Consider the following 144179-nt stretch of genomic DNA (forward strand, 5'->3'; position numbering starts at 1 on the left):
ACCTTGTCATTTCATGTAAGTAAAGATACATATTTGTGTTTCAGATAAAAACTTACCTGCATGCACATTCAGCATAAAAGCTTGATTTGATGTACTATATCTTAATATAATTAACTTGTCTCGAGTTAAGGACATCCGACATACGGACGACTCCTAGATACGAACAGGGCTTCCCTGCTAGCTCGTGTGCAGGACGGACAATTGATGGGGGGGGTGCATGACTTGCAAAAAAAATCTAAAACTGAAAAAAATGTACCTGTTCCGACTTGCATACAAATTCAACGTAAGAACAAACCGACAGTCCCTATCTTGTATATACCCGGGGGCTACCTGTACACAAAAAGCAATTAAAAGCTTACCAAGGTTTTAACTGTGGGAAATGTGTAAACAGGGACACAAAAATAACCCAGTTACCCTGATAAAAGTTATAATATTATTTAACTCTCTCTGTATATGAGGAGCTGTTTGATTGGGGTCCTATGTTACAGCTAGTTACTTTCATAGGCTGCAAATTAACCGCAGCACAACAGGATTTATATATGGACTATGGAGTAAAAACATTGTGAGCCTTTACTGAAAAGCTTGAAAGGTGATATTATGTTATAGTGTATTATGCTGTTATACTGTTTACTAAGCATGTATTGTCCTCCAATTGTTTACTTCAAAGAGTTCTGAGAATGCCAATAAATAATAGTCTTAAAGTTTAAGCTTCAAGTGAAGCAGTACCAGGTGGAACCCTATTGACCAATAAAATGAAAGATGTTTTGTAACAATGTGAGCACCATGAAAGAAAGGATCAGTTTTAACTCAAATCTGTAAATAGTTCAGTTAAGCAAAATGTCAAAATGCTACAGCATGACAGCAATAACTGAAGTATAAAGGCATTCAAAGTAATCGCCTTAAATATCATTTTTTTTCGTAAACTAGGCAAGTGAGAAAATTTGTTTTTCAGAATTGTTTTCCATTTAATGCCTCACATAGCAAAGATTTCTTCACAAACCTAGCAACAGATACTGACGCAGAATATGTGTGTGTGGGGGGGTGCAAGGTGATATCCAAGCGGTGTCAATTTCCCTGCCCTAGCTCCTGTCCCTCTATGTCAAAATGCTTTGTGATTTATCTTTCTGGGAAGGGTCCTCTCCTGTGTCACTGTCTGTATCTGTCTTTTGTTTGCAACCCCTATTTAACATACAGTGCTGCGTAATATGTTGGCGCTAAATACTGTTTTTTTAATATTACATGTTGTATGTATTCCAGGAGGCTCTGGGTTTCCCATACAGTCTTTACTGCTGCAGCAGTAAGAAGGAAAGGGAGGGTACTCCCTGAAAAATTAATAATGTCATAACAGACCCAGTTTAAGTGATTCCTAAAAATAATTGATGGGGGCAAGGTCGGAAGCCCCACAAAGCAAAAGCTGGTCATTAATAAACGGCTAACTTTTCCAAAATGTTTACCAGTATTTATGATGCAGACCAAATCATTCTTTTTTTCTCCCAGTGCCATCCCTCATTTTGTATTTTTAAATTATACTTTGAAATGATAATACCATAATAGTAGTGGTGTGGAAAATAGGAGTTCAGCCTAAATTTGTGTATGTTCGAACTTGTTCATTAATTTACATTCAGTTTTAGTTTTTTATCTTATCGGATATAGATGAGAAAGCTAATTTTTTGTTTCTTTTGTGTAAACAGGACTAGTTAAAGAACTTTGAACATTTAGTATTAGGAAAGTAATTAGAAATTACCACCTTGTCTTGTTGTTTATAGAATAAGCAAATTTTAATGCAATAAATAAATATTATGCATAGAGCCTAATTCACTAATGTTACATTCTTAATTGCTGATTCTTTTTTCAAATATAAATTTAAGAAATCATGAGTTTAAGCAAATGTTGCCACATTATTTTTACATATTAGACATTATTTTAGAGATTTTTGAGTATTTTGTATGTAAAAATATTCATTTTTTAAATTGATTACATATTTTTGGAGTATCTTTTTTACACATATCAAGGACAACGTCTAGGAGAGCCAGGTAACATGACTCAATGTTTTTAAAGATTTGGGGAAAAAACTCATTGCAGTGTGTTCTTGCCAGAATTTAAAACCATTTTATTTTATATTGCTTCAGTAGTCCTTGATCCGGTCACTCAACATAGCACCTCTTCCTCTTCTCCTGTCATCAGTGTGGGCAGCTCCTGAATGCTGTAGGGAGTGGTACCATGTAACAACAGGATGTCTGGATAACATAACCTGGGCAAATAAGCAGTGGGAAGCATGGAAGCATACACCCCATCAGCACCTACCACACCTTACTAAATAACTGTTACTAAACAAATTTGCAGAATATTGAATAAAAACACGTCATGGCCCCTTTATTGGGATTTAATGAATTGAACATACTTTAAATAAACCAATTTTCCATTTTAAAACATACACCAACATTGTATTAACTATTCATTAATGTAAACCATAACCAACCAACAGTCTATTTTTTATACTAGTACTAATATACTGTTTGCCTACAAGTGGATGACATTACCCCATAAAAAGTGACGGCAACAAAGGGTGGGAGGGCGATGCAGAAAAACCTAAACTGCACAACCCACAACTGGACAACCCTTTTATATAAAGTAAAATTTCTGCAGCGGGTGCAGCACCGCTCCCTAATTCTCGACCGCCTAGGCAAAGTTTTATGGCCACTAGGCCATTTAAGGGAACGCCCCCTGAAGTGAAATCCCTCTCCTCTGTATGCATTCCGGACCAGAGGTATTTACCTTCAGGAAGCTTTCCCTATTTACCGCGGCAGCGGGACGTTAACGCCGGCTGCGTTAAAAAGGGGAGCAGCTGCAAGGGGGAGGAACCTGAGCTCCGGCGGCTCTGGAGCTTCAGCAGCTCCGGCTCTGGTAGTTCCTAACGCCCCCTGGCAGATCGGCCGGCCTGGCCTAGGCAATCGAAAATGAGTGGGAGCACAAAGCCTCCTAGGATATCTATGTCAGGCATCCTGGGAGGCTCTTGAGTGCTCCTTCTGCGCATGCCTTTTCGTTCAAACAGAAAATGTTGCCGATCTCACGCATGCACAGTGAGATAGTCACATTTTTTTTTTCATCCTTCATCACCTAATATCGTGCTTGGGTCGGGTGACGTAGGATGAAGAACCAGGAAGAAGAGCAGAAGATGGCTGTGCCTTGGGCTCCGGGACAAATGTGGGGATGACGCAGGACCTAATGCAGGACACCCCCAGAGCGATCAGACTTTGGGATTGAAGGTTAGTGTTTTTATGTTTTTTTTTGCCGTTTTTAGTTTAGTTCCTCTTTAAACAAGTGTGAATACTTCCTCAGCTCCACAGGCATATAAAGGGTACAGATAAATGTCAATGGAAAGCTATTTTCTCTTTAAATGTTGGGCTGCAAATCAGCCACAAGACTGACAGCAAAACTGCCTGGTGACAGGCACCACCACCTGGCAACTTAGACAGCCTGATACCTGAAAAAAAGACTTCCACATAGAGGCAGCAATCACATAAAGCTATGAATGTATTTATTGACTGATAATAAATCAGAAAGAAAGGTACCTGAAGCGACAATTCCATGTAGTCACTATTTAAAATTCTTGCCCTGGCATTATTCAACCCAGAAATGTCGGAAATGGAGTAGACATTGAGTAAGCACTGGAGACTGGGTGAATAAAACAGCCAGAGTTTTTTTTTTTTTACATTCTTAATCATTTGGAGTTTGGCTTTAAAATATAACTGCTTCTGGTTAAGACAAACTTTACTAGGAAAAGCAGAAAGTCCTGATATTTTGGGTGAGGGAAAATTACATTCTGAGTAGAAAAAAAGGAATGGCAGGTATGTGATGTTCATTACATAAAATGAACGTTTTTAGGAAAAAATGTGAGTCAATATAATAAACACAGTAAAAATAATCCACAATTATTTCTTTGATGCAACAAAAACATTTATAAGAGATTCTGATGCTATTATAAGAGAGATGGGTACTTGACAATTAAGCTTTTCAGTGGTTACAAATGATGTATTTAATGATAACATACCAACCATTTCTTCTAATCTCCCCGGAACACTAATGTAAAAATGGCTATAATTTCAGTAACGGGTTATTCTTCCTAATTGGCTTTTTCGTGCTCCATTACTTCTTATATTTATAATATATGAAGAATTTTCAGGCTAGTGACATGGATGGAAGCAGGACTCCCCACCGGTGTGCCTGACATCATTAAATTAAATTGTACCTTATTCCACCCATTTAAAGAGTTGATTTAGTCACTATGAGATACACTTCAATTCAGCTAAAATCTGAACTTTTACACATTTTGGCAAGTTTACCTGTTCAACATGATTCTCTACAGTCGTGTTCCTCAACCAGGATTGTGTGGAACCCTAGGGTTCCTCCAGAGGCTGCTAGGGGTTCTTTGAGCAAGGAGATGTGAGCTGTAGATATAGAACAAAAACTGGTTCAGAAACCATAGTATTTAGCACCCCACTCTGGAGGAAGGGACACTAAAAAACAAAACTGTAAATAGGCATCTATGGTCTACATAAACCCTCCCATATTCAGCATGCTTCATTTTCTGTTCTTGGTCAATAGACATCTTTTTCCAGCTCTGCTGTTCCAAAATTTTCTTTGCAAAATTTTCTTCAATCATCATCTGCTGGTAGATAGAAACCTTTCTATTCCTGGATAGATTTTTTCTTTGACATAGTAACATACAAATTGGCTTAAAAACATGGCTGGAGTGACAAACAAAATAAATCTAATATATAGATCTTATGGTGGCATATAATGGTAACCAATTTTACAGAACAGCTTCTGTTTCATCAGACCGAAAGACCACAATTATAGAAATCAGAGGTTGAATGCAAGTAGATTGAACCATTAAAGATTTTTCAGAATCCAGTTTGATGTTAGACTGTGTTTAAAAAATATATATCTATTACCTAATCAGCAAATACAAGACATAAATGTTAAACTACCTTGGTATCGTAATACTATATGCGAATAAATATAAATGTGAACACTTACATATTTAGTGGTCACTCAAACATGAAACAAATAACATATTATAGTAGATAGGATATGGTTTTGTACTTGACAGGTATTTCTTTGCATATGAGACCAACAAGCCCATAATGTATCAATGTAAATGAGTGCTTCTCTTTTGCTTAAATTTAGCATTTAAGATATTGCAAGACAATGCACCTGTGCACACATCGAACGTTGTGGCTGCCAAATTGAAAACCCTGGGTTTCCAATTGGTCCATCATCCCCCCTACTCACCTTACCTGGCCCCTTCGGACTATTATCTGTTCCCAAATTTGAAGAAACACCTGAAGGGGCAACGTTTTGAGGACATTTCTGATGTCAAAGATGCTGCTGAGAGCTTGTTTGTGGCTCAACCAAAGAACTTTTTTTTGAACGGTCTAGAAAAGCTGCAACTATGCTTTACCAAGTCCATCAGTCTTAGGGGGAAATATGTTGAATAAATGTGTTATTTCATAACTCTGGCTCTCTTCTTTCTGGGCAAAGCCAGGACATTCTTAGCACTCGTGTATATATATATATATATATATATATATATACCCATTTTTCTGGTGCCATTTATAATGTTCTAGTCTGCACAGTTATCCATTGACCACTGGCTGTCCCAGATGAATGAGCTGCCCTAACTCAATATACAACAAAACGCACAACACAATGCACATCTGTAGTGGGAATGGGCCCTGAATCCATACCTCAAACTCATCAGACAGCCCTACACTCCTACAAGACTGGAGCTGGACCACATGCTTCATTTGCCAAAAACTGCTACTGGCACTATTTTGTACCTTTATGGAACAGTCACAGGTTATCTGCTAATCTTTTTATTTTAGTTTTTGTACTATCCATTTGTCTTTTCTGCTCCTACAACCTACTCTTAATTTTTCATGTATAATATTGATCTCCCTGCGCCTCCCTATCTGCTTTTACAATGTGGGGTCCATCCATCAAAGTCATGAAAAGATGAGATAAGATGTACGTGGTTCTTTTTCCATTTGTAAGTAGGATATGTGGGCACTGTTTTTTTTTCTTCATTAAAGTGCTTTGTGAAAATTAGATGCATAGTAATACGTCAATGAGAAAATCAATTAGCTGTTGCAAGCAGTTGTGAAACATTTACCATGTATCTCACTTGTAAGGACAAAAGAAAATTGGATCACACTCTGAAGCCAATGATGATTTGGTGACGAGATTACATTTATGGGTAAATTTTAAATTAGATTTAAAGTTTGTTTTAGTAGTTGGTCCAGTTTTACTTACACCGCTAATATTATCTTGTATATATCACCAACATATTATGCAGTGCTTTACAAAGTACATATGACTAAATGTCCCACAAAGGCACTTATAGTCTAATGTCCCTACCATAGTCATTTGTCATTACACAGTCAAGGGCCAATTTAGGAGAAGCCCACAAATCTAAGTACATGTTTTTAGAATGTGGGAGGAAACTCATACAAACACATGGAGAACATACAGACTCCTTGCTGAAAGCACTATGGCCAAGACTCGAACCTAGAATTCAGTGGTGCAATGGTTAGTGTGCTAACCTCTGAGCCACCATGCTGCCTATCAGCCTGTGACATACGGGCTTACCTAAACATTTTGTCTTAGGTAGGCCATCTAAAAAATTACTTTATAGAAAATTTGATCAACATTTAAGAACAACTGGTCCAAAAAAATAGTCATACAATTTTAGCTACAACAGCTAAATTAAGCTACTTTCTAGTTTTTCTCATTTTTTTCTTTTTCTTTAGTTAAATATGCTGAACCTAAATGCTGGGAAATAAAAACTGATACCTGTAGGTGTTGTATTTGAAAGCTAAACACTTTTCTACGGTTTATTGAGTTATTCAGTGATTCATCAGTTGGAAGCTATTGATTTACCACAGATGGACCATCTCCAGCTTATATTACAGTAAAAATATACAGTCACAACCCTGGCTCCAAAGTGCACATTGAACATGTTAAGACATATTAGGAGATAATTAGGTGTAATTCTTTTCTTCTGTGAGGCCAAGTTTGATAGATTATATTTTTCACGGCAAATTAATTTTCACAGTGGTGGATTCCAATCTTCCAAATCCTGTAAATGTTAAGAGTAAAAAGAAAAGAGCAGTTATTTTATTTTAGAATGTGTTAGGATCTTTAGGAATATACGACCTAAGGTATTGTATGTATATCCTATATAAACTTTTTAACAGATAATTATCAAAAACTCAATTATCAAAAACATTGAATTCTCCTTGCAGTTCCGAGAATTTGCAACAATTTTCTTCAACACTGTTCTTCAAACATTTCATTTTTATATGTATAAGTTTTTATAGTTCAACTTTCACAGCTATAAGTTACTAATGGAAAGACCATAGCCTAAGCTATCGTTGTTAGTATAGTGATGTCATTATTTGTTGGTATCTTGTCCAGTTTTGTCCATTATTTTCCATCCAAGCAGTGGTCATCTTAATTTCTTGGCTGCACTCTCTATCTTCAGATCTACAAGCCCAGGAAGACCTGTCACCATCTTCACTTTTACCCCGTTTGCAGAGGCTTCATGGGAATGACATTACATGTTTTTCTGACATGTTTCTCAACAATTCAGCTTTTGTACTTTCATAATTTAATGGTTATCAGCAGGCTCCTCAATTATTAAATCACTTTTAGCCATAAGAGAAGTTTTGTCACATTTCTGTCAATATACTTTCTGGCTACTTTTATTTCCAGTATGTAATTGATTACATAAGTTGAATAATCAAGGGGACAATATACATCCTTGTACAATTTTCCCAATCATGAACCAACAAGTTATCGATATTTAGTTCTACATACATGGTTTACATAAAGAGATGTATCAAAAAGGAAATTAGATGACCTGGCATTTACCTTTCTAGAAGAGCTTGCCACAGTCAAAATTGTAAGTATCGTCAATAAAACAAATAGACTTTTTTAGACTCCCCTTACTTTTTCCAATTCCAGTGGATAACTCAATATATGGATCTACTGAGAATTCACATGGGATATTGTTGGGCTCATATGTAATTAGTTTGATGACATTTGGTGTTTTCTTTTCAATTTAATTTTAAACTTGTAAATCAGGAGCTGGGGAGCTGATTCTATTACCATAAATGGCCCAGACCTTGTTTTAAAAGATTGAATATAGCCTCTCTATTTTCTCCTAATGATGGCAACTTCATTTATTACAATATTCCTTTGCCTTCTCTGAGCACCTTGGAAGTTATTATTATTAATATTATTAAACAGGATTTATATAGCGCCAACATATTACGCAGCGCTGTACATTAAATAGGGTGATGTCTACTCAGCTTTAACAGTGTCATTATCTCTTACATGTATTCATTTTTGTCCTTGTTTTTGACCAGTAGCTTTTTGGAATCTTCATACATGAGGGGATCATCTATTGAGCATTGGAATCAAATATCCACAAATAGCCACATTGGTGTGTTTTTGGTTGCTTCTGTTCTTTGGAATTTATGTTTGCCAAGATACTTTTTCACTGCTAGACAATATTTAGTTAGATCGTTAGACCATCTTGTTTAACCCTACACTATATAGACTATATAGGGATGACCCCCTTTCATTTCTATGTTGGCTAGAGTTACACACACAGTGTCTCTGTATAAAAAAATACTTTGTGTAAGATCTTTTTTCTACATTAGCTGTATATGGCCCATTTATACTTGAAATCAATTTGCTTTTGTCAAGAATATCAGATTTGGAAATAAGGTGTAATCATACCGGAGAAAGGAAAATAACAGAAGAGATTGTAAAGTTAAAAAAGAGAGAGAGAGACAAAAGCAGCTACATGAGTGCAATGCATAATTCATATCATTCACACTGGAAGGAACGAGTTTGGGGAATTCAAGGCAATCTTTCAAGGAAGAATTTACTCTATACCTTTTGGCATTAAGCATCACTTTAATTGTTTTAAACCACAGAAGTGGAATCAATATTGAAATCTGTCTCCTAGCAGCTGGTCATTTTGCTCCATGTTCAGCAATGGATGTGTGATAATAGCTTAATTCCTTCTCGCTTAAAAAAAAGGCACAATGACAGTGGTGAAATTTGCTAAATTCCTATTAATGCTACATCAACCTCTTTAAGATCAATACTAGGAACTCCTAGAAATTAAAAACTCCATAGTTTGCATGCACTCACAAATACATGGAAATGTTCCTTGGTATGTTTTATATTTGTGGTCCTCAATCTATAGGATCACCTACAAGATGACACCTGCATTGAACCAAATGAGAGCAGTATTAATGTGGAGGCTACTTCTCTTTTCATTATATATTATCATACATAGAAAAGTGGGGTATCCTCCATTTAAGCTTGTTGTCATATTATGCATTAGTGTATCTTTATGTTATTGACATATTAAAATCAGACTACAGCCTATTGTTTTATGGTGACTATCAGAGATGAAAATGTTTTTGTTGCATTGTGAAATGCTATAACTAAAAAATAAACCCTAAAGTAAACATGCAAATATCATTAATAGGTAAAAATTGCCTTATTCAGCACAGTTAGAAACACAAAACGACTGTGTGTGTGATCAATCTCCAACCTCCGCATTGCAATGCAGCCATTAGTGGTATCGCACACACAGCACAACCCCAGCTAACCACCAAAGAAAAGCAGGGTGGGGACAGATTATTGTAATTATTATAAAACTTATTCAAGTTTTGTTGGGGCTTATCAGCATATTAGTCATGCATTTTCCAGAAGTCAAGGTACAGCAAGAATTCTTGGTATGCACATTTTCTTTAGCTAAGAATCCAGCCTAAATGGCAATAATTTACAATTGCAAATACAAAGTAATAAATAACAGTTAATAAAGTAAAACAAATGCACTTTGAACCTAAAACATTCAATATATTTGCAAATTACTTAAGCATATAAATTGGCCATAGAGTTGTCATACATAATTACAATAAAGTAAAACAAATGCACCATGAACTTAAAACCCTAAATATATTTGCAAATTATTTGAGCATATAAATTGGCCACAGAGTCTATACAGAGTCTATACAGGATATCCATATAGCAATATATATTTTTTGAGTAACACTTGACCTGTGCATACTAAATATGGGCTTATATAGTATTGTACATCTTTGTAATCACAATTTTTACTTTGGTTTTGACATATTTCAAGGACTGTACATTCTATATTTATTTTCCGGGTATGTTTATTGACATTATGCATGATAATAATGTAATTACTACTGTATTTTTGTATTGTATCTACTACATAGACCGTAAAAAGTTGCTACTACATACCCCTGAAGAAGCCCTAAGTGGCGAAACGCGTTAGGTTAAAATAATATACCGGTTCATCGAGATACTGTTTGTATAGTGTTTCAAAGCCCAACCCATGATGTTCAATGGGCTAGCGGTTATGTACTATTTGTGTTTAATTATGTATGAATCATGGTATGAATACATATTTAAAGTTTTCTTAAAAATTCTGGCCTTCAAACTCTGTCCCTTTCTTTCCTATAACCCAAGTATACCTTTACATTATAGAGTAGGCCACCCAATATATTCCTCTATCACAAAGAGGTAGATAAAGAGGGAAAACTTGCTTTCTTCTATTGGTCACAGAGTTACTGTTAACTGGCACATAATAATGCTGCTTATTGAAGATTAGGATATCCAGGGATCAATTACCTCTAGTTATGAAAGGCTTAGGAAATAATGTTTAAGTAAGTAGAGTAACTACATTACTGCTCTACTCATATTTAAAAAAGATAAGAAAAAGAAAACTGCAATAACTAAAAACAAACCAATAATATGTCCTGTGAAATGAGGAGAAGATAGGTTTGAACTCCTATATATAATATTATGGGTTGACAATATTAAGGGTTGGCATAGTCCCTTATATATTCCAGCTATTGAAGAATAACATAAAATATGTTTGGTAATTTTTTTTTGCTTTTCATACATTTCAGATTTGCATAGGTTTAAGCTCATAAATATTCTCTAAATAGTAGGGAAGCAGCCACTCACAGGCTTTTTTAGTGTTTGCACCTTTTACAGTGGTTGGTACTTAATTGCTCACTTCCATTCTGAATTATTTTCTATGGGCTGACGTGGCTGGGAGAAAGTTTAACCACACTGCAACCTCACTGCCTGTCTGAACACAGCCTCACTGATACCTGGCAAAAGAGATCAGAGTTGGCCCCCAAATGTTAATTTGTGACTTCATTTGGCTCAGATTTCTATAGTTTCTCTCAAAGATAACATACTTAGCTTTACAAGATTAGTAGTTTTTATTATTATCAATTTAGGGATATTTCAATAATACCATCAGCTAAACAATTTATATACAATATTGACAATGTTTAATATTTTTTGCAATGTTTGTGTGTGTATATATATATATATATATATGTATACTATATATATAGAGCCTATTTTCACAGCACGCTTAGAAAATTAAGCCTTTATGGTCTGTTACAAAATGGCCAAAATGTCTTTCTTTGCTTTCTGAATTTCATAATTTGGAGAAATGTCTAGGTGCTTTTGGTCATGTAGAGTAAGAATGATGGTCAATTATTCATAGACATGGACATAGTGTAGATTCTCAGTTTTAGATCTTATATTGAGGTTTGGTGGTATTTTCATGTGTTTACTAAATTTTCGGCCTATAGAATTACAGGTAAATGTGAAGTGTGGCCACAGATGTTTAGGAACAAAATTTTTACACAGCTTTGCTTTTTATAAAAATGCTTCTTCTGCCGTTGTTTTTTTTACATATAGTGTTGGTAGTTTCTCAATGCAGAATAGGTATTTTTTGATGGACTAGATTGTAAACTATTTATTATTGAGAATATAGAATAAGAGATTGCCAGCAGCAAAATGGCCTCAAGCATAGTAATCTTTAAAATAAATGCACGCTGCTCTGTCTTAAGCTTTTTCAAATACAAATGGTGATTTTAGGAAGCGTGAAATGAAAAAAGAACAGTGTAAGGCGTGACTTAACCTAGGTAGCGGGCCATTTCAGGCCAAAGTTCAGAAACAAACCTCGGTATGTGTTTGTACATCATTATAGTCAATTACTGCTGCTGAGTTCTAGCAATCTAAAATCAATACTTAGAAAGTCAGTGAAGGAGACAATCTAACTGTATTAAACAAAAGTGAGTTCATAATGAGTTACCCCTCCATGTATGGGTTTGAGGAATGCACAGAAAACAGCATTGCATTAGTACATTGTTTCTTAAAAGATTTTATGGGTAGTATTTAATTATTCATTGAAAGAGAACTATTTGGCTGTGCTGGGCAAGAAATGTTTCAGCAACTCAGAGCATAGAAACTGAGGCATGTTCCATGGCATAATCTGCTTTTCTAAACTCATTACTTATTCATCAACAAAAGCTACGCTAAATCTACATTCCAGTGTGTTGCTTTTACATGATTTTTTTCACAGTAGTATTAACGTCTAACAAGGCATTCATTGTACATGTTGTTGAAAAGATAGGTTGCCTCTAATTAAAAGTCTTCCAAAGCTTGGCGAAATCTCCCAATATATCCAAAATTCCTCATGAAATAAATATTGTAACACAGCTCCATTGCAAACAGTAAAGCAGCCAACCTTCATCTCTATAGCTCCTGAGAAGGTACAGAAGCTTTGCAGATGAATAAAAAAAAAAAATCCTTCTGGCATTTAATGAAAATAACTTATATTAGGGTTTATATACATTATTTACTAAAATGCTACTTTCTTATCTACTTTTCTTTTTTGGATTCTAAAACACCAGTACAGTACTAAATAAATATTGATATATTCTAATAAAAATTATTAGGTATAAAGTTTAAAAAATGTTCTTCATCAGCGATTCATGGAGTTGACCTGATTATTCTCTTCACTACGCAAATACCACACTTGGCTGGCACTTTAAAGGAGCTGGTTAAAAGTTACACTTTTTCCATTATGCAGAACTTCTTTTTAAACAAAAGAGTGGAAATAATTTGTTCCACAATAAATCATGGCATTCCCGGCTGTAGATAATGTCTTGTCACCCTGTGGGCTCCAAAAGTAATTTCATGTTCTGAGGCCACTGAGAGAACCCTTACCCCTGTGACAAGAAGTACTATATACTTTCTAAAAAAAGTTTTTAAGTAGTTCTCTAATGGAGCTGTGATGCAAAGAGGAAGTCCGGTCCTGCTTGAGTGCTTACTGCATGCTCTGCCAGAGCTGAAAGATACATGGTAAATTCTCCATTAGACCACTTTATCGATTCAATATGTTGGAAGGTCACTGTAAGCATTGCTAAACACTTTGAATCCTCAAACATATGTACAGTGCTCAGTTCTTCAATCTGTCTAATCACACGGCTTCAGGATGTAACGTATACCCAGCTTAATCTACTGTAAAATGAGAGTCCAGTTTTGATAATTAAATCGTATATAATTTTTAACATTTAAAAAAATCCAGTTTTATTATGATTGAAAATATCCCCTCCACTTTGTAATAAATGTACTACTGTTTATAGACAACTATGTAAGCCTTGACATTATTTTCTACAACTGACCATTAAGTGAAAGGGTGTGCCTTTACAGTGATCACATATTACCTATCAGTAATATTACCCTGATTTCCTTTCGGCAAGCAAAATTGTTTGAAAGTATCTCACTAAAGATGAAACTCATATATCAGGAATTGTCAATGAACCCGATCCCAAGCAGACATCTGTGCAGACATTTGAGAAAAAGAGAAAACACATTTACAAAGCAATGGAAATTCTGGGAAGTCTAAAGTATCTGGTTGCTGTGGTTGACAGGAGGCACAATTGTTTTTTTTTGATTCATTAACTTAAAGTGAATTTTTTTTTAACAAAAAAGTATAATAATGCTTACCTTTACATTTGAAGAGGCCTCCATCCCTCCACAGTCTGGTTCCCACATTGACCCGGACTTCTTTCCAGTGCAAACGAAGCGCACTGCACAGGCGCATGATTGGGTAATGTTTTTTCCTGAAAATGTAAAAAGAAAAGTGCTCATCCTATTCTGTGTATGCCCGATCTCCTGGGATTGGGTATGCACAGAAAGAGCAGCCCAAAGCCTCCTGGCATATGTGGCATATGTATCCCAGGAGGCTGCAAGTTCTCCATTATCTTCCACCACAGAAGGGGAAAGGCCCTTCCCCAAATAATAGAACAAATAATTTTTTTTTAAAAACTAACACATTTTAGCCACCTTTTTATATATTGGTAATATGTGATGATAGGTCCGCTTTAGGAGTTTTTACCATTAGCTTTTACTAAACATGCACATTGCTGTTTGCATTATGATGCACTGTGTGGTGAGCAGTTCATTCAGTGCTTCTCTAGGGTGTGTTTGGGGTGCTATTAACAATGAATGAACACCAACAGATAATGTATCTTGCTGTGCATTGCATTGAACCATACTACGACATCTTCATCATGCACTAGTGTGAACAATCTCTAGAAATATATGCCTGTTGGTATATTGTAAAATAGTACCATGGTAATAGATGTTCTTCAAACATAGCTGATCAGAGACCTAACATCAAAAAATATGCATCAGTCTTATTAAGAAATGTGCTTAATTCATATTCCAATTCATAGTTCTTATGTACAAAATCAAGGCTGAATAGAGAATAAAATGAAAAAACATTGTAATGAAATTAGTGTACAAGATTTATATGTAATAAAACAGGGCATTTTCATCATAAATATAAACAAATATTAGGCATTATAAATATCGATATCGAAACTGTGAAAATGTGTGTGTGTTGTCTGTTACTGTTAGCTAAATCTTCCCATTTACAAAGCTACACTGAAACAAATAACAGTTATGGGAACAATTCAATAAATGTTAATATGTAACTTGGCTTTTTAAAAAGCAGTGAATTCGACATTCGCTAGTGGAGAATTATTTAATGCCACTGAAACACATGGACCTTGAAGATTCTCCACTGTAGAATATTTCAGTGAAATATCAGATTCACTGCTTTATAAAAAGCTTTAAAATTATGCCTTTAAATGCCTTTTCATTTAACAGTTTTGGCAATCTTGCACAAAGTTTTTATGGTTTAGGGTAAAACCTACCAAGGTCTTTTGGGACAAATCTTGTTGTTAAATCTTGCCAAATTAAAATGGCTGATAGGGAAGTTATTGTCAAACAAAAATCACAAGAAGCCAGGTACTTTTGCAGTGTCAAATAGAAAAGAACAATACAGCACAGGATTTTTCACACAACTGTCAACTCACACAAACACCCACTAACAATATAATCTATTTTAGTTCACCATTTTATAAGGAGAAGGCCAGGTTTCAAAACAGAGTTTTGCAGACCTCCCACTGCCCAAACCCTTATTTACCAACCAACCCCTTATTCAATAAACACACCATAATCTTTGGTAAATAGTCCACAGGCCCTTTATTATACATTAAATAATTAATATAACTTTTTATTATCAATATAAATCAAAACAGCAAAATATTAAATAAATAACAATAAACAAAGAATAACAAACTTACCCTACTACCCAACCTACATCTTAAATCTTCTCTGGTTGCCAGTCCTGTAGGGCCCCATTACCACTGGTACTCTGCTCCAACCTCATAGTATTGCTCCTCGTCGCCAATTCTCCAAGCTCGGGAATGATATACCCTTTTAACACAGACTATCACCAAATGTGTATACTCAATCTACAACATTTTCGAATTCAGACTCAACACCAAATATGGGTCCCCAATGCCACTAAAGGGTTGGCCAATAAACATACACCCCCTCAAGGACCTCAAATGCCCCACTCAACCACATTACAATATTCTCTTTACCTATTTAACCACTACAAAAGGGGGCAGGATGGTTCCTGCACCCTGTAAAATCGAATAACCTCCTCCCTCTTTCCTCTAACCTTTTATCCCCCCAACCCTACCTCGCCTAATCACCCCAAAACAACTTAATAACCTTTTCTTATCTGCCCAGTCATGCGGACCTTCCACTTTGCTCCCTTGTTTGCCCATTCAAGGCCTATCAGACTCTTGTGGCTCAGCCTAATCAGAGGCAAATGCTATATAGTGCATTATGGATTGTTTCTTTTTTCTAGCAGTTTTCATGTATTCTTGGGGATTCACTCTCAACCCATAGCAATAGTGAGTACAAAACTATCCCTTGTGTGTATCCTTGTATCTGAATTTGATGTGTCTTAAACAGCTTTGCACTGTCATCCAGAATTAAATATTTACCATGCAATATAGCATTTACATAAACGTTGCTAGGAATAGCATCTTTTCATTAGAAATTTTCATGATAACTATACTTTTTCTCTGCCACTATCACTGCTCATTTAACAGCTCTGATTATTCACTCAGCTGTATGACGGGGAGTAAATCACTTTTTATTACCAGCAAATCTGACTACTTTATGCTTACCTCATGCATATTAAAAACCTAATTAGAAATCAAGTGTTCAGAAAGATAATAAATATAATATATACAGGAGTGCATCCACCACACAGCCACACAGGAGTATCAGCTACAAGAATAATCCTTTCATGTGTTGTTTCTTATGTGTTTGTATGTGTTATAGTATAGAGGTATATAATAGTATAGAGATAATTCTGGGCAGGGATTGTCAAATTATGAAGTGTACCTAAAGCCAAAAACACTTTCCCATTTGGAGAAGAGTTAAAGGTGAACTAAACTCCATTAAAACATTGCCCTATTTATAAGTTTGTATGCAATATAACTAAAGCTTCAAAGACCTGAAATAAAATCACCATTTATTTTGTTTTTCTTGTTGCATATTTTAGGTTATAACATTTTATATTATGTCAGTCATTTCTGCATTCTGTGAATCCCTGCTAGGATCCTCTGGCCACTTTGCCTGAATGGCACCCGCAGGGGCTGACCTCTCTGGTCCCAGCTCCCCAGGATCCTAATAAACATGCATGGGATTTACTGTTGATGCCAGTAGGTGGCAGAAGCTGCATTCCAGTAAGAGGCAGCAGACATGAAAATATAGTGCCAGCTTCAGTAAGGGAGGGGTAATGCACAATTAAAAACTGGAAACAGGTAAGAAAACATTTCACCACAACCATGCTACTGCTGTTAAAAAACTCTTCACACAAATATGTGCTTTAACAATGTTCTTTGCATTTTGTCAGCCTCAAGACTCTAATGTGAGCAGAGTGCACTAAATATGGATGCCTAAGCAAAGAAAAGCTATTAAAAAGACCGACCATGTGATCCATTAGCCATCTGTCCTCCAATAACCGAGTTCCCTTTGCTCAAGTGACAGTAGTATCCGCCCTTTGTTATAAATCACCCCCTTAGTCACCTAAATGTCATGCTCACCCTCTTGCATCATAGATTTATGGTTTACTGACATGAACCCATTCTGCAGATCAGATTGTTCTAAGTGGTTTCTGATTTGCTCTGAAGCTGTAAATCATATATGAAAGTCAAAGGATCAATATTTTAGATAAGCTATTAACATTTTTCGAAAAGTATGACTGTGACATCATTCATATTTCTCCCAACATAGGCTCCTTTAGACATTTTTAGGTATTTACCCTAAGGGTGCCTTTTACTCTAAGGCAGTGTTTGTCAACCAGGGTTCCTCCAGAGGTTCCTAGGAGTTCTTTAAGCAATAAGCCCTTTGTGTCTCTCTCTCCGCTTACCAATGAACATTTTGGCTATTCTGTAACGGTGACATTCCTCTCAGTGGTCAGCAATGTAAGAGGCATTCTTCCAACTGACCACAGCAATTTACTTTGAGTTATGGATATAGCAGCTCTAGCAGGGGGTTCCCTGAGGACCTGAAAGTTATTTCCAGGGGTTCCTTCATGTTAAAAAGATTGATAAATGCTGCTCAAAGGGATCACAAAAGTATGAACCATGTTACTTAAAATATTAGAAAACCCACAGGTTTATGTCAATTTGTTCGAGTGGCATTATACCAGAAAATATTTTCCTATTGTTCTATATGCTACCCAAATCTGGAACACAATTCCCTATTAACAAATTAAAAACAGTTACTTAAACAATATAAGCAAATGCGAATGTAAACTTTGTTTTTTTAGGGAATTAGCTATAGTGCCTAATGTTTGGATTGGCCATGAACTTGTCTGAACTTAAAGTTTGGCTTGAACTGAAATACTTAAAAAAAAATTAAAAGTTCAAAATTTGCAAACAGGGATTCTTTATTGCAGAATGGATAGGCTCTTCTGCAATAAAACTAACTTATCTGCCTGCTTGCAATGATTTAACTGATCTCAACTCTTTTCACACCTTTCCAGGTGCCAACATCTTCACCCAGTTCTCATCCATATTCAATATCTTTGGCCATCTTGATTTTCCAGAATGAAATTTTGTAACTTCCACACATCAGTGTTCATTTATTTCCAGAAGCCAGTTATGCCTCTTTGATATTGTAGAGTGATGGAGCATAGCGATGTGCACAGCTAGATCAGATAGAGTAATGAGGTAGGTGATCATGCTACAGTGGTTGTCAGGTTTCTCCTTTTCTTTTGTTCACTGGAGATATCTACCAATCTAAGACCTCCCAAAGATTGGCAAATGTTTTCATTTTTTTGCAAATCATTTTAATAAAATTGTCTGCCTCTGGACCTCTTACACTCTGTAGTGTCCTTACACAATCCTTCAATGTCCATATATTGCATACAGAGACTTTTTAAAGCCTGTTAAGAATACTCTCTGAGTATGTATTTCGTAAGGGGTGTCCCTCTAAAATCCAAAAACACACTGGTAGGGTAAATAGCTTTTGCCTAAACTTCCCTATACCAGTGGGGGCATTAAAATGTGAGGTCCTAAGGGGACACGATACTCATGTGGATAATTTACATACTGTATATACACCTGAATTTAAAAAGGCAACTAAATAAATCATTAATAAAATTATACTTTAGCATTTTGGATACAACTCAGGATTATGAAAGTCTTTTTGCAGCTGACTGGCACCAGAATACCCAGAATTTTGTATTAATTTTTCTTTTGCTTTTCACATGACTTAATTTCTAACCTGTCTAAATGTTTAATTATTTTCGTACACATCTTCACTACAGTATAGTGGTGTAATTTATTTAATAGCTACCAATTTAATTTTAAATAATTTTTATAGTACAGGTAGTCCTCGAGTTAAGAACATCCGACAAACGGACAACTCCTAGATACGAACGTGGCTTCCCTGCTCGCTCGTGTGCAGGACGGAAACTTGATGGGGGAGGGGGGCTGTTCGCTTAACTCGCAGAAGAAATCTTTTGCTAAACACAGCAGAGGTTGTGGGGATCTTAAGGATCAGCTCTTCTGCAACCTCTTGTAACTCTTTAATGGCCAAGACAAACTCTGCAGTGGTTTCTTTTTTTTATATCAAAGCGCAGCTTGCTCCAGAAGTTAATGAATGTCTAGGTTCCATAAAGTTTTTTTTTTTTTTTTTTTTGCTTTGTTTGTGATTAACTTACAGTGAAGATTTTATACAGTAACTGACACCACACTACCTAATTATATGTTGAGACAAACATCTGTCCTATTTGCATTTATTAAATAATGTACCTGTTCCGAAATATAAATTCAAATTAGGAACAAGCCTACAGTCGTATGCAACCCGAAGGGACTACCTGTACTACTGAGAATTAATATCTGAGTATATCTAGTATTACAGAAGTTCCATGATGTTGGATAATCAGTAAATCTGTTTTTATTACCAAATATATACCTAAACCAAAGTACGATATACACGCAAAGAGAATAGACAAGTAGGTATGAGCTTTAGATGTTTAAAGTGTTCATTGTTAAAATGTTTAAATCATAAAAATTAAAGGCTTCAACCAGCTAACTGGTGTAAATGGGGAGCGTCACACAAAGCAGCTGATGAGGATATTTGAACAGGTAGTGAGGGGATCAATAATGTATCCTAGCAACAAAGCTGCATGCTGCGAGCTCCCGTATCCACGGGGATCAATGACTCAGACAATAGTCAAATGGAAGCTGTATTCCTTCATGTGTATTGTGCAAATCCATAGCAAACACTTTTTCTGTAATACACATCTGAATTCAATCAGTAAATTCTGAAAATCGATATAAGGCCCAAATCATGTTTTTGGATTTTTTTTTGCATTGTTTTGTGTATATTTTTTTAATATATTTATATATTATTTCCATATTTTTACGTAAATAAATCTACCAGATTATGCAGTGCTTTACTGAGCCCATATTCATGTCACTATCTGCCCCTCAAAGGAGCTCACAATCCAATGTCCTTAACACTGTCTAGGTCCAATTTGTGGGGAAGCCAATTAAGCTATCAGTATGTGAACCTACATGAACATGTGAAGAACATATCAATTTCATGCAGACCCCTGGAACCCTAGGGTTACCAGGTGAGAGCCTTTGCCAAAAACTACCACGTTGAATCAAAATCGTTATATGTATACAGGTTTAACAGATAACTATGCTGTCAAAAAAGTTATTCTTCAAAGAGGACCTAAAATGGAAAATCAAAGTCACCAGAAAATAAAGCAATGGCTCGTTTTGTCCTTTTCTTTTATCTATACACTGCATGGTGCATGAGGCATTGAGTGTAAGATTCGGGTTTATACTGGGGTACTGGGGACAATGCAACTCTTGTGTATGTGCATTACATTATTAGTGTTCATCCACTAACATCTAATGGCTATAGAGGATTGCTATAAACCTGGAAGCCTGACATGGATTTGTTGATGAAGATAACAGCTTCCTGGACCTGTCATCTTTGCAGGGTGCTTCTAAACAGGTAAGTCTGTGCCCTAATCACCCAGTTTGCTGTGCAAACATACTTAATATAGCATGAGCTCTCCCATACCAAAGAATTCAATTCCATTTTAAGTAACTCCCATCACACCTCCAAAGTCTTATACTCACCCTGTTACTGGTATTATTTTATTACTAATAATTTACAAAGTGCCATCATCTTCTGTACAAAGGAAAAAAATACAAAATAAAGCCCAGATAAACATCTAACCTTGTAAATTGTACAATGAGGTGGAAGATGAATATATCCAAATAATTTACAAAAAGAGATATCAGTAGTACACTACTGGACATCTTTCCTAGTGTATCAAACATGCCAGAACTTGCTTTGGATAACCATAGGGCTCTGTTTCTAAATAGGTATTCTGACATTTCCTCAAATATTTCCTGGTGGCAATCAAATATTGTCATATTTGACCTAGAAAACAGGAAATGTTTGAGGGAATGTCAGATTCCCTGTTTTATAAATAGAGACAATGGTGTTATGGTGTTACAGCTAATATGGAAACCATTTTACAGTCCTGTATTGATTTTTTGGAAAAAGGCTTGTCACACAGGAAGTTACTAACAGAAGATAGTTGGGGCCAGGCAAGACACAACCACGTGGTGGTAAACAATATAGAGGAGACACAGAGGAGAACCGTTAGATGAGCATTAGTTTGTTCCGGTTAACCTGTTCATAATTTTTCATACATTTTTATATCTTTATTTAGTATAAATATCCCTTTACACCTGTTACGTGTACCTGCTCAGCTCTCTTAAAAATTGCTGTATAACAAAACTAAAATTTAGCTGAAGTATGTTAGACACACAATCACAATCAAGCTCTACCATCTGATACCATTCAATAGAATTGAATTTGATAGAATAAAAGATGCCTGCCCAAAGGAATTAAATACATTTTTCTGTGCATGTGCAAAAGTAACAAGCAACAGGAAAGTTTGTGTGGGCTGTGCAACCCGAAGCGAAAAGCGAAAATTCGGTTGCTTCTTGTCATAAGTCTGTCATTAAGGAAATATGAATGCTGGTATTGCTACTCTCCTAAAACTTCTGTTGTTCTTATTCTCTGGATCATTATCATGCTTACTGACAAAATACAATTATGTGGATAAAGAAAGACAGATAAAAACCAACATTTTTTAACCGCATTTTCAAAGTTAGCAACTCAACACAAAAAGTATTAAGATAGAAAGTAAAAAAAAATGTTTAGAAAGGTAAGCTTTCAATTTGCAAAGTGTAAATCATGTTAATAGCATGTCATATGGGTACTGTGTGTAGATTTTCTCTTTTACATATTATTTGCCATGAATACTTTAGTACAAGATTTAGCTGAAGCATTTTATTTTTGTATAGGAAGTAGCTTAATCAAGATTTTGTGACCTGTCTGATCTGTGATCAAAATAAAAAATTGTGAAATGTTCGTGCTGACAGTGAAAACATGACAAATAAACTTGGTGCAGTCATTGATGTAAGCCAAGCAAACTAAACTGGATGAGACAGTCCCTGCGGATAGCGGTCTAACCCAAATTGACCTCAATAACAGAACACTGCCTGTTTCCTTTCAGCAATGTCCTGCCTGTCACATTTCTCATATGCTGATCTGTCTAATACAGAGTGCAGTGATTATGTTTTAAAGAGCTTCTGAAAACAAGCAGTGCTTTTAAAATATAAAGCCAAAAATAATATTAACAAAGTTTAATAATATTCAGGACACAAAAACGATATAAACCTACAACAATGGGGGAAAAGCTGGTCTCTATTTAGCCACTGTTCTAAAGACACTTTGGGCAGCACTGCCAGGACCCCATGCATCATGCCCTATTTTCCCCATTGGTGTAATCAAATAAGGTTTGTTTGTGCTTAATCCAACAAAAAATGTTAAGCTCTATACTATAATGTTTTTTGTTTACTTTTACAATATTTATGAATCATGCCTCAAATGCACAACCTGTAAAATTAAGTATTTTTTCTTAGTAGTGTGTTACAATATTCTTATTCTGCATGTATTACCTTTAAGTTTATTTGAAATTAGTAGACAAATATTTGACATTTTTTTTTCTCCGATTATCGTTTCAGGGCTGGTATTGGACAAGAATCTGGCATGTGTACAGTGCTTGTCTAATGTCGTTTATAGATCCGTCCTGGTGGATCCACTAACGACAAACAAACATAATACAAGTGAAGGGGAGAGAGCACAGCAGGGTGTCGCTTGCTTGTTCTCCCCCATCCCCCCTCCGTACACCAGAACGGCGCTGTATGTACAGGGCTCATTCATGCATCTTTCATTCTTATTGTTGGAAGGGATCATGAAGGATCAATTCCAACAACAAAAATCTAATGTGTGTATGTAGCCACAGGCTAAGTACACACGTGCCATAATTGACGTTGGAAAGTATCTTTTACGATCCTTTCCAACAACAAAAGACTGCATGATGCATGAACCAGTGCTGTTTATACATCACCATTCAGCTCTATGGAGAGGGGAGAGGGGAAAGAGCAAGTGACACGCTGCTGTGCTCTCTCCCCTTCACTTGTATTACGATTGTTCATTGTTCATCATTCATGGATCCGTCATGGATTCATGAACGACGAGCGTTGAGCGCTGTACACACACCAGATTCATCTGACATGTGTATGTAGCCTTAGTATTCTGAATGTGTTTTTAATTTTGATTTCATAATTTTGAAACTAACCAACCAAGATTACAAAATAAAGATAGTAAATATTATTCTTATATACTAAATATATTAAAAGATAATTTTCTTTCACAGTAAAGCCTCCCATCCTTCCTTCCATTTTTCTTTGCCTCCCATCTGTACTTAAGAAATGTAAATGGTATGCCTTGCTTCAGGCAAAGGATTTGCAATGCCCCTTAGGTAGATATAATAACTATGGCCAACTGTGTCCTTGGCTGCCAGCCTTCCATGTAAACATGGTGCCCTACTGTTTTTACAAATACAACATTATGGTACTATGGTAGTAGGGATGAGCAAGCAAAATTTTAAAATTCGATCATGCGGCGAATCGGGCTGTTCTTACTTACTGAATATGTAAGCGAACGGCCTGTGTAAATTCGGCAGCAGGGATCATATTTTTTGTGACCTGCCAGAGCAATCAGGGGAGTGGAGCTGACAGCTCGGCTCCTCTGATTGCTCTTGCGGCCCTGTAGTATGTGTTCTTGGATAGAGATTCTCTATCCAAGAACACAGGAGTCCTGTGGCTGTGCTCATCATGAATGAATGCAGCCATGGGACTCACACTGACAGGAGGAGTACTGTGGCTGCATTCAATGCGCCGTAATTTTGCGAACCCATTGGCAGTTCAAGGAAATTTTCACAAAAATGTCAGAAGCATTCTCACTCACCCCCACTTTATAGATATGTTTAGACGTCATCACAGAAAAGGGCAGGAAAGGGTGCACTACTGTGCCTTCCATACAGTTGGAAGTCTTCTCTGAAATTTAGGTGTCACCTTTGAAATCTTTTTGTGCCTTCATGTTATGCGTAGTATATTTATTGGGTAAAATATTATGGACTGAAAATGTATATATAAAATGTCAACCAGATATTTCTCACATTTATATTTGGTGGAAACCCAATGTAAAAGGTGCCCCGTTGCTATACAGTTTTTAAAAAGACGTTACAGGCACCACAATTCAAACCCAATATCCAAAAGAATATTATTTATTCCTAATAAAAAAAATACATAATATCTCGATTTTTGATAAGTTTATGATTGTGAATTCCCAACTATTCTTGTTGTGTTTCACAGCTGCTTCCACTGCTTCTTGTAATGGGAACATACATTATTACAACTATAAATGATCACAGTGACTTAATAATTACATTCTAACACATATTATCTATCCAAAACAAAATATACAAATTGAATAACATTTACAGGCAGGAGAAGCAGAAGTATTTCACGGATATATATAATAATATTTATTACATGCATTTGCTTGTTTTGGGTGTAAGCACCTTTAGCTTCCTGGTGAATATTGTGTCTCTTTAATAGCAATTAAACAATAATGTAATGAATTATCTATCATTAATAATACTGAATTACCACAACTTAAAAAAGTCACAACATTCCTGAGGAGCATCCAATGAGATGCAATTTCAAACAAGGATTATCAGAGCCTTCACTGTTATATCAACCATGCTGAATTAATTGGCATGGATTGGTAGGGTGATAAATATATCTATCTAATGGAAGTCTTCTGTATCCATTATTCTGTATTATTCTACACAGATTTACTGGCTTTTTGTAATGCTTTTGATTTTTAATGAGCTGTGAAACAACAGACCAAGCATTTCAGCAATCAGTTCAGAATTCAATTATTTGTAATGTTTTTGGGTATTAGTCTGTTTGAGGTATAAACATGGTTGAACTACATTAATTACACATAGGGATGGGAGAGGGAACTTTCATCACTTGTCACAAATGCAATTCTGATGAGGACAAAAAAATGTCTATGTCATTTTTGTAATGGAATGAAAAATTATATCTCTTTTGATCTCTTGTCAATGGATTTGAAGCTAATTATCCGTGGGAAAATGTCAGGACTTTTAATTTGAGCTTATCAATTATAGCCAACACATGTTAAATATCAAAGTATGACATGAATAATTAATCAATAAGAATATTATTCTATGGGAAATAATGTATTCCAAAAACCCTAAAGGACTTGACTGTATGTTATTTGTCAGATTATATGTAAAATATTATATATAAATTCTAAAGGGTAGGTAATAGTAGATGATCTTGAGATTCGCCAGGTATCCCAGCATCCCCCGGGCTACCGGAACTGAATGAACTGCCATGCACATGAGCAGGAGTTACTTTATCCTGGATCAGCAAATCCAGATGGCTGAAAATGGAAAACAGAATGAGATGCAGTCGGGCAGGTAAGGTTATTTTATTGCAGAAGGGATAACTTTTCTCCCTTCTGCAATATATGGCCTGTCTGATCACAGTTTTTTAAAGCAAGGGATTAGTTCTACTTTAACAAGCCTAAATTAAAATTAGATTAATTATTTTAATTTATTTTAAAATTGGACTAATTATTTTAGAACTGCTAAATGGCAGGAATTTTTAGTCTTTCATTTTTACGAATTGTTAAGTGATTTTTTTACATGATGATAAAACAGTCATAAACCAAATAATCCTTTTTTTTTGTTTTAAATGGAGAGATGATGATCTGAGAAAGTCCCTGGATTCTATGGAGCTGTTAATGAATATTGCCAAGGTAGGAAATGACTTTGGTTCAATGTGTTATGCTTGTTAAAACATATACATATATACTCAAATACAGTACAAAGCAATCTGAATATAATACAAGGTATCTACTTTTTCCTGAAAAACAGAAAAAACTACATTGACTCAAGTATAAACCTAGGGCACAATATGCAGCCATCACCACAAAACAGTTTTAAACAGGAATGGTAATAAAATTAATGTAAATAAATACATCCATGGTATGTTAGTTTTAAAAAAGTAAGGTAAAAAGGAAAAATAACAGGTTATTTTGCAGATACTAGATTTTGTTATGATGGGTTCACCTTCTCCTAAAAGAAGTTTTTGCAATGTCATGGGTCAACAGTAGATGGCTCTGTGTCCTCATGTAAAATATTACAAACCGTTTATAATGACAAGAGTTAGCTCTACACTTTACATGAGAACACAGCAGCATCTAGTGGCCCGAGTATAAACTAATATTCTTTTTCTGGTCAAAAAGAAATCTCTGTTTATACTCAAGAATATACAGTATGTTTATTTGATAATATGGCACAAATTAAAAAAGTAATTACTAATTCAGTAACACAGAAGGCTATCTACAAATTAATTAGTTATTAAGGGAAATAACACTGGGAAACAATTTTGAACACATTTTTTGTTGACTTCAATTTTTAAGCTTATTTACACTAAAATAGGTATGCTGATTCTGAAAGTGCAGTTAGTTTTCTTACCACGTTATTTATCACGTCAGGTTTTTCTCTACCACTTATATTAATGCGAATACTTTAGCGTGGATTTGTATAGGCTATTTACTCATAAGACAGTGTGGTCAGAGGTTGTGTGCTGCTCTATGTAGTGAATAAGAAAAAATTATTTTTCTACTTACACACATATTTCCTTTTTTTCACATCAGTCTGTCTAAGGGCCTAAACATTCCTGATTCATTTTGTTATATCTGTGGCAGTTTCACCATTCCCAGTCAAAGGGCAAACATCAGCACATTTGTAAAGAAGCCTATTTGGCATATTTCAAAGTTAAACTTGGTGAACAAGATAAGTCTTGGGCCCCTCATAATGTGTGCAAACAGTGTGTCGAGGGTTTATGGATATGGACAAAAGGAACACGTGATAAGATGCCATTTGGTAAACCTATGGTTTGGCGAGGAGATCATTTCAGTGACTGTTACTTTTGTATAGTGAAAACTTCAGGATATAACAAGAAAAATATATGTAACATAGAGAATCCTAGTCTACCATCGGCCGGTTTTCGTTACACTACCCTTTCTTGAAGAACATGATTATGGTGATGAATATGTGGGACAGCAGAGCTCGTAAGAGGCATTGGGTGAAAAGGAATTGGCCTCCAAGATCTGCCCTAAAAAAACAGGTGATCCAAACATTCTACATGAGCCATTTGTTGATAGAAAGAATATTATATTCCCGCCTCTGCACATGAAACTGGGTCTGATGAAGCAGTTTGTTAAAGCTTTGCCAACTGAAGGAGATGTTTCAAGTACCTCATTTTGGCATTTCCTAGCCTGTCATTTGGAAAAATAAAGGCCGCTGTGTTTGATGGTCCACAGATTCAGCAGCTCATCAAAGATGAACATTTCATCAGGACAATGTCAGAAGTTAATAAGAATGCTTGGTTATCATTCAAAGCCATTGTCAAGGACTTTCTTGGAAACACATGAGCAAATAATTACACAGAAATTGTCTAGAAACTCTTGCAGAGCTACAAAATGCTTGGCTGCAATATGAGCATCAAGGTGCATTTTCTGCATAGCCATCTTTCTAACTTCCCGGAAAACCTTGGTGCAGTCAGTGATGAAAAAAGGGAATGATTCCACCAAGATTTGAAGGTCATGGAAAGACGGTATCAGGGTAGATGGAATGTACATATGATGGCTGACTATTGTTGGAGCATCCGGCAGGATTGACCTAACTCTGAACACTCCAGGAAAAGCAATAAGCGTAAATTTTTACTTTAACCGCTTACTCAATTAATTATTTAAATAAACAATACATTTAAGTTATTATTTAATTATTTTTTGATTGTATGTAAAGTTTGTATGTTTTTTGACGAAAATGGGAGGTACCCTGTATTGTAAAAACTGGATGTGATAGCAAAAACCTGGGGTCATTTCTGGATTTACCACCCAAAAATTAGTAAGATCTAACTCAACAAAAAAATGCATTCCCCAGTGTAATTTGTACATTACTATACATAATAAGTTTGTAAATGATTAGTAGTAAATTTACACAATGACTACCACATTTACCCTATTTGCCATAGTAAGAATGTGTACCATGCAATGCAGCAGCCATTGAAATGCCATCAAGTCCTAATTGTAAAGTAAAAGTAAATAAAGGCATATATAGTGTATCTATATCCAAATGTAAGATGAATATATTGCAGTCTATCCAACTCTTTTGATCACCTCCATCATATGGTGGATAAGACTAACAGTGTGCATAGGAAGAATAAGATTCTTTGTGCTTTATTTTAAGCTTTCAGACAATTTCTGAAAATATTAACAGGTGTTTTCTGTACTCATGGAAAATGTTCCAAATGTTTGTAGGATGAAATTATTTTTATTATTATTTTGTTTCATTGTTAACTTTGATGTCTTAAACATCCTCATTATCAAATAGCTTCTTTATTCACATTATTTTTAATTGCATTTTCAGGTCAAAAGATCTTGGTTTATATTTGAGTATATATATTATGTTTATTTGATATTATGACCCAGTTGAAATCAGTAATTGGTAATTCAATAACACAGAGATCTAGCTACAAAATTAGTAAAGGCTCATAAAATGCACACATTTCTACACAAGGCCTTTGTAAAAAATTAACTAGCAAGTGTACCTAATGACTAAAAACTTTATCCTGTTCACAATACAAAGAATGTGCACTATGCAAATACAGTAGCCGTTAAAAAGCCATCAAATCCTAATTATAAAGTAAATGTAAATAATGCATATAAAGCGTAACTATATCCAAATAAAAAAAAATGCAATATTTTGCAGCTTATCACTTCTTTTGTTCATTCCCATTAAATGGTGCATAGATAAGACTAGCAGTGTACACAGGAAATACAAGGTAGTGATTTATTTTAAACCTTCAGAAAGTTTATGATTGATTGGATTGACAAGAATGTTGCATTTCTGGGAATAACAAAAGATGTTTTCTGTACTTGTTAAAAATGTTCTTAGCCAGCTAAACTAAAAATTAATGCAACAACGAATCTAAATGACAGTAAATTAAAATATATTACATGTTTTTGAAATTTAGTCATCTTATGCATCAAGGCAAATTAGTGAAATGTTTTCAAGATTTGCAAAGTATACATTATGATTCTCGATAATAGCAACTTCCATTTATTATATTAAAAAATAATTACTGTAGCTTTCGCCATATGTAAGAATAGAAAGAATATTATCATCCCTGTACGCTTACCTGACATTCCCTTAGCATGTTTTTCACGTTTTTAATGATTTGTGAGAATTCATCTGTTTAAGCTTTTACATTTTGTACTGAAAATTCAACAAATGTCCAAGATCAGTGGTTAGTTTTCAATTGCACAACAAATTAAAATAAAAAGAAAAGTATGATCCCCACGGAGAACTAACTTGGAACAGGAGGTGTGGGGGTTGATATTCCCAAAGAAAGGTTGCAGCTGGTATTCTATTCCCTTCTTCCATCCCTTGCTGGTACTAGCCTTTTGATAATGGGGGCCCTGTGAAAAGTTTTTATCACATATAAAGGGGGTTCTCTTTTTAAAGCACTGGCGTCCAATGCTGACACGCACTGGTATTTCTGGTGAGCTTCCAAAATGAGGGGGCTTATGTACCATATACCTGCCACCCATAAAGGGCAAGTTAGTGGATGCTCTCTTCCTGGGGAGCTGTTTACTGTGTTTGCAGGAAAGTAGATGAACGTGAATAAACACACAATACATTACAAAATTCATGTTTCAAAAACTTCATTAAATCTACATGCCAAGTTCCAAAGTTATAAAATTTTGGATCATATATATTTGTGGTCATTGTCACCTGGTAATTTTGCCAGTAAAACATTTCTGGACCAATTTAATAAAACTCATCAAGACAGTAAAAGGTAGACTATCATCATCCTATTTAATGTACAGTGCTGCGTAATTTGTTGGAGCTAAATAATCAAGTTTATTAACCACCTGAGCGTTACACTGATTTCTAGATTTCTGTTCCAAAAGCGTCACAGGTTTTCATGAAATTTTTTTTTTTAAATTGTAGACCTGTAACTTACAGAAATATGTCCGAATAGGGTTCTAGTAGATGGGGATTTTAGTGTAGGCGAAAAAATACGGGGTTATCCAAAAGAGCAAAAATATTTAGTGCGAGAAATTACGGGCTTAGCGGTTGGGGGGTTAATTATAATAATAATAATAATAATGGGAGAACCTGGGTAATGCTGTATCGTCCTCGTTCTCCCAAGAAAGTCTATCTTCTCTATTCTTGGAAAGCTTTGATAAATCAGTCCCCTTGTGTCCTAGAAGAGCAGCAATGTCACCTGGGACAAGAGATATATTAGGATTTCAAAACATCTCTCCCTCTCCTCCTTTTCATTACAAGATGAACAAGATGGGTGTTCTGTATTTTACAAAGGGAGCAACTGATACGTATGGAATAGATCAAACTAAAACAGATACAACTAAAATTTTAAAAGAGGCTCTCACAATTCTGAAAATTATTTTGTAAAAACCATGGAACCATATGCTCATTTATTTGTGCACTCAAAACAAGCAACTGGATGGATGTCCGTAAACGATTTTTTTTTATTTTCTCTGTAGCCACCTAAACCTGATAAAGTCCAATAGCATATCTGTATTTGATTTCATTTACATTTCCCAAACAGGACAGAAATCAGCTCACCCCAAAAATAATGTATATAATTTCTGTTTCCATGCTTTTTACAATTTATTAACCCTAATAAACATATATTTCTGGGATGGACAGATCAGTCTAAAAGAACATATGTAACAAACATACAGGGCTTTATTAGGATTGTATGTTGCTCTTGGTCTGTCTAAATGATTTACCCTTTTGTTTCTGCCCTTGGATTAAGAAAATTTAAAATTGTAAAATATATATATATATATATATATATATATATATATATATATATAATATAGTAAAAACTAATGTTTACAATTTGCTATTAGAGTTATGTTATATGCTTAATATTAACAACTTGGATTTATGTGCACAGACCAAAAAAAAAAGAGGGATGTGTTTCTGTTTCCGAAACTATAGCTAGCCTACCTTTAAATATTGCATCGTAACAAGGTGGAATGGTCAGGTGTTTGTTAATTGAAGGTTAAGACTCAAATTTATTGGATGCATTCAATGGTCCAAAACAGCAACAGCTCCAACAGCAAGCTCACAAGACTCAGTTTACACCAGGAAGTGTCCATTTTCATATCCTCCACAGCAGTGCTTCTTGATCATTTTACAATGGGGGAGGGTGTACTAGAAATAACTTTCAGGTCTTAAGGGAACCCCTGCTATAATTACTATACCCACAACTCACAGTACACAGGTATGATTGTCAGTTGACAGAATAACTCATACATTGCTGGCCAATGGGAAGTCTGCTTACATATAGCCAAAAAAATTACACAAAAAAAAATTAGTTTTGATAATCATCAGAAACCACAACAAACTTTTCTAAATCAGCTTTTCGAGCAGATTTCAGATCATTTTTTCCCTAACACGTACAGTTCCTGAGTTATGAGTACTATTATAGTTACCATTGTACGTGCATGAGTTTTGAACTAAAACGTAAGCACCGTTTAAGTGAATGTTATTACATATTCAGTGTGAAGTAAAATAAGGTACACTGTGGTATAGATATTCTGAACTGTGTCAGTCAGGTACCATTGTTTCTTCAGAAATGCTTAGAGTATGATTTTCTTGTGTACTCTTTGTCTGGATTGTTGCGGTGCAGCATCCAGCAGTAGTCAGCCATCATGCTTTCACTCCAGAAACCTTGTTACCAGTGCTCCATTAACTGAATGTCCTGGTGAAAACTTTCTCCTTGTTCGTCACTCATCATACCCAGATTTTCCGGGGAGAATTATAGATGTGGGTGCAAGGAATGTATTTTTAATGACATGCGACATCCCAGTTTCCGGTATGAATCAAGCAGATTCTGAACTCCTTCCTTGTATGCAGGAGACTTATGGTTGCCCAGGAAATTTTCACACAGCCACTTGAATGCATCCCAAGCTTCTAGCTCAGCTGCTGGGAGAGATTGTTTGAAAACATCATCCTGCAAAACAGACTGGATCTGTGGCCCTATAAATATCCCTTCCTTCATTTTTGCAGTGCTTATGTTTGGAAACTTCTCAACAAGGTACTGAAAACCCATGGAGTTTGATTGACCTATGGCCTTTACAAGGTTCTTCATCAAGCCTAACTTGACATGGAGAGGTGGCAGAAATATTTTATGCAGATCAATCAGAGGCAGAAACTTGACACTGCTGGTTCTGGGCTTATAGGTATCTCTTGGTAGCCAATCACGCTTGACATAATGGTCTCCCGTAGATCGGCTGTTCCATAGGCACAGGAAACAGCAATTTTTTGTGAATCCTCCTTGCATTTCCATCAGCAAGCCAATTGCCTTTAGATCCCCACAGATGTTCCACTGGTGTGTTTTATACTGGATTGCTTCAAGTAGTAACTTCATGTTGTCATAGGACTCCTTTAGGTTAACAGAATGGGCAATCGGTGAATTTGGTTTGGAATTACCATTATGCAGTAAGACTGCTTTCAAGCTTCTTTTAGAGTAATCAATGAAAATACGCCATTCAGATGGAGCATGCTCTTGAGACAAACTGGTAAAGAGTTCATTTATATCATGACAGTAACACAGTGAGCCATCACTAGTGAAGAACATTGTCAAGTTATGATTTCATTTTCTGTTTAAGCCTTGAAACAAGAAGTTCTGCTTTGTCTTTGGAGAGATTTAGATCACGAACAAGAACATTCAACTCTGCTTGTGTAAAGGTCTCCGGTTCTAAATCTTCATTGGCCAAAAAGTCAGGATCAGATGATTAGGGGTTGTACCTTAATGCAACTCCAGAGCATTCCTTATCACCTTCTACAGAGGCAAGTCCATCATGTGGCAGTACCGGAACTGGCAATGAATCATCATGGGGAACAGGCCTAATTGCAGAATCGAGGCTGGGATATAAAATTTTGTACTTAGTTTTACCTGAGAATCCACTTTTGTTGGTGTGGCAAAAATAGCAGTCCATTAGATGGTCTTGCGGTTCTCTCCACACCATCGGGATTGCGAATGGCATTGCTGCTTTACACTGATTTAGCCAGTCACGCAGTTTATTGGAACAACTGGTACAGATGACATGTGGTCAAAGACAGCCGCAATATAATTTGTATATCTTTTTTAAATTCTGTGGTAATTTGGCAACGTTGTGCTTTTGTTGTGAATGAACCACACACGTAACAGAAACTGGATCAATAGGGCAATTTCTAGGCATTATGACAAATAAAATCAATCACAGTTAGTGTGGTCTCTAACCTTAAAAAAAGAAAACTGTCGGTAAATGTTGTAATATGTTTAGGCTATTCATACCAAATTTCACACAATATTTATATATTTTTTTATATTTATGGTAGCTGCATCACAAAACCTAGTCGTTCTAGAGAAAAACTGAACACAGATTTGAAATCAACATCCTACAAAGCCCACACAAAATTATATCTGATGACATGTTCACCAGTGATTATTGGCATCTAAAAAACTGACCTGAGGGACATAAATTGACAATGGCTCAAGGAAACCTTAGCAACCTCTGGATAAACCCTTGGGTTTCACAGAACTCTGGTTGAGAAACACTGATCTATGGTGTTTTCCCCAGCTCCTCTTACCAGGGTGTACCACCTGGCCCTTCTCAGTAACCAACTTGCTGTTTTTGGGTGGTTACTAAAAAGCTGGGTCACAAAACAGCGGCACTGGACAGTTGGGACATATTACAAAGACGATGGGAAAAGGGAACAGACTAAGAGGATAGAGGCTAGCTCATTTTAAATAAAAAAACATGTGTTATGCTGTACCGTTAAAAACATTCACTAACTAATAGGATATTATATTTTGTATATTATCAGCAGCTTCCCTTCTCACAAGGTGCTGGGGCATCAACAACTACAGCTCAGGTCACTCCAACCCAAACAAGTACAGGAAAGAGGACACAAGATGTTCACAGGGGCACAGGCTAGACTGTTTACACAAGTCCACCATCATATCTATAATATGTGTTCAGTATTCCATGCTTTTCAAAATATTTTGGTAAAACAATCAACAATTAAGGTTAGACTCTTTGGTGGTAGCCCTAGAAAACCCAGCACACAATCCCATCCTCCCCCACCCACAGTTTATAAAAATCTAAAATAAGAACAGTTATGAAGAACTTATTTGGGTCTGATTCCAAGAGAAGCATTGTTTTTAACCCCCTCTAGCATATTCCCGAGGAGTCACTAAAAATCATTAAAAAACCCACTTATTTGCTCCGTTGTCCTCCCCCGGCATCCTGCTGGTCCCTGCAGGTCCTGGGGACACATCTTCTCTCTTCGATCTTCAGCCGCGAACTGCAGAGACGACTGGGGTTTCCTGGTGTTGTTGGTGCATGCATCAGTGCGGGCGGGAGGATCGGCAGGTAATTCAAATAATTTTGTATTGTATTCAATACAAAACAGCTGTATTGAGTCCAATACAAAGAAATCTTAATATAATATATATGAATATATTATATATATATTATACATGCTACTGTACAGTTATATTACATGTTTCACTATTTTTTTAACAGATTTTTGTGTTTTTTTTTTTAAAGTTTATTATTAAATTTATTAAATATTGGACATATTTTGGTGAGGTATGCCTAAGAATTATAGTCTACATAAATTACATTTCCATGTAAAAAAAATGTAACGCTTTTTGCATGGAAATACAGACAGAATTAGAAGGCTAGTGTGGGGTTTTACACAAGGACAGTTTGGAGCTATAGCTCTGCTACTGGTTATAATGACTGCATCAAGTACTATTCTTGAATATATTGTATGGTTGTGCTGAGCTGAAAGTAACTGTATGCAATCTCTGGGCAGGAATAATTCAAATGAAATTCATTTTCTATCAGCTGGAGAATGAGCTTGTAACCAAATTACATAGGAAGAAATGATCCTTATCTTCATTTGTAGAAACAACATATATTCAAATGACTTTCTGAATTTCCTACAATACCTAGTGTTATGTTATGTTATGGAAGAACACTCACATAAACCTCCCAAAGTGCCTCCTTAGCAATTCCTTGCATTACTAAGCATTTCAGCTAATGTTTATGAATATGATAAGGGTTAATTCCTCATGGTTATAGCTTTGTTGTCAGCATTGCTCGTTTAAAGGGTATCATTTGATGGCGGCATTTATCAGTTAATTGGCTCTCTCAAAAACTATTAGCCTGGAATAAGTGTTGCATTAGGGGCATGTTAGGAATACATAAATTGAAGATGTGATATGTCATTTCCTTCAGTTGCAGAAAACTAGTGCAAAATGCTTGACAAGACACAATTTTCCAGTGAAATGACAGCAGATTGTAATTGCTGCTAGTTCACACTGGTAGAATAACGTCTATTGCTGGGCTCGGAGTGCTTGGAGCTCCTAACCAATGCTGTCAGACAATTGCAGGGGACATCAACTCTTGTCCCTGGGGGCCAAATACAGGGACTAATTGTAAACAGTTTCTTTTTTATTGCCTATCATTGGTATTTATGACTCTCTATTAGAGAATTACTAAAAAAATGTGCAGATCCTTGCTCTCAAATGCAGTTGAGGACATTGTGGTTTAGATAGATTGATCCTATAGTAAGTTAATTATTTTTATACAATTTTATTTTTTAATAATCTAAAACTATTAAAAAGAAATAATAATTTTTTTCTATATTTTTATTATATATATTATTATATTTTCCAAAACCTTCAAGCCGAGATTTTAAGTTAGGCTAATAGGAAGAGTGCCTGAAATGTAGATGGTATCAGACTTGTGGGTGGGTCATTGGCTGTCTTTCCAATTATTTTCTTCTCAGAGCTTTGAATAACCACAAGCTATTTTCAGCTGCTTTATTATTATTAAGTTGTATGTATAACGTGCCAACATATTACACAGCAATTACAAAGTCCATAGTCATGATATTAACCGTCCCTTACTATCTATATATGCCATCAAAGGCCAATTTTGGAGGAAAAACAATTGACTTAACTCAATTTTTTTAGACATAGGAGGAAACCCATGCAAACAAAAGGATAACATGCTGACAACATATAGATAGAGCCTGATTTATTAAAGTTCTCCAAGGCTTGAGTGGATACACTTTCATCAGTGAAGAAGGGTGATCCAGCAAACCTGGAATGGATTTCCTAAAAGTCATTGCCGGTTGCCTTTGCGCCTTGGGGAAATAACAACTCTGGCAAGCTGTAACATAATATCAGGCAGGAAAATAAATGAGGAGTAAACATGAAGTGGTAGAATCCTGACACCATGTAAACTGATATATTTTTATATCACATCTGCATAACAATTTTCTCTTTACATAAGCAGGTTATTTCTACTTGTCAGCATCTCATCTGAAGATGTCACTAAATGGTATAAATGGCATAAAAAGCCATGATTTTAGGAAAAAATTGTATTCCATTTTTCTCAAGGTCATACAATATCCATTAATCTTCCTACAAGAGACAGATGTTGCTTCCAAGCTGTGGTCTTTCCCGTCAGGTTCCCCTTGCTGCGCACAAATTCCATTTACATTTGCTGCCACTGTATGGTTGTGTGCAGTTATTTTTTACAGTTAGTACAATACAAATCTGCTGCAGATCTACAAAGCAAACCATAAACTGATGTTGAAACATTTATCATTATGAAATAGAGAACTACAAAAAGAAGGAAACTTATGCAAAGATATTGGGTGTGTTCATTTTTTTTTTTTTAGAAATACAACATTATCGAAAAGGTCTGAATATGTTCTAAATATTCTATATATACTATATTGGCCATTTGTGAAGACCAATGTCCTATATAGTCAAACATGCAAATGAGAGTAAATATGCCCCAAGAAAATTTTTGAACTTTTGCACAGTCAAACCATTTCTATTTAAATATTGCATAAAGATAAAATGATATACAGGTAGTGCCTGAGTTAAGGACATCCGACAAACATACAACTTCTAGATACTAAAGGGGCTTCCCTGCTTGTTTGTGTGCAGGACGGAGGCTTGATAGGGGGGAGGGGCGGTTTACATGACTTGCAGAAAAAATCCTTTGCTGTTCTGCCACATCTTGTAACTATTTAAGGACCAAGACAAACTCTGCAGTTGTTTCTTTTTGCATATCACATAGCTCAGGTTGCTCCAGAAGTTATTGAATGTCTAGGCTGCATAAAGTTTTTTGTTTTTTTTTTGCTTTGTTTGTGATTAACTCACAGTGAAGATTGTATACAGTACTGACACCATGCAGCCTTATTATATGTTGAGAAAAAAACATGTCCTAATTGAATTTATTAATTTTCATCATAAATCATAAATAAAAATGTTTCAGAAGGAAGGAATGGAATCGGTAGCCTTAGCTACGCTCAAAATATTGAAGCAAGCTGCTGACAAAAAACCTGCTGAGGTTCATTGCCCTTTTTTAACAATCTTTGACAACCCTGGAAGATGGACCCTGCAAATTTATATAGGCCAAACCATAGCCAGCCATTGAATCCTGTGCACCAACCAACTGCATGTTTGTCAGCTGGAGAAGTTACAGCAATCAATTCCACAGGTCACCCTGGCACATCGGACACTTCCAAATCATTCCATATGCAAGAACCTGTGTTTTGTCATAGACCCTCCTCCTGTACCCAATATTTCCATATTGCCCTTAAACCACCTAGAACCTGACATATGCTTCTGGAAACTCACAAAACAATGATATTGTGGTGACATATAAAGGGTATTGATACTGGACACATACTAGAACTACTCTAAAGAGAAGTTCCATGGAAGATAGGAAGGTGAAAAGAAGAAGAGAGCATTGTAAGCCTACCTGAACCTACAATATATTAAATGTAAAACTGATATATTCTGTTTTAATATAATATATTCTGTTATGTATTTATATTATGTTCTGCATCACATAAAAAGAAAAATGATTCAAATAAGTTATAATGCTCCTTTCTGCCAGCACGAGACCAAAATCTCTTCCTTTTTTTAAAATTAATGTTTCATATTATATTTAGTCTACGCTTTAAATATTGAATGAGCTCCCATCCATTGATAAACAATAAAATAGGGCAGTATAGAGTTACTATTTTATTACTTTCAATTTCACTGAGGCTAAGAAATGTAAAATGAATATTAAAAAGTCTATACCACCCAGCTGTATGTAAATTGCTACACAGTGCATTTTAAATATTTTATAATCATTCATTTTTTCAAGGACACATCCAAAAGAGAGTACACAAAGCATTCCTAGAAGTTGGCCAAGAGGATCTGTCTAAAGGTGGCCAGAGTGGTAGAGTAGACATTTGGAAAAAAAAATCATGCAATTGATGAATCAATCAAATATCGCCTAATCAAGCACCATCAAACACCCCATCCCCCCTCTGTTATTCTTGTAAACAGCGGGGGGCGCTCCTCTTGGCTGATGGTTGGTAGAAGTGCTCCCCACTGACTTAATTAACCTGTTGGAGCTAGTAACGGGGGTGGAGAGGCGCATAACCATACAGGTGCATCGATTATGCCAGGTAAATGTTCCATGACAGGGTACAAGTAGCAATCCTTCCACGAGTGTATGGCCATTTTAACCTGCATTTCGGTTGCACAATTTGCAAACATACATGGAAGCAGATGCACTGTGCCAATGGTCCCTTGTATGGTGCAGTCATACTCTAATCCTGGAGAGCACTAATAATGTATAATATGGAATAACTTTCATTGCATGCTTTCCTGGGAGTTACCCCATAACTGAAAGAGAGGAGTGCTGGGGCATTTTGTATTATACTATGCCTTAGTAAATTTCCCCTCCTAGTGGGAACCACCCGTGTGCTTTTCATTACTCAAGCAGCTGCCAGTTTTTACACATCTAAACAACATTCATGTAGATATTTTAAGATCAAAGCAGAAAAAGACTAATAATTTATTAGATATCATCTGTGAAATTACACAAAGTATCAGAGATAAATGTTTAATTTGTTTTTTGCTTTAAAGATTTCTTCTAAAAGTTGTATCTTTTACATTTTATTGTACAATAAGTTTCATTAATAATTCAGATAAGAAATATACCTGCTACACAAGCCTTCTTGTAAATAATTCTTATTAAAAATGCACCCAGCATTTTATGTGTGTTTATATATGTGTGTTTATATATTTGTATTGTACTGTGAATGAATATATATATATATATATATATATATATATATATATAATATATATATATTTTATCAACCCCTACTCATACAATTGGCTGACATTTCAGTACAACTTGCAGATTTGCCAAAATGCAGTCAATGATAAAGGTAAAATGAATGTGGTTTTTAAAAGTGTAGGTGTAGCAGATGTTAACAAAATACCAGTTTTGACATAGTGATGGAAGATTTATTGATTATCAAATCTTTATCAACGACATGGGTATTATGTTTTTTTTGCCTTTTTAAAACAGATAAAAGGTAATGGTTACTAGGATTCCAGTTATTTGTTGAGACTTTTTCCAACTTCTAACAAATATATTGTTTGCCTTACAAGCACTTTTTAGATATTTTCTGGTCTTTAAGAAAATCATAAAATAAAAACCAGAACCAAATATCTAATCTCAGCTGTTGCTTTATAAATCAAAGTCCAGTTCAGTGGAAATGTTTTTGTAATAGTATCTGCGTCCACATTGAGAGTCAGAAAACATATTTTTAAAGACTATTAAACTGAACATCCCCAGGGTTTTCCTGCATCCAATTCAAACCTTTCAGACATACCAGTTCTCTGGTAAATGTCAGCATACCTATCCTAATGGGGTACATTACTGTTCAAAATAAAGTACAGTTTTTTTACCTAGGATTTTAAGAATATCAATACAGTAATACTTACATTTTAAAGAGAACATTTATAAATGTACTAATTATATTTTATGGTATGTTGCATGTATTTTTATTAAATCTTTAAAAGACTTTTTAAGGTCCTGTTTATACCTGTCACATCTATACTGTCAGTGGAGGGTTGTATAAATTGTGAATCTGATGATCTTAGAAAGAAGTCTTTAGAAGACTCGAGAGACCAAATTAGAAAATAGAAAGTGTTTAGTGTGCCATTGTGGAACTTAAAACACGGGAGACAGAAACATACACATTAATAACTAACTAGCTAATACCAAGTATACAGATATATAGGCTGGCATTTGGGATGGACAGGAAGGTAACACCTGGTGGCCTAGGGTTTGGCAAGAAGTTGGCAAGGAAAGGCAGGCTTAACAAGAATCTGATCATGGCAGAGTCTGACTGGACTGAAATAGCAGGCAAAGTCTTAAATGAAACAGTAGACATGGCTGCATGGTAATAGCAGATATAGGCTAGACTTAGACTATAATAGCAGGTATAGGCTAGAATTAGCAGACAGTGGCTAGAATGAAATGGAAGTTACGCTGCATAGGAGGATTGCACTTTAAAATATCTGGCTAGATCAAATGCTGACTCTTGGAAAAGTCAGACTGGACAGGTTGGATGTCACCTGGGCTAGGCTTAAAATAAAACTAGCAGACAGGCAGACAGGCTGGACTGGTACATAAGGCATGCAGACATACATTGGACTGGAACACCAGGAACTGCAATATAGCTTCTTTTACCTATACAACACCCTGTGAGACCTAAATTTTGGTGTGAAGATAGTAACCACCTCCTGGGGTTGCCAGCTTTACCATTCCCTCAAAACACATAATTTGTGAAGCTCTCGGTCACGTTGATGACCCAATAGGGAAGTGCAGGAAGGGTAGGTAAGAGATAATATTCCAGAACTCAGTCCAGTGCAGCACAAGAGTGGTGTTCTGGCAGCTCAAGGCTCATGGAGTAAAGTATGGTCACAGATTATCTTTAGTCTTGCTTTGACTCCTTAGCTCCTACATGCATCCTAACCCTATACTCCCTGAAATTTCTGGTACAACTGCAAATGTACAATGGACATTCTTGATCTCTATTCATTGAGACCTGTAACGAGTGAGAAAGGAGCAAAGGGGAAGGCGGTCACGACTGGGAAGTCGGGGCAGATAGCATAGGGTTAAAAGTTTTGGATGAGAGCGAGCAAGAGGAAAGGGAGGGGGGAAGGAGGGTGAGGAGGTTTAGGGAGGGGCAAGAGTAGTTAAAATGGACAGGAGGATGAGGGACCCCCCCCCCCCTTTCAGAGCAAGACAGCATTCAGGAAAAGTTCCCCCCCCCCCTCTTTAGGGCTTATGTGGTTGGCAGTTTAGGTTTTGATTGCTGGTTTGGCTAGTAGGGCGGGCGGTTAAGGTCCTTGGGGGGAGTGTGCTAGTGGCAATATTTTGGTTAGGGTTCCATCTTTGGTATGGAATCCCTGGTTTGGGTTAATGGTCTGCTAAAGTGTTGTGGGGAGGGTCTGCACAAGAAAAGGATATATTCGTTCCCGAGCTGGGAGTATGGGCGGCTGGGAGCAACTGTCTTTAAGGTGCAGACCCCAAAAAGGTGTAAGATGGTGGCCTTCAAGGACCTGCAACCAGTAAGAAAGTTGGGAAAGCAATATGGTTAGAATATTTGTTATTGTTTATCTGGTACTTATTCTTTACTTATTGTGTTATTAGGTTATATTGGTTATTCTATGTATGTATGTTTATTTATACTGTTTTATTGTTTATATTGTTATTTATATTTTATTTGATATTAGGTTATTTTTGGTTATAATTTTGTCAATAAAAGGCCTACGAGCCATTTAAGCAATGCTTGGAGTGGTAATTCATTGGTGGGGGGATTTAGATGTGGGGGAATTTTTTTATGTGGTGGAGGTGAGAGATTTGAATTAAGGGTAAAGGCAAGTTTCTAATGCGAATCTGCATGGCTATGGCTTGCCACAATTATGTTTTTCAACAGCAGTAGGCACATGAGTGACCATGAGGCAAGGCAATATATCTCATCTTTGTCCACTGCTATCGGTTGAAAAATGTGATCCTCACTCTACCCCATGCAGGAAAATGACATTCATACATAAAAAAAAAATCTTTAGTGAATGCTCAGGTCAAAGCTTTACAATACATTCAGTATAACTGTCTGAACCTTAAATATACAGATTGGCCACTGGTATATTCATGCTGATTAAACAATAATTTGCATTTACCAAGCTGGGTCTAAAGATATGTTTTCCAGTATTAAGATGTATTATTATGTTTATGGAATTAAAAATATAAATCTTTTTCCATTGTTCCATCAATATCTGCCTGACCCTGTTACTTTATCAGTTTTGAAGGATAGAAAGATTAACATTTCAGGAGGTTTTTATTATTGTGTTGCAGTTTCTATAGAAACAGAAATTACATAGCAGTTATCTGGGTAGCAGACTGAAAAAAATTGAGTGTCAGTGTCGGTCCTAGCTGTTCTAAAAGTTGAGGTCTTAGCTTTTTTTTGTTATTTTTTTTTTAAACAAAAAAGTTTCTAAATGAATAATGCTATGGTAAACGTATAAGTGTAAGTGGAAATGAAAGTCTTTAGTGGGTATCTTATACACTGACATACATATTCAGTATAAAAAATGTAAGTTTAGCTTTTATTACATTTGCATACATATTTACCCTTTAATATGTATGCATACAATAAATAATATATAATACTTTGCATGTAATAGAAGTAATTTTAAAAGTATTTAGGGCGGGCAAACTTGAAATATTGGGTATGTTTTGGTTAGGCTTTGGTGTCAGAAATAAAGTTTAACTTTTAGAAATGCCTCATCAGACAGGTCATTATTACAGAAATGAATAGGCCATGTTGCAATAATCCCTAACTGCCTGATTGTTCAGGGTTTCTGCAAAGCTGAGCTGCGTGTGTGCAGCATCGGCTTTGGTTGCCGGGGAAGCCAATTAATCCTGGCTTCCCTTGCATGTCCTGGGGATAAATAAACTGTCAAATTTGCAGACGTTGGTTTATCTCTCCAAAAAAGAAAAAAAAACTGGTGTAAAATGGCAATATTTTAGTCCTGATCATAAATAAATTGGGACTATTTCCCTGTCTTTAAAAATAGATTTCAATTTTTAGTGTGTTTATTGATCAGATTTGGGTCTAAGGCTAAAATAATCCTTTTTTTTCTGAAAAAAATAATTGGTATAAAAGGATAATGTTTTTTTTCTAAAGTTATCCTTCAAACAACCTATTTTCAATTCTCTACTAAACATAGACAATCAGATGCTATATCTACCTGTATTTCTAATTTTATGAGTAAAATATTTTTCAGTTACTTTTACATATACCAACAATAATGGGGTTTATTTACTGCAACATTTTTCTCACTATACTATCATTTTGTTCACTTTTATAATATTACACAACCATTATGACAGAAGCCTAAGAGAAAGGCCTGGAGGATTTTAATGGAGCTAGAATCACTTCTTTCTGATGCATCCAAAATTCTCCAAATGAGGCATTATTTTAAACCACTAATAGACATAATGCCCCTGATTCATCAATGAAATCCGCGCTCGCTGGAAGCGCGAACGTACGCGCGGCCATCGATCGCGGATTACCGCGGTCCGGACTCGAGTATGCGCGTACACTCGCCTCACTACCAGCCGGATTCCAGCCTTCACAAGCTTTTTCCGTTGCTGAATAGCGCGACCGCGTACGATTCCGGATCGCTAATACGAATGCGCGACCGATAATCCGATTCTGCTTCATGAATCAGGGGCACTGGGCGTGATTTATTAGAGCCCTCCAAGGCTGGAGAAAATATACTTTCATCAGTGAAGCTGAGTGATCCAGCAAGCATGGAATTGATTTCTTAAGTCATTTGCTATTTGTTAGCAAATGTTTTCAATCCTGGACTAGATCCATTCTATGTTTGCTGGATTACCCAGGTTTACTGATGAAAGTGTATTCTCTCTAGGGATGAGCGAGCGAGAGAATATTAAGTTCGATCTTATGCCGAATCGGGCCTTTCTCGCTTACTGAAACTTAACGAAAACTCGCATACCGAGCTCTCGCCGAACAGGAGGATTTCCTCTGCTATCCCTGAGCTCTAGAGGTAATTACCTCTAGTGCCCTGGGATCGCACACTCTTCTCAATGAATGCAGCCACAGCTGCAATCATTGAGAAGATGCCCAGCACAGGAGAACCCCCTGACATTGTAAGTATCTCTTACAAATGATACATTTGTATCTGTAACAAATGTATCATTTGTAAGAGACATGTTATCTAGGTGATCCCTTCTCTACATTCCATATGTTAGAATTTTTCAAAATTCTGTCCGAGGATTTGTCAGATGTTGTTATTAAATTTTTAACATGTTCCTTACATTTTCTAAATTAAGAATATGTTTCACACTTATGTAATATTCTTTTATCCTGCAGACTTTGCACATGGTTTGGGTTACATATCTTGGGTGCACTAGTAGTGTATACTACTACAAGTGTTGAGAAGTACAGGAACATTTTAATATAAAAATCTTGTAAATAAATGCCTTATAATGAAAATATGCATCCAAATCTGCAATATATTTAGAACCCTATCATTCCTAAGAAAAATAATGTTAGGGTGGACTAAAAAAGTAAAAAATATACAAACACTGTGGGCCCAAGTGTATTGTATAAAAAAGGACTTTTTTACTATACATGAGCTGCCCCAGAGATGTTGCAGTGAATAAACCTGCTGAAATATAATGAATGCATTTGATGGCAGTAAATACTCTATTTTGTAAAAAATATACCAAATAAAACTTTCTTTTTGACTTAGCTAAAATGCTTTAGTGAATTAAATCTAGTTTAGCAAGCCACACAAAGGGATTGTTAAAACACTTAGCACATTAGTCACTAATGTGATGTTTTGCTTATTAGTATTACACCTAAAATGCAAAGAGACTACACAAAATCTCCAGTCTATTATTTTTCTAATTTTACACCTGCATTAAACAAAAAAAAAATCTTGTTTATACAAAACTTTAAATGAGATTAATAGGTAATTTCTGCAAAAGGCTGAGGAAATATTGCGTTATGTTATATTTATGGTGATTGCACCACACACCTCCTCTTCTCTTAACAGTAGGCAAAAAAGCTGAACTCCAGATAAAAAGCTAAATGCACAGTTGAAATCTGCCAAAGCATTTGTAGTTCTTCACAGTCAAACTTTTGATGAAAGCACCCAATATTGACAACACATTCATGTTCTTTAGCTCCACTGCTCAGCTTTGCAAATAAACAATCTAGATTAGCCGAGGATTTGTCAAAATCTGTAATTGGACCATAAAGAAGCACCTACTAGATTGTAAACTCTTTGGGGCAGGGTCCTCTCTTTCTGTATCACTGTCTGTATTAGTCTGTCATTTGCAATTCCTATTTAATGTACAACGCTGCGTAAAATGTTGGAGCTATTTAAATCCTGTTTATTAACCTCCTGAGCGTTACACTGAAATCTCGGGCTTAACCATCCTTGCAGTTTTTTTTTGCCCGAGCGAAGGTCGGGCTTAACTGCAAGGTGGTTAATAATAATAATAATAATAATAATAATAAAAAGAAGCAGTGTGTGTGTTTCTGTTGGTGGAACCACTCTTAGCTTGTTCGTTTTTTCGACCAATGGGTCACAGCATGCCCTATTCCTTTGGGTGTGTAGATACAGAATGGACAGACTGTATCATCGTCTCTACTCCCATCCACTGTGTGCTTTGTATGGCTATAGTATCTGATTTTATTATTGTGATTAGGAGCCTATCCAAATGACTGGGGTAACACAATACAATTGGCTTATTTTGATGTTCCATTGAAAATAGAGCTGTACTAATTAACATTTGGCAATGGCACTGAGTCTGCTGAAATTGGATGAGGGCATTTTTAAATTCCAAAACTTGTCTCCTTCCTACAATCATCATCCCTAGAGCGTCATACATATTAATAGAACAACTGTTCATCTCACTGAATTCATCTACATGAATAATACTAAGGAATTTATCCAACGCATTTAATAATGATGTAATGTGATTTCTCTGGGTTACATTTAATATTAAATTGGAAATCAATGGCAAGTACTTACACTGCAGAAAAAGACCCTCAACAATGGTATCTCTTTCTATGTATTCTGAAAATTTAGGTTTATTAGTGTTAGCACTAAGGATGATTGGTGCTAAAGTAGTTTTGGGTGCTGCTGCTGTATGTAGGCAAAACAGATTTCCAAAAGCCCATTAACGCTGATGCTTTTTCTGATGACCATGGTGGGTTTGTAACACACATCACAGCTTTAAATCATTCCCAAACCTATCATGTCAACCTGAAAGCCATATAAAAGCCCCTCCCCAAACTATACCTTTTATACTGAATAAAAATAAAACTATATGTGTGACTAGAAGAAGGTAACTAAATATAGGTAGAAAAAAAGGGTAAACTAGCATTTAAAAGATCAGACAAAAGAGAAGAGGGCAAGGGGGAGAGTTATTGGAGTCTGGTGATAGTAAATGGTTTGAGACTCAGCACCAGTGCTAGCTCTTGTATTTCTTACTGGTCGTCTGTCTGTTTCAGTTTAGTTAGTTAGTTAGTAACTAGTTAGTTTGTAGTAATTAATTAAACTCTTTATGAAAAAGAATGTCAGTACAGTTTTGTGGTGTTCATCCATCTGGCCTGTAGATGTCACTGTTCTAGTTGTTTACTCCTTAAGACAATCTATATTGGTGTTGTTGTTGGTTCCTGTCCTGCTCTGCTCTGAAGATGTATTACAGACACTGCTCATGTAATTAGTTGGTGAATCCTGTAAATAAACCTGGTTTAGGTTACCTTGCCTTCTTCATTACTGGACACAACAAATTTGACAATCCTCTTAAAGATATGTAATGGGTTAACTTGGATCATTGTTTATTCAAGAAGTACCTGGACATTTTCATTTTAGTCTGTGAAATAGAGAATGTATCTTAAAGTTCAGAGTTCAAAAGTTTAAATTGATTACATTGCTTTAGGATTTATGGAGTGACAGCCTCAGTTCTATGTCAATTTGCAAGGGAGTGTAAGCAATACAAATGTATACAGAAAAATAAACAACAGATACAGAATTAAACTGCATTTTCCTTTTCCTTAAATATTACACATGAATGACAAACATGTTACCTGCCCGTACCTTCTTTGAGTCCCTGACGCAGGCCAGCACAAGAGTCAGAACACAAGAACACGAGAGTCAGATTTCCTTATGTTTTTACCTGGTCAAGGGCAGTGACACAGAAAGTATTGGAGCCAAAGACAGCCAAGTAAATAGCATTTTTAGGAGAGGTCAGCCATGGGAGCCTATATTTTAATCTTGACCTCAGATTACACACACAGTGAACTCCCAGGGTTTACAGCTGAGATAAACAGCTTTTGCTCTTTTTGCTTAGTGACATAGCATTATGGGCCTGATTTATTAAAGCTCTCCAAGGCTGGAGAGGATACACTTTCATCAGTGAGGATGGGTGATCCAGCAAACCTGGAATGGATTTCTTAAAAGTCCTTTGCTATTTGTTAACAAATGTTTTCAATTCTGGACCAGATGCGTTCCAGGTTTGCTGGATCAGCCAGCTTCACTAATGAAAATGTATCCTTTCTAGCCTTGAAGAGCTTTCATAAATCAGGCCCACTGTATTAAATGTTTCTTTTCAATATCATTAACAACAAATATACAATATCAGTGTACATTTCTATAAAGTACAAATCTTTTTCCCAGGTTTTCTTTTATAATGTGGTACAAAGAAATTACTGAGTCTTGTGCAGGGGAATTTATTGCAACCCAACATATAGGGGAGAGGACAATGGAGGAAGCATCTCTCCTTGAGGTTTTGTCTCTCTCTTTGAAGTGACAGTCCCAACTTTATCACCAATGGGATCATGTCTTAAACAACATCTCTTCTAGGTCCCTGTTCATTCCACTTCCCCCTAATAAAGCTAAGTCTTCTACCATTGGGAATACTGCTCCCTAACACCCTATAGCAGCCTTTCTCAATCTTTTTACATGGGGGACCCTAAAATAGTTTTTAGACCTTCAGGGAACTCCTGCTATAATTACTATATTCACAGTTCAATATATATTAGCCTGGTGGTCAGTAAGAATAATGTATCTTACACTGCTGGCCCAGTGGAAAGAATTCCATTCTTATAGATTGTTAAAAAAAGATCATTAATCATTGTCACTTAAACTCACCTGAGAGGCGCAAATTGCTCATTGCTCTCCTAACAACCTTGACAGGAACCTCAGGGACCTACAGAACCCTAGTTGAAATACACTGCCTTTTAGGGATTTTTTTTATATTAAATGTAAGCTGCACCTAAGAAATACACTAACAGTATTCCAAAACCATTACATTTTCCCTTAAAGTATATGAAAAGCCATATCTTTTTTAATGTTTGTGTTGGAGTCCCTTTTAGTTTTTTTTTTTTTTTTTGTCCCATTATGGTTGTGTATATTTTAAGTGTTTTGCATCCTCAATGTGCTGTCTGGGACTATAAGAGCAGACATTGGTTCATATGACTGCATTGTGACAATTAATAAATAACTATATGCAGTTGTCTATCTGTTGTCTGTAATTTACTAGACGTGGTCATTTTAAAATGTTGTCATTTGACACTTTGAACCCTTAGATACCAGCTTCAACTTAAGTGCCTAATACGAGAAGTTGCAGACAATTTTGCTGATACCAATGATATTTTTCTTGACTCATCCTTACTTACGTTTCCTAATTATTAGTATTTCATCTAGTTTACTACCATCTGGTGAATGATTTTGTGTTTTGTGTTGAAGTTAATCATTTTAACTTACAGTCTACCAACATGGTGTGCCTCTAAAATATTTGTTTTCTTTGGATTTTACATTGGTTGGTGATATCACTGGAGGTAAAATCCTTCACTTTACGCTCTGCAATCCATCTAAATAAAATATGTATGATTTTTAGTACTAAGAATGTTCTATACAATATATGGGCTGTACCAAGGGCCCAATACATAGCCAGGCTTAGTTAGTAGTTAGTATTTTTGTGGGTGTCAGCATTCCTCTGCTTCCCCTACCTTCCAATGCTTTATTTCCATTCTTTTTATTACTGATACATGAAAAATATCATCTTTATACTTCCGTGGTATTGAAAGCATTATCTTGTAGTGGAGGTCATATTCACCGCAGGATTCACGAGTCAGATGTTCTTTAGATTTATGAACACCATATCTTTGGGTTAGGTATAGGTGAGACACAAATCTACTCATTGAATAGTTGTTTAGATTTTACCATATTCATATTTTCTTTTATTTTACCCTACTGTGTTTTTGCTCTAATGTTTAGTGTGGGTACTGGATTTTCTATATGATGTATGTTTTTATAAAGAGGACTTTTTACATTTGGTGTGCAAGATGTTCTTACAAGGTATCTTTTACCATTTTTTTTAAATTGTATTATGATATATGGAGGAGATAGACTATCATGTGAGGATCTGGGTGAGCCAGCAAACCTGGAAAGGATTTCCTAAATATCATTTGCTATAAATACTACCTTGGTATTAGGTAGCTAAAGTAGAATGGTTTAAATGGTTTAAACATTGCATAAATGTTGTGAAAAAGGCCTCATCTGACACAGCCAAACATGGACATCGCCCTAACATTAGGTCTGGTAAGTTTACGTTCATATTATACTTCATTTCCTGTACTTGTCTTATGTGCAGTACAAAACACATGGTTATTTCTTACTTGCTCTCATTAATCATTAACTTAATACAGCATTCATTGTTAGTTTATTAAGCTATTGGTCAAAAGTCTAGCACTAATATCTGACACAAATAAAACAGCTGAACTACTGCCTTGTGATTAACAACTATTATAATCCAAGCATAGCTATTTGAAATATGCACAGTTAATTAAATGATATAAGGACTAATAACTTCAGATAGATAGATAGATAGATAGATAGATATAGATGCCAGGACAGATCTATAAACGACCAATGGGGAATGTTTGCTATACAAATCAGGGAGGGGAGCACAGTGGGATGCCAATTCCCTCCCCTCTCCATAGAACAAAAAGGGTGCTGTGTGTACAATGTTCATCATTATTTTGTCACTGGAAATGATCATGAAAGATCTTTTCTTGCGTCAAAAATGTTACATGTGTATGAAGCCTCAGTTCTATGTCAATTTGCAAGGAAGTGTAAGCAATACAAATGTATGCAGAAAAAATAAACAACTCAACAGATACAGAATTACACAGTTGATCTATTATAATTATTATTATTAATATTATTATTATTAATAATATTAATCATTTATATATAGCACAAATGTATATAGCACAAATATATTACGCAGTGCTGTACATTAAATAGGGGTTGCAAATGACAGACAGATACAGTGACACAGGAGGATGAGAGGACCCTGCCCCTAAGAGCTTACAATCTAGGAAGTGGGGGATGTATCACACAATAGGAGAGGGGATATGGAATGATGGGAAGTAGTAAGGGTTTGAGAGACAGAAGAAGATGGGTAAGCAAGTTTGAAAAAATGGGTTTTGAGTGCTTTTTTAAATGAGCAGAAAATAGGAGCAAGCTGAATAGGACTAGGAAGACCATTCCAGAAAGTCGGGGCAGCTCAAGAAAAGTCTAGTATCCGTGCGTGTGATGAGGTTATGAGTGAGGAAGTCATTAGTAGGTCATTGGTGGAAGGAAGAGAGTGGTCAGGAGAGTATTTTTATACCAGGTCAGAAGGTAAGTGGGACAAGAACTGTGAAGAGATTTGAAGGCAAAGCACAGGAGGTTGATTTTGATTCTAAGGTGAAATGGAAGCCAATGAAGAGAACTACAAAAAGAACTACAGAACTAAAAAAAAAAAAGTCCCACGGGCTGTGTGCAATGCCTGGCACTAGAGGTTAAATGGGGACAAGTCTCCCCATTCAAAACCTCCAGTGCTCTCAAATTGGCTTAAGCGTAATCAGGATTTTCCTTTCCTCAGCCAATCAGAAAGCACTAGAGGTTTTGAATGGGGAGACTTGGCCCCATTTACCTCTAGTGCTGGGGATCGCACACTGAGCTGATCAATGAATGCAGCCCAGGGATCGCACACAGGAGGATGATTTCCTGGAACTTCTGATGGGTCAGCGAAATGGGTTCGCCGAAATTTCACGGACCCATCAGAAGTTCAGGGAAATTTACGCAAGAATGCCTGAGGCATTCTCGCCTATCCCTACTGTCAGCTATCCAAAGAATGTGTGGTAGCCAAGAGGCAAAGTTATCCAAAAATTGTGAAACTGCTCCTGGGGGGGCGGTAGACAACAGCAACAATGAGGAGTAGGGGGCGGAAAAGAACAGACAGAGTGGAATTCAAAAGAGGTGAAAATTAGAGAGGATGGGGTAAGAAGGACTCTTACCCCAAAGTGCAGACCTCCATAGGAGAGAGCAGCAGCAGAGGCAGAGTCTGAGAAGGAAAGCCAGGTTTCTGTGGGAGCCAGGAGGTTTAGAGATTTAGAAAGGAGACGGTTGTGGATAGAGGTTAATTTGCCTACAGATCTGGCATTCCATAGACTTCCAAAGAAAGGGGGTTAGAATTTATGGGTAGGGTGAAAGGGAAGGAGGTTAGAAGGAGGGAGTATCTTGGTGAAAGAGTAGGGAAGAGAGAGGCTGTGGGGGGACCAGGGTTGTGTGAGATGTCACCAGCAAGTAGCAGTAAGGCAGAAAGTTGCAGGAGCACAAAGTATGAGAGAGAGGGAGCAGTCACACAATGAGTTAACAAGCTGGGGAGGAGAGGGAATAGATCCAGCAAAGAGAGTACACTGTGAATGATACATTATAGCAGATAACAGTGAATCTAAGAGTACATAATACACTGCCCCTGATTCATCAAACAAAATCGGATTATCGGTCGCGCATTCGTATTAGCGATCCGGAATCGCGCGCGCGATCGCGCTATTCAACAACCGGAAAAGCTCGCGCACGGAGCCGCGCTTATCCGACAGCTTTTTACTGGCGACGCGCGCACTCGAGTCCCGGACCGCGGTAATCCGCGATCGCGGGTCGCGCGTATTATCGCGCTTCCCGCGATCGCGGATTTCAATGATGAATCAGGGGCAATGTGTCAACCTGAAGTCTATGTTAGTGGCTCCTGTAATATGGGTTGTAGTGAGGCTTGTCAACTTGTTGAGTTCTAGGAGTGGGATAGGATGAGTCAGAGAAGTGGCTTTAGTAGCAAAGTCATTAGATGGGAGTTGCGGAGAGTAATGATATGTCCCATTCTGTTCCAATGTCCAGTTTCATTCCCTGGATTAATTCCCTTTGTACTTAAAATTTGGCACTTGGAATTTGGGCATGTGATCAGGGTCCCACGTGACCTTGCCTGATGTTTAAATAGAAATGCTTTGGGTCCTGAATATGGATGAACTGATAGGAGTACCAAGTATTTTGGGAAATCAGTTGAACCTGGGTAGGTGTGGGGTTTGCGGGGCAATAAATATAAATGAACACTCAACTGGAACAAAGGGCTAGTGAACAGATAATTCTTTGGGCAGATTTAAATTTGCAATATGTTCATCTACAATGCAAGACGTGCCATATACAATTAAATTAAAATTGTAGAGGAAAACAAATAGGTAAACAGGGTGGATATGGCAGCTAGAATGCAAGATGTACCATACATATTCAGATGAAAATACACAAGCAAACATAAACTAACAACCTATAACTATTACCCTACTTTAAGCATATAGTATAGTTTACACAATTAATTATTTGGTTTTGAGTCAGGGATGATAAATATATCAGCTTCATCAAGGTCAATTTGCTTAGCCAAAATGCAGACATTTCTAATCATTTCCTTTGTCTATTTGTATCTTCTCTAATGTCTAACACCACATGGTTTTGTCTTTATCCTGACTCCTCAAATATTTCCTGTTGCACTTTCCTGTATAAAAAGCCTTACACAATCTAGACAAACCAGTTGAATTTAATATCAATGGAATGAGCCACAATGGAAATGCAAAGTCCCAAATTGTAGTTAAAAAGAAATTCATATTAGCTATAAAAATTACTAATACTCATCCTTACACAAGTTACACACACAGGTGAGAGGACATTTTTCCCAGTGATGAAAGAGTAAGTCCCCTGCTGTCACCAGAACAAGAACCTCCATTTTAGTTATTTTTTTTTTTTAAACATTTACATTTTACTTAATAAGAAAAATGGAAATTTGTTGCAAAATATTGTAAGTACGTTCCAATTTTTACCCCTTTTTCAAAGCAATGAATTTAGAATCTGGAGTTTCAAATTAGGTATCAATTTTAAGAGCCACCTTAGGGAGCATGTTAGTAAAATCTGTTATTTTTAAACTTCAAATATTTCAATAACTTCAAGATTTAAATCAATGATTCCATGTTAAGGAAAATATTCTACAAGTTGTATTGATTTTAAACTGTGGAGAACTAACCAACCCAGCAGATTCAGCCTGGAGAACAGAATGTCCAATGCTAAAAGAAGTTTCCAAGAACCCTAAAATTTTATTGTGAAATCTGCAAGGAAACCTTGCAACAGCTAGTGTCAAAGTGCACACAACTAAATTTAGAAAAAGATTACCTCAAATTACACTGCATTGATGGTATGCCAAGAAAAAGTATTTGCTTATCACCACAAATATTTGACCAAGAATACAATTTGCCATTGAACATAAAGAACATAAAGAAATGTGCATACACGTATAGGCAGTAAAATTAAACTGATTATCATTTATAAAGAAGATCAAAGGTTATTTATTATTTATACAAAATGCCCTTTATTGATTTTGTTAAAATCAGACTTGTAAAAATTAAACAAACAATTTTAAATGTATTTTATATTTTTATTTGTTTCATTTCCTTGTTTTATTTCTGGGAATGTTAAACCACCTGCATTTTCACTGTATGTTGTGGGCAGAAAGATTATTTTAATATTATATCAAACTTACATGAAATGTTGTTATACCTCAACTGTCTATGTTTTATTGTTTGCCAATATAAAGTTTTTCACTGGCTAACTCTGGTAGTTTATTTAGGTAGTGTAAGAAAAAATAGCAATTCAATTTAAAACCAAGTTCTGCCTATTATATTAGGTCTCTGAACCCCATTTATAAATGTTGGAATCTTGCGATTTTCTCTAAGGTGTCATTTCACTGTGTCCATGCATGCCTAATATTAAAAAAATAACTGACACCTAACTTTTATCCAGAGCACAATATCATTCTTTTATCAGCAGCATCTTAATGCAAATAGTAAATGTGGTGAAATACCCTTGCCCCTGCTCTATGTTGGAAAAACTATAAAACAACGGGGAAAAAAAGTTGTAAAGCGTATCTTAATCTTCAAGAAGATAGATAGGTCTTTTGTACATCATGTCTGGGAAAGACATTACATGGGTAATCAGCTGTTCACAGCCTCAGAGTTTGTGCAGGGGATGCCAAGAAGGTACATCTGAGGCTGCACAACTAAAGGGAAGCAAGAGATGCTGTAAGCTGCTGAGCAGAGGGCAGACAACTAGTTCCATGATCTCCTTGCTGCTGCCGGCATAGCATTGGCAGAATAAGCATTTCCTAACAGGCTCAGTCAGTTCTTGTAATTTAGGGGTTTGTTTGAACGCTTAACAAGTAAAGAGGGGGTCAGCAAGTCATCTCAAGATCAAGATCTCTTCTTGAGAACAAATATGCAGTTAATAAACCTAGTACATAAGATAAAGCCTATGGTGAAAAGAAAACACTGCAACATTTGAAAAAATTCAAACACATAGTGGGAAACTACATGTTAGTCCAATAAAACTATGTAAATATGAAATGCTTTTAGGGTTCCTCAGTTTGCGTACAATATTTACAAAAACAAACATGGTAAAAAATCTTAGCATTATTGCCTTATCAAAATATCGGTCAATCCTGTTTACAAAACCAGTTAGATGAGTTTAGGTCACAGGGCCAATTAAAAGACAGCACGGCAGTTTAAAATATTACATTAGAAAAAAGTTAAAACCAAAATAAAAAGTAAAAAAAAGTACCCAAAAACATTATATTTATTTGTCTTCAAACTTTTCACAGGCAATCACATAATTCTCATTGTGAAACAGTAAGCAGTGCAGTAAATACCATGTTTCATGGACAAAAAACACCCTCCAATAAATTCCTGGTTTACCATATATGTCATTTCTCTGACTTCATCTGCTCACAATGGGCCTGATTAAAGCTCTCCAAGGCTGAAAAGGATACACTTCCACTAGTGAAGTTGGGTGATCCAGCAAACCTGGAATGGATCTGGTCCTGGATTCAAAACATTTGCTAGCAAATAGCAGAAAAAATCTATTCCAGGTTTGTTGGATCACCCAGCATCACTTCTAAAAGTGTATTCTCTCCAGCCTTGGAGAGCTTTCAGAAATCAGGGACATTGCCTCTGCTCCTTCACTCACTGTTACCTACCTTCTATCTACTTAAAAACGGTAACTGTGTGTCATAATGCACCACATACTTGCTATTTATGGCAAAGGCTCATCAGTCACCAGTGACTTTGGTTCAGCTTTAACAATATTGTGAGCAGGAATGGTGACTACACAGTTTTGCATTGGAACTTAACTTAAACTTTGAACTGAAATTGAATATGCCATGTCTGTTCTGCAATAATAAAAAAACATACCAATTTGCTTTTGTTTTTAGAACATACACAATGCTGATCAATGTACATTCTTGGTGCTGGACTGAATAAACTCCTTGTGTGTGAGTGGAAGTTGAATGTCTTTTTGGTTTGGCCTAATAAAATGGCCGAAGATCATGAACATGGAAAAACACCAGACCAGTGCAGATGACAGCAAGCGGAGGTAAATTCAGATGTTCCTACATGTATAGCTGTTAGGGGCATGGACAACCTATAAACATAAAGTTTACAGAGTCAAATGAAAAACACTTGGATGTGCAGAATTTCATCATTTAGAAAAAATATTTTTCAATTGATTTTCTCATATGATCACAGTAATAGTGCTATTAGGACATTGTGCAAGTAGTTCTGCACTTCCATGTTACCAGCTAAGAGGTAGCATACTCATATAAACTGTTCATCTCTAGTAGATTCTAAGAAATGGGCTATAAGATACTTACTAGATGGTTGGGAAACACCAGACCGCCTAATATTATTATTATTAATATTAATATTACACTTCTTTCCCTTAGTACCTTCACAATGCTGGAGATAGGGACGTGGTCCTGGTACTATTCTGCATATATTTTGGTCATGCGCAGTACGGAAACATTACTGGGAGACAGTCAGGCAGATCTCAAGTCAGGCACATATATATATTGTATAATATATATATATATATATATATATATATATATATATATATATATATATTAACATTTTGGCAGACCAGGCTTTACTCCTTCTATACCTAATATAATTTTGTCCTATCAAAGAAATACTCATTTAGTGACCACTGCAAAGTCATGCATGCTTTGCTCTGTCTTCAGTTGGCCTATAACTCCAAAGGGTTAACAAACTTTTGCTTATGGAGGACCTTACCTCAAGTACACATATCACTACAGAGAAATTCCTTAACACATGTTCCTTTTCAATATGTGTTATGGATACTATTACCAATAAAAGGTACCTAGACACTGTTAGATGTTTATCTGGCTGATCCAACGCTATATGCCACCGCAGTATAACAATCTGGTATTGCTCTCAGGCAGTGTTGCTCACAGAAACAATGCCCCTGATTCATCAATAAAATCCGCGCTCGCTGGAAGCGCGAAAGTACGCGCGGCCATCGATCGTGGATTACCGCGGTCCGGACTCGAGTGTGTGCGTACACTCGCCTCACTGCCAGCCGGATTCCAGCCTTCACAATAGGGAGCGCGAATCTGCCAATTAAGGCTTTTTTTAGGGCTATGGGTAATGTGTGTGCCATTAGAAAGAATGATTTTTTAGGGGAACAGTGACTTTTAATACAAGCTCGCCAGTGTAAAGCTGCCGGAGATGCGCGGCTCCGGCCGCGATCTTTTTCAGTTGCTGAATAGCGCGACCGCGTACGATTTCTGATCGCGAATACGAATGCGCGACCGATAATCCGATTCTGCTTGATGAATCAGGGGCAATGAGAACAGAATTATTGGTCTTCCCTCTGCTCATCAGCTGGCAGCATCTCCTGTTTCCCTTTAGCTGTGCAGCTGAACCTTCTTAGAATCCCCAGGTCATACTCTGAAACTGTGCACAGAAGGGGAATTTAGGAGCAGATTAGTCTCTGGCTTCATCCTGCACTGTCATTCGCTGCTAGGACTTTTTAGCTTTTTTGCTCACAGTTACCAATTGCTTGTTGTAGCCATAAGATTGGCTGACCTGCTGCTGGTGTGTTTATGCATTGGATTTACTGTTGTTGACTCGGCCTGTTTCTGACCCTGTGCTTGTATGCTGGCTGGACCAACCTTTGCCTGTGATCCCGACTCTGCTTTGTCCTTACTTTTTGATGCCTTGTATTGTGAACCTATTACCTTGGTATGACCTGGCTCTGTATTCTGACTTCTGATGGAATCCATTCTACTGCATTATCTGTGGGCTCCTGGTGCTCTGTCAGTCATTCCCCAGATACCATTCTTTGCGCACAGAAATCCTGGGGGCAACCATTTGCTGGCATGGGGCAAGTAGCCTCCCGAGTCTCTGAGAAGCACTGGTGCTGGACCAGTTCCCTATAGACAGATATAACATGCCCTCTTGAGTGGGTGAGGTTTTTTTCTGGAAAAACATAGTTATCTAGAGGACCAATTTGGGTAATGTTTTACAGGAAATTCTGTATATTTATCCTTTTTATAGGAGCTGTTTATTATACATATTTTGATGTGTATTATTATGACTGTTTTTACTCATCTCTGCTATATCGTATATGCTCAGTATGTGCTGTTCACTCCTTAGTTCTTTGTTTTCTTTGTCTGTTTGTACTCATACCCATGAAAATGAATAAATAATTTTTAAAAAAGAGGTAGCATGCAGCACACTAACCACAGCATCAATATTTCATTGCAGGAAAGAGCAACCCAATTTTTACTGGAATGTTGGCACAAAGTCACAATGATAAATAATTCATGGTGTGCATAGGGTGATTGTGTGTGACTTTCCAGGAACAGAATATCAGCATTCTAGATCAAGAATCATAATTCAAAATGAATGGCATTGCAGTTATATATACCACTATTTGTGCTGGGGATTATACTTTTATAATGTTGGCCCTCCACCACAAGTGGAGGTAGTCCCCAAAACATTTGGCCCCACATACCCATTGGACAGCATTGGTTTACAAAATGTTTTGGGTGCAAGGGGAAAAACATGGATAAATTAGACTGAAGATTTATTAATGTAACAAAATAATGGATTTCTGGTTTTCCTTATATAGTGCTATACAAAATAAAGCCTTTTGTCAGAATTTAATTCCATTTTAAGAATCAAAACATATTTATTAAATTAAGGTGATAATGTTATATTAACCAAGACTTTGGCCACATAGCATAAGTCCTTTAAAAAAACTTTATTTTATAATTTTATAAAAATATTTTATAATTTAACTTTAAATGAATTTAAATGTATATAGTATAATATATTTATATACCATAATTTAAGATGTATTTTATGTCTACAATAACATTAGAAGAATTTACTAGTCAAGCAAGTATTATATTTTCCAACACTCTGCTATGTCTTTTCACCTACAGTATTGTACAGAAACTAAAAGCATTTTAACCAGACAGCGTTGCCCTGCTTGTCTCAAAAATATAATTAATTTACTATTTTGTTAGCCTAACTAATGAAAAATGTAATGCTGAAGCAATAGGCTTACAGCACAAATGTACAATTTGGTTTACAAGAAGAATGCATTTAAAAGAAGAATGCAATTAAAAGAGCCTAAAAGTAAGTAAAAAAACATCTTTGAAAACTGTAAAAAATAAAAGAATATAAAAGCAAGAACATAGTAATATGCAAAATACAATTACAATTCCTAATATCCAAGTAGAACTATAAAAGCGATGAAACCACATAGATTAAACAACACACAGTAAATTGAAATAGAAAAAAACAGAAACGCAAATCCCACTTATAATAAAAATGGATTAGTTTATTGTCAAAATAAATCATGTTTATTGTATGTCAACCTAAATTTGGAATATCAGTTTATTTTTTAACTTAATGACGCAGAATGAAGATTTATGAGGTTATATACAGTATAATTACAGTAGGCAAAAGCCATGAAATGCATGCTGGGATCTAAATATGTCTGCCCCATAAAAATAACAATTTTAATATTTATTTTTTCCTCTCATTTTATGAAAACTAAGTAAAGCGTTTATTTACTAGATCATGTTAGGCTGTGGAATTAAGCAGAATTTGAGTCAAACTCGTTGAAATTTTAATTAAGACAATATGCACAAAATGCCTAGGAAAGTCCTCCTATTTCTATTATTCTCCTCTGACTCCAACCGGGTAGTGTGAACATGATGAACTTTATTCTCTGAGACTTAGGGCCTAATTTATTAAAGTTCTCCAAGGCTGGAGAGGATACACTTTCATCAGTGAAGCTGGGTGTCCTGGCAAAATATCAGCCCCATATTGCCATCCCACATAACTGAGAGAACGACTTACTGAAGTTGTAGAAGACTTCTCAGTTAAGCACAAATATAAATAATTAAACTGAAGTATTTCAAATATTGTACACACTGACAAAAAAATGTGTAAAAAGACAGATGCCATGCATGTCTCTTAATTGGATCAGCGTTCACAGCAGTAAAAAAATAAACAAAAAGTTCACTATGACAATTGAAAAAAATTAAACTAAGAATGTGTTTTCATGTACAAAAATAATTTATACAATTAAAGAATTATAATATATATCTATACATATATTTCAAATCATTCTTTTTTAACTGCACATTGGCACTCTATAAAAAGTAATATATAAAGTAGAAAAATGAAAATGACAACAAAATAGGCTGAATAAAAAAAACACAATAAATAATTTAGATAAACTAAACTTGATATAAAGGAATAAATAATTTTTTAATAATATGCAAAAAGTTATTAGAAACATTTTTCTCTAAGACATGTGCCCTGGTTTATCATTATTACAAGCTTGAGATAAAAGGCTGTTTCCTAGGGCAGGCAATCAAAGTGTGTGCTAAGCCAAAGGCTTCTACACATTCACTAAAACAAAATTCTGATCACATCACATTAACTGAAATTTAAAAACAGTAACTGTGTTTGGATTCACTAGTATTTTTATAATAAAATTCTTAGATTGTGATAAGGTGACTTTCCTTTTATTAATGTTCACCCAATATTTTTCCCAAAAAATGTAGTGGAATTTAACACACCAAATGAATGTACAAAATTGTGGAGAGATTACCCTGCAATAAAATAATAAAGTCAATAAAATACACCCTCAAAAGCATGACTTGCTAGTAAGCCTATCAAAAGGCTAAAGTCCACTTCATTCCACCAGGCGTTTTATAATGGCGCAGACTTCTACCACTAGGATGGACAGCTCATTCTCATGGGGAAATTTTGCATGCTGACCAAAGGCCTATGAAACAACCTGGATTTCAGCCTGTTGATACACTGAATTGTAAGTCACAGACATTTTACTTTTTTAATTTAATAAAATACGATCATTGCAAAACCTCATGTGCGATTTGTACTTGTTTTATCGTACTAGCACCCTATTACCCCCTGATTTGTGATGAGCATTCAATCTTCAATAAAAGAGAAGAGTAAATCTAATTCTCTTTATTTTTTCTCAATTACTTTTAACCTCCCTAGAGGTAACCCCGAGTGAGACTCAGGGTAGAAAAAAGTTGCTAAAAGCGGTAACCCTGAGTGTGACTCGGGGTAGGTAATCCTATGGGAGGTAGTAGTAAATAGAGCCTTACCTGATCCGCCGGCGTCCCACGCCGTCCATCGCCGCGATCACTGTCTTCTTCTCTCTTCTTACGGCCAGCTTCTGCATCCGATGAGTCATCGGGGAGTTCCCAGTGACGTCGATGCCTGTGTACTTTGCCGGCAGCGGTAGGGCAGGAAATTCAAAAATCCATTTGTATTACATTCAATACAAAATAACTGTTTTGAATGCAATACATTGGATTTATATGTGTAAAAGCAGTACATTGTTTTCAAGAACATTTATTTTACAGTATATCTATTAGTATGAATATAATATGTATTTTTAAAAAAAAATAAAAAAAAACATTTCTTTTTTAAATATATAGATTTTTTAATTTATTAAATGTATTATTTTTACATAATTTTGTGTTTCAAACTTTTTTATACTCATACTATTATATTATACTGCAAAAAAAATTTTCATGAAAAACAATGTACCGCTTTTAGACATATCAAACCGGAAAGAAATGAAGGTTAAATAAACAAATATGTATATTTATATATATCAGGCTTGCACAGAACCTAACTTTAGGTTCTGTGCATCATTTTAAGCACGTCATTCTTGCAGTGTTCTGTTTTTCATTTATACTATATACAAGCTTGTTAGGAGGAAGTAATGCAACTCTGCACTAGGACTAAAAAATCTTATAAGCAAATTATTAAGAACAAATATTAAAAAATAGCACGCCCAATGCTAAAAGGAATAATACATGTGCAAAATATAAACTTGAATTATTATGCATGAAGCATAATTTCTAAAAAGGTGCCACTGTTACACAATCATAGACATCCATAATCTCAAAGTTGCTCTGGAACATAACAGTGTTTAGATATGGATTATGATTAAAGTTGAACTATTGTTTCACAGTGAAAACTTGCAATCAGGCAGGCTGTTTATTGGAGAAGGTACAAGCAATGTCACTTCTGCAATAAAACATACTTACTTGCGTGTTCACTTGTTATCCAAGCACAGCTAAGTGTAGGATGCCAGGATCATCCAGGTATCCCAGCGCTCAAGGGGATGAGCCTGGCCTTCTTTGGCAATAGTAATATGCTAAGGAAACGGATATATACCGTAACAATAAATTAAAATAAATACTGCTACTTACAAATGTACCCTATGAAGTTCAGGGGCCAGTTTGCTAGGTTATTTCATCATTCATGGCTCACTAAATTCTATCACTATCTAAAAATAAGACAATAACAATTTTTTAGTGACACATTGTTTTATTTAACAGTAAATTGAAAATATTGGAGTGAAGTATACAAGGTGACCTTAAAAATGCAAAGAGCACTGAGCATTTCTCGGAGGCGATGCTGTATAGCACAGTTACAATTACAGTTATTACAATTCAATACTCAGTGTGGGTAACTGCATAGTACAAAACATGGAAGCGTAATATATTATTGACAATTACATTTTTTTTTGGTGGCCGTACATTTCATTATTCATTAGCACAGATCCTTCTCATATCATCATATCGCTCATTACCTCCTGTGGACAGTCCATGCTCCCAAGGTTTCCTTAACAGGGGTTTAAAGAGAAAGGGTTTGATATCTGTTTATAGTTGGAAAAAAAGAGCTTTCTTGCATTTGTCATTACAAAGAATAAGTTAGTGCACATGGTGTACATGGTGACCATTTACTTCAAAAATAATATTTCTTGCCATGTGTCCCAGACATTATCAGTTCTCAATTCAAGTACTCCAACATAATGCCCTCCAAATATCAAATGCACATTTTCCATTGGTCTAGCTGAAATGGTAATGCTGAACGTCAGAAAAGAAAAAACTAAAAGCTTTTTTTTTTTTTACAATCAATCTAACAATCCAGTTTGGTGAGCAGCCACAAGCTGAAGTTTTGGAAAAAAAAACATAAAAAATATACAAAAGTCTAGTGGTTAGCAAGGTGATTTGACCATGATTTGTACTGTTATATGGTTATTTCTGACTTTTGCTGGTGTTATTAGGAAAAAAACGGGGCATCTAAGAATATTGCCAAAGACAAATAATTAATAGATGCAGTCAAGTTACCTACAACATTCTTAATGGTGGAACAGTTCAAAACATCTAAAAATTGGTAGAAATCAGGATTTTTATTGCAGAAGGAACAAGTTATATCACTTTTGCAAAAAAAAAAAAAAAAAAAACTACTTGCCTGTTTGCAAGCTTTTCCTTTAAAGAATGTAAAGTCAGCCTAGGATGCTGGGATATGCTGGGTATGCCTAAGGCTAACAGGACTGAATGAACTCCTGCAGGCATGCGTTGAAGTTACATCATCCTGGCATGGTCATTTGGCTGAAGATCCGACATCGGGAAAAGGACCGGATGAACAGTAGCGCCTGATATGGAGAGTGAACAAGTGAGTGTAACTGAAATATTATGATCAGACAAGCAAATTTTCCTTATTGTATCACCTGTCCTTTCTGCAATATAGACCTGTCTGATGTCATTTCTTTATTTTAAGGTTTGATTCCTCTATAAGCTGGTTAGAACAAATTTAATTATTGTTATGGTAAGGTATAGTAAAGCTCCTAAAATTATGAAAGTGGAGTTAGAAAATAATTTGGAATGTTGGGAGTTATAGTTCTGCATATGTCTGCATATCAAACGACCTTGCAGTTACAATAATGGTTTGGGTGGATTACAATAAACTGCAATCTCAGCATTTGACTAATTGTTTTATTTATAATTAATGACATAATAATTAAATACAGTCATAAGAAAAAAACTGATATACCTAATATAATTTGTTGAATATTTTAGTATGTTTGAACAAGAAAGGATTAGATCCTGATTCCAACAATGCCTACAGATAAAGGTCATATATTTGAACAAATGGCACATACAATTGACCTGGAGTTTATTATCATAATCAATCATAATGAAATCAAAAATACAAATTTTTCATTTAAATAAAAAAAAAAACGTCATTTTTAGCACATATGAACCTCTTTCAGGAGTATTTGGTGAAACCTGTCCTATTTAAATCTCAGATATCAAAGGTCTGGGGTTCTCTTGCGACTGATGTGCATGTTCATCATGATGTGGCTTATCATCATGCCAAGATCAATAGTCCTATAAGGCCTTCTTTAAAAGAAGGTTGGGAATGTCTGAGTATAGCAAGGGATTTAAAACATTTGCCAAAATATTCTAGAAAATATTCTAGAAGTGATGTATACAGTAAATAACTGTCGAAGGCCCAACAAATTTACCCATGAGCTACTGGTGCTAAAAAGCCAAAAATTCTATTTTGGGCTCTGCAGGTAAATCCCACAACACTTTGTAATAAGTACAAGCATCTAATATTGCTCCACATAAAACCGAATGGGAGGTGTGCTAGAGAAATGCCTTTGATGTCCAAACAGAAAGACTAGGCATTATGGAACAAGGTGCTTTGGACTGATAAATCAAATAATACAATGATAATACCAAGTGTATAAAATGGTGGATTACCCCTAGGGAAGTCAGTTTTAGAGATAATCAAAGTTTACCATGTCAAGCCTGTGATCATATGATAAACATTAAAAGAAAAAGACAGGCTCTTTGGTAATGTAGTACAAAAACAAATACAATTTAATTACAATAAATTTGACCCTGGGTTTAACATAGACCTTCCTTGCTAAAACCTGGGCTAAACATAGTGATCCTAGACTACATTCTCGTATTATATACCCATATTAAGGGTGGTACGTGTAGTCCAAAAAGGAAATTTTAAAAATTGGGTCTCAATACCCGACGCATTTTGCTTCAGAAAGCTTCCTCAGGGGATATCTTGAGATTGCAACTATTTGTGTAACAATAGATACAACATAAATATACAATCGTATGATTTAAGACTGTATACGAAAATAAAGAATATCTTACATGTCAATAACTATGTTTAGCCCAGGTATTAGCATGAAAGGTTTATGTTAAAGCCAGGGTCAATTTTATTGTTAATAAATTGTATTTGTTTTTGCAGTACATTGCCAAAAAGCCTGTCTTTTCCTTTTTTTTTTCAATGGTAATACCAATACAGGAATATGGGTACTATTTCCACAGTACAGTATGACATCTATTGATATTTTTGATTAATAAATTATTGAAAAAGGCAAATGTTCCTTGTCTTTTTATACTGTGCATAAGTATATTATCATAATCTGTAAGCACCATCTGAATGAAGATCCAATGTTTATCTGTTTAAATATAGTAAAATAGTTTAATATTTTTTTATTGAGCGTACATACTCTTTTCACACAATTGTATAATATTATTGTACTATTTACCGTAAATAATAAATACATATTTTTTTTGTTTGTTTTGCATTACTTTTATTTTGGTTTGTTTTAGGAGTAGGAGTTCATAGGAAAGGCATTTCCAGGGAGAAACCTGAAACGTAACATTTTTATGACTAGGACTGTTTACTCAGGGATCACTAGCAAGGATTGATTTATAACTCAATTGTTGTTTATAATCATCTGGCTAATATTATGAAATATTATTATATTATAACTTTTAACATTTTATAAAATTTTTAGGTATAATTTGAATAAAAAATATCACAATATATCACACACAGTGTTGGAGAAGCAGTGTTTTTTATAATTTTTTATACACTGATACAATGAGCCTCAAGCGTAAGTTACATTCAAATAAGTAGTTTCCTGCATTGTATTACGGACAGCTACTACAGAAAAAAATGCAAAAAGATTAAGCCCATTCAGTGAACTGAGAATGCTGAAACTAAAGCTACACCAATTTTCTAATTTACTTTTTCACTATTACATTTCATGCAGTTGATTTCATTATTTGACTCATTTTGCTTTTACTATTGCTACGAGCCAAATTAAAAACCACACTGACCTTGTATTTATATAATCCAAATTATAATATATAATATAATCTTGTTGGATCAGTAAACATTTGTGTGATTCTCTCTTTCTCTCCTTAATCCTTGTGCTATTTTATATTGTTTCCCCTCTCTCTTTTAATGATTTCTATATCCTTTCATTATTTTGTATCATACACTCCCAGACGATATTTGTTTATGGAAAACTTTCAATAAAAAAATAATACATAAAAACATCTTACTGCAGAAAGTGTTCATGATTCCTTTACTGTAAAGGCTTTAATGATTCTAAATAATCTGTCACATATGTGCCCGTCAGCCACTTGTTTCGGGTTTAGGTATACCTCTGCGAGATTTAGTTATGGTTACAGGGATCATTTTTTGCAAAAGATTTAACATCTTCCTAACCACTGATACATACTCCATACACTGATTTTAACACAACAATTACAACAAATTACCTAAACCTAGCCTTGCTGCAGGTGATTTAAAATAATTACATAGAACCCCCTGTACATGCCTTAAAGTACAAAGTTTTGGTCATTGGACAGCCAATTCTATGACCTCTGACACTGCAGTACAGTGTTTCTTGATCTTTTTACATCCGCTTTACTTTAGTTCAGCCTTACGTCAAACCGGGTATTTTTTTGGCTATCTGTAAGGGTGACATAATTCCCACTGCCCAACATTGTAAGAGGCATTTTCCCAATGATTACCCCACTAATGTACTGTCAGTTGTGGATATAGTAAATATAGCAGGGGTTCCCTGGAGAAAGTTATTTCAAAGGGTTTCCTATGTTAAAAAGATCAGGAAACAGTATACTAGACTGTCCAAGGAGGTTGTCAACAAAAATGGTCTAAAACAAATCAACCTCCAAAAAAGTTTGGAAAAAGAGAGACAAGGTCTCTAAACTTAAATTATATTTAGGGAGTAAAAACGGTTAAGAGATCAATAGAGAAGTAAGGACAAGAACAATGTAGGATCTCACATCAGCAGGAGTATTGTGCTACAATAATGATAAAAAAGTATTAATATATAATAAAAATAGTAAATAGACTTCCAGTTAACTAACAGTATGTTAATTTAAACATGTTTGGGTTTGTCTGCAGACAACAATAATTATATCAAACCAAAAAAGTGGCTGATGAAACACTTGGTCATTTTTGCCTTCTATGTTTCTATATCTTTGATGCATCATAAGGTATTATCACAGAAATGAGCAAACCCTATTTTACATTTATGTAAAATTAAAACATAAAAATTAATGTATAGACAATCTTTCCTCAAAACACTTATAGCTGTTCCTAATTGTGAGATTTTAAGAGACGAGTATGGGCACTTGAGATAAAAGGAAGTTATGAGAAAAAAAAGCTTTCAAAGTTTAAATGACTATTTTATCAAAACCGAAAGAGTGAACAGAATTTTTGATGCACACGTTGTGCTAAAACAACCAATACAGTAATAGGTTTAGGGTATAGTCCAGGGCTTATTTTTAGCACACCAAATATTAGGTCTTTAAAGGTGCTTTCAAATTACTATACAAAACAGACTGAAACTAACATAAATATGGGTAAATACCCTAAAACACAGTGAACGGGGGCTTCCCATATTTATCAGCCTAGGAACTCAAATGAGAAAATCATATTGGGAGCCAAAAAAACCCACACAGTACTGGCAGAAAAAGAACATTAGCTGCACATTTGTTTCTGCGCAGGGAGACGTTTAGTGCAAAATAATACTTTTTAATGATCATTTGTTTTTTAGAGGTGTATATTTTCACCCACAAATAAGTAACAACTGAGGAAAAGAGAAACTGAAGGATGTTTGTCCCTTCCTCTTCTCCCTCATTCTTTTCCTTCTGTCTCCTCTATTTTCTCTATATTTTATTGTCTGTTCTCTTTCTCTCTTCACCTTTCCTCTCTTCTCTCCTCTCTTCATCTTTCTTTCTCTTTTCACCTTCCCTTTCTTCTTGTTCTCTGTTATTTCTCTTCTCTATTCACTCTTGTTCTCCTTTCCTTCTCTCCTCTTTTTTACTACATGTATTCTTTCAATTCCTATCCTTCCTTTCCTATGTTTTCTCTCGTCTCCTTCTCTCCCTATTATTTCTCCTCTATTCTTTTTCTCTCCTCTCCCCTAGACTCTCCCTTTACTCCCTCTTTGTCTTGTCTCCTTTCTTCTTCTATTTATGTTTTTTCTCTCTTCTATTCGCTATTGTTCTCCTTATCTTCTCCTCTATATTCGCTCTCTCTTCTCCTTTTTCCTCTCTTTTATCTGGTGTATTCCTTCTAGTTCTATTCTTTTATTCCTCCTCTCTTCTTTCTCTCTGCTCTCCCTTAGATTCTCCCTTTCTTCCCTTTCTCTCTATTATTTTTCCTCTATCATTTTTTTCATTCATCCTTCTCCATTTTCTCTTTATTTTTCTCCATTTTCTCTCTCCCGTCTCTCCTTTATTCTCATTCCTTATGTTCCCTCTCTCTTCTGCTTTATTCTTATCATCATTCAGGTTGACATTCAAAAGTCCAGCAACCTCCAGACCTGAGAAATGCCAGATTTTTGAAAAATTCTGATTTTTTTTTATGGCTATATATTCTGTATATATTTAACAGAAAATGACTACCTGTACAGTCCTTTAAATGGGGCTATACAGCAACAAATAAATGAGAAGGAATAAGAAGTGAAAGAAGACCCAACAGCTGATTCTGGAGTACAGCACCATAAAACATAAAGGGCGCCTCCAGAAAACAGTGTAAATTTGTAAATGCGCTCCAAATCCATGCCGGAAATCTGAAGGAACCGGATTATCGATAGCCGGATTTTTGAAAGTCTTCCTGAATCTGTATTCTCTCCCTTCTCCCCTCCATTCTCTCTCCCTCTTTTCTCCTCTATCCTTTCCCCAGTCCTGTGCAGATCTGTCAGGTGAGCCGGGCACATATGCTGAGTACCTGGCACCTGGCCACACCTGATCACACCTTACTGATGGCACCTAGGGGGTTAAAGCAGTCATAGCGTCCCCCCATGGTGCGATGTACTGACATACGCCAGACCCACCATTCATTCCAACACATGAAACCGAAAGTGCTGGGCGCAGACGGAAGTTCCCCGGACTAGAAAAGCCCGATAGGAGGGAGAGGCATTGTGCCATGGCATGTGTGCAGAGTCAGTGCAGAGCTGCACCGCCCGGCCTCCCGTCCACCGACATGCACCGATCACCATGACTGCGACTTACCGGCTCCTGCACTCACCTCCCAGACCATGATCAATGGTAAGCTGTACGGGCTCGCAGCGCTGCCCGGGACAAGTGACAGGCTGCTTCCTCCTCGCTTTTATCTCTCCCTAGATCGGGGAATTTCCCACATTTTCATAACGAAACCACACACCTAGCGCAATTTACAGGAACCGGTGTGTCTGCTTGGAAAGGGAAGGTGATCTAATAGTCCTGGAGGTGCCAGGTGCGACCGGGAACTACTAGGATCAGCCCTGCCATGGCATTGGAAGTGGACCACCGAACAGTGGTGGGTTACTGGAGCATTGCACGTTGTCTTTGTATTGCCATGGCATGGAGGAATTGTAATAGGTGTAAATAGCAATCGGTGCTGGGCTGATAGAGCATTGCGCGTTGTCTGTGTATTGCCATGGCATGGAGGAACTTGTAATAGGTGTACATAGCGATCGGTGATGGGCTGATAGAGCATTGCACGTTGTCTGTGTATTGCCATGGCATGGAGGGACTTGTAATAGGTGTACATAGCAAGGGTAGATCGTGCATGGCTCATGACTTTAATTTATTGTCAGCAAAGCCTTGCCATGGCATAGATAGAAATGTGAAAAAAATTATTATTCACAGCAATCGGATTGCACATTGTTTCTGTGTATTGGAAAGGCTTGCCGTGGCATGGAGATAAGTGTAAAGTACCAGCCGCGTGGTCATTACGATCGGTTCTGGAATAGATCATGCATTGTAGGTTGTATCTGCATATTCAGCAAAGCCTTGCCATGGCACGGGGGAATGTAAGGAAATAGGCATGTGTTTCTGTGTATTGGGGAAGCTTTGAGAGAGAGTTGTATAGAAATAGGTGTCCTTAACTATTGGTGCATTGAGAAAGCCCTGCCATGGCATTAGGGACATGTAAAGTAATATAAAGTAATAGGTGTACTTAGCATTGTACTAGATTTTATTATCAGCAAAGCCTTTCCATGGCATGGAGGGAAATGTAAAGCAAACGTCCAGGTGTTGATAATGATCGGTGCTAGATTGTGCATTGCTTCTGTGCCTTGATAACGTCTTGCCATGGCATTGCTAGATTTGTAGAGTAATATAGAGCGATCGGTGCTGGGTAGATCGTGCATTGCACCCAACTTCTTTTCATTATTATCAGAAAAGCTTTACAACGACAAAGATGGAATTATAAAGAAATTGGTGTAGATAAGACACCAAGGGTAGATCATTCAATGCTTCTTTGTATTAATAAAGCCTTGCCATGGCAAGAAGGGACTTGTAAAGTGATAGGTGTGCATAGCAATCGGTGTGTCATTTTGTTGGTTTGCTCTATGTAATACACCAGTTTCTTTATACTGAGGTCAGCAAAGCCTTGCCATGGCATGGAGGGACTTAGGTGAATAGTGTGAACACAAGGATGGGTGCAGGGATAGTGCTAACATTGTTTCCATATATCAGCAACGCTTGGGATGTAAAATGTCTTTAGAAAAATAAACGTATCTATATTTATGTGTATTTGTGTATAATTGGAGATTTTCTGGTATAATCATACAGCACCATATCTACAGTCCATGGTCTACATCTGGGTGATGTCATTATTCTCAAGTTATCTGAATATACTCATACATTTATCTTGTCTGGTTCCTTCATCTGTTTACAAGTAAAATGTACAATGATGGTTTATTGGATTGGAGTTATGGTGCTTTGCGTGCTATAGGCTTATTATTGTACTTTGCACATTTCTTTTTGCAGTTGCTGCATATGTGATCAGTTCATTTCTGTGATAACATTTATTTTATTTATCTTTGTTCTAGTCATAAATCTGAATGAGCTGTGCTGTCTGCAGAGTAATAGAATGATAGTTGTATAGTAATGGTTGGCACATGTCAAGGTGTTTACTAGACACCACAAGGTATCATTTCTACAGTAGTTGTTGATTAACATGTGGGATTTGTATGCTATCTAGTTAATAAAAACATACTTAGGTTAAGGGCCCAGAGTTTCAGTGACCTGGCAGAGTAGGGTCCGGAGCTTCAGTGACCCATCAGGTTAATTGCCCAGCCATTCACCTACCATTGCCAGGGTGGCAGTTCATTAAAATCAGAGCAGACTTGGCAGGAAGTAAAGAAAATGAATGGGGGGGCATGTGTTACCAATGTAATGGTAAGAGATTCTAGGATTACACTTTAAGTGTTCATTATCCCCAATGCAGCTGGAAGATTATTGTAAATGTATATGTGAAGTGATCATACAATCTGGGAAATTGTCTGTGAAGGGTATCCAGGTCATTGTTTATAGGAGTAGTTAGCTAAATTCATTTGAACTTGTTCTTCCAGAAATTCAAAGTTGCTTCTTGGACTTTTTAAAGCAGCTTGGAGAGCTGCTAAAATCGTCAACATTACAAGAACAAATCCAACTGAATGTGATTAACTACTAACTAAATTTGCAGAAATAATTTGTGGCTTTTAAAGTGTAAAAAGAACTTTGTTATATCAGCTGTAAAAGAGATCATCTGGGGTTAGCTGTGACAAAGGCCATTTTATATTAAAAAAAACATAAAATATATAAAAAACATATTAGGAATCTATCTAACACATTGTTTCTCAACCGGGGTTTTGTAGAACCACAGGGTGGGTCGAGGTTGAACAAGGGGTGATTTGTACTTCTCTGGTCAGTTTTACTGACACCAATGACCTTTTAGCTATCTGCGAGGAGGATGTTCTTTCCACTAGCTAGTGATGTAAGAAGTATTCTTCCCAAAGACCATCAGGCTAATATAATGTGAGCTGTGGATATAGTTATTATAAAAGGGGTTCCCTAGAGACCTGAATGTTATTTAATAAGTCCCTCTATGTTAAAAAGGTAGAGAAGGGCTGTATTGACAAAGGATGAAGTGTTATTAGCAGAAGGATGGATCATCTGACATTAAAAACAGTAATACCATGTATTAAGGGGACACATCATATAGTTTTGGGGTCCCTGGGATTTCTGTGCACTCCAATTTGCACCAAGTACTTCTTGCTATTCAACTCCTTCCTGAGCTTACTTTTCCTATCATAATTTATATTTCTAAATAATTACATTTCTATGTTGTGTGTTATGCAGAATGAAGTAGTAACAGACTTACATTAAACTTCCATTCATACAGAGAAGCCATTGTAGCTGTCCCAATATTTGAGAACTGTGCAGTAGTACATAAAAGTTATTTGCTGTACTGACAATGATACACATGGTGTTCCAGCTGCTTGTTTAACTACTAGCAATGTTCATTTCACACAGATTTGTGTTTGGTAAGTTAGCGGGACAAACACTGTCTAAAAGGTTACAAGGGGGTATTTATCCTGGAATCTTCTTATTTCAGGATATATCTCTTTGTTTCAGCCAACATTCCAGCGAATGGAATTTCATTCAGAAACCACACCCTTTTCATGTATTTTACAATGCCAACTATTGTACAATATAAAGTGGACCATGTGACTATTTCCTTCTGCATTAAGTAGAATAAGAGATTATTATCTCTTTTCTGAGTGTTTAAATTGTCATACTTTTTAACACTTTCACCGCCATCGTCTTCTACTACTTCCAGTTTTGTAGCTCAGAGAATTTTGTATTTTTTTATTTGTAGTTGTATCATTTTGACCTAAAGAATGTTGGTCAAACCCGCATGATTTAAAACATTAGCATACCTCCTACTAATCTGTAGGGTGCACTGTATGTCTATAAGGAACAGCAAATACTCTAAGGTAGACTTTCTTATCTTTTTCAACAGAAAAGAATGTTTGAAATAGTTTGCAGATCTCAGGGAACCCCTACCAGTCATTGCTATATCTATTTATAGTACATTAGTATGAACAGTAACTTGCAATGCAAGAATACCTAAAAGAATTGGATTGTACTTAGTGTATTTGGCATCTAAGGCTTCTTTGTATGCAAATGTTTTCAGTATTATTAATGAAATAAAGTAAATAACAAATGTTCGGAAAATAAATGCAGCCAACAAAAATTGTGATGTTCTATCACATTGGTGGTCAGGGGAGACCATTTGCTATGATGGCCCCCTACATTGGCGGTCAGTGAAATCACCTTTATGTTGGGTCAGTGGAGCCCATATACTATGATGGTCAGTGGTAAATCACCATTATATTAATGGTTAGTGGTAATTTGCTCTCTACTGGTGGTCAGTGAAACTACCCTTACATTGATGGGCAACAGAGCCAATATATTATGATGATCAGTGGTTAATTTCCCTCCTATAATGGTGGCCAGTAAAGTGCTCCCTTACATTAGTAGTCAATAAAGTAGTAAAATAATGATCGACGGAGCAGGATCCCCTATGGAGTAATCTCCTTTGTAAATAGGTAAAAAAAAAATCATTGGTGTTAGTGGTTACTTTTCAGAGAGGTCATGGAACCCCCATCAACCTCTGGAGCAGGGGTGTCAAACTCAAATACACAGTGGGCAAAAATGAAAAATTTGGACAAAGTCCCAGGCCAACCTTGATAATTATTGAAAAAATATCTACAATTGAGTAAGGTCGTTAATGAATGTCAACAGAGGAGGGGGCGCTTGTGGATCTGATTGACGTGCCAGCAGAGCATTTTGGGATTTTGTAGTATGCATGCACTATCTACCTGCGGGCCAGCTCTGGTAGACATTTGGTATTTTCTCGTGGGCCACATATAATTACAGTACAGGCCAGATTTGGCCTACGGGCCTGATTTTGACACCCCTGCTCTGGAGGAACACTAGGGTTCCACAGATCCATGCTTAAGGAAGTCTCCTTTAAATCATGTAAATGTGTTCTTCAGTGAAATGGAGTAATACAGAGGTATTCAAAAAAGTATTCTATATTATTTGCCTCACCTACAGTGACAACATCTTTAAATGTTTGTGTTAAATTTAAATATTTACAATTAAGCATAGTCTTCATTGCTTAAGTGCTGCTTTAAACATTTGGGCTTGAAGCGCTGTAAACATAGGTTGTTTCATGCACCGTAAGAGCTTTGCAATAAAAGCAGTTTGGCAGTCTCCATATATGCTAGCACTTTGCTTTGCTTGAAATCTAACACAGCATGTGGTATTGGAAAATAAGCAAAACATCCTATAGAGAATAGGTTTCAAAGGCTAACAGTTCTGCAGATTTAGCCTAAATCTTATGACCTCTGACTTATATATAACATTTGGTGTAAGGAATAATAGTTCTGTGTCCTAGGTGTGTAAAATATTTTTATGGATTTCAAGTTTTTTGGCACTATTAAACCATTTTCAATAATACCCAATATACAACTATATGGTGCCACCTCCTTTCTTTACCATAGGGAAAACTCATTGGAAGCTGTCCTCACCCTTACGACCTGAATGGTAAAACTTTTCCCCCCAGTAGGATCTCAATAAGATTATCAAAGCAATAACTCTATTAACATATCCATCTTTTATTTTTCAAGAATGATAATATTGGAATGAACTTATATCAGCAATACTTAATTCTATATCATTCATGCCAATATAGACAAGTCAGGGACACTGGAATGTTCAATAACCACAAATCAAGGAATGCTTCAACTTGTCAATGTCCACCGAACATTGACCTTAAGGGCGGCTGGTATATACTTCCTGATTAAAATACCGCTTGCATAGCTCTTGTGTTGATTTAATGGCTTCAGTACTTTCTCGATCACTAACAGTAAACACGTATAAGGAAAAAGAGTTTACCATGAAAGTTCTTGAAATGCGAATAGTCGGTTTAACCCACCTGCTTCTATCCATATCTTGTAAATCAGTATTGGTTGGAGTGACCCCTTAAATGAAAGATTGACAGTTGATTTATTTATTCAGCTATGTACAAATTATTATATGGTGTGATAATGGTAAATGACATTGTTTGACAAAGAGAGGGGAAAAAGCCAGGAGGGAGTCTTATTTGTCACTAATTATGAAATGATTGTGTCTGTTAGTAGTTTTAACCAAGATTCACATGAAGTATTGTCTTTCATATCAAGGCAGAGTTTTGACGTTTTCCAGGTGGTGTACCATAGTCGGAGCCAACCATGGATTGTTGTGATGCACGGTTGGCAGACAAGTTGGCCTTAAGTGCCTCCTTGTCCCCTAGGGCAGAAAACTAGTTTAAGTAGCTGGCATTCGGCTTCACTTGTAGAGAACTAACTGCACAGCTTGGTAATGGAGAGATAAGCTTTAGTGCTGTAAAATTACCCCTATTTAATGTACAGTGCTGTGTAATATGTTGGAGTTATAACAATCCAGTTTATTAATATTAATAATAATAATAATAATTTTGAGGATAAATTGCCTAATGTAAGTAATGTAATGTTTTTGAATGTTTGGCCATTATACCATGTTAGAGTTCACTTGTGCTCAGACTATGTACATCTATGCACATGTATCTAGTTCAAATGAGTTACCAAGATTCTGGTGTTACTTGGCGTCTACAACTTTTTAATATGTACCTCCAGTTGCCCCAGTGCAGTGAAGTGCCATTGATTTATGTGGAACAGGTACAGGTAGTCCCCGAGTTAAGGACATCCGACATATGGACGACTCCCAGATATGAACGAGGCTTCCCTGCTGGTTTGTGTGCTGGACAGAGGCTTGTTGGGGGGTGGGGGTGGCGGTTCACATGAAAAAGTCCCTTGCTGTTCTGCAACACCTTGTAACTCTTTAATGACTAACACAAACTCTGCAGTTGTTTATTTTTGCAAATCAAAGCACAGTGTGTTGCAGACGTTAATGAATGTCTAGGCTCCATAAAGTTTTTTTGCTTTGTTTGTGAATAACTCACAGTGAGGATTTTATACAGTAACTGACACCATGCTGCCCAATAATATGTTGAGACAAACATCTGTCCTAATTTTATGTATTAAAATAATGTACCTGTTCTGACTTACATACAAATTCAACTTCAGAACAAACCTACAGTCCCTATCTTGTATGTAACACGGGGACTACCTGTACATGAGAAAAGAAGGCACTCTTATATATTATAGTTACTGTACTTAAGGAACAGTTACACTTTAACTAGTGAACAGAAAATCATTTAGAATACTAAAGTTTTCTTTGAAACGATTGTTTAGCTTACATTTTCCCATTATAAAATAGTTATGTTATTTTCAACTACATTTCAAAATAGTTATATTGTATCTATCAGTTATAAATACTGATACAGAAGATCTCATTGTGTCCTACACACAGACAGGATCTTAGCTTTCCAGGAAACTACACTTGGCTGGATGCCTTCACCAAGGGGCATTAAAGGTTAAACTGGATTGATCAGTGTTTCCCAACCAGGGTTCTTCCTGAGTTTGCTAGAGGTTCCTTGAGCAATGAACAGTTTGTTAAGCTCAGGTCAGTTTAAGTGATACCAATTATCTGTATAGGTGACAGCCTTTTTAATGGTCAGCAATGTAAGAGGCATTCTTCTTATTGCCCACTAAGGATGAGCGAGAATTCCTCGGCGAAATTTCACAAAACCATTGGAAATCACTATAGGAGGATTATCGCGGCTGCATTCAAAAATACAGCTGTGGGAATCCTCCTGTCGGTAAGCAATCCCTGGGCACTACAGGTCCGAATGAGGGCAAGCTGTGGGAGAAATGAATGAACACGGCCGTAGGAGAAATCAGAGGATTTTTCCCACGCTGCATTCATTCATGAGGAGCCAGCTTTGAGACTCACGCTGTGTTCCTGGGTAGAGAAACTCTATCCAGGAACACATAGTAAAGGGCTGCAACAGCAATCAGGGGAGCGGAGCTGACAGCTAATTTGTCTTGCAGGTCCCAAAAATTCAGTCTCGCTGGCTTAATTTACAAAGGCCGTTCTCACCTACATATTTGGTAAGCGAGAACGGCCTAATTCGCCGCGAGACCACATTTAATAAATTTGCTCGCTCATCCCTATTGACCACCTCACTAATATACTGTGAGATACAGTAAATATAACAGGGAGTTTCCTGAAGACCTGAAAGTTATTTCAAGGGTTTCTCCATGTTAAAAAAGGTTACACTGGATACATTGTTCTTCAAGTGGTTAATCAAAAAGTCTTATCAGCCACAATGGCAGATTCTGAGACAGAATCCAATGTCCTTTCCTTTCTGTGGATGTTTCTACGCTTTAGGATCAGGATTTACTTAAACTTTAGGGTTCTACATTCTCTAGGGTATTATTCTATAATTTTTGCTTTGCAGTGATTCATTTAAATTGTACTCCTAGGGGTCTATTTACAAAGCAGTAAGATATATTAAAACTGGAGAATCAATTACTGCTATGAACCTGGAAGATTCTAAACCTGGGAATGTTTTAGTGAATGTCACATTCACTACTTATAATACCTCCAGGCTACAGGTCACCTAAAGTTTCTTTCTGCTTGTTGACACTGATGCTCATTTCACAGCTTGGTTACCTCTTACTGGGTGTCCTGTTCCAAATCTTTGGTGCCTGTTGGTGTTTTCAGTCATTTATTAAAAGAGATTCTAGTGTTCTGTTATGTTACACAGAGACTGGGGCAGAAGAGGGGGATATGGACTGGACACAAACAAAATGGACACACATATTTGTTTGTTAAAAAGTTAAAGAAAAAGCTTAGCAGGCATTTGAAAAGTGTTTCTGTTCAATCCTTGACAAGCACAGCAACCGTCATACACAACACAAAGGTTTGATTTATCAGAGCTCTCCAAGACTGTAGAACATTGACAATCATGGGTAAACCTGGGTAATTCAGCAAACCTAGAATGGATCTGATAAAGAATATTTGCTAAATAGTATCAGATGATTTTAAGAAGTCTAGGTTTGATAGATCATGCAGATTCAACCATGAGAGTATATCTTCTCTAGTTTTGTAGAGCTTTGACTTTCATCATAAAGTTAAAACCACACTGGGCAGAATTCTGGTGAAACAGGTTATCATTAGAGCGGACTCCCCCAGCAAAATTCAAGATTTACCAGACCAGGCAACATTTTCTCTACTTTCTGTAGCTTCAGGTGCCTATTCTTAGCTAACAGAGGTATCCCGTGTGGTGTCCTGCTGCTGTAGCCCATCTGCTTCAAGGTTGGACATGCTATGTGTTCAGAGAGGCTCTTCCTCATACCTAAATTGTAATAAGTGGTTACTGGAGGTTTCTATCAGCTCAAACCAGTCTGGCCATTTTCCTCTTACCTCTGACATAAATAAGGTATCTACTCCCAGAGAGACGTTTTTGAAATATTCTAAATGGCCTACCTGTCATGAGCAAACCATGTCACATTCAGAAAAATTCAAAATAACCAGATGCTTAAATGCAATGACTTGCTGCCATGTGGTTGACTGAGTGGATATTTGGGATAAAAAGCTGTTGAACAGGTGTACCTAATAAAGTGACCAGTGAGTGTATGTGACTATCCATGGCCAGCCTTGCAGTCAAGTAGCTGATAATATTAACAGAGTAAAGACTAATAACAGTGGTTGCCATTGTTGACTTAAGCTCTGTACACGTGTCATTTTTTTTGCTGGAAACAATCTTTCATAATCATTTCCGTTTCACAATAGTTGGTATCGAGCGATAATCATTTGACATGTGTACAGTTTGTAAGTTCATTGTCCAGTGCTATCTTGTGCTGTAACTAATCCTGGCATCTCGGGATCCAGTAATTAGAAACAAGCATACATGAATACAGCTGACATGCCTTAGTATAAAGTCCATCTCTGGACATTAAAAGTTCACATTTATGTAAAGTTGCCTTCTACAGCTCTGCTGAGGTTTCCAGTATATGTGCATATTTTATTGGGTTTTAATGCCCTGCATGTAAAACATACCATAAAGTCCCAATAAATGAGGCAAGTGGTCCCTGAACGGTCCTTGTGAAGGGTATATTGCCCAGTGGATCCTCATTAATAAAGAAATAGGGAATGCAAAAGAAGACACATTGCTTTGGTGCAATACACTTCCTTACTGAGTCAGAGTTCTCCAATCAGAACTTCTTTAGGTCTAGATAAGGACACACAAAATTTGAACACTTAAAAAAATTCTTGAAACACCAGGGGTTAGGGTGTGTTGCTTTACATTCTTAGAAAACTGTGAGTGCAGCATAATGTGTACTTCATAGAACCCACAACAAGATCTTGTTTGTTTGTTTCTACAGAACATGAGCTGTAATGAACAGAGTCCTATTAGTAACATGAATACCTGTAAAGGTGTATAACAAACATGCATAAATAACTATTTCCAAGAACTTGTCTTCTTCTTGCACTTAAGTCTCAGAAGCAGCAGAGCTTGATGACTAATATCTTTGCCTGTAGAATTGTTGAGCCATGTGGCTTAAGGTGATTGTAGATATATCAGTGCACTTGCAAGACACAGGGAACCAAAGCATTGTAATAAAGTGGAATTTTTTTAATTAAAGTTTATTTTCAATTTTCATGGGGATCATCTGGCTTTTTATAACTGTGATAGCATATTGCAGTAATGGCTATTGGATTTTATTGCTTTCCTAATAGCCGGGCATCTCCCCTGATAAAATATGCACACATACTGGAAACCTCAGCATAGATGCAGAAGGCACGTTTACATATATGTGAACTTTTATTGTCCAGAGATGGACTGTACAATAAGGCATATCAGCTGTATTCATTATTCATGTATGCTTGTTTCTAGTTACGGGTTCCAGGATTAGTAAAGATAGCACTGGACAATGAACTTACAAACTCAGGACACATGTCAAATGATTATCACCAGATACCAACTGTCATAAAACAGAAATGATTATGAAAGATCATTTCCTGCAACAAAAATTGCACATGTGTGACAATGGCAACCCCTGTATTAGTTTTCATTATGGTAATATTATCAGCTACATGACTTCAAGGCTGGCTATTGATGGAATCTCCATAACCTCTCTTTATTGTTGTCTAGGTCTTTCTGTTCTGGTGACAATATCACTTGGACCAGGCCCAAATCTGTGAACTCAACCACAGGATTGCTATACACACTCTTTGGTCATTTCAATGTAAAATAAATTTGGGAATTGCATCCCAAAGTGGTCTGCGAATTATGGATATGTTGTGCTGTTTGTTGGCCACCCATTTTCTTCCATGGTAGCCTTTTTGTCTCCAGAGCTTTAATAAATCAGGTTCATTGCTAATTCTTCATTTAGGGTAGATGGTATCTGGTTTCCGAAATTAGCTTTTAGCTGCTAGAAATGTAGATCATTTTAAGCAATGACCAACTATACAATAACATCTTCTTTGCCTGATTTGTAGATTTAATACATGTAGGTAGGCCATTACATACTCATATTTGTTTATAGTCCAAAAATGTCCAGATGTAATAATATTGTGTAAACTATATTTTAGGGCTCTATTTATCAAACAGGCGATCTGATATTCCCTCAAACATTTCCAAATGGGAATCATCTACTGCCATTGAAACACATGGCCATGAAAGATTGCCATGAGGGAATGTTTGATTCCCTCTTTTATAAATAGAGCCTTTAGTATGTAACTAATATGCAGATTGTAAAATATAGCATGATCCAAAGAAGATGTTTAGTAGAAATTTCTGCTTTTTTTAATTATATTGGCTAAAAATAACCCATGCAGTTATAGTTTCTTGGTATAGATTTACTGAAGTACTGCAGTATTCCACCCAGAATTTTTTTTAAGCTGGGTGGGAAGAAGTTGTAGGCAAGTGGTGGTCCCTTTATTGTGACTCAACTTTTCAGTAATCACCCAAAAACCGATGGGTGGTGCGCCTGGCTAAATAGGGCTGGGGAGTATACTGCTGTGCGTATTTATATTCATCTGTTAAAAATACAGCTGTTAGATGCACCACTTAGGAATAAAGTGCACATTTACGTGGGGCGCAGTCAGGTTCTCAAACTTCACTACAATAGTTTACTAATTGGACAGTGAAAGAACAACAGCCTATTTCTGGATTGTCCTGCAATTTCCATCTGTTAGCATATAATATCTGCAGAACAATCTAATTGCCTGCTGTGATTTCTAGTCTAGGTCCTGGGGTTCACAAATGGTTGATAACAAGACATACAGTATGTAGACCGAAAGAAGGCATTTTTTAATAAAATCCATCATCCTCAGCCCAAATATATATGTAATCTAAACTCCAGGCAAATAGCTAAACACATAATGGTTTCCATGTCAGATTTACCCAAATCTTACGCAAATCTTACACAATTTTACTATAGATTTATTTAGAAAATGTGATAAGCAACTTTTACACATGATTCATATATTTTTTTTTTAAATGCATCCAATGCAAAACTATGTTACATTTGGACAAAACTAAAGAAAATTTAGTATAAAAACATTTATAAATAGGATGTCATAAATTAAGTCAGTATTTAGAAGCTTTCTTACCATTAGTAATTCTGTCCATTCAGTTATGAGAGTTACACAGGTCCTGTTTGGTAGGGCAGAAGACCGGACTTTGCTGCAGAAAAGTATTACTTACAGGTCTTTTCCCTTCCCCATCCTAAGACTGGACAGTTAAAAGAGAAGCAGCAGACCAATATTATTATCTCTTACTCTGCTCTCATCTCTTACCATACATTCATATGATAGTCATGACCTTCCCGGGCCACAGTTTTTTTGTTCAAGAAGGAATGTTTTTGTTGTAGTAAATTTGCATTCTCAGGTTTATTATCTTACAAAAATGATTTCTATGAAGTTAGCTGAGGACAGTTTTAGACTACACCTACATTAGCAAAAAAAAATGCTGAACATGACTATGGTGTTCAGTTGGCTATGGGTTCTGTAAATCAGTGTTTCTCAACCTTTTTAACATGGGGGAACCACTTGAAATAATTTTCAGGTCTTCAGGACACCACCTCTATATTTACTATATCCACATCTCACAGTACATTAGTGTGGTTGTTAGAATGCCTTTTACATTGCTGTCTATTGGGAAGGCTGCCATCCTTTCAGATAGCCAAAAATATAATTGAAATCAGTGAAACTGACCTGAGAGTTATAAACTGCTAATTTCTCATGGAACCCCTGGCACCTTCTGGAGGAACTCTAAGGTTTCACAGAACCCTGGTTGGGGAACATTGCTGTAAACAGTGCTGAAAATCCTGTTGGCCTCCATACCATTCAAATACATCAACTTCAGAATGGAGGTAGCTCAACCAACACAATACAAGATTTAGCTAAATGGACCTAGTTGGAGGATGCCATATTAGAAGGCTTGACTTAGTTACTGTCCAGCAGGAGAAGCTAGATCACAGTTTGGTGTGCTCAAAACTGGCTGAGCCACATCTCAGACCATCCTCAGTTGAGGGTCATATGGATCTTAAGCTTAAATCTATCTATGTTGACTAGTACAATATCATATAATGGCCTGGAGCTATAACTTTTACACATTGTCATATTGCCACCTTAGACCCTGACATAATATATGGATGATTCCCAAAGACAAAAAAATGTCAGTTCACCAACCAGGAACAAGAATACATCACATAAGCTCACAGCACCATATTTGCATTCTTGTTTTGGGTCAATGGGTCAGAAATGATTGAAGGATCTGGATCAGCATGACAGAATGAAGAAGCAGTCAGCAGCGGTATACTCTGGAATCTCATTACAGGTTTTGAGATCTTATTGCTTGGTGATTAAAGACATGTTTAGTTTCCCTTCTTCCAGTTATTGCTCAATTTATCTGGAGTTCAATCTGACATTCCAGGAAAGTTTTATGTAATATGAAGTATCCTGGATAAGTTATTTATAGCTAAACATTCAGCAAAGTCTGTGTTCTTGACACTGTCTGTGGAGGTCATCAGGCTGGAGTTAGGCATTTTTTTTGATTCAGCTATTTTAAACACTGATAAGCTTTCTACATAATGATCACACCTAATATATCCCCTAGTGCTCTACAATAGGGTAAAAACTGCAACTGCCCAAATAGACAGAATAGTAGGGAATGCAGGGAGCTGTGATGCTGTGTTAGGGCTCAGATTTAAATTTGGCCAGGGCCCCCATTCTTTTAGCTCAGTGTGCAGACAAAATGCAACATGTTGCAAAATAAAAGCAGTGCTGTTCATTTTTTAAACTTTTTTTGTGAATTAAAACCTTTGAAAAAACCACAAGCATTTACCTGTTTGCAAGTGGCACCAATTCAAGTCTTTGGAGGGTCAAGCAAACCACCCCTGGGTACTACTTACAGCATCCAAAACAATGTGCATGCTGCCACATCCTACCTTTCATATCCTAAAGGACAATGAACAGACCAATTCACAACTGCATGCAAAATCTGCTGGTCCAGCTTAGTTTTAGAGTTTCTTTCTAAAGTCCAATGATCCCCAATGTATAGGTAACCACTTGTGATAAATGGTGTCCTCTTCAGAAACTATCCCTGGTGCAATAATATGCAGAATGGCACCTGCCTCACTGTTAACCCTGCTTACTCTTTTGTAGTCAAAATCAGTGATACCAGTGCATCGGGACCCACAGTTCTCTGATGTGATGTCACTTACCTGATTTATTAAGACACATTGGCCCTGATTTTCTAAAGCTCCCCAAGGCTGGAGAGGATACACTTTCATCAATGAAGCTGGGTGATCCAGCAAACCTAGAATGGATTTCCCAAAGTCATTTGGTATTTGTTAGCAAATGTTTTCAATCTTGGACCAGATCCATTCCAGGTTTGAAGGATCACCCCACTTCACTAAAGTGTATCCTCTCCAGTCTTGGAGAGCTTTAATTATTTCCGGCCCATCGATGTGTTATAACAAAACTCTCTTGGGTTTCTTCAGGGTGTCTGTGCTAGAGAATAACAGGCGAGATCTATTGAAATACTGGCACTGTGCCACTCCGACCATCTTCTATGTTAAACATGTCCTGGTATATCCTAAATGAAAAATTATCCTCTATATTCAATGATTCAGCTTCAAAATTCTGCCCAGTATGGGAGCGTTAGTTTCAATGCTACATACCCTCAGATTTTTTTTAACCATCTGACTTTGCACCATTGTGCTTACAAAATCTGGTGCAATGAAGCTTCTCTTAGCTGTGTGTCTTTCATTTTCTCCTTCACTTTATTCTTCCTCTTACCATTCCTTTTAGTTCCCCCTGTTTCTTTTTTGACACCTAGTAATGCACCTTTAGTTTATGTAAGTTTGTTGTTCCCTTTTTCATCCTTATTGTGTCCATTTGGAGAATTGACCACATTTTTGCTTGATTTTTTGGAGAAACATGGGTTTACAATGTGTAAGACTATGGTTATGCTTTATTTATACTTGCCATGTGCTGATATTTCAGGCTTTGCACCTGACATTGTTGACATATCTTTTTGTTGGAATCTCCATTATCATCAATGTCAGTTGCTGATTTACAGGTGTTATTGCTTTTATACTTTGGTTAAACTTCTCCCTTCCCACCCCTCCTTTTTCTTCTTTGCTCCCCTATCCCCTCCCCCTTTTCTCTTTTTTTAATGCTGTAATTGTATTGTAAAATGTCTAATAAAAAGGTATTGAAACAGAGAAGGGACACTGTTCTTGATACAAGTCATCTAAGTAATTGTCAAAGTGTGTCAGGGGTGACGCTGTGCCTGATGCAATCAGGGTCAGCCTTTTGTATCTAACAGATTCACTTGCCACTCCAAACAATTCACCCTTTATCGGTCTCCATCAAACATAAATAATGTACAGTATAAAGAAAAAGATATTTAGATATAGTAAGCTATGTATAAAGTATTTAAAATAACAAGAATTTAAAGCCATTCTTTCTCAGTGATCTCATAACTTCACTTGGATTCTTGTCTCACCATCTTGTTAAAATAAATACCTCTTAACCAATCTAGTTTCAGTATGTATAATTCTAATGCTATATGTGTATTTTTTAAATTGTTGGAGAACAGATATTCTGCTATAGGGTGTTACAGAAATCCTGTAAATTATTGTTATAGGAACGTGATACAATACAGAGTGCAATGAATGCATGCCATGTTAACGTGTGCTAAAGACATGGACTTTACAACTAAAAAAGTAACAAGAAATAACTTACTGAGTGTTTTATTACCTGCAATAATAATAATGCAAGTAATATCAATGATATTTAGTGCCTGTGAAAGAAGATTTATGCATTAAAAGGGAGTTGTACACAGGAATTAAGGAACATTTTTGTAATATCTTATCAGGAAACTTTATCACCCATTCGTTAAATATTTATTAAGAGTTATTGGTAGTCAGTACAGGTGTGCTTGTAGTATATAACTGCAGCTTCTTGTTTGGCTGCATTCTCTTCCTTTATTTCACTTGGTGATCCAGATAGTAACACACTTCCTGTAAAAAGTGACAAGGCTCATTTACTGCACTGTATCCATAGAGAAGCAGCAATGTCACCCTAGGCCAGTGGTGGCCACGGGCCACTAAAATTTACCGGCTCCCGACTGCGCATTCGCAGGGAGCGGGGTGTCACTCAAAGGGGGAGAGACCTCCCCCAGAGTGACATCATTATGACATAACCCCGCCCACTCTCCCATCGCAGATCTGATCCTGCAATGGCAGAGTGGGTGGGTTATGTCCAGGGACGCCCCCACCCACCCGAGCCAGGGAACTGCATAGGGATGTGGTCCGCAGAGCCGCAGACCCCCAAAAGTTTTCTTGTGGACCGCCAGTTGGTGACCCTAGACCACTCTCCTGGTTTATTCTACAAACACCCCCTCCTTTACTTGTCACTATTACATAGGCAGGAGGGCAGGGCAGATAATCCGGGGCCCGGTACAAAGAAGGTGTGCGGGCCCTTATACAAAATTCTACACACATGTATGTGTGTAAATTATTATTTATTTCTAACAATCATAGATTACATTGTTACATTTAGAAAAGTATGTATAGGTATAAATGTAATAATAAAGTAATATATTTATAATAGTAAAAGATGTTTATAATAGCATTTATTGTCTGCCGAACAAAGGTGCTTTCCGGGCCTTTTTCCTGGCGAAACTCTGAATTACATAATCAAAATGAATCTGTTTTGCTAGATCAGATTCAATACTGAATACTCTTTTCCGAATTTGCAGTGTCTCAGAATGTGACTTATTTGTTTGCCAGCTGATTACTTTTTTCTCACTGGGCCCGGAAGCCCTTCCTCCTCGTCACTTCCCACTGAGCGGGGAATACCCTCGTAGACCACATGACTTCTCTCCCAGGGCGGCCTTCATGAATGTCTCTAACGTCGTAAACTGTTTAAGTGCTGTCAAGTACCCTGTGACCTATGTGACTTTTTAATTTTGAAACTAAACAGACTTTCAAAATTTTAAAAAATACAATAAAAAAATAAATGAATTAAATAAATAAATGTTCAAATTATAATAAAAATTATGGGGGTTCAGACCAACATTTTTCAATGCTTCTATAGCAGGTGAGAAAATGTTTTTTTTTTTTTTATTTTCATATAACATTACTATTCTTTATACAAAAAATAATGATTTTACTGGTATTAAAAAAAAAAAAAAACTTTGCTATAAATGCACTTGTTATAATATTATAATTTTCCTTCAGTTTACATGCTATACTTCCTATTTAAGTAATTACCTACACCCAGGCCCACAGTGCAGAATTTGCTCTGGTCTATGAGGTATATAAAGATATGAGAATTGAATTGGTAATGAATGTCACATTCACAAATTTATTACTATGTGTTTTAGAGAGTAAACAGTTATTATTATGTTTGTAATTTTCTGTAATACTGACTTAAATTTAATGCTTCTTAATCTGGAACAGCATGTCAATATTTGTATTAGATATTCATTCTTTAATGGGAACATATTATTTAAGTAGCTTTTGTATTGTAATTCTGCCATGATATTTTGAAATAATAATAAAATACTGGTGTGTGTTTACTTTTAGTTTTGCAGAGTGCATTTAAATAAATTGGGGTGATTCATTTTCAGCTGCTGTTGCAAACCAGCTAAGTGATGTGCTTGGCCTTATAATGGCATAAAGCGTTTGTCATAAATTTTATTTATAGCTCCACGTAAAGTAATTTAAAGGCGTTGGTTTTATTTATTTAAAAGTGTTTATAATATATTATGTATATAAAGTGATGCTTGTCTATAGGACTTTAGTAGTTGATCCTTTTCTTTGAAGTGCAGATGAGTTTTTGTGCAGTCTTCCAAATTTTAATTTAGATTTTAAATTAAAAAGTGGGTTCATGTGAGTTGTCATATTTCTGTGTTAGGATAAAATTTTAAAACCAGCTTGGCCCAGGAATGTGAAATGCATCTGAATTATAATGTAAGCCAGATTTAGAGTGCCACCCTATTCTTTGTATACATTCCCTGCATGTGTGTCATAACTCTTGAGAATCCTGTGCACATTGAATACAGAAGTGTTGTCTATGAGAACCCTGTTTAGAAATAGGAAAGGCTTAATAAAGGGGAATGACTCTTTATTTCTCCGGCAAATTAATTTTGCATTGCTGTAAAATGTACACAGAGCTTTTTTTTACCATCAAAATGACAAGAGTTGTATTTTAGCATAGTACCCATAGCTCCCTTTGCATGCAGTGCAGAATGATGGTAGAATGGGGGCTGCTCATAGATTATATGGGAATTTTTTTGGTTGCTTTGGCATTCTGCTTTGGTGAGCATCAGATAAAGCGCAGTGTAAATTTGTACACAAAAGCAGACACTGCATTCAGCTAGCTGTATAATTGCATACCAGGTTACTAGACACAAATGATTTTTGTTTTTAGTCAATATGGAAAATACCTAATTGGTACATTAAAAACAAAAGAGTCTGGGTTAGAAAGTATGGACTCCACAGCCCAGGTGAACTTATGACAAGTGGGTCATGGGGACAGGGAACGATGGGAAGTGTTTCAGGTAAGGGCATAGATAATAATAAAACCCAGTAGTAAAATAGAGACAAGGCAGAACACCTGCAAAGTTTTGTCGCAGTTGTCAATTACACTGATCCCATGTATTTTTAACCCTGGTTTCAAAGGGAGAGGAAATGATGGGACATTTCCCCGGTTGTGTCACCAACAACAATACAAAAAATGAAAGCATTTTCTAAAGCTGGGCTTCTGTTTCTTAAATCAGGATAGGCAATGTAATGTCATGGTTGTTTATATTATGCACAGATCTTTGGGTTGTCTTGTAGTTTTGTTTATATGAGGCTATACAAGTAATAATATCACAGATAAGTATTTAGATTGTGTAAATTGCCAGTTTGAAGTTATGGTGACCATTATGTCGTACTATAATAATCAAGGGATTTTAAGTATGGTAAATGTATATTCATGTCATGATATTGGTAATTGTTATTCAATACCTTGCAGAGTATGAAAGTATTTGTGAGCTTGTGGACATACTTCAGTAAACTAATAAATTATCAGTAATTAAACAATACTTGAATTCACAAATGTACTACCTGTACTGTGCATGTACTCCATATTTCCATAGTTTTTTGACAGAGCTTTATTAGTTGGCACAAGTATATGCCAACTGTATAAGAGCAATACCAAGAACTGACGACACCCAAGCTAATCCTGTTCGAGGAATGAACAAATGCAAATGCTGATATCTTTCTTTATCTTATACGCTGATGATGCAACTGTGAATGTTTGGAGCCTTTCAGAGGCAGCATGTGCTGACTTTGTGTACGTCTGACCTATGACAACATATGTAGGAGCTATAATGTCTGTCTGGTGTGCTTAGAGTGGCTGCAGCCCCACACTTTCCATGCCAACTTTAAAACTTCCATCTATGCTTACAAAATCACAAGGAAAAGGTAATTATTTCTGCATTGGATGTGACATCAATTAATTTTAAATACTATAGGCTATTAGGATTATAGTACAAAAACATTTCTAATCTTTGTATGAATTGTATGATTGATATCGGACAAGTCTGGAGATTCTGACTGCATTGTTGTTGGGAATACCAATCCTGAAAGTTAGTGGGGTGCACAAACTTTACTCTCCACTCTATTTTCATAAAGTTTACCACTTCTGATTGAAATGAGTTGTTTGCTCATCTGATATGCAAGTCTACAGGTCTCATAAATTTCTTCCTACCTTCTCCCCAGTGGGAAATGGATTTACTAATAATTTGTGCATGATATACAGCAGGGGTGTCAAACTCTGGCCCCCAACGTCCTTTTTTTGGCCCCCAAAGGAATCCTAAATAGGAACTGCAGCTGGCCCTCCTCCTTCTCCTTTGAAATAGGGCCACTACTACAATTCCCGGCATCACTCGCGTCTATAGACCAGCGGGCTCTCAGCCTATGCATGGCCCCGCAGTTTTATAGACGCAAGTGCAGGGAGGCGCTATTTCAATGAAGAGGGAGTTCCAGCCCGCATTGGAGTTCCAGCCCGCATTGGCCGCAACCGGCATTTCCAGCACTCCCCCTCAGCTGTACTTTTCCTTGCTACTCCAAGGCATGGACTTGAATGGTTGGATTTTCATAGAAGAAAATTAATAGTGTTAGTGTTACCCTGTGCAAAAGGCTACCATTGAAATTTAACTCAGAAGACTACAAATAGAGAAAGAGGCATAAGATTTTGTTCTTAAATAAAATTAAAAAAAAAACATGTTTATGCCTCTTTTTCTATTATAGGCTAGTTCCAGATTGAATATGAAGAAAATTCTCTTTGTTTCCATATGAAAAGGTTTTATATTTAATTCCCTAAATTTTTTTAATGAATTTCAAGGTTGGCTCGTGACTTTGTCTGAGTTTTTAATTTTGGCCCTCTGTGTATTTGAGTTGGACACCCATGATATAAAGAATGTAAAGTGTTTGGTCTCTGCCATGCAAATCAGTGAAAACTGTGTGTGTGGTGTTATCACTCACCAAGTTCATTTTCTAATTTTTGTTCTTATCAGCTATGCTACAAAGTAACTTTTTGCAACATTATCACCTGGACCTTACCCTGTCTAATGAACCACAAAGTCAAGGGAAAGATTCCTTTGTTTTTGCCTAAAAGAATTTCTGTTTTAAAAGATTGCACATTGGTTGGTACCCTTATAGCTCATTAAAGAGTGCTCCATGGCTTTTTAAAATAAACAAATATAAATACATTGCCCAATGTCTACCTAATTTCCTTTGATAAGTCATCAATTAAGGCAAAGTAATTGTAAAAAGGAAAAGTACTGTATTTTTCGCCCTATAAGACGCTCCGGAATATAAGACGCACCCAATTTTAAAGGAGGAAAATCTAGAAAAAAAAGATTCTGAAAGATTATTCCCCTTCTGATCACTCATGTGCCATTCAAATTCCCTTTCTGATCACTCTATTGCCATTCAAATTCCCTTTCTGATCACTCTATGCCTTTCAAATTCCCTTTCTGATCACTCTGTGTCGTTCAAAATTCCTTTCTGATCACTCTGTCATTCAAATTCCCCTTCTGATCACTCTGTGCTTTTTTTCCACTGTACGGCAGTTAGGACAGGGAACAGCAGGTGGCGCTGTGCCAGCTTCTTTCACTCTGCTTTACAGACAGGAGAAGACATGTGCTGCTGCCAGAGAGAAGAGGAGACAGACGCTGCTGCAGCCAGAGACACACGCAGGATCGGGTATCGGGTGAGTATATTATTTTAGTTATTTTATCACACCTTTGTAGTATAGGACGCACTAACTTTTCCCCCCCAGTTTTGGGGAAGAAAAAGTGCGTCTTATACTGCAAAAAATACGGTATCTATTTTTAAAAAAAATGTTCTAAATGATGTTGGTAACCCTAGAATATAACAGATAATTGAATAAGAGCGATTTTTCCAATTAGCTGTTTTGCCTATTTGGAATCACACATGTCTCTAATTGTGTATTCATTTATTTCACTTATTCATATGAAAAAAAAATAAAGCCATTCTGCTGTTTGGTGTCATTGTGTGTCCCTCACTAGAAATAGACAAGAGGAAGCAAAGCAGGGAGAATGATCTGTGATTAGTGTTACGATTGTTACAAAGGTTCTACCTAAAATCTATGCATGCTGATCTGCCAAAAGTACAGCTCAGGTTTGAGGTGCAGACTCCAAGCTCCGGTTAGGTATTCACCAGAACCTCTGAGGTTCTAACATATGCACACGAGGAGATGTAGATAAAAAAACAAGAACAACTTCCAAAGAGATACAAGCTGGACTTCAAGGTCAATGTCCATTAGCACCTGATTGCCCCATCTGTCTCTATAAAGCTGCGTACACACGTGCAATTTTTCACGATCCTTTCCAACGACAAAGGACTACACGATGCATGAAGGGTGCTGTACATACAGCACTGTTCTGCTCTATGGAGAGGGGAGGGGGAGAATGACGGAGCAGCACCCTCCTGCCCGCTCTCCCCCTTCCCTTGCATTAGGATCGGTCGTCGTTCATCGTCCGTGGATCCGCCAGGACGGTCGTTCGGACGATGGACAACGCCGACTGTACACACGCCAGATTTTCGCCCGATATCTGGCCGATGCCGATTATCGGGCGAGAAAAATCTGACGTGTGTATGCAGCTTAAGTGACACTGGCCCCAATGGGAGAAGACAGTAGACCACTCTTATAACAAAAACTGGAATTTACTAAAATGCATGTTGACAAACCACAATGCTTCTGAGAAAATATTTATATATTTTTTGGACATATAAGACAAGTTTTTGACAAGTGACATCAGCTCCACATGTCCACAGAGAAAAAATTATTATTTCAAGTAAAATACAGTGAAGCTACTATAAAACATAGAGGATACACATTTATGTTTTGGGCCTGGTTTTTGGGTGTGGCATTGAGTGCAAATACAATGAAATCCCAAGAAATATCAAGATATTTCTACACATTATACACATTATACATTATGTTCTACACATTATCAGAAATCTCTGTCTGAGTAGCAGTTCATAGATCTGCCAACAGAATAATGGCCCAAAATACAATAGATAAGATAGATAAACGCACCCAATAATGGCCAAGAACAAAACAAAAAATTCTGAAGTGGCCTTTCTACATTTTTTCTGTGTAACCACCTTTTATGAAGAGTTGGATAAGACTGCTCAATTTGTATATGAGAATAGCTGGATATACCAATCAATTTGTAATAGATTATGTTAAGCTATGACGGACTAAAACACTAAAATGACCATCGTAATACACCGTTGCAATTTGTTAAGTGCTATGACTGCAAGATATCTCCATTTTTCATGTAAAGGTTATTATCACACATGAAATCACTTCTGGCTGGCGATTATTCTGAACTTCTATAAGGTATGTATTGAGGATGGTGGAAAAAGAAGCAATTTCCGTAGGAATAAAATACCAATTCAAGATATTAAATGCTGACCTGTGAAAAACAGGTGTTTTTCCAAAAATACCAGTTCCTCAGCTATGCCATATTTGTTTGTAAATTTAACAATTTCTGGAGAATATTTCCAGGCAGTAAAATAGCACAGTTAAAATAACTCATGTGTCTTTGCAAAATTAACTTAACTGATAAAAATCTATTATAAGAAAAAATGGCCATTAAGATGCTTTTCAATGGAATTTGCATGTAAACCTTACAAGTTTTTCTTTTATTTCTTGTTTTAGCTTTCCTCAAATATGGTATCATCTTTGCATTCCTAATCACAATTTTGAATAAAACGACTGCAAATTCCTGTGAAATCAAACTCCAAAGCCTGAATGGTTTTTACCGCAATGTTATTTACAATCACATAAATGAGGTGGTACGTATATATTTCCATTTGTGTTGTCCTTTGATCCTTTTATTTTCTTTGTCTGTTAGCAAAGATCCCCATTCAGGGCCTGTTCCCACTAGTGTTTTACAATAACACACATTGAAATGTGGGGTTACTACAGTGCACATCACAAGCATTTGTGCATATTTGCCATTCCTTATTAATTACACCCAAATGCACCTCCAGATCATAGCGTGTATAATTTTTTTATGCATTGCTGTGCTTTGGACTGCATAATAAAAGGAGTCGGCTTCCATAATGAAATGTCCCGTTATTGTTGCCTTTTTAAAGTGCACAGCAATGGTGGTAACTAGCCCTCAAAGTCATCATTTTCTTCATAGTTGAATACTAGTTTGTGATAGATTATGATAATTTCCTAGATCCTTGTATACAAGGTTCTGTACACACAGTTTACTGATAATTTATCTGTTGGTTGACTTCCATCAGCGTGTACCTTTTTCAGTCTAAAATGTAACTACTTCTTGGGGGCTCCAGTAATAAGATATCTAAGTTTGGGTTACCAGGTCTGTATGCCTGAGACAGCCATTACAAGGTTACCAACATTTTCTAAAGAATTGTGTATTACATCATACCTGCCAACTTTGGAAGATAAAAAAGAGGGAGAAGCTGGCTATGGAACACCAAATATAAGTCTGACAAAATTATGCAGAATATAAGCCACGGCTCATGAACAGGGGCAAATTGGGTCTGAAACTGCATATGGTATGTGGTGTATATAACAAATACTGTGCTATTAATCCTAATTTTATAAACCCAAACAAAAATACACAAACTAGAACAGAATAAGCAACTGTTTACAAAATATATTAATGGCTGTTGGCAGCAAAAATTGTCTGAGTGCCAGTTTTTGGAGAAAAAGGCCTGTGATCAGTAGGGTAGGATCAGTAAAGTACCAACTAGAATTGGGGGAGAACATTATCGCCCGGTGTAGCTGTGGGGGAAAAGTGCCTATTAGTGGGGGAACGGTAATGTTAATTGGGAGGTGAGAAGAATTGGTGGTCATTGGACAACACTTACCTTACTCTAAGGTCTGTGTATCACTTTTCTACTTTCTCCCATTGAGTCTGATTTATTAAAGCTCTCCAAGACTGCAGAGGAAACACTTTCATCAGTGAAGCTGGGTGACACAGCAAACCTGGAATGGATTTGGTCTAGGACTGAAAACATTTGCTAACAAATAGTAGAATTTCACCAGTGAAATTGTATTTTCTCCAGCCTTGAAGGGCTTTATTAAATCAGGCCTGTTGTCTTCTTGAAGATCACTTCATTTACAATTTCTGCACAGAACATAGGAACAAGTGTTCCTCCTCTTGGCTGCAAGAGACAGCCTGGAACCAGTGTATGGCAACATTGCACACTAAATGTGGGACAGACCCATGGAAATCAGTTAGGTTGGGAGGTATTTGATATATTATGAACAATACATCGTGGAGATGAAACACCAATACAATAGTAAAAAAATTGGAATATGCAGCATGGATATCTTGTTACTGGAATCTTCAGGAAAATTTTGAAGTCTTTGAGTAACCTGGAGCACCTAAAACCACCCTAAATTAATAAATCACGAAGCTTTTAGGGCCCATGTTGCTGGGTATAGAATTTACCTTAATCATTTCAAAATCATAGGGATTTGCCAAGTCCCATTCATATTGATTTCCAAATTTTCCATATGTACTCACTGGCATGACTGTAAGTCTCTGAATTTTTGTTTTTCAGAAAGAGTCTTTGAACGTCAATTTTACTGACAACTGCAGCGATATAAGTGAGATGTATCCTGATCTGTGCGACGATTCAACACTGGTATTTATTTAAAAATGTTGTGTTTTTATATAATATTTTACAGATGGGTCATATCTTATCACAAATGGCAGTAATTTAAAGTGCATTGGTCACTACTGAATGTGTGGGATTATATTGTTTAATTGTACATTCTTACAAACATACATATTCATTTAAAATTCATTCCTAAACCTTAAGGTTTACCTAAAACAAGGCAATTTTGTTTCATTACTAGGTTAGTAGGTGAAAAAGGTAATAAGATGTATGTACCGGTAGGTATTTCATCTAAACCCTATTTAAATCCAATATTTCCATTTTTACCAATATGTTTTGTATAGCCACATAATTTGCATTTTGAATTATTCATTGACATCCAGTGCTTTGTAAAGTGTATCTAAGCCCAATTTATTTTTATAGTTTCAGATAGAGGAGTAAAGGTTAAACTGGACCTTTGCATACTCATACTCCTCCACCAACCCCTTTAAAAATCACTTAATCTTAGTAGTTCCATAATGTACATATAAAGAAAAAAGATTATTTCCTACCCTACCTCTGTCTTCCACATCACTGGGCATGGCATCACTGTACCTCTGGAGAATGCAGAGAAAGCAAAACCACAGAAGAGGAGAATTCAATTCATTACAAGAGCACTTCCTGGTGGCTGCTATGTATTGCCAAAGATCTAGCTGAACGTTGTGAAAGAGAAGTACAATTTGAAACTACTAACATTTGGTGACTAGTGAAGGGAAGGGGAACACACAGTAAAAGGAAACCTTTGATCTTCTGAAATTTAATTTAAAACCATGTCAGAATTGTGTTTAACCGTCTGTCTCTCTCGTTTGGGGATTTTACTACGTCTGGTAGACACATCCGAAAGCTATGGAAAATCCCTTATTAGTATTCATGTCAACAAATGACCCATTGCAGTATTTCCCATCTTTTTCCCATTCAGCTGACTCGATATTTGGAATTTACCTTAATTTCAGTTGCAGTAACAAGGGTCATTATCTGAAAATGAAATAAAATGTTTTGAAATTTTATGTCAAGGTTTTGGGCTTGTCCTAAAGTGCAGCTAAATTTGAGTTGTGTGGAAGGGGCTCATTGTACAACCTGTAAACTATTTATAAAAAAGTGAAGTAAAGGATTTTGTCCTGACTTTTTTGCTCTTTATATTCAGAAAACACATAACCATTTTTATAAAAAGTTGTATTTGTAAAAATTATAACAAGTTTATGTAACTTTACTATGCCCATAGACCTGCATCAAATGTGGCCATTGTATTCTATGGCATTTAACATATTTAAAGAGGCAAATGCTAACTGCTGATAAAAAAGTGGTGATTAGGCAAGATGCCACCTTTACTTCTGCAGAGCCCTCCATCCCTCAACAATCGTCTTATATTTTGCCCCGTGCAGTCCTAGATTATTTCTTTGTCCTGGTGCAGAAAAACCACCAGACGCCACCGTTTTCTTTCTTCGTGTTCCGGCTTCTATGTCACCCAATCTCGCACTGCACAGATGTGGGATTGGGTGATGTTTCCTCCTATAAAAGTATTGAAAAATTGGGATATTTGTGTAAATTTTGCCATTTAGAAACATACTCATTAATGCTTCATTCAGAAATGAACATGACATATGTTTGTTACTTTTTTCATCATTAGGAAAACAGCACTAAGAAAATGTTTAAAGAAAGTTGCCTCAATTTAACAAGGAACGTTACGTCTTGCTGCCAGATCAAGGTATTTTCTGTTCAACCACTTCAAGGCCACAGGCTGCTAAAGCTTAGGCCTTATTCCTATGGTTTTGTTATCCCACAAGTTACCATGTGTTTCATTAGGCCGCCTATATATTTAAATGGGCTATCTTATGTACCTAATGCACCAAAAAAAAGGTGCCGGTTGAATTCTTTTAACTGCACACTACAATGCACAGCAGTGCATTATTATGCTTTGTTGTGCTGTACTATGCACATCCATTGACAAAGTTCATTTGAGAGTCATTCAGATAAATGTCACCCCAAGGCACATACCATTTTTTGTTATTTTAATATTTGTGTTTGTAGCCAGTTCTGTGTTAGGAATAGATAATGGTTGTTGAAATGTTTCTGCGTATTCTTGATTACTGCTCATATAAGGAAAACAAGATTAACCTGAATATCTGCAAATAAGAAAGTCATTCTTACAGTAAATAGAATGAGAATGGCCCTTGCTCGTTAACCCTTTGAGTTCAGTTATTTATCTGCCAAGCTTCTGGGCAATATTTCTTGCAGTCTTTCATGCAAATATATTTATAAGGTGCCTTGGATAGTTTTGTAGCTAGACACTTTTAATGGAAACACCAACCTGTTACATATTTTATATTTCTGTATAGCTGGTCCCGTGCTTAATTACAATATGGCTGTTTGTCTTATAAATGTGATAACATTTAAGAAAATATTAAGGAGGGGAGTAATTCTTGCTATATGCAATATGTAATCCTTGCACACATATAAAAGTATTACACTTTTTTTTTTCTTTATTCAATAAGCTACACATGTATTAATAAACGAGTCATCCATTTACTACCTCGTATTCTAATTACAATACTATTATACTATACTATAATATAATACTATACTAACAATTTAATGATGATTTTATAAGAAAAACAAAGATATTGCATATAAAAACAATCTCTACAGATATTTAATACATATATTATTCGATCATATACGAGGGGTTACTGAGAAGTTCCTGGCTTTGCCCCCTTCAGGATGAAATAGAAAAATGAGTGCAGGAGCATATGACAGCCTAATATGTTAGTATGAAACTGTGCAAATATCAGGTCTTTGCGATTCTTAAACTGTTTTTTCTTTTAGTGAGAAGCTGTGATGGCAGAGGCACAAGCAAGTTTCACGTCGTTGGAGTTACGGGCCGTCATGAAGTTTTGTTTCTCCAGGGAAAGTCAGCAAAGATTATTTACACTTAGATGTCATTAACACTGAGGGAGAAGTGTCCTCCCTACAGCACTGTCAAAACCTGGATATCTCGTTTCAAGACTGGGCATTTCACCGTTGAAGATGAGCCCCACTGTGGGCGCCCCCCAACCTCAACCGACCCGGCAACCTGCGATGCTGTCCATGAGCTGATTATTGAGGATTGGTGAACATCCACAAAAGAGATTGCCCAGATACTTGACATCTCACAGGAGCGTGTTGGGTTTGTTATCACCACTATCCTGGACATGCGGAAGCTTTCAGCGAAATGTTTGAGCAGTGATCAGAAGAAGGAACGAGTTGAAGCATTCAAAGCCGTTTTGGCCCATTTTGAAGCTGGACAGGACTTTTTGGCTAGGTTAGTGACTGAGGATGAAACCTGGCTCCACATTTCTGATCCTGAAACCTGAAGGAACAGTCAAAGGAATGGCACCACAGCCGGTCCCTGCAGCTGAAGAAGTTCCAAACCCAGAAATCAGCCAAAAAAGTCATGGCGTCCGTTTTCGGGGACAAAGACAGTATTCTCTTGGTGGACTAGCTACCTCAGGGCTCTAGTATCACCAGACAGTATTATGCTAACCTTCTGGACCAGCTGAAGGAGGCAATTAAGACCAAACTCACTCCCCTGACCTGGCCCCTTCGGACTATTATCTGTTCCTGAATTTGATGAAACACCTAAAGGGGCAACGTTTTGAGGACATTTATGATGTCAAAGATGCTGCTGAAAGCTGGTTTGCGGCCCAACCAAAGGACTTTTATTTGAACAGTCTAGAAAAGCTGCAACTACGCTGTACCAAGTTAACTCAGTCTCGGGGGGGAACATGTTGAATAAATGTATTAATTCAAAAAATCTGGCACTTTTCTTTCTGGGCAAAGCCAGGAACTTCTCAGCACCCCCTTGTATAGTCATACATCTGCATATACAGACCTATATAAATATAAACTATATATAGTTTATACCTATATAAATAATAAATATCAACTATATATATTAAAGTACCTATAAATTCTCTTGTTTTTTTTAAAAAAAGTTCCATGTAATAATCACTACTTAGGTTGTCCCTCTGTCATTGTTTCTCCTATTCCCTGGTCCACTATATGCAGAGTCAAGCAGCAATGCAACATTGCATTACGCATATACCTGAATTAAATTGTCTGCACACAGGAGGATTCCTAGGGCTGCATGATTGAATTCAGCCCTGGGAATCCTCCTTTAATGATTTCCTGGAACTTCCGATAGGTCTGTGAAATCTTCGAAATTTCGCTGACCCATCGGAAGTTCGAGGAAATTTTGGCTCATCCCTGGTTGCCACATTACTGTGTAATAAACATAGCTTGGTTAGTTAACGAACAAAAACAATTGTACAATGGTGATTAGGTAATGCATTATAGTAATAAAATATTTTTCAATGTTTTAACTGTGTTATATATAAATATATTTGCTGCAATTTTAGATGTAGACTATAAATCTGGTAATGTATCACAGAGAGCACCCACTTCTGTGGAATGAAAATGTAATTATTGTTAAATAATGACATCAGGGCAGATGGAATTACCCAGGCAAGATTCTGAGGTAAAGATTCTTTGGTTTAAAAGTTTACATTGGCAAATCTGGCTAACACTGAAGGATATCCCTTTCTACCACCAAAGACATCTGCTTTATATAGATATATTTAAGATTCCATCATACACTGTATATATAATTGACTTCCTATTACATTTACACAATTTTCTTCTTATTAATATTTGCAGAATTTAGCTTTTTTGGACTGTGTACTCCGTCAACAAATGAAGAAGCTAAAATCCCCTGAGAGCACTGAACTAAGAAACAAACTAAGATCGCTTGTGAATACCAACAGTAATAAACTGTGTTTAATTAGGAGGAACCAAAGAAAGGTAAACTGTTACATATATGAAACATCTAAATTGTTTCCATTTTTTTAATGGTGAGTTGAGGGGATACATGCACCATTCTAAAGAACTCTTTCCAACAACGGTTATACTTTAGAGCTGCATGTGTAAAAAAAGATTTATGAAGCTTTGCATTTGTTTCAAAAAAATTAAATGTAGTTTTCCATACATGTAGCACAATCTTCACTTTGTATCAGCCTCTTGTGCCTGCGTAGCAAGACTGGGAAAGTGAAAGGCTAAACAAAGAACCAATCAGACTCTTGCTCATGCACATGTGCTAACAGGGAACATTTACACAGCAAAGAACATATTATTAATAAGGGAATGCTCAATGTGTTTCTTCATTCTCCTAAAAGCAGGCTAGGGAAAGGAAGGTAACAACAATCTGTTCCTAGGCTATGTACACATGTCAGATGATTCTCATTCGATTATCGCTTTAGTGTTAGTATTAGACAAGAATTTGGCGCGTGTACAGCAGCCGTCCGACGTTGTTCATGGAACTGTCCTGGTGGATTCATGGACAACGAATGACCGTAATGCAAGTTAAGGGGAGAGAGCACAGCGGATGCTGCTCGCTTGTTCTCCCCTCTCCATAGTGCAGAACGCCGCTTTATGAACAGCACTCGTTCATGCATCTTTCAGTTTTTTGTCTTTGTTCTGGCGACTAAATCTTTGCCCTCTTTCTGCTCTTTTTTAGCACAGCTCCCAGAGATCAGTTTCTCTTTTAAGGTCAACAAAATGTGTATTATGTAAAGTTAGACCCATTAGTGCAAAGACTACACTGCCCTAACTCAGTAGTTGTGAACTCATAACACAGGCTAGTGAGAATGGGCTTTAAATATAGGGTGAGTCAAGAAGGATTGGTAGCAAGGGTTATCCTTTGGAATATTTTCTATGGCATTTAGAAATAGCAAACCTTTATAGATTATTAAAAAAAATGCTTTTGAGTCATTTTAATTAGTATGTGAAATTATAATTACCAATCATTGTTCTGTGCAGAAACAAAATAAAAGAAGTGCAAGAAAAGAGAAACCTCCTCTCTCTGAAATGCAGCAGGTCTGTAAAATAAGGGAAACCCTAGAAAAATTTAATCATCACTGGCAAAAGTTCTCAGGTTCCATGGATTGTGCATAAAAGACTTCACACAAATGCTTGTGCTCTGCATAAACAGAACCTGGCCAAGGACACAAGTGGATTTTTTTCTTGAATGGAAGGGACCGCCTAGTTCTCTCATGCATCCTGATATGCATGGATATGAAGTGGAATCACCTTAAAGACCTTCAAATTAAAGGAGCATTGTGCAAGTACAAGATCATCAACTTCATCATCAATCAGCTAAGCCAAAATAATTAAAGAAGGCAAATTCCAACAGCAGTCATTTGAAGACAGACATTGTGCAGAAGCAAATGGTGGACAGAATATCTGTTTATGGGCCAAATGTGCTCTCACATTGCACTTATGTTTGGATTAGGCCATTGGAATCAATCAGGGGTGATCATGTGACACCCAAGGAAAGAAGAAGAATACGTGCCAAACTACATTTCCCAGCATCTCTGCATTACAGAGGAAACTGTGTCTACATGAGACAGAAGGACTTTCACAGGAGGTAGGTGGTGAGTAACTGTAGGACCTCAATCTGTTAACTGGAAAGACACGAGAGGTCCTGATTGTGTGTGATCACTACAATCGAGCACAGCTACAAACTAGGAATATGTGAAATTCAGTTCCAAAGATAATACTTATCATTTACACTAATCAAAATTATTGCCTTATTGCCTTTCAATTCTGGCTTTGGTTGGCCCTTTTATTGTGCTCTCCATTTCTAATGGTTGTCTCTCTCAAAAGAATGGTAGCTTGTTTTTTCTGTTCAATTTATTGTGACATGTTATAGAACATAGTTATAGAGAATAGTTGACATTTCAGTATCCCATAGCAGTAAATAAAAAAGTCAATGGTTTTCATTGGCCTGATTTATAACGCTATGCAATACTGGTCTTTGCACAATTTTTCTGCCTTATTATTTAAGGACAAATACAGAAATGAGATATTTTTTTTCAGTGTTGTCATTGATATACAGTATGATGGTCTATTAAAATGGGATTACGGGAGTTCAGATTGAATTACTTATTACTATAGAATAAGAATTTACGGAAACAGCCTAAGCACCTTTAGTAATTCAACCCCAATTTATTTCCTTTTTAAATATGTTTTTTATTGTATAAGCTATTAACTTCAATTTCTAAAATTATATCCCATATTGTATACACTTTAACAATTATCTTATACTTTGGGGTGGTAAATATTAGCAAAACAACTGCTTTAAATAAAGAAAAAAAGCATATCTTCTTTCTACAGAAACCAATCAGATATCATTCATTTTATTATATGCACTAGAAAAATGACAGCTGAGATCCGATTGGTGTCTGCAAGAAATTAACAATTGCTTCCCTTTTTTTCTATTTCCTTTTTGTCTTGTCTGTGAGCGCAGTGCAGTGACACATAACAGCAAAACACATTTACTATAGAAATTGATTTATTTTTTTATAGATCCTACAGGCTCTTTCACTTTTCTATTTAATAAGACTATATTGTTCAGTGCATCAATATATGGCCACAAAATACCATTACTGTTAAAGCTACCTACAAGGGATATCATCAATAGGAACTAAGCAGATTTGTTTTGTAGCCAGGTGGATAATCAAATAATGCAAATTGGTTGAAATTGTTTACTGAGCTTTGTATATTGTCATACTACTTTGCAATGACTAATATAATATGTTCATGAACATCTTCATTATCCTACCTTTGCTTTGGTGAGCACTGATTATTTGGATTACTAAAGCATTGGAATCTGTAAACGTCAATGATTAGGAGATGTGACATGAGTACTGTGACACTGGTGGTTGATGAGCAGATCAGTCTTTGGTCTTGGTAGTTTGAGTATCTATTGATCCTGTATTATTCAGCACAGATATTAAGGCCTGTCCCTTCCTTTCTCAATTAGAAAACTTTCTAATTAGGCCAGATATGTCATAAGGGTGGGAAATCTCATTTATTAAACTTTTTCACTCTGTTCAAAAATGTTTTTTCTACTGTATTCAGTTTTCTAGTTGACTAGAGGTACTAATATATGGATTAGTAAAGGGAACAGTGAACACCTTTATTAACTATTGGGTTTTGATAGGTGTATTGTCACTATCTATGGTACTAAATAGAATATGGTACTGTAAAGAATATATTCCCACGTTTGCCAATCACTGTTCATAGTTTTAACATTGGTTGTTTCCCCAGAAATGTATTCTTACTTCATTTTTAGTTTCTGTTCCCATTACATATTCACGTTTATGTTCTTTCAGTTATTAAAAAAAAATTAGCTTAGTTTTGTAACTTTGCTGTAGTGGTATTTCAGTGTGCTGCAGTGTTCACAATATCAATAACCAATACATGATTTGCCAGTAAAACCCCATGCAAAATGTTAATATTTTAAAAACGACATATTTATAACATTTTCCTTACTTTTTTTAAATCAGATTTGTTTTACCCATAAACTAAAACTGCTGTATGTGTTATTTATTTAGATTTTCATCTTTGTCAGATGTATAATGTATCAGTTGTTTTTCACTAAGTAAAGGTTTATTGGCATCTTGGGCCATTTCATCCAAGCATTCCAGAGTAGGATGTCGGATTCTTTGATGGTGCTAGGAAGGAAAAACTGCTCCGGCTATGAATATGTGAAGCTATTTTTAGCTCAGTAGAACTCTGCTGCAGTCTTTTTATTAGTTGCATTTTGTGTGGCATTGTTTCTGAGCAAATTTGATTGAACCTTCTGAAAAGTTCATATGGAGTGTTAACATATGACAAGTATATAATCACCTATATATTTCTAATATAAACTTTTTTGTGCATAGGTTTGGAACTAAATTAATCACCATACCATAGATAATATTTTCATATACAGTGTTCGCCCCAGACTCTTTTAGCTGGGTGGTTACTGAAGATTTTGGTCACAATACAGGGGCTGCTAATAGTCTAGAATTTCTTCCTACCAAGCTTGAAAAGTTTTCAGGCAGGGATATAGGTGGCCCCTATACCCAAAGCACATACTGTCATAATCAAAAATACAACTAAATTTAGAAGATCTTGTATGGTCAGCCAAAGGGAAAATTGGCATTGAAGTAAATGTGCAATCTAAAATAAAACATTTTTAAGTAACAGGATGTATATATTGATAATGGATAGATAGAAAGGAAAAAAGTATTTTTTTGTCCTTCTTTTGTTTAAATTAATTCTAATTATTGAGCTTCTAATTCTAATTATTCAGTTCCTGAAAACAAAACTTGTTAATATATTTGTCTCAGTTACTGAAGCTTAGAGGGCTGCAAAGGTGTAAATTTGGGGATATCCTAAATTAAACAGCCAGGAGAATCTGTGAAATAACATGTTGTTTAAACTGATAGTTACTTAAAGGAAAAAGGCTGCTAGCAGGAAGAGATACCTTCAGCTGCTTTAATTTCCTATTCTAATTTGATAATGCTCCGGAATTTACAGATACAGATTACTGATAAACCAGTGTTTCTCAACCTTTTAATGGGAGAATCCCTTAAAATAACCTGTAGGTCTTCAGGGAACCCCTGCATTAAATACTATAACCACAGCTCACAGTACATTAGTGTGGTGGTCAGCAGGGAGAATGGCAATGCTGGCTATTGGAAAAAATGTCACCCTTAAAGATAGCCAAAAATATAATTGGTGTCAGGGGTAACTGACCTGAGAGGTGCAAATTGCTCATGCCTCAAGGAACTCCTAAGTTGAGAAAAACTTTGATGAAGCTTGCCTTACTTCCACCTTCCACACAATCCTATTATCCAGTGAGATATATAAGATATATAGTAATATATTTTAGGTAACAGATTGTTTTCTGTTATCTAGGCCTATTTGTGGCTAATTGGGTTTGTTTACTTATTTCCTTAATTTATGTGTTATTTCAATTTGCTCTGGAAGAAAGAAAGGTGAAATCTGGTTGCTGTAGGCAGTACACATTTCAAACCTCCAGTTTAACTAAAAGGAAGGAAACATAGAAGCACCCATTATCAACTTGCTTTTGAAAATCCAAGCTCCAAGGTTTGTCATCTTTATCCTTACTTGCTTACTTGCTGATTTACTGACACAGAAAAAGACATGCATTTTAGGTCAAACGCTTGTTGCCAGTCACTGACTCTTGACTTAGAACATCTACATAGACAATAGCTTCAGAGCTTGCCCATTGAAATCGTCCCCTTACATATTTCATATTAGGTTAGCTTTAAGAGAGACCCAGGGGCCACAAACAAGAGGTGAGGTCTTCTCGTTGTATATTTCATATTGAGCACAAAGCTGTTGCTGGAGCCATCATCTGAAGGTTTGCTCCATGGGTTTTTTTCTCAAGTTTCTATTAATCAGTTCAACATCAAGTAATCCGACAGCACAACCAACATTTCCTTTGGTTTGTTGACTCATTTCTGTGGCTTAACAGAACATTGACTGAGTCAGTTGACCTTTTGGTTCTTGGGTATGATGTAATAATATCACTTGGTTGGATGTTTTTTCACATTCCCATGTTATGAGTTTATACAATGCTTGGATAGAAAATAAAGTTAAAATGATTTTCTGCTGAAAGCTCTTTAGAAACAGACACACAACTCTTTTACACCATGATGAAGATTTAATATTCATATAATAGGCAAAGAGGTGACACTGGATTGCCTTACTATGCAGTGTGGAAGATATAGATGTATCAAAAGATTGGCTGAACAAAAGTGCAAATCTTTATACATTGGCCTCTTTGTGTCACTTATCAACCCTAAAAAACATTTTGGGGCTGCCTGTATCCCCACTGTTGATATTTCACTCACTTTGTCTCAACAAAGTTAGGCAGTAAACTATTGATTCCTATATACACTCCCTTGGTTATAGATCTTAATAAAAGAGATAGAACTTATTAATAAGAATAAATGTATTTTTAAACACTTTAGTTCAGTCCAATAAATTGAGGATCAATAGGCATACAAAGCCCCTTTAATTTGTAGCCAGTGGATAGAAAGCTCCCTTTCAGTGGTAGCTGGAATACAATATTTATAGACAAATAAAAACATCATTAGAGTCATGCATATGGCTTTACCAAATGGTCTTGGCCTTGGAACTATGAAGGCATCATTAAATAGAAGGTCAGCCATTCACATTTGAAGAACCCCTGGAAACCTCTGGAGGAGTCCTGGTTGAGAATGGGTGTTTTAGTTTAGACAGATTAGGCTTGTTTGGCTAAAAATTATATTACTAATTAACATAATAGCATTAATTATGTTGTTTTCCTCAGGCTATAAAAGACATATGTTTTTTTTTGGTTGTTAAAGCATGCCAGTATTGAGCAAAAGCTGGCCTTACCAACCCTTTTCTGGCTCTCACCCTTTTCTAACCACTAGCTCCTGGCTATAATGATGTTTTTTTAGTTTGAGCATTTTCCAAGTCACTGACTTGGAACAAATATGCAGTTAGTATTTATGACTTTGGCTTTCTTATTCACATGCTTGTTCCAGGTCAGTATCTTGGGAAGTACAAATGACAGAGATAGCAAGGTAAGGAGCATTTGCACAGGGGTATTGGCAGCGTAAATCTCTGTATTTTTTCAGTCCAGATTTTCTGAAATCTGCCAGGAAAGAGGCAACAGAATTACTTCACATGTCTAGGGGGTATGGGCTGGCTAACCGGCGTGGTTGAAAGTAAGCTCGGTCCTCCAGCCACAGACAAGAAGAGACAATGGCAGCACCCACTTGGGGTATGCCACATATTTCATTTAAATTGTGCAACTTTAGCTGAGTTTATTTCAATTAACAGATGTCCCCAATCTCTCATTTTTTCTTTAGCTATTGATAACATGTCATTTAAATAGATGAGTTGTGTGGTAGAACAAGGTCTGACCAGCTCAGAAACTTGTGTTGTATGCAGACATAATACATAACAAGAAAAACCTGAAATCTGATTATATATTGTATAAGTACAATTACCTTTATGTATGCACTATGTATTTCACTTAGATCCTAACAAAAGCACACAAAGGAAACAGGCGTGTTATCCTAAGCAACAAAAGTCAGCTGTCATTTTTCTAGTGCAGATAAAAAAATGTAATCCAGCCAGATACACATTTGCTATGGGCACACTACTGTTTTTTTATTTCCTCTATTTTTAAAGACGTCCTTGTAATACTTACTGCAATATATTAATACTGCAAAGTAAAACTACTTTATTAATGTAAATGAATTTGTGTTGTGGCGATTGTATATGGCAGGTGTGCATGTAAAAGAACTGTTTAAATGAGATGCCCTATGTCTTTCAGTGGAGGGGGTAAGGTGAAGATGGTGTGTATCCATACTTGTAGTCTCCAAATCCACTGCCCAACCCCAAACTATTTTTTTATTGGAGGGATATTGTTCTGTGAAGTAGGGAATTGTTAATATTCTGGTGTGCGCTGCATTCTAACCCCTACGGTAAGGATTTGTTGTCCCCTTGTGACAACCAGTAAAAAAGAATATGGGTTACCAAAACAGGAAGACATGGACACTGGTCACTGGAGTGCCTTTGTATGACTTTCTTATCTTGTGTGTTGATATTCTTTAGCCCACCTACTTTGATATTTTCTGTCTAACCATGGTGGATGCCATAGGGTACAAAATATTAATATAAAACATATATGTATAAAGTTAAAATAAATATAGCATTTGAGGCAATTTTTTTTACTATTACTACATAAAGTATGAAAAAAACCAACAAGACATCTAAAGATATTTTTTTTGCCTTGGATTTTAAAAGTTGTTCTTGGCCCTTGTACCCTTTAGGTAACTTGTTTTGTACACAAGTCTGGTGGGTATTACCATGGCCCAAAGGGGTCTAATACAAAAAGTACACCATCAGGTTATGCAGGTTAAAGAGATAAATGCAATTCAAATACCACAAAAAGTTGTACTGAGAGTTTTCCCCTGTGTACTCATGCTTTGATCATAAAGTGTGACTTCTTCCATGAACAGTTGGTCTGCATTTGGTTGGGCTTACCAGTTGAATTTTACAAGCCACGAGTGCTTAGCACCAAATAGCCAAATAATGAGTTTCATACCACACTCCCCTCACCACCCTCCACTGAAAAACCGTCTCTTTTAACTTTTGCTTTTTACATGATTATTTTCTTAAGCAAAACATTACCCACTATGTGGGACAGTAGTCTAACTGACTTAAAAGTATTAGCCTTGTGCTTCTGTTTTATAAGCTGTATTCACTTTGAAAATAGTAATGTATTAGAGCTTTTTTTAGGAAATGCATGATTCTTGCCTCTGATGCCTTAATCTACTGTAGAATATGGAATTGTTAATATAAAGCTTTATAATAATGACTTTAAAAATACTTTATTTTTTATTCCAAAATACTGCATAGTGCCAGTGTAGTCTATATTTTATTATAAATCTGTGAAAGAGTTTTTTAAGGGCTTGTTCAGATTACCTTTCCTGCATTTTTCTCACGGTTACTGGAAAGCTGACAGCCACTGACAGCCACTACTTCCCCTATGTTCCATAATTTGAAGGAAATGGGATATTCACATAGGCAGTTGTAGGACGTTCATCAAACAACATGGTAGACTTCTTGCAGGGGTTGACTAGTTTCCCTTTGTTCTATAATTTGAAGGAAATGAGATATTCACATAGGCAGTTGTAGGACATTCATCAAACAACATGGTAGACTTCTTGCAGGGGTTGACTACTTTTCCTATGTTCTATAATTTGAAGGAAATGGGACCACTAAAATCAACAGCTCCTGACCGCGCATGCGCAAGGGGAAGAAACCTCCCCCAGTGTGACGTCATTATGACATAATCCTGTCCACTCTCCCATTGCTGATCGAAACCTGCGATGGGAAAGTGGGCTGGTTATGTTCAGAGACATAGCCCACCCACCGCCCAGAGCCTAGGAACTGCTCGGGGATATGGTCCCCAGCTCTGGCCAGTGCGTCCCCCCCAGCCGGACCACCGGTTGACGATTGCTGGACTATGCGGTTAAGAAGCCATAACTACACTGGTTCTCAACTGTCCTTCTGAACAAGTCTTTGAATATAAATGGCCTTGTGTGACACCCTCCCAGAGAAGTAAACCAGCAAACAAATGTTTTTGGTCATTTTGTATAGTTGAATCTGTTTCATTGGTGTCTGGGGAAGTTTGTCGTGGTGATCATAAACCCCAGGGAAGAAAATGATGAAACAATCCAAAATGTTTGAGTTGTCAAAAGCAGCAAGTGAGAATATCACTTAATGTATCATTTCATATTTTGTTGTGTCTCCAAGACAGAATGTAACACAAATTAAACAAAGACAAATGTTTTACCTAAAACTACATTTAAATTTAAAATGCCGGCTGAAGTTGGACATTACCTGTCTGCTAACTTTTTTCTTACATTGTTCATGGGACTAAAGTGCACTCTTTTTGGACTGTGATTACAGTGAATAATATGTGCTTTATAAATCCAAAAATGTGTGGACAGCTTGTGTTGTCTTTAAAATAAAGTTATCCTGTAGGGATCAAATTTTCAAATTCATTAGAAATGTTATTCATGACTTTCAGTGTTGTTAAAATGTACCCATCTGCCTTCTTCAAGGTATAATAAAGGTTTTGATTCAAACTTGTGACCGGCCTCTGTAGTATTAATTGGTATTGTAATAAAGCAATAAATATAATTGTATACAATATTTGTATTTTGTCGCTTGTAGCATACAATTTGTTTGCAAAAGTGAAACTGTTGCTTGGTGAAACATTTTATTTATGGGTCAAGGATAAAACCTCTCCTGTCAAAATGTTTTTGGTTGCTAATATCACAACTATCAACAAGTTCCTAGCATCAACAAATGTATCTTTTGAATGTGAGAAATTCAATAAAACACAAATATCTTTTCTTTTTTTATCTTCAGACAACTATGAGTTTCTAACACCACTAAGTTTCAGAAGCTCTCTATGTTGTAACCATGGTAAGCCATCTCATTATTCAGCAAGTCTTGGGTCAGTGCTTTCATGCCAAGGAATGCCACAGTGCATTCTGTGCTTGGGACGCCTCTCAACAAACATATGGCCCAACCTAAGAGGATCCGGACGGCAGTTTTCCAACACTTTAAATGAAACTTGACCCACAAAATACAAGTTTATATATATAAAATACAAATTCTTTCAGTTTTAGTTTTGTTCATAGCCACCAAAGGAACACAAGAAGTATAATATTTGCAAGATTACCTGGTAAAAATACAGTAACGTCAATAAAAATTTTAATCACAAAAAAAACACAGTAAGTTTCTGTGAAAAAGAAAATGAATACAACCATACCACCTCAGCTGTTTTTTTATTTTTTTATTTTACGTTTTTGAGTTTAAATATGGTTTAAGGTCAATGGACAATAAGGTAAATGGTTTGGATAGAAAGGACAACTGGTTCACAAGAGGAATGAAAGAGGTAATCTAAAGCAAACCGGAGCAGCCATTCCAGGACTGGGAGTATTTGACATCATCTATCACCCACATGTAACACAGTTTTAAAGTATCTGCCACTGGGATTGAACCTAAACTAAAAAAAACACCAGGAGGTAGTACTATTTGACGTACTAAGAATACTAAGAGACATGCAATGTGTTTTTGTCAAAGACTAACTCCCTGGTTGCTTTTTGTTTCAACTCTAAACTGTATGGAGCTCTTCGGGGCAGGGTCCTCTCCTCCTGTATCACTGTCTGTATGTCTGTCTGTCATTTGCAATCCCTATTTAATGTACAGCGCTGCATAATATGTTGGCGCTATATAAATCCTGTTTATTAATAATAATAATAATAATATTAATATGGTGCATGGGCCATTTAGTTTAGAGATCTGATCTCAAAGCCAGTCCCGGGGATAATGTAACTCCTGCACACACACAGGGGTTACACCATTGAAGAGGATTGCTGTCTTCACGTAAGTCCGCTATGGAGTCAACGGTGAAGATGGCGGCTTCCTAGGATGCAGCAATGAGAGGTCCTGGACAAGCAGTTAAGTTTGTGCCATGATCGTTGAGCAAGCTTAGTCAGGTTCTCAAAAAGGTTGACCCCTATGTTGGTTTTAGTAAGTAAATGAAGTGTACCCCTTGAAATCAAGAATTAGTTTTGACTCACATATGGAGGGTCAGGAAGGAAAGAAGGGAGTTAATGGGCCATATATTGTGCAAGAAAAGTATTTCTGTCAGTGCGAGGTAAGTATTATGTTTATTGGTATCACAGATTTTAACGAAAATCTGACACAAGTAGTCTTATGATATACACCTATTATTCATCCTCATTAGAACTGAAGAAACTGCTTGGATGAGTAGGTACAAATCAACAATACAGAACAAACCCAGCTGAATGAGATAGCTAGCTATGCTGTAGCTTCACTTCATTCCAACCTTTAGATTCAAGTTTGGATAGGTAAGGGTGAGCTCTGTGTCATCCTTGATTATTTTTATGTATATCAGTTTAATTTTAAGCTTGAGCAACAAATCCCAAGCCAAAGCAATGCAAAATTAAAAAGTTTTACATTTCTTGGTTTAAATTAAGATAAATGTATATATTGAGATTCTATAAATCAGCCTTGCCATTTTTGTATTTTGGACAACATGCAGCTTTCTTTATCCTTTTTATGTAGCTTCCCTGAAGTGCTTGGTGCAGACACGGTAATTGGACTGCTACCAATATCCCAAACAGACAATCTAGCTGGCTACAGACAAGATTTTTAATATGTTTTGTGCAAATGCACCAAATAAAATGTTTTTACAGCAAAGCTTTAAACATTCTAGGCTTAAATGTACTAGAAATTGTGGGTAATTTGGCATAGATGTCATTGTTTTCAGCCATGTTACTGCTATTTTTAAGTTTCATTGGTTCTCATTTCTAGTAATATTGTACATTATGGCAAATAAGGATCTGCATTGAACCCGTTGTGTGTAAAGACACAAGTGCTACAAAAACATTCAAATATTTGAGCATTGTATATGTTTTTTGGTAATATATATGTAAAACTTTATCTAATATTATATTTTAAAATTTTTGCAAAGTGCTGGCTATAAACTAAAGCCATACATAGAAGAAGATTAATTTAAATGTTGGAAAATTCATGAAACCTCGAATTAAAACCTTGAAAAAATATCCTACCAATGGTTTAAACTACACAGTTTTCTAGCATGGTATGAAGAAATCTAATAAACCATCCATCTGCATATCTGTAAAGATATATCCACGCCCTGTTCAGGGGTTTACCTGCTCTTCTAACATGTGGTTAGAACCCTAAATTATACCATACTTGGCAACATTTGTATTTTTACCATTTGAGGCACCATAGGAATAATCTTTGGTGAATCTTTCAATTTTTTAATTATTCTACTCGCTTATTAGCCACCCTATTTCTAGCCAGGTAAGTACTACAGTAAATATTTTGTACTCCTGTTTTTTGAGGCACCATAGGAATAATCTTTGGTGAATCTTTCAATTTTTTAATTATTCTACTCGCTTATTAGCCACCCTATTTCTAGCCAGGTAAGTACTACAGTAAATATTTTGTACTCCTGTTTTTTGAGGCACCATAGGAATAATCTTTGGTGAATCTTTCAATTTTTTAATTATTCTACTCGCTTATTAGCCACCCTATTTCTAGCCAGGTAAGTACTACAGTAAATATTTTGTACTCCTGTTTTTAGCCAACAGATGGAGCTCAAGGCTTCTTTTTACATTTTCCAGGCTCCCCTTATCTGCCATGCTACAAAAAGCAAAGTTATTTACATTGCTCAATACTGCATGCTTAAATATGTGAAGAGAAAGAGCCATTTCTTCTGCTGTATTGGCTGGATTAAGTATGAATTGTCATCCAAAGAAGGACAGAATAACACCAACTAGTTTCTGTTTTGCTTTCTTTTGATTAAAAACACCCAATGAACTCCAATGATAACCAAAATTTGTGTCTGTCTGTAACTTTATTGGGTAGATATTTAGGAATTGGTCATCATTTAGGGAGGAAAGACAGGACAGCAATAGAAAAATGGTGAGGTCAAGTTCTAAACGTTTGTTACACTACTAAAATATGTCTTTATGTCCCTATTGAAATTGCAGCCATTTTTCTGCAGGGATGAAGTTCATCAGTGTGCTGCGTTTCCTTTTGCTGCTCAGTCACAAGATGGAGATGGAAAGTGGACCAAAGAAAGTAAAACAGCAGTAGAGATAAAAAGAGGTTTCTTCTCCATGCTAGACAAGGTTATAATCGGAAATTACATTATTGAGTATAGTTTATCTTTAGCTCTTAACCTCTCATGTAATATTTAACTTTTAACGTAACCCTTTATACTTGCCCTAAAATTAAATGTAATTAAAAATAATCAAATTTTAATGCTCTAACCAGCCTAGTAATGATGGGTCATACACTTCACATCTTCTCTCTTACATGCTACACTGCGGATTGTATTTATTTATTATGTGATGATTGATATGACCAATACTGGCTGGCATAAGTGGTTCACTAGTTTAATTCATTACCTGGATTTCTTTCAATAAAGTTTCCATAAAGAAGATTAAATTCTATACCAGTTTTTTTGTTACTGTCTTCACTTTCTGTTTTGGAAATGCAATAAGAAATTAGAGGCAATCTATCCAAAGTTAAGGGATTTCTATCTTGCAGAGTTGTCTTAGGAGCATTTGTCTAAACTGAAAGATTTTATGACATGGGTTCTAACACTTTTCCACTGTATCCAAAACTAAAAACAATGCTGACATTCCCTGGTGGAGAATCTTCCAGGCCCACTAGGGAATGTTTCAGGGAATGTCAGTCCTACTTTTTAAATATACCCCAAAGTGACTACCTCCTCAAAATATTAGTTGCCTGGCCGTTATATGGATTCAATATCACAAACAAACCTATAGTAAAAATCCAAGAAAAGTAACAACTTCTTATAAATGTCAGAAAGATGCAAAGTTGTCATCAACTTGTGGAGCAGTGGGAGGGCGGTAATAGAAACAAAGAAAAGAAACGCCATCCAATCAGTTCATGGACAAATCCTGTCCATCCTGTAATGACAGGTATACTATTAAAGAAAGTTTTAGGTGCAGTAAAAACACAATGGGCCTGATTTATTAAAGTTCTCCAAGGCTGGATAAGATACACTTTCATCAGAGAAGCTGGGTGTCCAGCAAACCTGGAATAGATCTGATCCATTATTCAAAACAGTGGCAAATAGCAAATTACTTGGAAGAAATCCATTCTTCTTGGATCACCCAGCTTCCCTTATGAAAGTTTATTCTCTCCAGCCATGGAGAGCTTTAATAAATCAGGCCCAATGTCTGAGGACCGGTAACGAGGGCAACAACATCTGCATCCCTGAGGACCAATAATCGGGGGAACGACCTTTTCTAATTGGTCACTATAAGTTGAGTTGATACTTGAATTTAAAGCATGATTTTCTAAATTATTTATGACCTACCATATTCAAACTTGATGCCGCATCCCTATATATGTGTATATGTTTAATTTCAGCTTTAAAGTGAAGGTACGCTAATACAAATACTAGTTTCTCATAATAAAGATGAGGTTTAAAAGAGTGCATACTTGTTTATATAGCAGAATAAAAATGCAGTGAATTTGGTTTCATGAGTCAGTGTTTGGAGATTCCCCTGTAAAAATTACTAATTATTTACTACTGTGTCCAGAAACATATCATGTAATAAGTGAGTGCAGCTGGGAACAGTAAAATGAAACTGCAGCACAATAGAGAGGGTGCGAGGAATGGGTCAGTCTTCTCCAATAACTTGCCAAAGCTGAGTCATTCAGACACAGAACGGTGATGACCCTGGGCATTTGTTCAAAGTTATTACTATATGAAATGCAAAGAACATTCAGGAAAAAGGTCAGATAAAGCTGCAGATATTAGTCAATATATAGAAAAAAGAAAGCCAATGCTGGAGAGGATACACTTTCATCAATGAAGCTGGGTGATCCAGCAAACCTGGAATGGATTTGGTCCAAAATTAAAAACATTTATTAACAAATAGCTAATGACTTTAGTCAGTGGGAAGAATGCATCTTACATTGCCCACAATTGGGAAGAATGTCACCCTTACAGATAGCCAAAAAGATCATTGGTGTCAGTAATAACTGACCCCAGGGCACGAATTGCTTATTGCTCAGGGAACCCCTGGAAACCTTGGGAGGAACCCTGGTTGATAAACACTGTGTTAAGGCAAAAGTAGCATTATGTAATCTACGTTCTGTTTGGCAGTATATTATAACACTAGTGTTGGTGTTCGAATTCGGGTTGTCCTTACATTCAGCCCGAATATGGCTGTTCGAATTCAGATAGACCCGACCCGAAAAACACGGGATTCGAAGAACACGGCTCAAATTCATGTGTAAAAAAAAATGAATGTTAAAGTAATTTATTGAATGTGTGTGATTTGTGTAACTAACTTTTCTTTTTTTACAGGTTATCCCACAATGACAGGATGATTCCCTGAATCCTCCTATCAGTGTAGGATACCCGGACACTAGAGGTTAAATGGGGACAAGTTTCCTCATTCATCACTTCTAGTGCACTGTGATTGGCTGAGGAAAGGTAAACCCTGATGACAACTCAAGCGTCAGCAGGATTTTCCTTTCCCCAGCCAATCACAGAACACTAGAGGTGAATGAATAGGGAAACTTGTCCCCAATTAGCCTCTAGTGCCCCCGGGATCTTCCCAATAAATGTGACCGCGGCCAGCATTCATTGAGAACAGTGTGCGATCCGCAGCACCAAAGGTTAAATGGGGACACGTCTTCTTATTCAAAACCTCTAGTGCTCTCTGATTGGCTGAGGAAAGTTTTCCTCAGCCAATCAGGGAGCACTATCCGCTTTCCTGGATAGAGTTTCTCTAACCCGGAACACAGGGCTCCTGTGTTTTTGGATAGAGAACTCTATCCAAGAACACATACAACTAGTATAGGAATGCAAGAGCAATCAGGGGAGCTGAGCTGTCAGCTCCTCTCCCCTGATTGCTCTTGCAGTTCTTCACAGTTCCTAAAAATAACCCGAATTCTCCCACCATTGACTTTAATGGTGTTCAAATTTGGCATTTGATCACCAGAATATTATCTCCCTATTCAATTGAATAGCTGTCGAATTGAATAGAGAGATATTCGACCAACACTATATAAAACACACAGCTAACTGACTTCTCTATCTTTATCAACTGCTGGATCCCTTGACTGCTAGCTTGCCTATGCAATTACTGTAGCAATATCCCAGCAAAAGTTAGTAGTCTCCTGTCTCACCTTAGGCTTGGTCTACACGGACGTTTTTAAAAATGCATGTAAATGTTCCTACTGAGTTTATAGGCATTTTTACATACGTTTATTAGCATTTTAAAGCTTGCCTTTAAAACGCTAGAAACCGTCATTGACGCATTTTTCTGCATTTTTAACGCATTTGCGTTTCAAGTGCTTTAAACGCGCTAAAACACCCCATTAAAATCATTGGAAGAGTTTACCCGCGTTTTTGGGCGTTTTCCAGTGTTAACCCGTTTTTTACTTTTTTAAACATTGCAAGCATCATTATAGATATTGCTCATATTCATGCCTCAAGGAAACGTCCTGGTGTAGATTAGCCCATTGGAATGCATGGGAATTTCAAACATGGGCTTTTAAAGCCTCAGGTTAAACGCTGGGGAAAACGTTTGTGTAGACTAAGCCTTACAGGCTTTCAGGAATTTGTTTGCCCACCCTTTGCAGTAACTAAATCCGAGAGATCCGCTTAGGAATTTAGTGCAGTACTCTTTAGTAACTATATGAGGAATATATACATACTTCTAATATCTTTTTCTAATTCATTCCTTCATCCTGGCTGTTTGATATACCAATATTTACGACAATCCACATATTGGCTGGTTATGAGCAGATAAGATCCAATATGTGACAATATGTGCACGAGTTTGTTCTGCTTTTTTGTACAACCAGAAGTACACTTCCCATACATATGTATCATCAAATCATAGCAGCAATATTCCAGGACACATCAATTCTCAAAAACAGTTATAAAGGAGTATGGGCAGAATGATTGGGTCAGTGGCTTGCACTCTGGTCTTTGCAGTGCTAGGTCCCGGGTTTGAAACTCAGCCTGGACACTATCAGCAAGGAGTGTTTATATTCCCCGTGTTTATGAGTTTCCTCAGGGCACTCTGGATTTCTCCCTCATCCCAAAATATAGTTACATTAATTGTCTTTCTCTCAAAATTGGCCTAAGAATTTGTTATTCACATATGACTATGGTAGGAACATTAAATTGTGAGCCCCTTTGAGGGAAAGTTAGTAATATGATGTTATTATCCTTTCTTGTACATTTGTTCTTTGTCTCTAATATTATGGTATATGTTGGCGTTATATAATATATATATAAATAAATAAGGTTGCACAGCACAGGATCATGTGATGAGAAGGTACAGTCTACATCAGCATTCCAGGGGGTAAGGGATTTTGAAACAAAATAAATGTATGCTTAGAAATAGATTAAGTGTATCTTTACATGCCACTTGTCTTTGGCCATCATGCATTTAGAGTTGCTGATCCAGAACAAGTAACTAGGTCTGGACAAGTTCAGAAGCTGTTTTTTGTATATTTGTTCCAGCATAGCTACTCATAATGAAGCCTCTGGATTATTAAAATAGCCATTTTCAAAAAGGGGAGTTTGAGAATGAAATCCTTGAAGTTGGATTAAGTAGACGTTTCAGGCAGCTAATAGTGGTTCATTGACTGATTTCACTATTTCTTTACCATGTTTGCTGCATGTCCATATTTCTAACTTTCATAGTCTCATCTTTTTTTCTATTGCTAGGAGGGACAGATTAAACACATTTTCTGTGTTGTACACAATAGTGAAAGTACAAATATAGAAATTTGGTAAGTCAGTTGATCTTTTTTTCCAGTAATACATATGGTGTACGTGGAAAATGAAAGGAACTTAAATTCTTGCATTCACAAAGTAACCACAAGTTGATGTTAAGACAGGACACACCCAGAACAGATAAACACAATTTAAATGGCCTGGGACCGAGTGCAGTGTCTGGATGAGATGTTGCTTGACCTCATGTGATGGTTTCTTGAGCTCTAGTGGACGGGTCATTCCGGTATTCTGATGTCTCAGGTCCCATCAGGTTCATGGAATATAAAAAACAAAACTGAAGTAGATGATCCCTTGGTAGCCAGACATCACATCATTTTCATAGGAGGATACTAGAGATTATACAAAAAAAAACATGTAGCAAGCAATTCCACCCCCTCCCTCTACACACACAAACGCATCATTTAGAAGAAAAAAGTAAGGTCAGTGAAGGAGGATATCTGACCGATCACCATCAGTTTCAGATTTTAAAGAGAAACTTTATGTGCCTATGGAAGGCAGGCAGGGAGCAAAGGATTGGCCACCTGTATTGCCTTTGGTATCCTTGAAGGCAGTTTTTCCCCCTTTACTGACTTACCGTGCTTTGTTCTGTACCATGTGTTTATGTGGAGGCGGTCATCTTGGTAGAGGCAAGACTTTGCTTCCTCATGTCTGATCCTCCAGTTATTCCAGTAAAATCCTCCAGTAGTTTTGTACAAACATGTATAGCTGTTTAGGTGGAGAAAGAAATTCAACCAGCTGTAGGTACACAACAATTGAAAATCCTGCAGAAACTGGTAGAACCACAACAGAGGAAAAAAAACTCCTAATTCCATGTCCTAAGAGGGTATGATGAGATAGTTTGTTTAAAGCCTGCTTATTAAAGAAATGCCATGCAGAATGTGAGAGGAAATGCTTTGACTTACAGTTGACCTTAAGGCACAGTAGCCCGCTTCATCATTTTCTAAATAAACTGGGATTCTTTTAAGGCATGCTGGAATTTGTATTACAAAAGCACCCCAACCTACTGGCCTGTTAAAATAAAAAGTAATGAGCTGCCATTTTTAGACTTCTCTAGTAGTTTGCATTGCAGCAAAGCATTTTATCCAACATTTTTGTAGTCAAATATTGTATATTCATTATTATAATGTCCAGGTAGAGGACAAAGTAGATCAGACAATTGCAGTCAGTGATCAGTACATAATCCCAATAGTGGCAGCTGCATCAGTACACCCACATGTTTCCTCATGCTCATGCATTCCTTTCTCTATACTCTTTATTATCCATCTCTCTGTAACCAATAACCTCGATGTAGTAAGTCAAAATTGTTTGGTTTTTTTGTTTTTTATTCACAGAAGCTACGTGCTAAATTTAGTGTAATGCTTTCAATGCTTTAAATTTAATAGAATTTTAAGCAAAATTTGTTATCTTGCTGTGTGCTGATGATCTCTAGGAGGGATTACAATTCCCCATGGCTCTGCTTCACAGCACCCAGCTAAAAGCAACTCCCTGGACACTGCTAATGCTGACACATGACGAAGATGAACAATGAACCTGAACAGCAAGAATCTGTATTGATAATAAATTTGTTGCATGGAATGGTCTGCTTGTGCTACAACCTCATTTATGAGTGTCCAGAGGGATTTCCATTTTTCATCTTAAGTGAAATTTGTTGATAACCCTAAAGAGAACGCGGGGTGAGAAAAGACAAAGTAATGTCTTCACAAAGACAATGATAGTTCTGGGAGAACTTCAAAGCACTTATCTAGTAATACATAAAAATATATTATTGCGCACTTCACATATACTGAGTAATATTTTATTATCAGGAAAAACAGCACGTGTTGCTTACAAATCCATCCTAAGATAGGAATCTGAATGAAGAATTACTTTTACACAGAAGACAACAGACCCATCTACTAGAACTGACCCAAAGTGCAGTGCTTCAAAGAACATTAACAATAATAAATAATGATATCAGTGACTTCAATGACAATACAAGTTGATGTTCTGGCGAAGAAATATGTCAAAGGTTAAAATAACAAATCACAGCATAAACACACTAAATAAATAAAGAACACATTATCTAAAAATCAAACGCAGAAAGGTTGGTGGAAGTAGAGTACTGACATTTAGTATTTGAATTAAAAAAGGTATCCGTTATCAAATGGCTTGTTCAAAGTGTTTTGAGTAGTGCTTGCATCAGAAATCTCCACTTCCTTCTGCACACCATTACCAGGAAACTGTCAATCAATCAAAATAAAAAGCAGTTTACAAAAGAGACAATCAGTAGGGATCTGAGGATGCAAAACTTTACGTTGGATACAGACAGAAAGTTCATGGACAACAGACACACTGAAGGATACCAAATTGCTTTTCCAAGGTAATGGAACATTCTAAATCATTTGCAGTAGATGGTCATTTACAAGTTACATTAGCAATGTGAGTTGAAATCCTTTGGAATTACAGACACAACTATAATTGAAAAAGAAAACACGAACCAGAAAAAAATACTTTTTAAATAGGTTGGCTTTCTTAAACATCCAAGGGTTGGTTCCGCCCATGGACAACCAGGCTGATGGTTCTACACACTGTGATTTTACACAAGTCTACAGAACATGTGCAGTAAGCTGTATGCACCGTTTAGTAAATGGACAGCAGTTGACATTGCAAAAGAGATATACTAAGAACTCAAAAATTGTACTTTTAAAAGAAAGATCCCATTTTGACCCATAGTTCAAAAACACCAACTTGGAAAACCAAATGTTTTCTCAATGGGAGAAAAAGCTTGATATAATAGGCTTACCGGGACAAGGGTTAAATTAACAAACTATGCACATTTAAAATGCACAATAAAAATTAGCAGAATAAAAAAAACTGTACTGTATGGGTCCCAATTTGGACTTGCCATAATGCGGACCACGTATTCGTTCAAAGAAGCTTTTATCCCTTGATCATTGTTAATCCCTTGATCATCCCTAATAAAAAAGGAACTACAAAGACCACACATCTTGATGTTGGGTGCTGAACTTGCATAAAATGCTTTGTGCAGTCCCTGCACTGGAAAGGTCAATGTTACAGCATGCTAGTGATATGTGTAGGTATCTATTTGTGGAAACAAACTTGTATTGTTGCTTGTTATGGATAATTATAAAAGTTTATTTAAAGTATACATAAAGCTATAAAAAAATTTTTAGTTTAGTATATAGTAGGAATAGTAAAAACATTGGCTATGTGTATACATTATGTCTGTTTTGGCATTTCCTTCAATTCCTCTCTAGAGACTCAACAGCACTACCAAAAGCTTACTTAATGAAAGTTTTCCCCTTACCTCCTGTGCCTGTGATAAGAAACAATTCTAAATGTCCCTTTATTTTCATTACAGTAGACAAAGGACAACAGGAACAATTGTTGGAGTATAAATCCCCAATGTGGACACAGACCAAAATAAAAACCTAACATCCATTTTAACCCGTTCACATTCTATTGAAAATAGGCTTACATACATTTTAAGGCTTTTAAAGCATACTAGCTATCTATAGCACATGTAAATACATGTTGCCTGCAAAGACTGGGTTAATAAACCTCTATAAAAATGAATCTGTTTAATACAAAGGTGATAAAAAAATAATGTGCATGCAAATATATTTTATTGTGGACATTGCAAATTTAACAATCATAACTTGAAAAAAGCAAGTAGAAAAAAGGTGCTGAGGTGGGAAAGTAAGACGTTTCCACATAATGCTTTCATGGCAAAAATAGAATATGCTTGTGTGTTTTAGGAACAGCAAAGCACATTTTATTCCCAAATGCAGATGGCAAGGACAGCCTAAATGTGTAGAATACAGGGAATTTTACTCTGCCGATGATCTAAGAGATGGCACTGGAAGTAACTGAGGTACACAACTTGATTAAAAGAAACCTCCATGCATATGTTTTTTTTTTCTAAAGCAGAGAATCTGAAATTCACCAAATAATACTGCCATTACAAAATGTATCGACCTGGGAACTTCTTTACCATGGAATATTTGGTAGTTGTCCGATTTATTGCTTTTTAAAAAAAATTAATTAGGGAAATATAATAAACACCAACCAGCATGTAATAAAAGTGTGCATGGAGTTTACACAGCTGGAATAGAGTAAGGAAATTCTAAAAGAATATATATATATATATCTTTTAGAATTTATATATATATACACATGGGAAATTAGCTTCAAATGCACTTAATACAGAGAGGTATTTCAGTTTTCAATTTCAGCTCTGCTCACTTTTATTTGCCAAACATGGCCTCGGGTTTTAACTCCCCACAACCTCAAAGGCACGTGCCTTTTTAATTATCAAGGGCAAAATTCTACTTGCTAATTTATAGCTTGAAAATGGGATGGAGTGTCTGACCCACCCATTCCTTCCAGGACACTGCCTGGATCCCAAATAAAATGCTGCATAATTTTACATCACCCTATCCAAAGTTGTGATGGATGATGACAAATATCCCCTGAATCCTCCTTTGCATCATGTATTTAATTCTACTGGTACTGGGAAGGTGTATGAAGATAAAAACTATCTCAGCATCGGAAATCATGTTAGGGAACTTTAACCCACATAAGAAGTCTATAAACAATCCTCTGTAATTTATTTTCTGTTTATAGCTAGTATGTTATCTCATTTACCAATAAAGTCCCTCCAAAAACTCTGTATCAGATTAAGAGCTGTGGTGCAAAAAGTATGTAGACCCACATAACCTCCCAGAAGTACCAGTCCACATATGGGAAAGGTAATTGCATAATGTATTATATAACTATTCCAGCTACCTTCTCTATTCGTTACATCCAGGTCAGACATGCCTGTGTGCACGTTTACTCACCCTGCTAAAATGCACACGTGCCCAGTTGATCCAGATTATCGGTCAGATTTTACTGTTGACCGATGATCTGGATCTTCGAAAAAGGCAAAATAGTTTACATATTTACAGTATGAATGCACTGGTCTCTGCCATGTGGCTTGGTACACTCTCCCACCATCATCTTTACTGTAACAGGAGGCCAAGAAAGCACAATTTTGGGGGCTAAAAACCACCCACAAATTTTATTAGCTAAAAATAAAAAGTGTAAAAATAAAGTAATTTAACACTGGGACTTGTATTGAGTGGAAAGAAAAATGCATTAAGTGTTTAGATTTGCTATGTGTACCATCACAATACAGAAAATGTGTTCCATCGATCTTTAATTTAACGTTTTGCTTCATGAAAAGTACTTATTAGCCCACAAAGTAATATAATTATAGCAACATATGTGGGATAAAACAAAATACTTGTTTTTGTTAAAAAGTATATTAACGCTAACCAGGAAACATCATGTACATTCAATATCTGGTTTGCAAAACCCTCATCATGTCTGAAGGGAAAAAAGAACAGCTGACAAGTTTCAAATACAAGACACACTTATTAAAGAGAATATTTATATAGAGAAAATTCCTGCCTCAAAAATTTCTAGTTGAAGCCGCTATTCTCTAGAATCCATTTATCTATCTATCTTAAATTTCTAGCATAGTTCAGCTTCTTGAAGATGTCACTAGTATGAGGTCCAAAAGCCAGAGAATGGTAGCTTCCATATGAGCCTTCCAAGCCATGTATATGCTTTGTGACTGTGAAACTAAAGTTCCACTTTCAAAAAATGTAATCAGACAGGGCTTTATTGCAGAAAGGGAAAGGCAATGACCTTTCTGCAATAAAATATACTCACCTGTCTGATACCCAGAACATCCTGGCATCCCCTTTGCCTGCCAGGACTAAATCAACTCCCATGCGCCTGCACAGGTGTTATGTCACCCTGACTTGGCCAATCCAGATGGCCGAAACTGGAAAGAAAAAAGAAGATGGTGGTATATGCAACAGAATGAGGACAAGTAAGTATAAAAAGGGTTTAGTTCCTCTTGAAATAGGAACTTCAAGTGCTAAAGTCTTTAAATGGAGACATAACACTTTTCTTTATAATCCCAACACCGTGCGTGGCTGTACCGTACCATGTGTAGCATGCTTCTTTGTACAAAGCACCACTATGCATGTATTCGGTCCAGGATACTCTACCATCTTTAAGCTGTGACTTGTATGAGCAGTCCATCTTCGAGTGACCCTCATATTTCCTGTGCTTTATACGTCATTTATGGAGAATTTGTAAACATATGGAAATGACATTTGTGAAAGCTTACCAGTATTTGTGTTCTTGTAGAAAATGTAACTGTAAACATAAATGTAACATTTTAATACATATGTTTTCTGGCTCTGGCACCCAAAATGTACATAATAACTTATAATAAAATAAATTTGACATTTTAAACCATTCCTTGTTCTTGGAGATTGTAAACTTGCCCAAGGTATGTAGAGGCACCTCAAAAAGTACTATATTTTATATTTCCAAAATACTCCAAAGATCCCAGTATCTGGGGTGATGTAAAGCAAATAGGGGCTCCCGGGGCTCTATGGACACACAAAGGATGTGTACACCTACTGCTATATAGACTACCCCCAGGTACCAGTGTACAAACTAAAATTAATTAGGAGCTTGGTTTTGAAATATGCACACAATATGAGATACAGAAATGCATATGCAGCATTCCTTTAACTGGATTTAGTACAAGAAAAACTGAAGAAAAGACTACAAAGTTTTAATTTACAGGGCTCCCTTAGCAAACAATCCCAGGGTTACACATGTATTGAAAACCTTCTGAGTTCATTAACCTGTAGTTGCTGTAATGTAATAGGTCATACAGTGCATTTCCAACCTTTGAATGGAGTATTCCTAAAAGGCATAACTACTTCATTGTTTCAGTTCTTTAACAGTATAAATAGTTCATGTAACTGCCTAAAAGCTGATCAAAATACACCTTTCCCAAATAAACCCTGGTATATAAAAATAGGCATTGCACTTCATTTATGTACATATATGGGCCAATATTTAACGAATATGGCAAAAAAAAAACAAACAAACTCCTATTTGCTTGGATGACCCATTTCTCTGCACACTGCTGTTTAGTCTATTTAGTAACAACGTAGTTTTGATCAAAAATAGATTTTTTTCAACCAAATATAATTTTCAATAAGAGAGCCCAATACGACTATATTATTGGATATGCCAAAGTACAGGTTTTAAACTGGACAGTCCAGACCAATGAAGCTCTTTCTGTGCATATTTTTTCAATATGAGGTGAATACAGTTATTACTTGACAACAGTCTGTATTTAATACATGGTGTGAAGAGCAATAGTGTGCAGGTACCTAGAGCAACCAAGTTCATAAAACTATTAACTTTTTATAACTGATTAGTTATTAGATTTTAGTGCAGATTTATTAAATACACATGAAGTGAATAGATCATTATAAATATTGTTATATTTGTCCAGTAATATTACAAGTCCATATATTTCAGTGCATTTCAAGTGCCAGCGAACATGCGTTTGTATTTCCTATTTAGAATGTTGTACAGTGTATATCACTCATGCTGTATCAGTTACTACATAAAAAAAGTTTCGGATGGGTTGTAAAATGGTTACAGATATTCAAAGATGACATCAATAAATTTAATGGCCTTTTTAGCAGGGTCTCTAAACCTAAAACACAGGTACTAATATACAAACTAGTTGCAATAATGATGTACAAATAAGTTATTAAAATTAAACTGAAGGTTTCCAGAATATGTACACTATGAAAACAGCTCAATTCATAGTTTAGGATGGCTTTAAGTATTAAGGGAGACATTGTAAGGGTATAAGAATATCCTTATATAATATACCTTATCGTTTGCTTTTCAGGTTCCGGGTCACATGATACCTAGAATGAAATCGTGATTTTGCACCTCCCTGGAGTAGGGACAAGAAGACTAACAGACAATTCACCTATGTTGGCGAAAGACCCCAGCATTAGATGACATGACCAATACTGGAGGGCTACACTTGGTATGGGATACAGGTAAGTTTCATTCCAATTTCAACACAAAAAGATAAAAACTGAGAAGAAACTGCACAACGGTAACATGTGACCTTGAATAATATTACTCCACAATTAGTTTGTTTTATGCAGGAAAATACTGTTCCAAAATCAAAAGCCTTATTTACTTTTTAGTAACCACCATACATATTTAGTGCATCTTTTTTAATATTTTATATAAGGTAACCTGTGCTTTAGGTTTATTGATTAGGTAACTGGTATAAAGATCAGATAAAATATTGATAATGTAATATAATTATTCTTGTTTTAAAGTATAACTCCAGCTCAAAATGATCAAAAAGAGTTGCTTCCTCCAATGTCCCTGAGCATTATTAAAAGCATTCAAAGCTTAGTTCCTCAGAACTTTACAGGTCCACTGTACTTGCGCTCCAACAATGACAGCAATGGCGGTGAAAAGCCAGTTATTGGCAAAGGAGAAGGGGAAGCATTCAAACATCAAGACAGTGGTGTATCACTGAATTAAAGCTGCTGGTTCTCCTTGCAGGAGTGCAAGTGGAGCTGTACTGCAGGAAAGCGCTAAACTGTGGATGTTTCCCATAATGCACAGCAATGAGCACACTGGTGGAAGTAATTCTTTATTCTAAAACTATGCTTATTTGTTAGCTGGAGTTTTACTTCAATTTCTATTATAAAAACAATTAACAATGACAACTAACAGTGTGCCCATGGCCACAGCAATGCCCCAGTTAGGGATTTATAATAAAACCAGCAACAGCAAGTCCGGGATTATATAAGTACATATGTGCAGTTTAGTATTTGGCGCATTGAAATATTCAAGGTATTTATTAGCTCAGAGAACCATCCTCCTAACTCCACATTCACAGCAGAACTTTGCCCACTGGACAGGATACTTTGTACCACATTCATGGCAAAACTTGGTAAGCTGTCCTGATGCATTATTGTCTTCAGCTTTCATGTATCCCCCATTCACAGTCTCTGAGTGGTCCACATAACCGTATCCCATCTTCCCATCAGGCCTGAAAGTATAATAATAAAAAATATTATTCTAATAATTGTATTTATTTTTAAAGATTCAAATGAAAAAGTAATTGGGGACATTTTTTAAAATTCCCCTACATACACACATGCCACTTGTAAACAATAAAGAGATAAGCCTGCATCCTATCATTATTATAATACAAAAACTACAACAATTTTTAAACAAAAAATCCCATTTCGATTACAAAACAAAAGAAAAATTCCAAAAATACCAGCACACAAATTGTTCTTTTCTAAAAACTTAGTCATTTTATGAAACTTTTAGAATGCATCTGATTTCCCTTTACCCCACTATGCACCCAAATGAGCTCATTCAAAAAGCAGTTCAGAAACACGGACAACCTCCTATGTACTGTAATACAAAGCAGCCAATTGGACTTTACCTTTAAGAGGAAAATGTTTATCAGTTGGGTAACTGAACCTTGCTCTTATAATAAAGCAAAAAGAGACAAGGCGATTCCAAACAGTTTTTATTCAGTCAAGTATTTCTTCCTACCCCATCCAGGGCCATATAGCCCAGAGAGGGATATGCCTCTCCTTGGACATCTCATTCAGCAGTCTGTTCTGAATACTTACACCAAGTTAGTGACCAAGCAATACTGGAGCTATTTTATTAGTATTTTCAATATGGTGGCCTCTTATGCATCTCAGTAAAGACTTCCCTATATAGCCCACAATTGGTCCTTTAAAATAAAAGGGTAGAAAACCGTTCTATATAAAGTAAAAATGTGTTTTGTTTTTTTTATTAAATGCTTTAAAAAAAAAAAAAAAAATCCTCCTGGGATACGTACCCCACGAATTCCAGGAGGCTTCGGATGCTCCTTCTGCTCAAGCCCGAGATGAAAATACTTTTCTGTCATTAAAAAAAGAAAGATGCAGATTGCACACATGTGCAATAAGATCGTCACTTTCTTTTTTTTTACAAATATCCAATCTTGCATCTGTGCAGTGCGAGATTGGGTGACGTACGCAGAAGAAGGAAAAAGAGCAAAGAAGATGGTGGTGCCGGATGCTTCCTCCACATCGGGACGAAGCAAGAAACCCGGATGATGCGAGACAATATGGAACACAGCTCCAGGGGAATTTGACGGATTTGCGCAAGAGAAGGTGTCATTTTTTATTTTCACTTTAATGACTGTTGAGGTTAGATGTGCCTTAATAAATCTATTAGGCTAGGTCAGACCAGAGCCGGAGTCAAAGCCGGCATATTTATTCCCAAAATTTGAGTCAAAGTATGCACAACAATCAGCTTCCAATTTTGTACTTGCATCCTAACATAAGACATACAATAAAGTAATACAAAGGTGCAACTATTAAATCGGCTGTCCCTGACTGTAGCCAACAAATCCCCTCTACAAACCACAGCCTGCTGAATTTTCCTGCTAATACTTCCCTTACAGAGGCTTAGTTTTGAAATTTTATTTTGAACAGTAAAGTTTTTTTTAAACAGCTAGTAAACATATAAGCGGGTTAATATCATGAATATGACACAGAAACTTTAATTGGTTTAGTGGTCTGGTATTAATCAAAACCTTGAATAATACTTTATCTTCATTCTGGGTAAACCAGCCCTTAATTACAAATTGTATCAAAGTAGAGACCAGTATTGTTCAGTTTACATTAGATGCTTCCTTTAGAAAGCTTTGAAAGCTGATGATTTTTTCCCCCTAATGAACTGCTACTTAAAATCCCACATTGTAATCAAGGTGAAGTACTGCAGTCCACTCCATCCGTTGTGCCTCATCTGTAAACACAAAAAGCCTTCAAAATTTCTGTTTCACAATAGGCCTTGAACGGCGTCCAGTTCACAGACTTTTGTACGAATAGAAGAAAAACACATGAAAAGAATAATATTGGCTATACACTAAAATAACACATTGGTAGAGTTGTGCCATCAGAAGTAATTCAACTATACTGTACAAAAACATAAAAAAAAAACCAAAAAAAAAACTCAGTCACTTCTAAATTCGGTCTGTGTTTACCTTAAAAACTTTCTATCTGATAGATTTCAGGCTGCGCAGGAAATCTCCCCAATGGGAATGCAGAAAACAAGAAAACAACACATGGGAAGAACTAGAACTACAGGGGCTTCAGAAAGTATTCAGACCCCTTCACTTTTTTGAGTTTTGTTATGTTGTAGCCCGATGCTACAAATGTTTAAATACTTTTGTTTTCTCTTTTAATACTTTTTTTTATTCTACACTGAGTAACCTGTAATGACAAAGTGATGACTGCATTTCCATTGGGATGTTTTCTCCTACTTCTTGTGTAGATAATGAGGGTGAGAAAGTTTTGGGGACATTTCTTCAATAGAGGCCCAGCTTGCATAGGTCCATTTTAAGTGAACTTTCTATTTTTGAAGGATTATGGAGACTAGTGTTGCTTTATGAAATCTGAACATTGCTCATTAGACTCTGCTTCAGCTGCCAGTTTGTCTGTGAACTTTCCTTATGTTAGTCAGAGCTTTGTTTTTGCTGCTTTTAGGCAGAATAACACTGGGCAATAATACTACAGTGTTACTTTACTGCTCTGGGAAGGTGTGTTGGGACTGAGTAGATAAAAGGGGGATCTGTATTTTACTGTAAGAAAGTAAAAGCACTATTATTTCTCAACTGATCACTACATTTACCACACATTTTACAGTGCTGAATAAGATACTAGGAAAGACAATACATGTTTTTTGCACTGCTCTGTAGAGTGGTAACCTATTTTGGGACTAGCATAACACTAGTTTACAATGGCGTCACCAAGTTCTGTGTCTTTTTACAATGCCCCTCCAGGGGAGTTTCAACTGACCTTTCAGACTTGGTACCCATACCGATTGTGATACCATGGGTTAGTTTGAAAGGTTTACCCATTTACTGTACACAGAATGGTTGAAACTCTAGTTGTTGGTTACCAAGAAAGCAAATTTGTGATTTGCAATGTCATTCCATGCAAATAGGGTGCCACAAGCTACCCTTTAACTCGCAAATCCAGGGTGCAAGTTCTATTTATGGAAACAGTGAAACCTTTTGTTTTTAGTTTGATATAATTCATACAACTACTAACCTATAAATGATTCTTAATGATTTTGTATCTCCATAAGCATGAATTTAGGGACTGCAAAACAGTGATAAATAGAATAATTTGGACCTTTCTCATGTTGTGCCAAACCTGAATAATATGTACAGTTCTATCCTTTATAATTTAAATATCAAATGTTCCAAATACATTTGATGGTCTTCTGAAGTCATCTGGCTGTTGGAAAAACCAAAACATACTACTAACTTTTTTTTACTATTACCTGAAATGCTGTTTGGATTTAGGATTGGCCTAAACCCAAATATTGAGGCATGTTCGACCAAACAAGTTTCAGCAACTCTAATGGAGAGTTATGTGATAGTCACCTGCTTAAAATTGTTAATATCACCTTGCCCAAAATATTTTATTATAGCCAACCTGCACACACAGGAAGTTTGTATTAAATTCCTCCTCCACCACTCTATTCACATGAGCAAAGAATATACTCCATACTAAGGGAAACAAAGGAACTTAGGATGGCTTCTGCTAGCAAAGCATAGGGTTACAAAAAGATGGAGATGAGTATGTGCTGCTTGGGAGTGGGAATAAAGTAACCTTGTTGTTATGCCTAAGACACACAGAATGATTTTCACTTCCAATTCAATTTTGCAATCTGATAAACAATATGGTCTGAAATGAATCTAAAAGAAATTCAGCAACTGAGTATTTTTGTTTTGGACATGGATATTTTGCACATGTCAGTAAATATTAAGCCTTTGTCTAGGGGCTTTTGATGGTGTTAGAACAAGTGTGTCCATACAGGTCAAAGAGAATTCAAAAGCAGCCTAAAGCAGGTTGATAGAACTTAGAAAGCTGTCAACCTCTCAATGAATTCCGATTGATCTAAAAAGAAAATCTCAAACTGATGTTGAATTTGGTATCCGAGACACAACATAATTTTAATGACTTTGGAACACTAAAAAAGAAAAGGAAATATTTCATCGGTAAAAGACATATTCTCATATTGGCATTAGCAAGGACGGGTGGGGGATCTATGTCCTGTGCTGTTCACACGATCCTAGCACAATGACCCCCAGTACCTTTTTTGGTTCAAGGGGACAAGGACAGGAAGTAATAGGAACTCTCCTAAATGGAATCACAGACAACCTTATAGCATGCCAAAAGATCTAACTGCTCCCCATGTAATCCTAAACCAAATAAAATGTCTAGAATCAATCTTTATTTGTTAAAAATGCTAAATAATTGTTGGGTGAAAGATCAGTTACAAGAATGTCTGGTTTTGCATAACTGAAATCTGAGAATAGCCCTAACTGGAAATCAAAGTATGTGCCTATTCATAAACTGGAAGAGAGAGCAGAAATTCATTAATGTAATTAAATTGCTGCATCTGAATCCAGACATAGCAAAACTAATCAAAATAAGTGTCCATCCTGTTCAGTTTTATCAACAGGAAAAGAACTTGTAAATGTGCCAAATAAACACAACAGTACAAATCGGCAAACATAAAGTGAGTAAATGTGTAGGAAGTATGAAAAATAAATATCTGAGATTATTTCAAGGCCAGAGAATTTTCCCAAAAGGTGAAAGAGGGGACTTCCTGAAAGTATTGCTATTTATGGACATAAAAGACAACATCAAGTGAGATCATTTTAAACCTAAAATTATACAGAATTATAAATACTGGTTTCACGTGTTTCTTTAATAAGTAAAAGCAGATGTTTCCATCTGGGTGGGAAGATTTGTCATTGTCTGTGATGTGCACTGCTTTTCAGTGGGAATACAGAATTCTAGATTTTAAGTACATTTTAGCTAAAGTGGGTTCTTATCGTTACCTGAAGCTTTGTTCTAGAGATTTACCTTTGTCATACAGGAAAGGAAAATCTGCTACATGGAAATGGGCAGAAACAAAATTCTGCCTGTGTGGTTGTTTCCTATGTGGGAAAACATAGTTAAGAGGACAGTAAGTGAAAATAAGGCCCATGTCTCACTTGCGGTTGCAAACTGCATGGAAAGTTACTTCCAGGTGCGTAGCAAACTGCTGCTATTCACCCAGAAATGGCAAACTGCACTAAAAGTTAATCCATTTGCATGGACTACCCTTCTAATTGCTCTGCGACTCTTCCTTCAGTGGATGAAAAAGTAACAGTGCAAGCAGAAATAACATGTCACTTCTAAGAACTGTGCTGCAACCCCACAACGTATGCATGTGCAAACAGGTGCACAAAGTGGTCCCCAAATGCTCCCATTTGGTTGAAATTAGTTGGGAGCACAGTTGAGTCTGCAGTATATTGCTGTCGTCAACTGTGAGTCTAATAATAAAAAACTGTATTTATATAGCACCAACATATTACACAGCGCTGTATATGGTTTGTAACCCTTCCTAGCTCCTAAAAGTAGTGCTGGAGTAAAGAGTACATCAGTGCATTTTGCATTAAAACTTTTTAAAAAGTATCCTCTTTGTGCAGACTTTTGGGAGCAAAAGATGGAGGCAGGGGACAAGGATTCAGTTACATACTCCATACTGCCGTGATGTTGTATGATTACATGATTGTAGAAGTAATTAGTATTTTTAGATGTGAGGAAAAGAGCTAGTAAAAAAAACACAAGAGTACTAAACAGTACTAAAACTGTGTTGCATCTGGTAAAACATTTATTCCCGCTGGTTATGACAGAAATGGAACATCCTTGTCACTTCTAGTAGGCTGAACTAAAAGCATAAACTTTTATCTTTGGTTAACTACTAACCTCCCCATCCCCCCCATTAGATTGTTCTAAAGTAGACTTACTCGATAAGTACAGCACATTCACTGCCACCCAGGTACAAGGAATACACGTATGTTATTTGTAGAATTACAAATAGAATGCAGGATCAAAATGCTTAAAAAGAAACTAATGAAGCCACTACATTTAAATGTATTTTAGTTTTTTGGGGGATTTAGACAGGGCTGTGGAGTCGGTGGATAAATCTTTTGACTGCGACTCCTCAGTTTCTGGTACCCCCGACTCTCCGACACTTCTGTATTTACAGGGACTCTCATTTTATCTTGACACTTTTGCAACCAAACTTCCCTAATTTTTCATAAAACAATAAATATATTATAAAATAAAATATAACAAAATATTTTTACCATAAACGTTTTTCTCAAAAAACATTAATAAAAATATATGATAATAAATTGATGATTTGTTAATTACTATTTTTTTTACTTTACTTTATTAGTTATTAGTATTGCACTTACCCTTATGGCCACAGAATTAAGTAATGCAGAACGTCAAAGAGTGGCAGACGTCAAAGAGTTATCTGAGTGAAACTGATGCCTCCCAGATAGCAGTGGTTTTGGGTTGTAATCGTACAACCATAACTAAAATTATTAAGACCTAGGAATCTTTCAGTAGAGTGGAAAAATTACCAAGAGGAGGTCTGAGAAATTCAAAGTTGAATGAAGCCAATAAAGAGGGGTCCGAAGATTGCAGTATAAGCCTCGGGGAAATGAAAGGTCAATTATTTGCCAAATTTGGAATTAATGTGTCTATTTCAACAATAGATAGATGCATTGATAAATTCCAATGGTTATTAAAAAAAACTTCTTTAATTCCTGCAGGCGCAATGATTCCCACTCTCTTCAAGAAAGGCTTAGCTATGCTAACAAAATCCTTGACCTCATTCCTAAGGAAGATGGGGAAAAAACATCTACTTTTTTGATGAAGTAGGTTTTACCACCTCAATGAGAACCAAAAGGGGAAGATCTCCTATTGGGCAAAGGGTGGTGCATGTTGTGGCTGGAGTGCGTTCCAGAAATTATTCAATTTGTTGTGTGAGGAATAAAAATGGGATCCTCCACTTTAAGTTACAAGCACGAGCATTTATTCAAGAAGTATTCCACAATTTTATTGTTGATGTTTTAAGTAAAAAGAGTGTCCAGCATGCGATCCAAATTATGGATAATGTCCCCCTTCTTAAAACTAGCCAGGTAATGAGCTTGATTCAAAGTAAGGGACACCAACTCCTATTTTCACCACCATACTCTCAATTTCTTAATCCTGTTGAGAACATGTTCTCTAAATAGAAAGAAGTAGCAAGAAATAGGCTAAATAATTTGGGTGCTTTATTAGAAAGCATCAATAGTGTAGTTTTAACAATAAGCAAGCAGGATTGCTCAAATTATTATACAAAAAGGTTTAGCTTTTGCCTAAATACCTAAGAGGAGAAAGCATTAATGATTAATAAATAATTTAATTATTACACATTTTTATTTATTGTTTCTAGAGAAAAATTATGTAAAAATATTGTGTTATATTTAATTTTATAATAAATGTATTGATTTATTATTAATTAGGGGGTCTACATTTTTTGCGAAGTATGGTTGCAAAAGTGTGAAGTTTAAATGCAAAAGTGTGAAGATAAAATAAGAAACCCTGTAATATGCTAATGTATTTTCCACGTTGAAGGAAGGCAACATACAAGCCATTTAACCACAGAACTACTGGCTAGGAAGCGGACGCTCTACTGTATTGGCCAGTTTAAACAAAGGACAAAAAAATGAAAAACAATTTTTTTTTATTTTATTGTTTTAATCAAGTGGCTATAAAGTGGTAGCATAGCAATGCATAAAAATCAGGAACAGGAACTTAATGAACCACATTTGGTAGTTTTAAAACAAAAACAAAGCTTAACTACATGAACAAAATACTTCAAAACCTAAAACAGTTCATATATTATTAATTAATATTTTTTTATATTAATAATAATAATAATAATAATAATATATACATGGAATATAGTTGTAGAGTAGAATAGCTGTTAAATGCAATCCAAAACTAACTCAATGTAGTGTTGTTCTGAGAAACAGAATTATTTCTGCCAGATTCTCTTTCATAGAAGCTCTTAAATCTGACTTATTTTTAGAGCTGGAAAAACTCTTTCAACACTGACTTGGGTTGGTGGCATTGCTATTACGGTTCTAGCCACATCACTAATAATCTCTGGATAAACAAGGATGGCTTCTTCTACAGTCAGTTTCGATGAGCGATCATACTTTTCTACTTCTTTAAAAAAACTCCTGCTGGAATCTCTTAATTTGGACATTTTATGGTTGTTTATCTTTTACGCATATGTGACGTCGCTTTACTGTTGAAAGTTCCATTTTTTTGCAAGTAGGAATCAAAGTCTAATTCTTCATTTGAAGAGGATGATCCCGAGTTACCAGTGATCATAAATTCAAGCAGTGATGGTGTTTCAGGTAGTAATCCCTTCATGTCTTTTTTGCAGTATCAGTCTGGTCATCGCTCAACAAAATTTGTCTCATTGGATCAACATAAATAGCAGCTAACAACATTTGAATATCCAGTAAGAGAGTCTTCCTTTTCTTCATTGAAGATACAATACCATCAACTATTAACCCTCCACTTTTGTTCAGGCAATATATAAAGCTCTTCCATTTTAAGAAGAATTTACGAGGTGTTAAATCTTCAGATTGCTAACTTTTGGTGACAGTAAATGGATTAGAAAGTAGATTTTCCAGTGCTTTTACTTGTGTCCACTGGCTTTCAGTTAATAAAACATTTTCATTGGCCAGTTTTTCAAGAAAGTCTTTTACTTCAAGCAAACACTTTACCATCAAATAAGTGCTTCCCCAGCGTGTTGTTTGATCCAAAATGGCTTCTTTTCCTGCACGTCTTTTAAAAATACCATCTGTTTTAGGGGCCCTGGCTGCAACAGTTACTTGCCTCAATTTGCCAATTAGAGTAGCTGCATGACGATCTTTCAATCCATCTCTTAGAACATGTTGAATAGAAGTACGCTTAAATGCTTCTTCAACAATGTTATCCAAAATGTCACTTTTCTCTTCGCTTTCACTTTCTCCAATACTTGCAGGACTGTCCTAATTTAATATATGTCTGTCTCTTTCTTCATCAACTTTCTTCATTTTCTCAGTTGTGCTCAACATATTAGAAGCATTATCTGTCACAATACATAGAATCTGTTCCATCCTAATTTCAAAATCTTCTAGAGCATCCTCCACTAACTTCAGAAGATAGTCACTGGTGTGATGTGCCTGGGTGTCCTTTACTCCCAAGGTTCCCATTATTGTTTTAATATTTTCATCAACAAATCTAACATTATTAGCAAGATAACTGACTCTGTGACGTGTGTCACTTTTTCGTAGTTCTTTTTTACATTTTGGCCTCTTCAATTATAGGTTTCCTTATACTTTCTCTTTCCAGAGAAACACCAAGTTTTTTAATCATTTCTCCATTTAGGCCTAAAAAAGCTGGCTGTGAAAAGAAGGATAGTGGGTACACTATTCTTTACTACCATTTCAATAATGTGGTTTTTGAATTTCTCTAGTGTGATTTTTCTGGTAATTTTGTCAGAATTTAGGAATCTTCTTAGTTGTGTTTTGTCTCCAGTAGATTTCTGAACATTTTTTATCCCTGAAGTAGATGGAATATTTTCATTGATATCTTTCTCTTTCACAACTTCTAACACTTAAGAATGAAAACGCTGCAAGTGTCTTTTCAAATTTGATGCTCTTGTAGGTGCATTTTTGTTAGACCCACTAAAACTGCTAATTTTTGCAATACATTGTTTTTCACCATCATCTTCAAGAATATATTAGCACACGTAATGTTTCCCATCACTTGATAATGTAAAGTTCTTATAAACAGCAGACTTTATTGTGTTTGTTGACAAGCTTTTTACCATTGTGAATCGGGTGCCACTTTCACTAAAATATAAATATAAAATATGTTATACTAACTAGCATATTCTTTGATTTAAATACAAACATACACATAGTCCTGCACTATTGCAAACATACATACAACACGGCACTATACACACATATAAGCTATGGCCCCGCACTAAACTTAGACATAATTTGTCCTATACAGAAAAACATGCACAAACATATATACTATACACACAACACAGAGCCCTACATTTTACTCAGAAACATACAAACAATATGCACTATACCCAAACACTCATACATTGCTGCACCATACACACAAACATATAGCCATGCAGTTTTATCCAGAAACATGCACACAGTCTTTCATCATAGTACACACAAGCAGCCATGTAATTTTAAAATAAACATGAATACTTACAGTTGAATCCAAAAACCTGTTCCTCCACCTTCTTCCAAGCTCTTTTAGCAGACAGAGGAAGTTGAGCAGACATTGCTGCCTTTATCTTTGCTTGCTTATCTTCTGCTGAAGACAGGGCAATGGGAGGCTCCAGGGCCAGGGGGGCAACTTAACTAACTTCCTAGTATTAGGTGGTGTGCAAAATGATGTTACTGTTCAGCCCTGGATGGGAGCATATATGGAGAGTGCAGACAGGACACCTGAACACACATTACACTTGTTCACACTCAAATAAACTGGTAAACACATTATATCTGAAATAAAATGAAAACACTTTTTGTAATGTACATAATCCAGATTACAATAATGTGAATGTCAGGTTGTATATTAGCTCAGTTGAACTTCACACAAAAGAAATAAACCTATGCACTGTGCTTTATTCTTACATCAGAGAAGTACTTAAATATGACTATTGTTTGTGAAATAGGACATTTGAACTTGCTGTATTTTTTTTAATATAATTTAAATTTATCAGGAGTCGGAACATTTTTATCGACTTCAACTCCAGGTACCCAAAATTGTCCCCAACTCCTCGACTCCGACTCCACAGCCCTGGATTTAGATACATGTTATCAAGAGCCTAGAAAAGTTTCCAGTGCACCAACAATGAGCTAAATTAAGCTTTACAGTAACCAAATGCCATCCTGAGGGCTTGTAGTTGGCTCCTTTGGCATTCATTAGAGGCCGTGAAGAGTTGTGTGTCCATCCTTTATATACCGGATTAGGCAAGTTTGATATCACCCTTTAACAGATTGGCGTTGTTCCTTGCTGGGGGTTAGTAGTAATATCCCACTGCACCATTTTAGGCTTGTGTGTTGGATAATTTTGGGTGGATCTCTACTACCTGTTTCTGAGTACCCAGAATTTTCTTTGGACTTTTTTGGATTAACAAGGCTTGTGGGTGAATCTTGTTTTTGGCTCTGAAAGTCACTGTTACTTTTTAGTTTCTATTATCCAATATATCTTTCCATCTCTTAAGGAAGCCTTATCTCCTTAAGATACCTGATCACGTGTTTTAATATGTAATATCTTACTTATTGTATATAAATATAAAATGATTTTACAAAGATTGAATACCGATAAAGTCCCTGTGACCAAACTTCTTGAAACATTTATAACCACACAACTTTTACGCATTTTTAAAACACAATCTGGTGCACACAAAAGTTTAGAATGGTACGCAGTACCTGGAGTAGTTGTCAGCATTGTAAGTCTTCCTTTTGTTAGCAGATGCAGCTGGTGGTGGATTTCTGGCCAAGCTTGGTGGTGTCCTAGTCTTTATGGAACCTCTGAAATGACACATTAATTGGTTAAATAAGCTTACAAAGGTAATATGGTCTAAAATAGGAAAACACAAAAATACTTTTATGGAGCAGCCCCTTTTTTGCTATGTAAATTTCTTAATTAGAGCTAAACAGTTCATGTACCAGGGGTACACAGTTATGAAGTTGTTTTTATTTTTTGGAGCGAGGGCAAAAAAAAAAAGCAAATACTGTGTTACACCTGGTATTAACCTAGGTGATTCATAATAAAATGTAACTTCAACAAAATCATTGTTGATATAGTAAAGTATAAGGATTTTCCCCAAAAATAGAATAAAATGGCAATGGAAACAAATAAGAAATTTTCATAATCCCTTTTGAAAAATTTTCCCAAATGCTTAGAATAATGGCAAAATAAACTCGAGGATGTTTCTACTCGAGGATTTCTACTTTACTATGACTTGTCCAGGTATCTCTTTTTGGCCTTGCATGTCCCATAATCGGAATTCTGAAATAAAATTTTATTGTAAGAAGCTATTACAAATGTTTGGCTTGGGAACGCTGATCAGGGCTGATTTCCAAAGAGTGAATACGAAATAAGGCGAACAATGGAGCTCAGCATACAACCATTATTATCTGAAAGCAAATCTGATGACGTTATCATAAAAAGGAAGCAGTTTCTCACTAAAGTACAAGCTATGTAGAACTGAATTCCAATGAAGCAGATCAACTGTAAATTTTCTCTCTCATCTCTTAGTGATGAAGTCATAGATATGTAATTATATCCAAGCAAACTGATATGGTTTTTCAGTTCCAATTACTCAGAACTGAGGCATTCCAGGAAAATTGTCAGGGTGTCAATCATGTTTCCAGACATGAGGACACATTTGCATTAACAGATCCATGGACACATAAATGCTCCTAGGTGTTGGGATCTGCAAATTTGTGAAATCATGGTCACCTGACATTTGACTTGCTACATGTTATGTCTTTATGTTTTAAAAAGGTTCCGTCACCTTGTCCATCCAAGCAAACCTAAAGTCTGGCAACTGGCCACTGACCTGCCCTGCACCATAGGAGGAGGGGAAACATTTTTCCATGCATGGAAGTACCAGATATATACCAGGGTTTCTGGAAGAGCTAGTTGGCACCACCGATGTCCTATGGAGTAGAATATTAGTGGGTAGTGGTCTTTGTCCTTTGACAAATTCTATTTCAAGAGAACCAGTCAGAGAACAAACTTCCCATAGTTTATAAGTGCAACAAACATATTTTCAATGTTTTCTGCCTGTAAAAGCCCCCATGTGTAGGAATCCAAAAGTTCGAGGACTGCATCTGGATGCTATCATCTAGCAGAGGACACCTGAATGCACAGTCACAACCATTGACTGCCCTAACCATTTTAGCAAGGTAACTATTTTAAGTCTACTGATTCCTTTTAGTTGGTCTGAAGGCCCATAAAAAAAATGGATGGATTGGGTGTTTAAATATCATTGGCACATCAATTGCTATCTACCTGAACAAGATCTATTTCACGTTTTTTTTTATCATCCAGGTTTACTGAAAAAAGTGTATCCTCTACAGTCTTGGAGAGCTTTATTAAATCAGGCCCATGCTGTATCTACCAGCAGGACCATGAAAAATATCATGCTGTCAGTTAAGTTTAGACTGCAGGTACATACCTGAACCAATCTGGATTTAACAATCTGGATAAAATAGGGAACATATATTTGATGGATTAGACAAAAACATCAAAGTAAAATAAAAACAACTATTTCATTCATGATCATCTTCTTCATCAAGGGATATTTGGGCATAATGTCAGTTGGGAATTAAATGTGGACAGAATGAGGATCAAGGATTGATTTGGAGAAATGTTAACTGGTTAACTATCATTCTAAAACCAAAACTGCTTTTTGTGTTATTATCCATATTTCAATTAGATATGATAAAGTTAATCAAATTTAAATCAATTTCCATATAAATAAATGATAAATTGAATTGAATCACAAGGATTCATTTAAATTAATTAAAAGTAACATTGAAAGAAAACTGCGTAATGTAACATTACATGTGAATATCAGGCTGTTCTGATGGGCAACGATTGGTGACAAGTTCAGCAAAGAAATCTAACAGCAGTGAGCTGTCAGTACTGATAACTAACCTTCCCTTGCCACCTTGAGTCATTACATGATAAGGTCCATCCTGTGTACACAGTAGAATAGATTTTGTGTGCTCAATTCATAATCAGCCAGTAGTCTTAACTGTTAAAGCCCAACTTCAAGAATCTTGTTCCAGATCAAAAAATTCTACCGCTGTATATAATAAGTACCACATGTAGATTTGATCATTCAGGAAGAGTTACCCTCCCACGCTAATCATATCGGTGTGTGTGGCCAACACAAATCCTTCTGCCTGTGGCCTGCAGATATGCTGTTGATGTTGTTTTTGGGTCTGTAAATGCTATAAATATCTGTGGACCGCTGACCCATAACACAGACTGTACTGAATACGTCAAACATAGGATAGATGTTTTTATTCTTTATTAATGTGCCTGCAAGGAAATAAGCCAGAAATCGCATTTAATAAAGTCACTGCCAACTCATTCGGAATGATTTCTATTCTTCAATATAAAAAAAATTGAATGGCAACTCTGCACTGAGAAAGCAAGATATTGTCCTAAAAATGTTCCACTTCGTACGATGTTCTAATAATGATCCTTAGCTTCAAAAGGGTTTCCATATTACTTCAACAATATAGCCCAGAATAATGAAACGAAAATAACCTGTGGTCTTCAAAGGATTTAAGATGCATATTGAATTTGTTCTGCTTGAAGTGGAACTGAACAGAATCTGTATTCAAACAGCTTACAAATACATTTCAACAGTATGTTTAGCTGTCTGTCTGAAGTTAAACGCTGAACTCTGAATAAAAGTATTTTGTACACTTGCAGTGGATTCCCCTCTTCCCCTCTGGACTACGAGAAAGTATTGGTCATTTTCTATTAATAATACTGTAGACGTACTAACTTCTTACTCCTACTGCAAGTGGTGTCCTCCTATGTTTGGTTGTGGGCAGGGCCTGTGTCATTCTGTAAAGTGCAAAGCTGATAGAATGTATGACGCTGATGATCATATCAGCTGGGCACAAAGACTTATGAAAAGGCTGCCAGAAACCTGTGCTGAGGAAAACCTCACTGGCTGCTGTGAAAGTTATTTATTTAAATTAATCCTTGTACTTGGGAGTGGGACCCACTACAAATATTTTTGCCTTGAGTTTAATTTTAAAAGTACCTCTGTTTAACTGCTTCACTACCAAAACATTTTTGCACACATACTAAAACATGCATTATAGGCCAAAAACTGCCCACTTAAAATTTGGCCACTGCATATATTTTCTGAAGAAAGGGAACCAGTAGAATATAAAAATTGCATCTGCAAATCTCATGTTATTGCTGCACAACTACATTTTAAAATATATTTTCAGTAAAAGAAAAAAAAATCTCACTGGTAAATTCCGTTGAAATGCTATAATAAACAGATTGAAACCAAAAAAGTATCATGGAAAATACTTAACATTGTTAATGTTTCTAAGCTTAGTAAATATTTGGCCACAACATCTAAACACTCTGGGAAATAAAATAATAGAATCTTCCACCCTTGTACCCTGTCCTTCTTATTAACCTCATCCCATCATCAGCATATTTGGAGAGGAGTATAATATATATATATATATACACACACACACACACACACACACACATACAGTGGGGGAAGGAAGTATTTGATCCCCTGCATAATATGTCCACCTCCATGTTTGACGGTGGGGATGGTGTTCTTGGGGTCAAAGGCAGCATTCCTCCTACCCCAAACACAGCGAGTTGAGTTGAGCTTAATTTTGGTCTCATCTGACCACAACACTTTCACCCAGTACTCCTCTGGATCATTCAGATGTTCACTGGCAAACTGCAGACGGGCCTGTACATGTTCTATCTTGAGCAGGGGGACCTTGCAGGCTCTGCAATATTTCAGGCCTTCACGGCGCAGTGTGTTACCAATTGTTTTCTTGGTGACTATGGTCCCAGCTGCTCTGAGATCATTGACAAGTTACCCCCGTGTGGTTCTGGGCTGCTTTGTCACCGTTCACATGATCATTGCCACTCCACGACCAGATATCTTGCATGAAGCCCCAAACCAAGGGAGATTGACAGTTATTTTGTGTTTTTTCCATTTGCGAATTATCGCGCCAACTGTTGTCACCTTCTCACCAAGCTGCTTGGCAAAAGTCTTGTAGCCCAGTCCAGCCTTGTGTAGGTCTACAATGTTGTCCCTGACATCCTTTGGTCCCTGACAGCTCTTTGGTCTTGGCCATGGTGGCTAGTTTGGAATCTGATTCATTGCTTCTCTGGACAGTGTCTTTTAAACTGTGTCTTTTAAACAGGTACTGTAACAAGGTTGGATTAGGAGCACTCTCTTACAGAGCTCCCAATCTCAGCTCATTACCTGCATACAGTAAAGACACCTGGGAGCCTGAAATCTTGCTGGTTGATAGGGGATCAAATACTTATTTCACTCATTACAATGCACATCAAGCACTGGGTTTTTGAGGGTTCCTTTGTTGTTATTCTGTCTCTCACAGCTACAATAAACCTACCATTACAATTATAGACTGGTCAGTTCTTTGTCAGAGGGGATCAAGTACTTCCTTCCCTCGCTGTTATATATAATATATATATATATATATATATATATATATATATATATATATATATATATATATATATATATATATATTACATTTACAATAACAAGATGTAGCTTATAAATAAGCTTTTATGCTATTTTTTTAATGACCCATTCCTATTTAAATACAAAATAAAGAGTTTCCCAATTAACACAACAAGCAGAGGTTACTTTAAAGCAACAAAGTAATGAACATAATGTAAAGCCAGTTTGTAAGAAGGCGTTGAATACCGTACTTGCTTTTACAGAATGTCATGTCGTAAAACAATGTTGTGCTGCAACCCTCTGGCTTTTCAGATATGTAATACTTTTATATGTTAAATACATGCTTTGGCACCAATATTCCAGGGCACCTGCAGCCAACCCATAAGAGGACCTAAAGCATGTGGCAGGGGAGCACGTATTCAATGCATATGGAAGTGTTACTCACTTTTTGGCTTGTGAAACAAGTGGACTTTTAATCAAGTGGAGTTAAAAAAACAGGAGGCTGATATTGTGCATTTGGGAGTGGTGTTTGCTTGACTCAGTTTTGTTTTAAACAGTTTTTTTTTTTTTGCTTGACTGTCAGTTTTGTTTTAACAGCTTATTTTTCCTTTTTTAAATCCTTACAGTAAACACAAACTTTAAGTAAACGTTTATAACTCCTTGTAAACAAACATTTTTACTGGGAAGATGAGTGGTAGCAAGGTTGAAGGTTTGGTTCAGTGCACAGTATGCCATATGTATGCAGAAATGGAGCAACAGCTCCTAGGTGAATACCTCTGTGACAGATGTGTGCAAGTCGCCTTTCTGGTATCTCGCATTAGAGAGCTGGAGAAGCGCATTGCAACACTGAAATCACTAGATCACCTTGAGGGGTCTCCTTCTCACTGAGCAGGCAGTTATTGGCTTAGATGTGGAGGCTGGAGAGGTTAGTCAGGATGAGCATGTAGGGAGTTGGGTTAATGTAACTACAGGGAGTGGTAGGGGCACCCAGAAAAGGAAGGCCAGCCCTGGGGTTGAGCACCCCAACATGTTTGCCAAGTTATGTGAAGATGTGCAGGTGGCAGACCCAGTGGTGGCAACTCTAGATGTTATTGCTACCCCTAACAGTCGTGTGAGCAGCACATCTAGTATTGGTGGGGAGGGAAACGCAGGAAGGAAAAGACAACTGGTTGTCATAGGGGATTCTATCATCATCAGGAGGACTGATAGAATGGTTTGTCGCCCGGATCCCTTCAACCGATTGCTTTCCTGTCTCCCTGGTGCCAGGGTTCGGCATGTGGTGGACTGAGTAGACAAACTACTGGGAGGGGCTGGACAGGACACAGCTGTCCTGGTCCATGTTGGAAACAATGACAATATAAATGGAAGATGGAGGATCCTTAAAAATCAGTTTAGGGAACTAG

The 144179-nt window shown here is 36.3% G+C and overlaps 1 protein-coding gene and 2 long non-coding RNA genes across 4 annotated transcripts in view; all 3 read right to left on the reverse strand.

The window, feature by feature from the left end:
* Positions 1-6830: 6830 nt before the first annotated feature.
* Positions 6831-95564, reverse strand: LOC140330689 (uncharacterized). Its single transcript, XR_011920784.1, has 3 exons — positions 95326-95564; positions 13933-14048; positions 6831-7141 (listed from the first exon to the last, which is right to left on the reverse strand). It is a non-coding gene; the product is annotated as an uncharacterized lncRNA (long non-coding RNA).
* On the reverse strand, positions 62478-69434 carry LOC140330688 (uncharacterized). Its single transcript, XR_011920783.1, has 3 exons — positions 69328-69434; positions 63428-63611; positions 62478-62794 (listed from the first exon to the last, which is right to left on the reverse strand). It is a non-coding gene; the product is annotated as an uncharacterized lncRNA (long non-coding RNA).
* A 23850-nt stretch (positions 95565-119414) lies between the features above and the next one.
* The window catches only part of ZC2HC1A (zinc finger C2HC-type containing 1A), a 58785-nt gene continuing 34020 nt past the window's right edge, over positions 119415-144179 (reverse strand). For both annotated transcript variants that reach the window (XM_072411019.1, XM_072411018.1), the window contains 2 exons: positions 137975-138076; positions 119415-126589 (listed from right to left, as the gene is read on the reverse strand). In XM_072411019.1, coding sequence (XP_072267120.1) covers positions 126403-126589; positions 137975-138076 — 289 coding nt within the window. In that variant the 3' untranslated portion in view covers positions 119415-126402. The remainder of the gene's footprint in view (positions 126590-137974; positions 138077-144179) is intronic.

Source organism: Pyxicephalus adspersus, chromosome 5 (assembly GCF_032062135.1).
Source record: "Pyxicephalus adspersus chromosome 5, UCB_Pads_2.0, whole genome shotgun sequence".
NCBI classification, from domain to species: Eukaryota; Metazoa; Chordata; class Amphibia; order Anura; family Pyxicephalidae; genus Pyxicephalus; species Pyxicephalus adspersus.